We start from the raw sequence: 144179 nt of genomic DNA, 5'->3' as shown, positions 1-144179 counted from the left end.
TTCAGCAACTGCTGTGGACTAGTCATTAGGTCTGAGCAGACGGAAGAGGCAGCTGACTCCAAGGCAGGAGAGTTGGACCAGGCTTGCAGGAACATTCCTTTAATCCCAACGCTTGGGAGGCAGAGGCAGGCTGATCTCTAGGCCAGCCTGGTCTACATGGTGACTTCCAGGACAGCCGAGGCTACATCTTGTGCCAAAACAAACAGACAGTCAGTCAGACAGACAGGTGAGTTAAAATTACCCAGCCTCAGAAACACAGCTAGTAAATAATAAGCGGAACCTCAGGGGTTTGTCTGTCTTCATTAGGCATACCAACTTACTCTTAAAGACACTCCTGTAACAGGAGAATTAAGAAAGAATTAGGAAAATGTTTAAAAAAAAAAAAGGAATGTAAAAGAAATCACAAACTCCAAGTAGGGTCAATTCCAAGGGATTTACATGCATCATAATCACAATGCTTCAAAGTCAAAGGGAATATTGAAAGTGGCAACAAAAGCCAGGTCATCGCATGCGAGAGTTCCTCTCTGAGATTAATGGCTAAAAACATCAGGAATCGTTGACATCGGAGATGACAAAGTGCTGAGAGAATTAGGCTGTCAAGTGAGAACTTTTCATTAAAAGTTGGTTTTGTTTAAAAAACTAACAAGAACTTAAACCACCAAGATAAACAAAAATTAATGAAAAACGACTTAGTGTACGAATTCTCCCGTAAGCAATACTAACCAGCGTTCACTCGGGCTGAAAAGCAGAGTGGCTGGCAATGTCGTGACTCCTCATGGAGAGGAAAGCCTTCACTGTGACAGGCAAAGAGAAAGACAAGCACACACAGGTTTCTGATTGTAACTTCTTTCTTTTCCTATCTGTTTTTAAACAAAAATTTATTTATTTATTTATTTTTTTTGAGACAGGGTTTCTCTGTGAAACAGTCTTGGCTGTCCTGGAACTCACTCTGTAGATCAGGCTGGCCTTGGACTCACAGAGATCCGCCTGCCTCTGCCTCTCAAGTGCTGGGATTAAAGGCGTGCGCCACCACCACCCAGCTTAAAAGAAAATTTATGAAACAATAGTTATTTTATTTTTATTTTTTGAGACAGGGTCTCCTGCAGCCCAGGCTGGCCTTGAACTCACTGTGGAGCTGAGTGTGAACCCCTGATTCTCCTGCTTCAGTCTCCTCAGAGCTAGGATTCCAGGCCCGCAAGTCATGTTTGGCTTGAGGCAATGGCTACCAAGCTGCTGAAGTATATGAAGATGTTTGAAAGAAATTCTCGGGGTTGGGGATGTAGCTCAGTGGTAGAGCGCTTGCCTAGCAAGCGCAAGGCCCTGGGTTCGGTCCTCAGCTCCAAAGGAAAGAAAAAAAAAGAGACATTCTCTTTACCAAACACAGCGCCGAGGTACAGGGAACCCACTCTCATAATTAAAAAAGAAAATGTCTACTTGACAATGAGGATGGCAGTGATGGAGGGACAGAGGAACGGCACACAGAAGACAGTGGATATTGACGGGGATCGTGTAAGGTTTACCATACCAGTAACTGAACGAGACAGGAATGGATTAAAACACTAATCAAGGCAGAGACCAGAGAATAGCACATCCAAATAGTTACTGCCTAAAAAAACAGTCAGACAAATGTTCAATGACATAGGTAACTTCTAAGAAAAAGGACAGTGGAGAATTTACCATGGAGTAAACAAAAGAAAGCTGGAATAGCTATGTCAACATCAGAAGAAACAGGCTTTAAGGAAAAAAAAAGTATTACTAGAGAAAAAGATATTTTATAGTGATGGAAAGATCAGTACACTGGGAAGAAATAATTATAAGCATGTATGTATCTACAAGAAGAAAAATTAACAAAATTAAATGAAGAATTCAATAATCGAACAATAATAGTTGGAAACGTCAATACCACAGTTTCTTGTGTGAATGTTGTTGCATGTGCACATGTGTGCAGGTGTGCCTGTGCCTATGCATGCAGAGGCCAGAGGACAACACCAGGTGTCCTGCCCCAGCATCCTCTGCCTTACTCCTGAGGCAGGATCTCTCAGTGAATCTGGAACTGGGCTGGCTTGGCTGGCAGCCAGCGAGCCCCAGTGATCCTACTGTTTCTGCCTTATACAGTGGTAGGATGGTAGGCATGTGTGCAGCCTCTCCCTGCTCTTTACATGGCTGCTGGGATCAGAACTCAGGTTCTCATGCATGAGCAGCAAGCCTTCTTACCCACGGGGCCATTTGCCCAGCCCCCAATATCACTCTTTCAATAACAGGCAGAACAGCTAGACCAAAGAGCCGGGGGAGGAAGATCTGCAGGTGATTATAAACCAACTCCCTAACAGGCATCATAGGACATGCCCACAACAGCTGAGCTACACTCTTCCCAAGTGCACATGGACATTCCCCAGAATGAGCCCTTAGGCCAGAAGTAAGCTCTAATAGGCTTAAGGACATTAAAATCATCCAAAAATCTGTTTTCTGACCACAATGGAATTAAATTACAAGTCAATATTAGGATCAAATATGAGAAATTTAGAAATAATGAGAAATTAAACCACACATTCATAAATGACTACTAAGTCTGAGAAAAGACCACAGAGACATCAGAAATACTACGAAAAGAGTGAAGACAAAAATCACAACACAGTCAGCCTCACAGGATATGTCAAAAGCAACAGCTGAGTGACAGGTATACCTGTAAATACAGAGTTTTAAGAGAAATAAAGATCTCACATCCATAACTTGACCTGCCTAGGGAAAGTAGGAAAAGAGCAGTCTAGCCAAAGGAACTAGAAGGAAGGAAAGAATAACAGTAGACGGGGTGGGGTGGGGTCAGGTGGGGTGAGGCAGGGTAACAGCGAATAGGAAAGGAATAGGGGGAAGAAAAAAAGAATGGAACTAAAAGTTGGATCTTAAAAAATATTCTTTTAGCTGTGGAAAGGAAGAGTCATGTTTCTAAAGCCTGGAATGAAAGAGGAGACATCACTACAGACTTCACAGCAATGAAAGAGATCGTAAGGATTATCAGATTATACTTGTGTGCCAGCGGATTAGATAGCAGAGATGAAATGGAAGAATTCCTGAAAAGACACAGCTACTTAAACTGACCTAAAGATAGAGCTTATGAGTCAGTCTATAAGAATTTCTCCAGCCTTAACATGTGTGTCCCTCATAGCCACTCGCAGAAGCCCTAGGACCCAGTGTGATAGGATGGTACTTGGTGGTGTGGCCTTTGGGAGGTAACTAGGTTTAGATGAGGCCACGGGGTGGAGCCTCTTGTATAAGAAGAGCAAGGTATCAGCATCTCTCTGCCATGTGGAGGTACAAGAAGAAGGCATCTGTTTGCCACTGAGAAGAAATCTGACCTTCACTTAGCAAATCAGTACCTTGATCTTGGATTTCCTGCCTTCAGATGTGTGAGACAGACTTGTGTGGTTGAGCAGACATGTTGCTCTGCTGCTCTCTGTTGCTTTCGGAGTGGGCTCCCCAGGACAGCACAATAAACACTGAACTCAGAGCTGGCTTGCTGCATTTCTTGGCTCCCCAGGAGAGCACGCTAGACTACAGTGCACTTCTTGACTTGGCCTTGGGAGTCATACAACATGAATTGTGTCATACTCTGCCGAGGGAGGCAGTCATTAAGGTCTGTGAAAGCCCAGGGAGAGAACACAGAACCCCTTCCCCCTCAGAACTATTGAAGATGAGCTCATCCAGATCATTTCTTGAAAATAAAATCCACCACAGCTACATATTTATGTGAACTGTACTTCAGAGGGAATAGCTCCTATAAGGTGGAGAAGGACTGGGTGGGAAGGGGCACAGGTGTGTTTTGATTAGTAATCTGGTTCCAGGATGGTGACAAGTATAGTTACATAGGATAGCTGTGCAGGCTGGATTTTCAACAACTCCAGGAGCCTTGTGACCTACAGAGACACTCGATTTCCCTGAATGGTGTGATATGGCCACCTGGACAGGTTCACAGATGTCCATCTTTTAGAATATAACATATGAAAACAACAAGCAGTAGAAAATAAAATACAAAATAAGAGAGGAGAGGATAAGTAAGCTTTGGTTGATGAGATAGTAAGAGCATTTCCTGGGAACGGTTTTGAGACAGCAGACTCTCTGGAGAGGTTAATGCGTCACACAGTAGATGGTGCCAGAGCACTGTTTACTTGAATGGACCCATCCTCCTTTCCTGGTGGTCTCTGGGAACTTCATTTGTCCTTCCTGATTGGCCCTCTCAGTGGATACCCTCCTCCTACCCACAGGGAGGATTGTCTGACTAACTTGGACCTGTAGGCTAGTTCTCAAACATTTCCAAGCTGGACTGAAGAAAGAGATGCATCCTCTACGTGGCTGGGAATGCTGGGAGCTGAGACACTCTGAGGCCTTGGCCACTAGGTACTGTACAAGGGAGACAGCTGGTCAGTTGGGGAGAGTACAGCAGCCACTGGAAAGACACAGGAAGCAGCTCTCGGCTCTTGCCCTTCCTTTGGGTACATGATCCCAACATGCTTCTAGCAGCTTTCTTCTTTGGCCTAGCCTGCGGAGGTTAATGCTGGGAATGCTGGCACACTCCTAGAATCCAGCACTTGAGAAGTGGAGGCAGGAGGACCGAGAGTCAAAGCCAACAACAAAAATTACACGCAGATTGTGAGGTTAAGAGACCACACAGAGGGGTGGAGAGATGGCTTAGCAGTAAGAAAACTTGTTGCTTTTCTGGAGGACTTCGATTTAATTCTGAGCACCCATTTGGTAGCTCACTATGGTCTGTGGCTCCAGTTCTAGGGGATCAGATGCCCTCTTCTGGCCTCTGAGGGCACCAGGCACGAATGTGGTGTACAGACACACATTCAGCCAAAACACTCACACATAAGATAAAAATAAGTAAGTCTAAAAACCGAAAAGCAAAAGGAACTCACAGGAGTGACCGAGAATGGCTTTGATGGCCGCGTCGTACCACAGCTGTACTAGGCAGCGCTCCCATTCCTCAACTGTAAACATTTGAGAGTCATCGGGGGAGCCGAGGACACCTGTTCATTCTTTCAGTCAACATCTGTGAGCACCTACTCTCTGTTGGGCTTTTCTAACTGAGCCCAGATTACTTAGAGGCGGACAAACCTGCCAGGCTACTGACCCTCACGGAGCTCAGGTCTGGCGGAGAAGCAGGCATGAAACAAAACCAGCCCCCACGCCAGTGAGTGGTTAGACATTCTAATAAGGGCGCCAGAGGAAAGGGAGATGCAAGGAAAAAATAAGGGACTGGAGAGTGTGCAGAGCCGGTGGCTGGAAGGCCCTTCTGGGGAAGGAGACACTTGAACTGAAGCCCTGTGGGTAAGAAATCTACCAGTGAAGTGTGCTCTGCGGAAGCGGCAGCCGGGGGAGCAGTGGGGCTGAAGGCAGTGTGCCAGTCACGGTGCTCACAAGTGTCTCCTGTTATGAGGTCCTTTTTCTTTCAGCATTGGCAACCAAGGCACAGAGAGGTTAGGAAAGCTGCCTAAGGTCACACAGCGGCAAGTGTTCGGGACTGTGTTCGACATCCAGAGGGTGACTTTGAGGTAGGAGCTGGAGGGTGATTGATATCCAGAAAGATGAGGTGCAGCTGGAAGGGGGAGGGGTCTGGAACTTCTCCACGCCTTGAAAGGCGTCGCAGTTTTGTTCTATGTGTCATGAGGAGCAACTGAAGATATGTAATCAGGCGAGGGTGTGATCCAATGTGTGTGCTAAAAGGCCAGTGGTGCACTTAAAAATTATCGTGTTTTATGATTACAAAACTTGCGTCTGCTCTTTTGGAAAACACAGAAAAGCACCAAGGAGAATGTATTTATTTTAATCTCCTCTACTCTGACACTCAAAAGCAACACTGATAACCTGGGAATATGGCCTTGAAGTCATTAACCAATATTTATATTTAATAGCATACTTGGAATGATTATACTGCACACATTGTCCAGCCAACCAGCACTTAAGGAAATATTGTATCATGTGATGGTTTTAGGCCAGGGTTTTGCAGGAAGAGGCAGGCACTGTTGGGAAGGAGGGTGGAAAGTGGCTGGCTGCTCTAGCTGATCAGCCCGGCAGGAAGTTGAGTCCTGTCCAGGGCACAGGTCTGGGCTGTCACTTGGAGACTGCTTCTGAGCCCCAAGTGGCTTCCTGAGAGCGTCCAGTTTCTGAGTTCTCCTGGAGCAGACCTGGGCTAGGACCTCTTCTCCGCACATCTGGCTGTCAGAGGGCAGCTGTCTCATGCAGCTCACAGGGTGGGGATTGGTCCTTTGGTGCTGCTCTGGGCACCTCAAGAAACTTCATCTTCTCCTTTGCCTTCACAAGTCAGGATGGGCCAAGGCCTGGTGACTCTGGATGTTCACAATCAAGTAAACCGCCATCTTTGTACGGACATGCATCATGTTGACGAATCTTACCCTCCATCCTGTGGGACAAATGGAGTGGCCTGCTCAGAAACTAGAAGGTGATGGAGCCACCCGGTGTGAGGATTGTCAAATCCCACATGTTTAGCTGTGTCTCCATAAAGCCTGTGTCTCCCCTGTGCTAGCTAACATCCTGTTCTGTTTGGGGCAGAAGTTTACTTTCTCAATGTGATGCTGTGACTGGGCTGGACCCATCACAAAGGATGACCACAGGCTAGAGAAGAAGCTGACCGGGCCCAGTGCTCAGTATATTTACCATCTGCAAATGATGGGCAGATACCCAGAATAAAGACCTACTGCACAGGTCCCTCAAGGAGAGGAAGCTGGTTTTAGGAGCAGGGCCCTCAGGAACACTATATAATCAGAGCTGCCCATCCTTGTACACCTATCAGGGACCTTGGCCATAGCTCAGTTAGGTTCCAGTAACTTCCCCAGATTTGGCTGGAAAAAAATCCCCAGAATGCCAGGCCACCAGGCAGCCTTCCTGGGAAAGCCAGTCTCGTGCTGACCCCTCCTTCCTCTTCATGGAAAAGTACAGGCAGACGGGTGCCCTTCAAGCCTGCAGGCAGATGTACTCTGTACTCTGCACATGCTGGCCCTGTACTCTCCAACTGTGCATGCTGACTGGTTTGTCCTTGGGCCAGGCCTGGAGGAAAATAGTTTCCCCAAAAAAGCAGTTTTTGAAAAAGATCTGGAAAATGTCCACAGTCTAAGTGGGGGTGGGATGTCTTCTAGACAGGCTTGCATTGCAGCTGAGGACTCTGTGGTCCTCCAGCAAAGAGGCAGGGCAGGAATGTGAAACCCTACCCCCCAAGGAGCAAAAAACATTTTTTTTTTCTTTCTGCCCCTTCCAATAGGGTCAGGCACATGGAGCCTGCTGGGAGCCTAGGCCTCCTGGAGACTGCTTCCCAAGCCTGTGGTAGAGCAGTGGGCAAGTGAGGACACCTGGCTGGATATCCCAGGTGCTCACCTAGGCCTCCCAGCTCCCTCCTCCTCCTCCTCCCCTCCCTCCTTCCCTCCCTCCCTCCTCCCCTCCCTTGGGTAGTGTGATACACAGTTTTTATATATGCTCTCATGTGATCCCCTAACCTTGGCAGAGCTATGCTTGACCCATAGCAGGCTTGGTGACGGCACCTCAGAGTGAACGAGTGCCCTGAAGAGTCACTTCACCTCTTCAGGAAGCAGTTTCTCACCCCACAATGCTAGTGCTGAGTTGGATGAGCTCTGACATCTCAGTGCCTTCTGCTTCAAAAGCTTTGGAGGGCTCTACCTGCTGATCAAAGTCTGATTTCCTAGTCTGTGCTGGTAAAACTGTTCCTTTCCACACAGGCCATCTGCCTCATTCCCCAGCACACAATCTGCCATGACCTTTCCAGACACTCACCTTGACTGGATGGAGTCAGCCACATGCCGATTCTGGAAGCCCAAGGCCTGCTCTTCCCGGCATCCCAGCACGCAGTCCAGGCTGAGGTGCTCACATTGAACACTTTGCAGCACTGTTGATTCCGGCAGGCCCAGCGCTGGGATGACAGACTGAAGCTGAGTTTGGAGTAAAAGACTGAAATGTGCAGATGGGAGGCACGTGCACACGTGTGTGTGTGTGTGTGTGTGTGTGTGTGTGTGTGTGTGTGTGTGTGTTGTGTATAAAAATCAGGGTCTCAATGTCGGGGTCAAGGGTGAGGGATTTGGAGTGTGGATCATGGTTAATGGTCCAGGAAGACCAGTTCAGGGGAGGCAGGACAGAGAGAGCACTGTGGTGAGTCTCCCTTAGGCTAAACTTCTTGATTTGGGCTGAATGGTGTGGGGGTATATTTCTTCTTTTCCGAACCAGGTGGCTAATGTTCTTTGAACTAAACGCATGGGAACTGTATCTCTGAGCATTGGTGGGCTGGAAGGGCGTGAGGGCTTGGCTTCCCCTGCTGGCCATGGCAGAGCATCAGCAGGACGGTCTATGTGCCTGGCTAGACTTGGTCTGGTGGCCTGGCGGGTGGGTGGGGGAGAGTGTGTTGAGAAGACTTGGGGAACAGGGAGGACTTGGCAGTGGGAGGAGGGTGGGCTGCCTTTTTGTCTTCTGTGTGTGACAAGAGAGAGGAGTTTTTTGGGGTGGTATGGCTCCAGGCTCTCCCACTACCCCCCATGCTCAAAATCCGGTTTATTGAATTTACAGTAAAGGTTTTATGGGCTTTCCTGGAAGCGTCTCATTATGGAAACTCTTGTGCTAGCAGTTTGGTGGCTGGTGTCTGGTTTGCTTGGGAGAGGTTGAGTCAGGCCCTGTCTTGATGGAAACTTCCTTTGCCTGGGTCACCCAAGGGGAGGAACTAAGGGCTTCCCTTGAGGAGACGGGCCATCTTTGTAGCTTGGTCTTCCCTGGTCCTAACCTGCTTCCACTCTGACCCTTTGCTGTGGGTTCCCGACATCTGCTCCTCAGTGGAAGTGTGTTGAAAAGGTTACTCCTATAATTAGAGCCGTCTTCATTATTTTTCACATTTTTGCAAAGCATCAGATGATGGTCTACTGAGGGAAAAAAACATCTCTACAAGAAGGGACTTGGTGACTACCAGGGACATAGAACAAAATGGGCCATATCTAGATTAGAGTCCCTTGGCTCTGGCATGAGGTGCCAACGGCTACCTGCCTCCAGGCTGCCACTTGGAAATTCCTTTCTTGGCTCTCCCCACACCCTCTGGGACTCCCTCTCTGTGGTTTCCTCCAGGCTGAATTCTGGCTGCAGGATGGCTGACTTCTTCAGGCACTGTCTCTAGGATCTTTGCAAGGGTCCAGAAACACAGATTAGGAGTGTGGGTGATTGTGACACATGGAGACCTTGAACTGGAGCTGATTCCCAGCTCCCCAGCCTCCCTGGCTGTCAGTCCCTGAAATACAAGTCACTTGGTCTGTCCCATGTATTTCCTGTTTCAGCATTTGCAATGGATGATGGTCATATCCTTCAAAACCCAGGGACATCCAGGAACCTGAATAGGCTGGCAACTGTGAAGTTGCTTTTTTTAAAATTAATTTTTTTTAAGCAGGGGAGAGCATGGATGCAGTCCCTCACTACCACAAACTATGCAGGCAAGTTCCTGCATCTGGGGAAATCGCAGGGGTCAGCACATCCGAAGTGTAGTGGAAGAGCTTGCCCTGGGGAAAACCACCTTCGTGATCATGGTGTTCCCTGCCAGGTAAGTATGTGAAGTGAGTTGTTAAAGTTTCCCCAGACACTCACGTGCTGTGCATCCTCTCTATGAAGGTGTCAGGAACAGTGTCAGAGCCCCACTTCATTGGGGGTAGTTCTAGACCCTCTCAGAGCTGGGAAATCTTTCTATCAGTCCCTAGTGTCCAGCTACCATCCACTCGGCTGTAGGAGTCCCCAGAGACACCCAGCTGGGATTTCTACTACCTCCCTGCAAGTGTTGGCCCGGGCAGTCTGTGAGATGGCTGATCTGAGGCACCAGTGGGAACCTGGGCCAACTTTTCAGACGTACCAGTGTGAGCAAGCCTCAGTTCTCGCGTGCACCTCGCTTCCTTCCCTGCAGAAAGAAAGGAAAGTAACAGTAATTTGGCAGGCTGCCGAGTGAATCACACTCACCTGAGAGCATCTGGAACTAGGCTGGCGCTGGCTGGAGTCACCACCTCCTCCCTTCTTCCGACGCGATGACAGGGGCACTGGAAACAAGCCTGTTTGAGAATCAACAGCTGCCGGGCTTCATAGGATACACAGTGTGTACACCAGAGCACAGTCTGGCTTGTTTCATTTCTCCCACTGTCCATGTTTCCAACCTGTAGGTCTGGGCCTGTCTATTTTAGACAGCGAGCCCCTGGGGGAGGCGGTGGGGCTCTAAGCTGCACCAGGCCAACTGTCTGCCTACTATTGAGGACCATGACAATGACAACACCCATCTTACAATTACCGCTGCCTGGGACTTTTCCAGCACCCCGGGAGGCAGTGAGGACGAGAGAGGAACGGCCAAAGTGGACAAGAGTTGGCAGGACATACAGCTGCCTGTGGCAACAGAACCAGATCTAGAACACCTGTGCATTTAGCTGGAGTCCTTGTACACACATGTGCACTGCTGTGTTCATGCACGAAGACCAGAAGTCAATGCTGGGTGTTTCCCTCCACTGCTTTTCACCTTGTTTATTTGAGACAGTGTCCTTCCAGTGAACCAGGAGCTCGCCATTTTCACTAGTTTCCACATGGCTTAACAGGGCATTTTGTTTATATGAAAGGCTTTTTCCTGGGACTCTCCAAGTCCGCTATCTAGGGCAGGTGAGGGCTCAGTCATGATGCTCAGGGAGGCAGAGCCATAAGCTATGGCCCTGTCCCGGTTTCTACATCTCTGAGGGAGGAGCAGGGTAGAGGATCATGGTTAGTGTAGCTGATGGTATTATCAATGTGCCTGGAGGTCTGTCTCACATTGAACAGTGGTGGGGAGCCAGTCACCCTTTTCCCTGAACTAGCTCCATACTCTCTCTCATGCTTCTGGCCTTCCTAACGAATTTCGTCCAGTAACTTACACACCGAGAAAGTGAGAACATCCCTGGCTGTGCAGGTTCTGTAATCTAGTTGATAAGTTAAGAAGACGATGGAAGTGGGCAAATGAATGCACCCGAGAATAAGAGAGAGAGAGAGAGAGAGAGAGAGAGAGAGAGAGAGAGAGAGAGAGAGAGAGACCAACAGACACACAGAGAGAGACAGAGAGAGATAGAGAGAGACGGAAAGAGACAGAGACAGAGAGAGACACACAGAGAGAGACAGAGACAGAAAGACACACACAGAGGGGGAGAGAGACAGAGAGACAGAGAGAGAGAGGCAGAGACAAAGATGGAGACAGAGAGACAGAGACAGACAGGGACAGAGAACAGAAAGAGTCAGAGAGAGACAGACAGACACATACAAACAGAAGGGGGGAGAGAGAGAGAGGGAGAGAGGGAGGGAGGGAGGGAGAGAGAGAGAGAGAGACAGAGACAGACAGACAGACAGACACACACACACACACACACACACACACACAGAGAGAGAGAGAGAGAGAGAGAGAGAGAGAGAGAGAGAGAGAGAGAGAGAGAGAGATACCAGAGCAAGAATAAAGTTTAGATTCTGACTGAGTATGGGGAGCAGGGGTTCATCTGACAGGCTCCCTGGAATTCCAGGTGTGAAGTCAGAGGAGCGTGGCCTCAGGCCATCAGTGGACGAAAGGGAGGGCACACCTGAACACAGGGAGTGGGTGACATTGTGGTTCCACCCAATTTTCCTCATAGCTCCAGGATCTGGCAAACACATGGCTTTTGTTTTCCTACAAGGCCATTCCCTGATTGGGAGGGTATCTCGCCTAACTGTAGGCTCGCCAGCAGTGTGGTTTGTGGGAGAAGATGAGCCCAGCCAGCTGCTTCCCTCTGATGGTTGGGAACTGGAAAACACAGAGAGAAGGGGAGAGTGGTGGGCGGGTGTACCAGCTAACTTCCTCATGGCTGGGACGGAACACCTGACTAAAGCGACTTAAGGAAGGACAGTTGGTTTTGACTCCTGAGGGTACATCATGGTGGGAAAGCCTGGTGGAAAGAGCATGAGGCAGCTGCTGATGTGGTGTATGCAGCCGGGAAGGGGCACTGCTCAGCTTACTTTTCTCCCGTTAAAAACAAATGACCACAGGGAGCTGGGGAGGTGGCTCAACAGTTATGATCCCTTGTTGCTCCTGTACAGTACCTGTATTTGGTTCCCAGGTCTTACATGGTGGCTCACAACCACCCATAAGTCCAGTTCTAGGGGATCTGATGCTTTCTTCCAACCTCCATGGGCACCAGACATACATATATCCAGGCAAAATACAAAATAAATAAATATTTACAATATTCTTTACATTTCTTTCTTTATGCACACATGTCCGTACACATGTGGAGGTCAGAGAACCACTCATGGGACTCAGTTCTTTCCTATCCTGTGGACACTGGTATCGAACTCACATCACAGGCTTGATGTCAAGCAACTCTACCTGCTGAGGCTTCTTGCTGGCCTCCATGTTCTCTCTTTTGTTCACTGTGGAACTCCAGCCAATGGGATGGTACTGACCAGTCAGGGTGGGTCTCCCTTATCACTTAAACCTCTCCAAGAACACCTGGGGAACTGGAGGGCCATGCTGTAGAAGATAGAAGGGAAAGGCCCAGGAGGAAGTCATAATACCAGGGGAACACTGGGTAGAAGATGGTCAGACTCTCGCTGTGCTCACACCCTCCCCCCCCCCACCCCGGGTTTGTCTTTCTCTGGGTTCCTGAGTCCATGCTTCCCTTCAAGAAACCCTCACGACAAGAGGACACACTGCCCAGTCTTGCTCATACAAACAGAATTCATCTAATTGATGCCTTGGTGGCCTGAAGAGGGAGGGGCAGACACATGTGCATGTGCTTTTCCATGGAAATACACGTTCAGACTCATTTCCAACACAGGAGTTTGTGAGCATGGAGCAAGCAGGAGGGGGGAGGAGGGACGAGGGGAGGGGCGGGAGGGGAAAGGCGGGGGAAGCTTGAGGGGACATGCAGGGGCCATCAGGGAAGACTTCCTTGGCATCCACTTGGCAGGACTCTTAGTTGTAGAAATGCTAATTTCATGTTCCTCCGGAAGGTAGGAGCCATTTGAGATCAAATTATCTCCTCACACACTGAGAATCTGATTAACTGGAGGATGATAACTGGTCCTTAGGGGCTGAGGTGGAGTGATAGGATGCTGATTAAGAGCTGAACACAATGGTCCAGAGGGGACCAATTCCCTGCCTGCCCTGAAGCCCACTTCTGGGTGTTGACCTTTTCTCTGCCCAAGACTCTCCAGAGTGGCTGGCCCTTCTCCACTGTGGTTCTTTAGACACATTGAATATGTGGTCATGTCCATGTCTTCCTGGCACCCACCACCTACTCTTTGGATTATAGTCCCTAGATGGCTGTGTTTGTGTCTGGGGGTGGTGGTAGTGTCTTACCTTCCTGGACCCTGGATCTATAGTCAGGGTCTCTTCTCTGGCACTCTGCTGGAGACCTTTGGCAAATCCTGGGTATCACCATGTCTATTTCCTCATGTGAACATGGGAAGGCTGCCATTGGCTGGCTTGTAGCAATGCCAGTCTCTCTTCTAGCCGTGGGGACAAAATGGCAGTGTATGAGAAAGGTTTGTAAACCGAGTGTGGTACCAAGTGAGGAGGTGACATTGCTTTCTCCTTCTGAGGACTGCCCTTCACAATCCACCCCCCCACCCCAGCTGGGCCAAAGTAACACCAGCACACCACAGAGTGGATGGGGGAGTTCCAAAAATGGCTTTGAATGGGATCACCTGCTGCTCACACACTCCTTGTTAACACTTTTCTGGGGCCTCTGGAGGACTGGCCTTCCTGCGCTTCTGACGGAGCCACTCAGCATGCACGTGACCACAGAAGGCTTCAGAACCTTGCCGAGAGAGAATAAACACCATCCATGCACCAGAGTTCAGCGCGTTTTGGAGGCACGAAAACACAGTGAGTGGATAATTGAGGCGAGAGAGTAGCTCGTGAGATTCACCTCACCATTCAGACTGAGGTAGGACGGGGAGGACGACACTTTTATTGAATCCTTCTGCGAGCTTCCTGAGGAGGTGGTTTCCAGGAACAGTGGGATGAGGGTGGGCTAGGCTTTTGGAGAAGGTGTCCCAGAACATTCCAGACACCCGAGGGTCAGTTGCTTCTGCAGCTGAGGTGGCGAAATGCCTTTAGGGTGGTTCATTTCCCTTGATGACAGATTAGTTAGAGGTGTGTATTTATGTAGCACACATGTGCGAAACATTTTAGAGAAATCCTAAGTAGAGATTTCTGTACATTGAATCTGATAAAGACGTCCTGGCCTTATTGTTTAGAACTGAAATGTAGAAATGGAACCTGGAGAAGCAGCAGAACCAAGAGAGCAAGACATCGTGATTCAGTCGAGCTTAGTTGAGAATTTAGTTCAGCTGCAGCCCGTGCTTTTCAGCTGATGGCCCAGCGAGCTTTCGGTTTATTGTGAAGAACTGTCACTCCTTCAACATCCCCACTGTCCTCAGCTTCAGAAGCCACTATAGTGAGTGTCCGCATCCACACACTGGTCTGGAACTTCCCAGTGTGCCCATCTACTCAGAGTGAGATGAAGGACAGAGCCTCCCCCTGTCTACTGAACAGCCCGTTCCAGTCTTCACTTCCTCCTATGGCTCCCAAAGCCTCAGGTATGACCTCAATAGGTTTACTCCTTAGGAAGGAAGAAGGGGGGTATAAGACCCTTTATTCCCACTTCCCAATGGGAAACTGAGGCACTGAGCAGGGTGAGGGACTTATTTAGGGATGAGAGGAGCCCCTTGTAGAACTGAGAACAAACTGGGATTTGGTTAAGAGTGGCTGCCGTCTAGTAGAGTGTGTGTGTGTGTGTGTGTGTGTGTGTGTGTGTGTGTGTGTGTGTGTTCATGTTCCTCTCTGATCCTCATTATTCAAATGGGACACCCTGGAGATGACACTTTTAAAAAGGGACCCCCTTTTTTTTTGCGGATCATGTGCTATTGGGCACATCACATAGTGTTTCCTAATCAGATGTGCTTATCTGTAAATAGGAAATGTCAATCGTCCCTACCTTGCAGCACTGTTGAGGGGGTCATTAAGGTTACTCAGATCAGAGTGTCAGAATCCATTTTTGAACTCCAGTGAACACACAAGACATCAGTCAGCAGCGCCCACTTGGTGGGGATCACACACTGGAGGTACTCAGACCACTCACTACTTCCTTGGGTGGGAGGAGCCATGCTGGTCAACCTGGATCCAGACTAATGGAATGTGGGTCTGTGCCCTGTTACAGTGACTTTCCTGGTCACGCTGCTGCTGTAGGGGAGCTAGCTAGCTCTGGATGCCGACCACGTGCTGAGGGTGTTACGTGAGTGGTTCTTAGCCCTCCTGCTTCCACGAGGCACTATTAAACTCTAAGGAATTGCCTACCCGGCTTGTTCTCAGTCTTTCTCAGCCCTCCTGTGCTTCTCCTACCATCCTCTAAGAAGTGGGCTTTGCCTCAGAGCCTGCCCCAGCTCTTCTCTTTCCATGGTGGCTGCTACCTTGGAAGACTGTTTCCCTACCGATGCCACAGACTACTGCCAACCCTGCATCAATTCCCCAGGCTTCAGACTAAACAGTCAATTTACCAATTACCTCCCAGAATTTTCCCCTTAAGCACATCCAATTCCCCACGTTCAAAATAGAACTTACCGTCTTCCTTACATACTTTCTAGTGATCCCTAGTCTGGTGGGCAACACACCACCAAGCCAGCCCCCCACCCCCCTTGCTGGAGCTAGAAAGTGATTGGAACCTTCCCACTCCCATCCCATCTCCACATCCACTCTGCAGCCACGGCTTGCGGATCTGCTCTCTTCCACATCTCTTCCTCCATCCCGCTTCTTGTCCTGGTTCTGAAGTTGACCCTCATTTTCTGTTGGCCTTCAGTCTTGTTTCCCGAGGATCAGCTTCAGTTCCCTTACATTACATCAGAGTAATGCATTCATGAACATGTAAAGCAGCTTGCTGCTTGTCTAGCTTCCTATCATGTTTAAAGGAATAAGAAACCACCCATGGGCTTACCTTACTCTCTGGCTTCCCGTTCTCTCTCTTCCCAGATGGGAGAACACCTCTAGTCTGGGCTGTCTGGCCTGACACACCTATCTTCCATTCCCTTATCTGCTAAACATCTCAGCTTGAGGTTCACATCTGTTGGGCAGACCCTCCTGCTTTACCACCTCTGCCTTAGCACACCCCCACATATATACACGTGCACACACACACACACACACACACACACACACACACGCATGCCCCTACCACAAGTTATCCAATCTTGTCACCTGGTGGAAACTCTCTTGAGAGTGATGGCCAAGCCTTGGTCACATGTCTCCCTGGTGTCCATACTGGTGTTTAGCACATAAGGGGAATTCAACGCATGCCTACTGATTGAATAAATGAAGAAGTTACAGAAGATGTAAACCCAGGCTGAACTACAGAGCAGAGGGGAGCCAAGCTCTGTTTCTGTCCACTAGAGGGCACGCTCGCCGTGCTCTTCACAGCCAGTCTCCCAACAACCAGCTGTGAGCTGAGCTGGCAGAGGCCCTCAGGGTCTGGCGGCCTGGCTCCTTGCTGGCCCCTGTCAGTCTCCAGAGCATCCTTTATTTCTCTAGTTACTCTTCTCTCACGCCATGTCTGCCCTGGACACACACAGTGCTTCTCTACAACAAATGCAGACCTTTTCTCACTTCTTTAGTTCTGGCCAAAAAACTGTTTAAATGGTCAGAGGACATTAATTATTGACGATTTTTGAGGGTTCTAGCCTCCTGTTGCTTTAATGCTTTTGAGTAACGCAGGATGTTACTTTGTTATGTAAGTGGACATATGTTTTTTGGTAGGAGGGTTGGAGTTGCCCGAGAGGGCCTCAAATCATACCCCATTGCCAGGGTTGCCTGGCAGTGCTTAGCTCTGACTATCGTTCCAGGGCACACATCCATCAATATGCATCTCATACAGCATACCCGGGTGCCTGGTGCCCAATTATGAAATGGGCTTCACTATTATTTTTTAAAGACAATTGTATAAGTATTGCACTCTTCAGCCTCATTCGCAATGGCTCCTCTTCACTGAGTTCCACAGGGCTTTGTGCCATGAACCCACACTTAAATTCTTGCATTCAGTACCATGCATCTCTCTCTCTGGAGACAGCGGAGATTATGCAAGGGTGATATCAAAGAAGAACTATCAAGGGATTCAGGCTTTGTGCCACTGGAAAGTCAGTGAGAGCGAGGGACTGGGGAGAGAGATGCTGTCTTCCTGTGCCGTGGGGGCCAATTCCCATCACCTCACGGCTGTGGGGTTAAAGGAGGCGTGTTTTCATGCAGAGGAAGTTCCTGGGACTTGTCTGTAGGGCAGAGATAGGGAAGTGGGAGAGGAGAGGGAAGAATTAAAAGCCCGACAGGTAAGCAGTATCAGGAGGGCTGGTGAGGAGGGGTACTGTGGAGCCGGGCTTCAGCCTGCTTGGCCAGGAACAGTCAAAAGAGAGTTCTGGGTGGGGCGGGGGGAGTTCTAACTTTATCAAAGGAAAACATTTGGGGAGAGGAGACTGTAAAATATCTATGGTTTATTATTTGATTGCCTTTTAATAATCGGAGAAATTCCAGAACATTTTGAGTTACATTTTCTCCCACTCTTGGTTGCTAGAATCTTGTTTAAATGAGACTTTGTTGAGTCAGGAGCACAGGGGACTCTGGGATTGTGTGGGTTAAGCGAGGCTCATGGTGTAATAACTGGATAACTGGTCACCCTGGCGCAATCCCCGCGGACTCTGAAAGAGATACACAGACTGAACGCAGGAATGTAAGTGTCGTCTCACAGCGCAAAGCCCCATGGAACTTCATGATGAGGAGCCGTTATGAATGAGGCTGCATACTTATACCCCGTTCTTTGAAACGTAACAGTGAAGCTTATTTCATAAGGGCAGGGCTCCTCCTTTATGATGTGAGATCCACTAGGCTTGGCTGAGCATCTGTGGAGGAGGTCCCACGGCTGCCTTCCAGAGCCCCTTTCAATCCAGAAGTCTGCGGCTTCATTAAAATGGCAAGTTGCCAGGCCAGCCAGCTGAGTGTCTTACCTGCTGCTCCCACAGATGGATGTCAGTCTATGAAAGGTAGGGGTGCACAAGGAGAGGGCGGGCTTCTGACCCACGGTGGAGCGCTCTTTCTAGTGGCTCAGCTAACTCTAGGATCCTAAACCACCCTGCCCCCAACCATTGAGAGGTCGCCCTGCACCGCTGTGCATATAGTCAGAACCAGGTTAGCCCCACGAACAGCTGCTGAGAATATCCTGTGTTCGGCAACATTGTAGGTGCCGCAAGTGCGGGCATTTCAGAGGCCCGGTGACCTAAGTTCAACTCGGAGAGATGGCGCCCCGGAAGCCAAGGGCGGTAAAGAAGTGGTCCCTGCACGGCTAGAAATACGCACCAGGAGGGAGTGATGATAGCTGAGGAAAAGCTTTGCCGAATAGCTCATTTGTGTGCGTCTGTAGGTGTGCGTGTGTGTGTGCGCATGTGTGTGTGTGTGTGTGTTCACGTGTCGCTTCCTGTGTGTACATGTGGAGGTTAGTGGATAAGACATCCTGAGGAACACTACCCACCTTCTTTGAGACAGGGTCTTCCATTGGCCTGGAGCTCACCGTTAGACTAGGCTGGTCAGAGGGCCCTAGGGCTCCTCCTGCCTCCGCCTCCCCAGCCCTGGGATTCCAATGTCCACCATTACACCCAGCACTTTTACATGAGTTCCGGGTGTTGGCTTGAGTCAACTGACCACCTCCCCTGCTCTGAACAGGCCATTCACTGTTCAGTGAATCCTAAGGAGTGAGTGGGGCTTTGCAAGCCAGTGAGGACTGGGCAAGGGCTAAAGAGCAGCTGTGCAAAGTCAGGCAATGAATGAATGGGGATCTATGGCCAGGGAGGAATTGGAAGGTCCAGTTAGAAAGTTGTGTATGTGAAAGGGCAGGCTGGAGAGCTTTGTCTTCCATGCTAAGGAGTACCAGCTTCATCCTCCAGAGGCTGTGGGTCCCTGGCGTCCTTAAATCTCAGCACTCTGGTGATCTACTGTGCCATGCTTGGGACTTAAACTGGGTGTAAGATTTTCTTGTTTTATGGGGCTAATGTTGATGTCCTGAGCAGAAGTTCATTAGGGCTGTGTGTGTGTGTGTGTGTGTGTGTGTGTGTGTGTGTGTGTGTGTGCATGCATGGATGGTATAGTGACAGTGGTGACTCTGGGTTCACTGCCCCTTTAGTTCCTCTGTAAACATTTGCTCTGGGATGGTCACCTTCCTCCGGACACTTTCTGTTGGACACATTCAGCCTGGGATTTTTCAAGGCTACTAAGTCAGAGCTGTTCTTACAGTTTAGATTTGTTTCGGGTCTTTGCAAAGAAAAATCCTCTCGCTATTTGTTTTTCAAATTTCTTCCTTCTCCCTCTCAAATTCCATGCTTGTTTAATCTTGTTTAAACAATTAGGATCACTTTAAGGGAGCCACAGTTGGAGCACATGGGGGAGGGGGCCGGGGACTGTCGCATCTAGCTGTTCTCTCTTCTTCTAGATCCTTTCCCACGCTTGCTCTTCTGCCAGCTGATTATCACATGAGAGGCACCAGGTGACACAGCACCTCTCCAGGGGCCAGCTCTCTGGACGCTGGATGGCAATGGCTTGCTCTTTGTGTGAGAGGAGCGTTCGCCACCTTCTTCTTCTTCTTCTTCTTCTTCTTCTTCTTCTTCTTCTTCTTCTTCTTCTTCTTCTTCTTCTTCTTCTTCCTCTTCCCCCTCCTCCTCCCCACCCTCCTTCTTTTCCTCTTCACACATTTGATTAAAACTCTAGGGCCCTATCCAGGCAAAACTGTGAGAGGCAACCTGAGGCCTAGGTGGATGGCCCCAGAGTCTCTCTGTTCCATCCTGTTTCCTCTGGAGCACAGCAGGGGTAGGCCTGGGCAGGAGAGACCCTTTGGTTTAAGGTTTGCAGACAATTTTTTTTCTCTCTCACTTCACTTCTGGAACCTCAGCTTCTTGAAGTTTGCCAGGAGCTGTCCGTGACTCCTGACAGCTGGGTGCTGGGGGCAGAAGCTTGGGGGAGCCTGAGGGCTGCTGAACTGAATCTACCAGGCTGAGCTGAATCCCCAGGGGATACCTTACCTTGGGGGAGGTGGGAATGGGGGGAGGACTGGGGGGGGGAAGGCTGGGGGTGGGTGGGAGGAGGGAGGACAGGGGAATCTGTGGCTGATATGTAAAATTAAATTAATTATATAAAAAAAGAATGCTTGTAGCAAAGTGGGGGTCAGGGTGGTTCACTGGGAAGTGTGAGAAACTGCGCCAGGTGTGTTTAAAATGTGGCTCACTCGGCCCTCGTGATAATGAGCTCGTGTTTGATGAGCACCTTCCTTTAACGGGCAAGTTATCCCCTTCTTCAGGCATCCTTCCTGGAGCACATACGGAGGTGGAAACTGAGGCTTGCAGCAGTCACATTAGTTAAATAAATGGTCTTTAAGAAATGAGGTGGCAACCAGTGAGCTTAAAATCCTGCACTCTTCCACTGTGTCTACATGGGCAAGGGTGGGAGCTAATGCCTTGAAAGTCAGGACGATTTTCCAGCATGCCATCAAATATGATCTATTGAATTTCCTCAAACGAGCAAGGAACAGTTCTCCAGCAAACATGATTGCAGTCTCTTCATGCAACATGAAACCACAAACACTGGCAGCCTGGGTCATGAAAAGCAACTGCTAGAAGACACAGGTTCCTGGAGCTTTCCCATTAATCGTTTCTACTCATTCATTTATTTTGTGTTAGGCTAGTTCTGGCTAACAGACAAGTGCTAACAGGCACTAAGGTGGAGCAAAAATGTATGAGAGTCTCCAGCTGAGAAAAGTCTGTATGTTCACATATTTTTAGTGCACGGCGGGGAAGGCTGCTGCTGTTTGATTTAAGCGGCGTACCCCCCAGGCATGCTTCCTCGGCAGCAGCCTCTGAGAATCGTCAATTCAGAGCCACTTTGAGCATGAATGAGGGAAGCAGGTGTGTGCAAGGGGGGGCTTGTCCCAAAGTGTGAAACTAGCTTCTGAGCCCTGGGTGATGTTGGGCATCTCCCATAGTCAATCAGTCTTCTATGTCCTTTATGCTTAGGTTGCCGTCAAAATGATCTAAAACGTCCAAGTACACTGACTGGCCTATGAACTTGACCTGAGGGTGACAGAGGAGGGTATAGGAAGGAAGTCATCATCTTCCTACAATTTAGACCTGGCTGGGGATGCAATGCCCCAAGTGAATAACTGCTGTGGGATGCTCTGTATGGCAAATGTGTTGCTGATTAGTCAATAAATAAAACACTGATTGGCCATTGGCTAGGCAGGAAGTGTAGGCGGGACAAGGAGGAGAATAAAGCTGGGAAGTGGAAGGCTGAGTCAGAGAGACACTGCCAGCCTCCATGATGACAAACAGCATGTGAAGATGCCGGTAAGCCACGAGCCATGTGGCAAGGTATAGATTAATGGAAATGGATTAATTTAAGCTGTAAGAACAGTTAGCAAGAAGCCTGCCACGGCCATACAGTTTGTAACCAATATAAGTCTCTGTGTTTACTTGGTTGGGTCTGAGGCTGTGGGACTGGCAGGTGAGGGAGATTTGTCCTGACCGTGTGCCAGGCAGGAAAACTCTAGCTACAAATAACCCAGTGGATTGTTCTCTTCCTGGAAAGTTCTAGAAGAAACAGACTCACATACCATCTTACTCCTGTCTTAATTACTTTCTTGTTGCTGTGATAAAACACCATGACCAAGACAATTTATAAAAGCCCATTTAATTGGGTTTACAGCTTCAGAGCATTAGAGTCCATCATGGTGGGGCAGGATAGCCGCAAGTAGCAGGCATGCTGGCTGGAGCAGCTGAAATCTCACCAGCAGGAGTCAGGGAGCACATTGGGAACAATGAAAGTCTTTCAAAACCTCAAAACCTGCTCCCAGTGACATGCCTCTTTCAACGGGGCCTGGGACCAAGTATTTAAACATATGAGCCTATGGGGGCCATTCTCATCCAAACCACACATTCCACTCCCTGGTCCCCATAGACTTGTGAGCACATCACAATACAAAATGCATTCAGTCCAACTTCAAAAGTCCCTATAGTTTTCCAGTCTCAACACTGTTTAAAAGTTCAAAGTTCAGTCTCCTAATTGTAACCCACTGTAAAATAAAAAGCAAATTACATACCTCCAACATATGGCGGCACAGAATATATATTACCATTCTGAACGGGAGCAATCAGAGAACAAGGAGGAAATATTTGACCAAAACAAGAAGGCAACCCGGCAGAGTAAACTCCAAATCTTGTAGTTCCGTGTCTGAGGTCAAATGGCTCAGATAGCTCTTCCCGTCCAGCTTTGCTGCCTACAACACACTTCCCTCTCTTGGGCTGTTTCCCTCCCTGTGTTCCCTGTGTGCAGCTTCCCTTGTCAAGGATCCCGTAGATCTGGTCCCTCCAACATCCTGGGATCTCCAATGCAATCTAGGCTTCACCTTCACAGCTTCACCCAGTGGCGTCTCAGGGACTCCATGCCCCAGCGACTCCACTGTCACATGTCTGTCCTCCAAGCCTTTCCTTAATCAGGGAGGAGGATCCCATAATATTTAACTCCTGTGTCCTTCATAACTCTGAAGCCAGAACCGTGTGGACAACACTGCCAAGTTCAGCTGCTTGCTTGGGATGGAGCCTGGCCTCCCTTAAATCACATTTTTAGCAGCTTTTGTTTGTAGTTGCTTTTTAGGAACAGAAAATTCCTTAGGTCTTTTTTTTTTTTTAAATTGGGAGCCTATCTGGGTGGGGCTTTGCCCCAAGGCCACTCCTCCTTTTATTCCAATTTGAGGTAAGTCTCTCCTTAGTTTCCTAATCACTTGGCTCCAAGCTTAAATTTCTTGGTGCTCGTTGTCAAGCTTTATATTTTTTATTGTGTTCTGCCCCATTTGCTCTTTTTCATTGCAGATCTGAATAAGAGTGGTTACTAATAAACATGGATAGAGTCAGTATTAGAATTCCTTGAAATCTCCTTGGCCAAAGAAATTAGCTCATTACTTTTTAATTTAGCCTCAAGCAAGTTCTGAGGACAGGGACAGAAGGTGGCCATATTCTTTGCTAAAATATTACAAGGGGGATCTCTAGTTTAGTTGCTAATATTGGTCCCTGCTGAAACCTCTTTAGGGAACTGGGCCTCCATAGACCACATGGCTCTCAGCATTATCTCCCAGGCTCTTACTGGGATGACCTGTTATGTTGTGCTTATAGCTTTTGACCATTTTTCTAGTGCAAAGTCCCAAAGTCTTCTACATTCCTCCAAAAAACAGCATAGTCTAGTTTGTTATAGCAATAGCCCACTCCCTGGTACCAACATCTGTCTTAGGTACTTTTCTATTGCTGTGAAGAGACATCATGACCAAAGAAAATCTGAAAAGAAACTGTCTAATTGGACTTAGAGTTTCAGAGGGTTGTGAGTTCATCATGGTGGGGCAGTGTGGGGGCAAGTAGTGGGCAAGTTGTTTGGAACAGCTGAAAACTTACATCTTAATCTTCAAGCAGGAGGCAGAGAGCAAGCACGCTGGGAATGATGTGAGCCTTTTGAAACCTCAAAGCCCACCCCCAGTGACACACCTCCTCTAACAGGGCCACACCTCCTAATCCTTCTCAAAGTATTCCATCAACTGGGGACCAAGTATTTAAACATATGAACCTATGGGGCCCATTCTCATGCCAACCACCACATTCCCCCTTACTTGCAAAGTTCTCACAAGAGCATTCTGGAGAGTCTTACCATCTATTTCTCCTCAGAGCTTAGAAGGTGTGGGCACTCTCCATGCTCACCATGCTCAGAAGGAGCTGGGATCCCTCTGCTTCAGTTGCATTAACTGTTATTGTCATGCAACATATCAGTTCTCTCAGAAAAATCCCACTTCCCCTGTTGTTCTCTTTCTTTCTCTGGAAGATAGGGGTGGGTGCATAGCTTGGGTGGAGGAAGAACACCAAAGTTATAGCCATAGTAATGCAGCCCTCTGAGTCATCTTTACTTTTGGTATCTGAGTGTGCAGGGGTTGGGCTCTAGATGATAAAGCATTAATAAATGATTGTGATGCACTTCACACTTGTAAAAAAGAACAAATGTTGAATAACAACAACAATAATAGTAATGTGATTTGGTTTGGGGAGGAGGCTTCAGGATTTCCAGGATGGAACACATATGGAATGCATTCGTGGCTCTGTATAATGCCCTATAAACTGATTGGGCGCAGATGAGAAACATTTGTCAGTGAGGTTCCCATTACTGGGTGTGGTGGGGTCTGGTTTGGGCTCTTATTGGAGGGGCTGCTTTAGACAAGGAGCTGCTATTGTTAGCTGTGGTGGTGGGGAAGGCTATGCAGGGAATTCTTATCTTCACGAATGCTTTAAGCCAGGGTTGCTTGAATGGCTGAAACTGTTCATGTCAGTCTGTCAGTCAGAAGGTATGATAAAGCCAACAGGAAATGCTAAGCACTCAGGAGCAGCTCTGTTAAAGTCATAGGCCATGAGAATTTCAGATTTCAAGTTTGTTCACCCAGAGGCCTACACTGCTTTCTTGCCAAGAGTGAGCTATGGAATTAAACAAAGTTACTGCAGGTTTGGGTAATCCAGGAGACAGCCTATAGTGGGTTCCATACACTGGTGGTTGATTATAGTGTGCTGCAGTACTCTTGGAGTGCAAGTGCGTGTAACAGTGAAGCCTTGGCCAGGCACTTTTTGATGATTTAAAAAAAAAAGGGCACGTGACATGTGACACCATAGGTTTTGCTCTGGAAAAGAGGAAGTGGAAGATTTTCCCAGAGGTCTCTGTCCCCGGAGTTTCCAGCTCCTCTGTGGTTTGGCTTCCCCATGTGGGTGGCCTTGGTGGGCTGCTGTTGTTAGCCAATTTCCTTGCTTCTATTTTAATCACCAGTGCCACCGATCATTGTTGGATGTGCTCGTGGAAATTCTACAAATATTTAAGAAACGAAATTGAGTTAGAGGTTTATGAAATAGAGATGTCTGCCACATTTAAGGGGCTCTAACGTACACAGATGGTTTATAAGGTCCAAACTGAAGCATGCTCATCCTCCGTGACTTTCTAAGTTTTGTTTGATAAAACTCAGCTTTTGTTGAGTTTTTTTGTTAGGGCCATGGGTAGATGGGAGAGCTTCCGGGAGACTGGAGGGGAGGGGTCCTGGGAGAGAGAGCAACAGCTGGGAAAACGGCAGCTGTTGGAGGGAGCTGGAGAAGAGAATGGTGGACTAGCCACGTTTCCCTGGCTGCCACTGATGGAGACACGGCAGTGACTGAGGTGCCCAGATCTAGGGAACGAAGCTCTGAGCTAGTGTTTCTCATCCCATAAAAGATGGGGGTTCAGGGTGCTTCCTGGGGGAGAGGGGCTCTTGGAATTCTGGGTAGAAAAACACTGGTAGATAAGATGGCAAGAGCAACCCCCCCCACCCCCCCACCTCCCGGTATGGGTTGATGGATTTGCTCCTGTTTTTGTATCTTTGCTAGCTCTGCGGTCAAGTTCAGGTGCGCCAGAGCAGAGGGGAAATCTTTTTTTAAATTTATTTTCCATTCCGATTGCAGTTTCTCCTCCCTCCTCTCCTTCCATTCCCTCCCTCGACCTCCCCATCCTCTCCTCCTCTATTTCTGTTCAGAAAAGGGCAGACCTCCCATGAGTATCAACAAAACATGGCATATCAAGTTGCAATATGACTAAGCACCTCCCCTTGTATTAAGGCTAGGCAAGGCGACCCAGTATGAGGAGTAGGGTCCCTCCCAAAAGCCAGCCAACATGTTAGAAACAAACCCCTCTCCCACTGTTAGGAGTCCCACAAGAAGACCAAGCTACACAACTGTAACATATTTGTAGAGGGCCTAGATCAGTCCCATGCAGGCTCCTTGGTTGTCGGTTCATTCTCCGTGAGCTCCTGTGAGACCAGATTAGTTGATTCTGTGGTTTTCTTGTGATGTCCTTGACCCCTCTGGCACCTACAATCCTTATTCCCTTCTTCAGCAGGATTCCCTGAGCTTGGCTTGATGTTTGGCTGTGAGTCTCTGAATCTGTTTCCATCAGTTGCTGAATGAAGCCTCTGATGTCATTTGGGCTAGGCACCAATCTAAGAGTATAGCAGAATATCGTCAGGCATCATTCCCTTGACATTTTTTTCCTCCAGTCATGTTGGGTTCTATCGTAGGTCTCTAGGCCATCCAACCTCTGGGTCCTGGAGCTCCCGGCAGTGTCAGTGATGGGCTCACTTTCATTTCCTGAGGGCTGCTGGGCAAGCTTTCCCTCCCCAGCTTAAGCCACTGTCTCTGCAGACTGTTGCCCTCTGCCTTCTGCTTGAGGCACAGCTGTGCGTTTGATCACCTTGGGGGTGGGGAGGGGTGGGGGGAGATGGTCCTCCACCAGTTTGTCCTGTTGTTCAGAGTTGAAATGGGCAAAAAAAATTTTAAAAAGTCATCCTTTAATTTATTTCCTCTCCTGACATCCAGTTTTACCCTGAAATATATCTCACATTCTTCCTATAATGCTCATTACCACTACCTATCACCAGTACCACAATCCTCTTTGGGGACCAAATTACATCATAAGCAGCATGTCACCACATTCGCATTTCCCAATGCCCTGCTCCGTTCTAGATTTTCTCCCATGTCTGATGCTAGAATAACCTCCCCTACATAGTCAACTTTAATAAAAGTTGACTGGATGATTAATATACTTACAGATTTAGCACTTACAGGCCTGCAACAAAAGTGGCCTGGGTTACACACAGGAGAATAACATTTGAGATACATTTCATTTCTGTTTTGTAGGGAAATACAAAAGTAACTGAACATAGGGAAGAAAAAGATTTGTACAAAAAAAGAAGATAGAATATTCTAGGCTACAGAGGTAGACCATGTACTGTGGAAAGATCCGGGAGTCACTGCTAGCCAATGATGGACTTGTAGTCAAATGCAATCTCACCTACACTCATTATAGGGGCCTTGGGCAACTCATTTGCCAGCTCTGAGCCTGAGTCTTCGATTTTGTAGGGTGAGACTTAAGAACTAGACCAGGGTTCCTCCTGGGGGACAATTTGACTCATCATTTGGCCAGGCTTTGGTCACTTGCCAGCCCTCCCCAAAGGCTTGGGTGATGATGGATTACTTCATTCTGAGAATAAACAACTCAGTCAACCTACTCGGAAACTTGGGTCCCAGAAACAGTACATCACGGGACACGTGAGCTGACAGACAGATGAGTGGTGAGCCATGCTTTCCTGCAGGACCAGAATCTGTGCTGCCCTTCCTGAGGATGATGCTAATAGTTGTGGCTGGCCGTTAAGATAGGGATGTCTGCACGATCCCCAACACAGAGCAAAGCCTAGCTACCATCCTCATGTTCCTGTAGGAGTTCACCTCACTCTCCTTCCAGCCTACAATGGCTTACAGCAGTCCCTTTTATGTGAGTAGCAGTGCTTCAGAAGACCTCCCCCCCCAGTACTACACTAGCCCATCAGATAGAGTACCTGGAATCTGAATAGCTGAAATTTCGAAACTGGGGTGTAGGGAGGCTGTTCTCCCCCCCCCCCCCCCCGAACATAGGCTTCTGGCAGTCTGGTTCCACAGTGTGCTGAACTCAAGTGTCACAGCAGAAATTACAAGATCAAAACAACTCCAACATTAAATATTACTTAGAGGGTTTTTAATTCATTAATGTTGAGTTCATGGCCCAATTTCCCTGGTTTATTAAATGCCAAAATATTAGTTTTGAGGAGTAGCACTATGGGTCTGGGAATCATCTCAGGACAAATAAATCATACACTTTTAAATTCTTTCTAAACCTGGGAAGACTTATTGTCATCCAGGATAATAAATCTCATGAGACTAACAATTCTAAAGAAAGATTAATTTTGGTCCCACGAGGAGATTAATAAAAGGAAGTCCTTTGCTTCATGAATGTTTTGCTCCTCCAGCCAAGTGAGCTTGTTCTCTGCATCTTCTCTCTCTGGGTAGCTTCCTCCTTCATCTAGTCACTTCGGCCGGGAGTCAAACTTCGCCCTTTTCCACAGAAACATCTCACTGGGGTCCTCCAGAACCCATTCCTTCTGGCAGTTGTTCATGGATAAGAAATACAGCTGGAGGCTCATACAAATGTGTGGTAGGGAGCAGGATTCTTAACTCCTTTGTTACATTGCCTGATTCATCTTCAGATGATGGGGTAGACAATTAAGGGCCATCTAGGTCTCTGCAGTCTAGATGGTTCAACTTGTGGACATTGGCATGCGAGTCTCCTCTCTGTAAGAACTAGGTTGCAGATTCAGGGACTCTTCATTGGCTTTGTTGGAGTAGCAACACAAAATAGAAGTCACATTTCTATCCCCTTCTAGAAGTTAAATACTCTTTGCTGCAGATGATAAATATTATATCTATCTTTCATAATATCCACCCAGGAAGGACACATTCATTTGTCTTCTTACTGCTCCTTAACCCACCATGAGTCCTATGGTCATGAAATCATGGTCTGAATCCTATTATTTGGTTGACTATGTGAAACAGCTTTTATTTGGAAGGTCAGAATAGCTCACGCAGGCAGTTTCATATGGTCGTGAGTTCCATTTCTCCGTTCTGGCTGTTTTATCATCCTTTTTCTCCCCACCACATCCCTTGGAGCGTTTGGCCAACCTCCATTCATCTTTCCAGGCTTTGCCCAGGCAGAGTTATCCCCGCAGCTTTCTTTGCTCTCCTGAGTGCTCCTGCTCATCCCACGTGCTCCATGGGGTCCGGCACCAGGAGGAAGTGGATGGCACACTTGAGCTGGGGTATTGAGGGTTTGAGAGGGTGCTGTTTATAAAGATGTGCTGAAATGGAAGGGAACCCGACAAGGTTTGTTGAAGCTTGTGTGGGACCAACAATGGAAGGAAGTCCCTGTGCACCCCAAGTCCTGAAGAAGCAAGAGGAGGGAGGGATCACTACAAGGCTGAGAGCCACAGGAGAACCCAGGAGAGTCCCACATGTAGGAGAAGGAGACGTAGCTTCTTCCAGTCCCAAGGCCAGCAGGGAGGAAGCCTTCTTTCTTCCTGTGCTTGTGGTCTCCGCCTGTATCTCACACAGGCCAGTCCCAGCCAGAGCCAACAGGCCTGGCCAGAGCCGGAGGGAGGAGGCTCTGCTTTCGGAGGTCAGAGCGGCTGCAATGTCAGGAACTGGAGGAGTTGGTGACCTACTACTAGTTTTTTGTTTATCGTAAATTTCCACTCTTCGGCTGGACTGGACGGACATTTTATCTTTTGTGAGTGAGGCGAGAGCCTGGAGAACATTTAGAGAATTATTTATACCTATTATTTTTTTAAACGAGAAAATACTTCAAAAGTCCAGAGTGATGTGATACTCAGTGTTCTCAATGAGGTAATAAATACTCAGTGTTCTCGCCATAAGCTTAACCAAGTGTTAATATTTTTTACCAGATTTAGTTCAAATATTTATTCAAGGAAATAAAATGTTAACAATTCAGCTGCAATCATCTCCCCTAATGCCAACCCCTCCCATGTAGCCATTTTACCCTGAAGTGTGTCACCTTTCCACAACTTTGTCACACATTCGTTAACAATACACACTACGTATGTTTATGCTTAAATGTTTAAAACTGGCAACCCATTTTTGCAACTTGGTTTTCTATGGACTTAACTATGTGTTTTTGAGATTTATTCGTGTTAATAAGTTGCATGTAGTTCATTCATTGTGTTCATTTCTTTTGTGTATGTAGGTCACTGGTCATGTACATGTTTGTATGTGTGGCAGGGTGTGAGTACACATGCATGGAGACAAGAAGTCGGCCTTGGGTGTGTCCCACCATCATTCTCCACCTTAGTTTTTGAGACGGTGTTTCTCACTGAACCTGGAGCTCACTGATGTGGCTGGCTCCTGAGCCCCAGGGATCTTGTCTCTGTGCTCCCCGTGCTGGAGTTCTGGGTGTGGGCCACCACACCTTGCTTTTCTCCTGGGCACTGGAGATCTGAATTCAAGACCCTACCCTGATTTCAAGGCTTCATGCTCAAACAGCAAGCTCTTCCTCAGCAGAGCTGTCTCCCTGGCCCCCAGCTGCCTCTTACAGGACCACACCACACTTTTTAATGCATACCTGTGTTGATGGACATTTGGGTTGCTCCAGGTCCTTCATTTCCCTCCTTGACTCCTCTCCCTTCCTCTCCCGCTTCCTTCCCATTTCCATTTTTATTGTTACAGATGCTGCTGTAAGCTTCGGATCCCATTACATCACTTCTAAGATTCACACCCGGAAGTGGAATGTTTATCACCAACTCTCCTGAGAGTACTACTTTGTTCCCTAGACTGGTCGCACCAATTCACAAAATCTGTGTCAGCCAGAGACATCTGAAGGCCTCATTGTGTCTGTCTAAAGAAGAGGGTAGCAGAACCTCAAAGGTGTTGATTCTAGGGTCAGGGAGGCTGTAGCGAAGGATTCCTGTCCAGTGTTACTGAGATCCTAAGGATCTCTTCCTTCTCACACACTAGGAGCCTTCACTTTCTTGCCCAGGCGGGAACGTTCCAGTTCACCTTCCCTCCTGTGGGATATTGCTGTATTTGTGCTGAATCTGGTGCTGCTGTGCAGAGAAGTGAAGAGACTTGCCCGCCCCAGCTCCCTGCAGGGCCGCGGCTGACAAGGAAGCTGGTGTTGCATGCCAAGGGCTTGGCAGGAGGAAATTCAGCCAGTTCCTGACGAGAGGGACAAGAGGCAGCAGCGATTGATCGCATGACTGGCATCTTTAAAGTTTTTTTTTGTTTTTTAATAAAAATAGTCTTTGCAGAAAGTCGTGAAAATTGCAAAGCTTCCTGTCAACAGCAAACCAAGAGAGGCTGCGGTAGGGTAGGGTGTGTAGGCTTTGGAAAGAGTCATGAGTTTAGCAGCGGCTGGTCACCTGTGACATCATGCTCCTGATTTCCTCTGTGCGCACCAACATTCGATTTGTGTTACAGTTTAGTTGAGTGTTCGTTTTTAAAGAAAGAACTCAAAATTATGGTGAACTGTCTCTGCCTTGGTGACTATGAGGGACAAGAAGGTCAGGGCGCCCAGGAGGGCACTGTCAGCGTCTCATCGAGGGCTGGGTGTCATGAGCACAGTGTTGGAGAAGAGTGAGGGTGGAGAGGGAGAAGCTGGGTGCTAGAGATGACCAGTGAGCCAACGTGTTGGGAGGATGCAGATGTATGTGCACAAAAGGAGGGAGATAAGGTGGTGAGAAACTTGGCAGTTGGCGGTGCAAATGATGAGGAAAATAGGAACGATATTGGGAAGGTGGTTTTGGAGATGGTCCCAGAGTCCACTAGCTAGATAGAACAGATTACTAGCAGCTACTTGTAGCTCAAGTTTTCCTGCCTGGCCCACAGTCAGGGCAAATCTCTTTCACCTGCCAGTCCCACAGCCTCTCAGACCCGACCAAGTAAACACAGAGACTTATGTTGCTTTCAAACTGTATGGCCGTGGTAGGCTTCTTGCTAACTGTTCTTATAGCTTAAATTAATCCATTTCTATAAATCTATACCTTGCCACATGGCTCGTGGCTTACCGGCATCTTCACAAGCTGTTTCTCATCGTGGCGGCTGGCAGTGTCTCTCTGACTCAGCCTTCCACTTCCAGCTTTATTCTCCTCCTTGCCCCGCCTATACTTCCTGCCTAGCCAACGGCCAATCAGTGTTTTATTGATTAATTAGCAACACATTTGCCATACATCCCACAGCAGCTACTGGTCAGTGTATGATGGGCCAGAGGTGTCCTGAGGTCAGGAAGGTAGTGTGGGTGCATAAGGACCCGTGCTCTCTCCTGCCTTTCACATGGGGCTAAGTGTCATTGACAGGTGGCAGCAGCAATCCAGCATTTTACTTTCCAATCATGATTCATACATTTCTTGGGAAACAGTGTATCTGTACGGAAGATGTATCTTCAGGCACATAAAGGCAACATTTTGTAGAAAGCATTAAAAGGAGCAAGATCCTCCTTCACCCTCAGGAATAGGAGCTGGGATCAACAAGCTGTCCCCGATGAGTCCTGGAAAATAAGGGAGAAAGGAGAGGGGCCTTTTAGAAACTGGCAGTGGACAGAGCCATCTTCCAGAAGGGCAGTTCCCATAGGACGAACTTGCCTTCCAATCAGAAGGGCCCTTGCTTTTAGAGCCAAAGTCAGGGACATAGTCCAGCAAGGCAACAGAATACCTGAAACTCCAGCTCTCCAGGAGAGCTCCGATTCTCAGCTCAGGGGTGCTCTGGGGAGGTTGAGTTTCCTCAGAAAACATTGAAGAGGAACATAAGAGGCTGATTTTCTTTAGAAGCGAGGCTGAGCACATTTGTAGACACATTTCTAGTTTCCTCATTGAACCCTTTTGGGTGGCCTGCTTATTCTCTTTCAGAGACGCCATATGCAAAAGCTGGAGAGTTTTAACCATTTCTCAGTTATCCTGTTAGCATGTGGTAGAGCCTCAGTTCTTCAATGGCCTAGATTCTTCTCCACCTCTAAGAAAATAAGGGCAGTGAAGAGAGTCCTTTCTCAGGCTGCTGGTGTGATGAAGGGCTTGGCTTCTGCTCCATTCTGTAGTCTATCACCTCCATCCAGGGAGGAAGGGAGAGGAAGGCCAATGTCTGTCGTGACAACCTGTAATGTTTCTTGTCCTTGTTCAAGTGCTCTGGATGAGAAGGTGCTGGGGTGACAGTGGGCACTCCTTTCTGAATACTTATACCTGGCCAGGCACCATCACTTACTGATGTTATACACACACAGGAAAAGTTTATCACAAATAAATACCATCAATTAATTATAGCTCAGGAATATCTGTGTAATGTCCACTTGGATGAGGGCAGAGACCAGTTTTTCTAGAATCTTCTCTCATTCCCACTCCTCTATCTCCAAGGGGTAAACTTCCTTAAAAATCAAGCTTTCTAAATTATTATTATTAAAGACAACAACAACAACAACAACAAACTTGTAATACTATAGTTTTCATTTCCTTATTTTGACCTTTAACTCAGCCATATACCAGTTTCATGGTATTTTCTTCTTTCCTATCAATTTTCTTTTTCATGTTGTCAAGTATAGTTTACATGTTTTCATGGTAGCATAGTGTACCCTTGCACATGTATCCCACATGTATTTATTTGTAGATTTTCCAGTTCATGGGCATTTGGGTTGTCTACAGTTGTGGCTGTGCATATAAAGCCACTGTGAATACTCTGTAGGCCTCTTCGTGATCATATGCATGTGTTTCTGCTGCATTAAATCCCTGGGTTATAGGATGCTATGCAATGCCAAATGGTTTTCCAAAGAGGTTGCATCAGTTTGTATCAGCAGCATGTGAGAGAGCTTGTTGCTGAAAATACTTTTCATGATTTTTAGGAGAGGTGGCACTAGCCACCTCATCATGGGTTTGATAGTTTCATTTCCTTAATCACTAATGAGGTTGGACACTTCTTCCTACTGATTGGCCATTTGGGGGTTACCCATGTCTGGCTCAGCTCTTGCTGCTTTACCTCAGACCAGACAATCCATAAATAACAGAAAAGCCATTTTTCACAGTTCTGGAGGTCCAGAAGTCCAGGTCAAGGTCCTGGTAGACCTGGTGCTTGGTGCAGGCTTCGTTTCTGCTTCTACCATGGTGGCCTGTTGTCTCCTCCAGAGGAGACGAGTGGTGGGAGAGACAGAAAGACAAAGGGGCCTGGCTAGCTCCCTTGAGCATCTAGATGAGTAGTCAGACTGTTTTGGGGGGGGGGGCTTCTAAAGGCCCTACCTCTTAAGTCTTTGGTTTCAAAATGTGACTTTTGGAGGACACGTACGCACAGGCTAGTGCACTTTATAAACGCCTGTTCAAATTGCTTCCATACTCTGTTGGACTTTGTGTCTTTCTCTTGTTGATTTGTGAGTGTTCTTTATTTACTTTGAGTTTAAACAATTTGTTACTTGAAAGTGCCAATATTGTGCCCCATGTTATGATGTGCCGTTGTGCCCTCTTCATCTTGGGGAACAGAATTTGTTGGTTTTGATGTCCTGTGTCTCATCAGTGTTTTGTAAGGTTGGTGGGTTTTTGCCTCCTACTTATGAAATTTAGCCTTCTTTGCAGTCACAAAAACGTTCTTATAGTAATGTCTGGAACATGTTCCCCTCAGTCTTAAAGCGATATTTTATTGGAGTTGATTTTCGTATTTGGCATGAGGTGAGAGTTGTTTTCTGCCCTCTGGCTACTTTGGGGCTCCCTCTTTGTCGTAAGCCGAGGTCCCTGTTTATGTGAGTTTCTGGAAACGCTGATTTCTTCCTCGTACAGATACCCTCTTAATTTTTGTGGTTTTCTAAGGCATTTGATACTGGGAGAAAACGACTCTTCTTCAGCTTCGCCAGGCGGCTTTGCTGTCTGGGTTCTTGTGTTTCCATGTGTGTTTTATAATGATCTTAGTCAGTGCCATCAAAACTCCCCTGAGTTTTTATTGTAGCAATGTTGGATTTGTATACCAGTTACACAGAATTGAAGTGTCTTTGTTCTGTTTTGTTTTTCCAGGCACAAACATGGACTATTGCACTATTTGGGTATTTCCATTTTATTTAAATGATTGAGTGAGCTTCTCCCTGTGAGCATCTTGTATATGTTTTGCTAGAATAATACACAGGTCTTTGGTATCATTAATTATTTTATAAACTCTATCCTCCTTTAAAAATTGATTGGTTGATTGATTGATTGATTGATTGTGTGTTTCCCTGTGATGGTGCACATGGAAGCTAGAGGTTGGTGTTAGGATATCTTCCTTAATTGATCACGTCTCTACCTTATCTATCTATCTATCTATCTATCTATCTATCTATCTATCTATCTATCTATTTATTTATTTGTTTTGAGACAAGTTCTCTTATTGAACATAGACCTTGCTTTTCAAGCTAGACTGGCTGGCCAGTGAGTTCCTAGAGTCCCCCTGTCTCCACCCCAACCCTCCAACTCTGGGATTACAGATGTGTGTAGATGTAACCAACCTTCTTATTAAATAAGAAACACAGAACCAATGCAAAGAAGAAAGCCAAGAGGTCAGAGCTAAGAGCTAAAACCTTACCCTTCCTCCTGCAGTGGTCCTACCTCTCCGAACTCACTACCCCTGTGTTAATGTCTTTATATAGTGTTCCTGTTCTGCCTTCTCATTGTTTGTAAACCCAACCACATGACCACCTCGTCACGGCCTGTCTGTATAGGCCTCCAGGTTTTCCTTGCTTGGTATTGAGATTAAAGGCATGTGTGTCCAATAATGGCTGTATCCCTGAACACACAGAGACTTACCCAGCTCTGCATACCAAGTGCTGGGATTACAAGTATACGCCACCACTGCCCTGCTTTCCTATGGCTTGCTAATAGCTCTGACCCCCGGGCAACTTTATTTATTAACATACAAATAATATTTTAATACAAATAAAATATCACCATAGATGTGCATCACCATGTCTGGCTTTATATGGCAGCAGTAAGGCTCTGATCAAGGCCGAGAGCAGCCCAGATCTGTGGCTTTCATATGCTTGTTGTTGACCATATGTTTCAACTCTGTTAAAATTACCTCTTTTTATCTCAGCTGAAGAATCTGTCACATGCCTAGATTGCAAAGATCTTCTTCTATTGTCTTCTGGACACTTCATAGTTTTACCTGTCACATTTAGGTATATGACCCACCTATAATTAAGTTTAATTACGGGGTTGATTTGCTTTCCAATTATATGGTAGACACCTTTTCCAGTTTCACTTGTTAGATTCTCCCTTCCTCTTGCTAGCTTTGATGTGTTGGTAAAACACCGATGGATCGTATGACACCGGCTTCTTTTTAGATTCCACTTACTGTTTGCATCTATCTATTCATGTTTATGGCTTAGTTGAGGGTGGGGAATTTTCTTCATGGTCACTGGGTGCCCATTGGCAGGGGGCTTCTGTACCTCACGGGGGCATGCCTGGAAGATAGCCCAAGACATGACAGCCGAATTTCCTGAACGGAGGATCTGAGAAGAGAGAAACAGGAGTGGCAGCGCAATTTCAGGGCAAGAGTGACACATTGTTATGTCTGTTATACCCTATTGTCTCACAGACAGACCTAAACACAGTAGGGGAAGTTTCTAGACAAGGATGTGTAAGTCAGGAAATTGGAGTCATTCTGGAACATTTTGGAATGTGAGTACCATGGTAAATCCTTCAGTTATCAATGATTCACATTCCATACCCACGCACAGTACCAACCCAAAGCCCTCAAAGATGTCATTCCGTTATAACGGCTCACAGTTCAGAATCTTTGCTTCAAACCAGGTCCACATTCCCAGTCACCACTTCTCAAGCACAGCTGTAAATACAGTTCTTCTCAATGTGTGGACCAAGGAACTAAGGAACCTGTCCCTTGCACACCTAACACACAGCTGAGACATAGAAACATGATTACTAAAATGGATGTTTCTGTGTCAAAAGAATGAAACCAAGTCACATATAAACTCACTGGTTCACAGTAATTTGAAACCCAGCCAGGCAAATATAAGTCCCTTGATTAGAAGTCAGCCCCACTCCAGCCCAGAGACAATTCCCCCATGTTCTTGCCCCCCTCCCCCCCCACCAAGCATCCTTTCTCATTTAGGGAAGGCATGTGTTAGCTAAAGCTGAGAGGTTTCAGTTTTCTAGACTGCTTCTATTTGTACAAGTTTGGCATTTTAAAGGCCTCTGTTCATTTTATATTGTCTGTCACATTTGCTGACCACTGGCAGTAGTCTGGTGATGGAGGCAGTCTGGTGATGGAGGCAGTCTGGTGATGGAGGCAGTCTGGTGATGGAGGCAGTCTGGTGATGGAGGTAGTCCGGTGATGGAGGCAGTCCGGTGATGGAGGCAGTCTGGTGATGGAGGCAGTCTGGTGATGGAGGTAGTCTGGTGATGGAGGCAGTCTGGTGATGGAGGCAGTCTGGTGATGGAGGTAGTCTGGTGATGGAGGCAGTCTGGTGATGGAGGCAGTCTGGTGATGGAGGCAGTCTGGTGATGGAGGCAGTCCGGTGATGGAGTCAGTCTGGTGATGGAGTCAGTCTGGTGATGGAGGCAGTCTGGTGATGGAGGCAGTCTGGTGATGGAGGCAGTCCGGTGATGGAGTCAGTCTGGTGATGGAGGCAGTCTGGTGATGGAGGCAGTCTGGTGATGGAGGTAGTCTGGTGATGGCACTTTTGAGTTCTTATTTTAGTTTTTGGATGCAGCATCCTAGGCCTTTAAATTCAACAGAGAGGTTTTTGCCTGAGTGCACACACTCTGAGGAACTGCTCTTTATCCATCTTTCTGAGATCTTCACAGAGGATTTGAGAGGCCTGGCCCTGGCTTATCCTTTGATCATTGTGTCCTGACGGTAGTTGGGTAAGATATTTATTGGGAACATTTTTTTTTATTCTAGTATTATTTGTCTCAGAATCTTAAACCCAGACAAACCCTGTCTTTCTTAGCTCATCTATCCAAGTTTTAATAAAACAGTAGTAAGAAACCAGGGGGTACATCAAAGACTGCTGGAGAGTGTCTTAGGGATATTTTCCCTTTCATGTTATTACAGGAGACAATGTTGGTGGATTTCTGCTATGACATAGAGGGCCTCTTCTCTTCAAAACCCCAGCAAGACTTTCCGCAATTCCACTGAGAACTCACTAGCAACTTTCAATGAGTCTGATGTCACCAACCATCTAACCCCTGCAGTTCAGGCTTTCATGGTGTTTTCCTTCAAGTTCTTACAGCCATTCAGTTTTCTACACTGATTGGTCCCAATGCTATCCCTGCATTTTAGGTTTTGTTAAGGCAGCATCTCATTTTCAGACTCCCAAATTTGTGTCAGTAGACACAATAGAAAGTGGAGGTTTCTAGATCTTTCTGTGTTGGCCCATCTGATCCATCAGGCCTTTTTCAATGGAGGTGTCATCTGGGTCTACCTGGAGTCCCAGAATTACTGGGAGCCGGATCTGGATGAATGTAAGTGGAATTACATCAGTGTTAAGTGTTTAAGAAAATGCACGCACATGCACCAGCAGACAAAGAGCCTAGTCTGAGTCATGGGGTGCAGTGACTTTCCCATGGCCACATGGCCAATCAGTAATAGAGAAGTCACCACAGGCCTAAACCGAGTCCTTTTGACCCTCCATACAGGGCTCCTTCCAGGCACCAGTGAGCCCAGTAAAGCCTCATTCTATGCCTCCAACTAAATGTTTCCTACCTGAGAGAGCTGAGGAGCATTGGTGGGAAGAACGCAGGGCAGGTTACTGGGGTTTCTGCCAGGGTGTGCATTGTTTTTATTCTCTACAGTAAGCTGACATCTTCGGAGATCAAAGAACAGAGGATTAGCTCTGGCTGCTCCGCCTCCCATCTTTTCTTTTGTTTCTGGAGGGATGAAGCAGGAATCTTTGAAGACCATTTTTATTTATTTATTTCCTTTTTGTGTGTGTGTGTGTGTGTGTGTGTGTGTGTGTGTGTGTGTGTGTGTATACTTCTTTCACTGGGATTGATGTTTCCAGCCCGTGTTGAAAATGGTGGAATTTGAAGGACTACGCTCAACTGTCCTGGATGGTTGTCAGCAGCACAACCAGACACGGAACTCTCAGGAGCTTATTCCAGTGCATTCTGGACTCCAGAACCCTCATCTCCAGTTCCTTAAGTTCCCACCCAGCCACTGTCTTTCTTTTGCTAACTGCTCACTCTCTCTAATTAACAAAAACCCTTAAAGACATTCTGAGCCACCCAACAGACAAACTTTATTTTTTTTCCTTTGTTAGAAACCAAATCCTTTAGGATCTACTTCAGAAAATATTTGTTGATGTGCCTTTTGTTTCTAAGAGAGTCGTAATGCTGCCATCCTACCGTGAGTTTCTTTACGCATTTGTGCATGATGGCACTCGCTCTGTGCCCATGCTACCTCAGGCGTTCTGGGCTGGGCTGGGACATGAAGGTGTACAAGACATGGCACTGTCCACAGGGACTTTTCTGGACAAGGTTAGGAAAGGAGGTGAAAACGAAGAATGGCAGTGAAATGGGATGCGTGGCCGTTGGTCACTCTCAGTCTCCCTTCCCTCCTGATCCATTCTCTTCAGCGACAACAGAAGCATTGTCTGGACTTCAGAATTGACCATGGCCATGTCTATCTGTTCCCTGAAGAATGAAAGCCAGAGTTCCTAGGATGTCATTTTAGACCCTCACAAGTTGGCTCTCATCTGCCTCTCCCCCTCCCAACCTCCCTGGCGTCGACCTTTGAACTCCAGCTTTAGTGGATTAGACTCGTCCCGGTCCTCCCCTTGGAGATCCATTCTTCCACACCCCTTCTGGTTCGTTTTGCTTTGACTATCCATTGGATTTCACTCATTATCTGGTTAGTCAATGCCTATCTTTACACTGTTACTTATTACCCAAGACTCACTGTCCTCAACTCTCCTACCCCAAGGCAGAATGAATTGCATTCCTTTTAGAAAAGTACTATTAAAAATTTTACTCCAGCCAGGCGGTGGTGGCGCACGCCTTTAATCCCAGCACTCGGGAAGCAGAGCCAGGCGGATCTCTGTGAGTTCGAGGCCAGCCTGGGCTACCAAGTGAGTTCCAGGAAAGGCACAAAGCTACACAGAGAAACCCTGTCTCGAAAAACCAAAAAAAAAAAAAACAAAAACAAAAAAAAAATTTTACTCCATTCCATTATAGCTAATTCATAGCTTAGAAGCTACACAAGGGAGCTCAGCATCTAGAATACTACAAAAATGTCCTTGTTGAAAGCCTGGAAATAAAGTGTGAAATCTTTAAGCTGTGCCGTGCACTATTGTGAAGTGTGGTGTTCTACTTTTTACTGGTAATGATACTATGAAAAAAAAAAACAAACAACTTTGCAGAGTCCCCAAGTGCCTGGCAGGATAATCAGAATTCCAGCGTCTGGACTCAAAGGGAGTGTCCTTGTCTGTTTTTCATCTTCTCTCTTTCATGTAAAGTTTGTGGATCTGAGTTGAGACACCTCTGCAGGTTATCTGGAGTTGTTGACACAGGAGAAGACGGAACTAAATGGCCTCAGGTCCCCACTTGGGAAGTAAGAGTACAGGGGAGAGGTGGAGAAGAGGAGAAGGAGAGAGAAAGAAATTAGTCTTTGGGGATGCTGCAGGCCAGGAGAAAGTCCCACTTTCACTTTGTGGCTCTCACTGAACTTCTGTGCTGTCTCATGGTACTGGTGGTGAAGTTGCATGGATGTGTGTGGGGTAATACTTGCAGATAATTTGAAACTTAGACATGAAATGACTTAGACATGATTCACCAGTGGCTGTCAGTCTATCTTTCCTAACAGCTTTATGAGTAAGTGGCAAGCTATCTGGCCTCAACTCTTTCTCCTGCTCAAGCCCAGCTCTGAGAATACAAACAAGATGCTTCAGAAAAGAATTTGCCCCATGTCCAGTTGGATAAAGAGCTCTCATACATTTGGGAAAAATCACTCAAAAATTTTAGCCTAACTTGCAGATTAATCTCCAGAATTTCATTTCATAGTAATGACCACTATTTCAAAACCCTTCCCACAGGGAATCCTATCAATGGATAGGAAGCCTCCAGAAGGTTACAGATAAAGTCTGGAATGTGTTCCTTCTTTTGAACGATCTTCAGCGCTGGCGTGGCCTTCTCTGTTTGCAGACATTTGCAATGTTGGTGTTGCAGGGACTTGAGGGAATCTGCCTTAGCTCCTCGCTTGACATATGGAGTGAAGGAAGTTAGTTTGAGGTCACTTACCTTGTCAGGAATGGAGCTGGGACCAAGACTTCTCTCTCCCAAGTCTGCGTCCAAGGATCTTTACTCTGTGCTAACTAGCCATACAGTAAATTGCTGAGTGGAGAAGATTTAAAGGATAAATATAGGACTATATTTATTTTTCACATTTATTTATTTATTCATTTACTTATTATTTATTTATTTATTTGTGTGTGTGTGTGTGTGTGTGTGTGTGTGTGTGTGTGTGTGTGTGTTTGTGTGTGTGTGTGTGTGTAGGTCATTTGGTTCTCTCTTTCCACCATGTGGATTCTGGGGATTAAACTCAGGTCATCAGACTTGAGTGGTGTCTAACTTTGTTTTTTTTTTGCTGTGGTAAAGCACCAAGTCAGAAGACAACTTGGGGAGGCAAGGGTTTATTTCACTTACAGTTCCACAGCCTAGGCCATCGCTGAAGGAAGTCAGGACAGGACCTCAAACAGGGCAGGAACTTGAAGCAGGAATTGATGCAGAGGCCATGGAGGAGTGCTGCTTACTGGCTTGCTCCTCCCGGCTTGCTCAGTTTTCTTTCCTATACTGCCCAGGACCACCAGTCCCGGGGTGGCAGTGCATACAGTGGGCTGTGTCCTCCTACATCAATCACTACAAGAAAGTGCATCACAGGCTTTTCCACAGGCCGATCTGGTGAGGGAGTTCTCTCAATTGATATTCCTGTTTCCCAGATGACTCTAGCTTGTATCAAGTTGACATAAGCTAGCCCGCACAGGTGGCACCTTCACCCATTGAACTTCAAACTTCTTTCATGTGGATGCATGCTGTTGCTCTCCTGAAACCTGCGGTCACTCAGAGGCAGCCTTGCCAGAGGCTTGGACTTCCAGCCCTGGGCACTCAGAGGAGCTGCTGTTGTTGAAGCTAGGATGCATCAAGAACAACTGGAATGTGAGGGTTGGTTAATCACTGGACTTAATGATACCGCTGTGCTTGCCCATAACTATCAGGAACCACTGGCTCATCCTTAACCCCCAGCCTCCCCCACCTCTGCTGTTGATAACTGCCTCTGACTTCGCTATGGTTGAGTCCTACCTCATCCCCACCCAGGACACCTCTGCTTCTCTTTGGAGTTTCCCACCAAGCCTAGTAGAACCCTTGTTCTGTAGAGGAAGATTCCTCCTAGCTGTCTCCAAAGCCTCCCTACCACACCAGAAGCTCGCATTCTCCTGGGGATTGCCCTGCAATGTTAAGACACCTTCCTTCCCCTTGAAGGGGTCAAGTCAGTGGGGAGAGTGGGCTCCTCACTGTCTTCCAGATTGTACTCATGGGTCATCCTCAGGTCCGCTGACTCTGGGGACCTCCAGTATCATTTTAAAATTTATTTCTGACTTGCCAAAGATTTCTCAAGAGATCTATTTAAAATTCTAAATATTTTCTTCCTCTTGTAACCTCGAACAACAGTTCCATTTCCTTAGACTTTGAAAATGGCTCATGTCTGTCTTTCATGGAACACTTTTCCTTCTTTCTTAAAACAAAACAAAAAGTAGAACAACACAAAAAAACAAACAAACAACAACAAAATCAAAACAAAACAAAAAAAACTCTGTTTTCCTCTCAGCTCAGAGAAAGAAGCCAAAGAGCCGAGACCAACCTAGGGATGGGTGTTGGTTCTTCCTTCTGCTGGCTTCAGGGCATCAGGGCCGTGTCTCTGAATCACAGCTTTTCACTGCTTGTAGCCTTTCTTCCTGAAAACGCATCAGCAGCATTTAGACTACTTCAGGATATGAGACTTTCAGTCTCTCCCCAAAGATTGTTGTCCTATTAGGGCTGACTCAAACGTGACTAATGCAATATGTGGATCTGGTTTCCAGGTTCTGTACAATCTAGGAAAAAAAAGAAAGCCTTGAGCCTAGATTTAACCATTCTCACCGTAACTAACTGCTGTGTGTTGGCTAGGCTGCGTTACAAAGGCTGAGGCTGCTAACGGCCAGGCTTTGTGCTGGGGCTAACCCCAGCCCTCTGCTCCAGGGTCTCAGGACTGTCCTTACAGCACTGCCAGGAGGTGCTGTGGTGCATAAAGACTCAGTCAGGGATGGGGCTGCTTCCAGTCACATGCTGTCTAGAGGGATGTGACCTGCAGGGTTGTTAGTCTGAGAGCCTTAGTGCTTTGCTGATGGCTGGCTGGGTTGACCTTGTCCTGTGGACCTTTCTGCAAGGTAATGCATGGCATGGCACCTTGCTTCATCTGAGCAAGTAAACTGAGGGGGAATGGGGAAAAAAGGAAGGGGGAGGGAGAGAGAAAGATAGAAAGAGAGAGACAGAGAGACAGACAGAGACAGAGAAATTTATCAGAAGACCCAACTCAAATCCAAAGATATTGAACAAAGGTATTGATTTCAGGTGAATAATCTGAGCCCTTAAGAGGCTGACCATCTTTTATCGCCCCCCCCAATCTTTTCCTGAAATGTTACATGCTTTTTATAACATATTTTCCCTTATATTTGACCACTCTGCTTCTCCAGAGGAAAAGAGACCAGAGGCTTCTGCCTTCTGATCATGTGGCCACTCTCTAAGACTCCACATAATCACACCTTGAAGTTTACTGTAGCTGAAAGTTTTCTTGTGTCCCACCCGGTCTGTAACCACTCAGACCCAAGTAAACACACAGAGGCTTATATTAATTACGAATTGCATGGCCTATTGGCTCAGGCTTCTCGCTAGCTAGAATCTTACATCTTAAATCAATCCGTTTCTGTAAATCTATACTTTGCCATGTGGCTCGTGATTTACCGGTATCTTTACATCTTGCTTCTCCTGGCGGCAGCTTGTAGCGCCTGCCTTATCTCTCCTCTCTCTTCCTGTCTATCTGTTTGGATTTCCCGCCTGCCTCTAAGCCGCCTTGCCATAGGCCAAATGGCTTTATTTGTCAACCAATCAGAGGAATACATATTCACAGCGTACAGAAAGACATCCATAGTAGTATACAAGTTGCCAAGCCACCCCAGTCCTCTGCCTGGGCCTCTCCTCTCCACGTGACTGGCTACCTTTTCCTTCTTAACACCCTCTGCCTTTGGCCTTTGTCATCCCGCACTTCCTTAGTCCTCAGGTTTCTCTGTTCTGTCTACCCCACTGTTGATTTCTGCCCTTCACTTTTGACCAGGTCTCACACTCTTCTGTACATTCTGTATCTGAATAAAACAAGCTGTGTGACAGCCACTAAGAAGGCTTGGAGGTCAGCGTAGTGCTTTGTTCAGAAATGGAGAATGGCCAGTTCTCCACTTCATTTGGAAAGATAATGTAAGAAAAAAACCCACCTTTGTTTTACTTAGTTGTTTTTGTTTTTTTTGTTTTTTGCTTTTGGAAACAGTGTCTTGTGTTGCTTACACTGGCCTCTAACTCACTGTGAAACCAAGGGTGACACTGAACTTCTGCCTCCCCCACATGAGTGCTGGGCTTGTAGGCATTCACCACCACTCACTGTTTTATGAGGTGCTGGGGATCGAACCTATAGCTTTGTGTGTGCTTGGCAAACGCTCCTCCGACCGAGGTATGTCTCTAGCTCAGAAACTGCTTTAAAAATTCTCATCATTGTCACCTGCCTCAGCCAAAAGAAGCCTAAGAAGAAGATATGACAGCTAGATGTGGTGGAGAAGGTTGAAACAGCACGATATGAGGTTAAAAAAATAAAAAACTAAAGAAGTACAAAGACAGTAAAGACTTTAGTTAATACCAATTAATCAGTATTAGTCCATTCATGGAGAATGTACCATGTAAGATGTCAAAAACAGGTGTCTTGGATGTGAGGCATCTTCTAACTCTATATACACATTTTTGCTGCCAATTAAAAATATTGTAAAATGAAGCTAGGTGTGGTGGTCCACACCTTTAGTCTCAACACTTGGGAGACAAAGCCATGTGGATCTCTGTGAGTTTGAGGTCAGCCTGGTCTATGTAGTGAGTTCCAGGACAGCACGCACACACATACACACACACACACACACACACACACACACACACACAAAATCAAAAATACTTTAAAATGAAAACTCTGCCTTTAAACATACATCCTATCAAGTCCTGTTATTCTCATGTAAGGAAGAAAGGTTGCTACCTTTCTGTGTGTTGAGGATTGAACCCAGGCCTCAGTCTGGTACACATGTGCCCTACGGCTGAGAGGTCACCTCAACACTCACACGAGCATCACCTCCTTCTCATCTTTGTGTTGCACTTGTGGAAGATTCTAACAGCAGGTTGGTGCTATAACCTCAAAGACATCCTAGCACTAAGCCCAGAGCCCTGCACAGCCCATAAGGAACCTCTGGATGAATGAGGGGATGCTTGAAAATGTGCCACTTCTTGGGCTGTGGGGTTCCTAAGGACATAAATAACCTGGTTAAGGCTGAGGGTAATGGGGACGTTTTACTGGCCTTGTCTTCAGTTCATTGGGTTCAACTAGACCTCTGAAGTGGCCCGCTCTCCCTTTCCTCTTCAAATTACATGTTCCTGCTCTGCTTTTATCCATGCCACTCCCTCTTCTTTCTTTTCTCCTTCCCTGTTATTGTTTCTCACTGGGATGCACTTTCCCGTTCTGAACAATGGCTGCCCTTCCTGTGGCACATGCGGTGGCAGTCCAGCGGAAGCTCTTTGAGTGTTAGTGATGAGCTGAGGCCGGAGGAGGAGGAGGAGGAGGAGGAGGAGGAGGAGGAGGAGGAGGAGGAGGAGGGGGAGGCACGCAGAGACCAACGGTTCTGGAATTGTACCACCCAGGTAACCGCAGCGCCCGGACAGGAAGGCTCTTGGGCCTCTTCCCATGGAATTAGCCAAAATTGATGTGTTTTTAGTAGCATTAAACAATTAGATTCAATCCCCAAATTTCATCATTTTGGAATAGTTGTTTTGATTTCCGCTTAGCTGTAGCTTTAGCCTTTGCCCACGGCTAGGGTTGTCAAATTAAAGGGGACTCTCTCCTTTAAACATCGCTCACAGAGCCTGACTCCGCAGAACACCACATGCTTGCGTAGTTAGAAACATTGGGGTGACTGGGCACATGTTTTTCTTGCCCCCCTTTTCCACTTTCTTGCTCATATGTAGACGTACGGCTTTTTAGTCGTAGGCTTGGGTTTTCTCAGATTTCCGTGAGTGTCCCTTTCTGTTTCTTTCCTCGTGGGTCAAGTGGATAAAGAAGAAACACGGAAGAGGTAGAAGGGCTGCTGGCACAGGAAGCTGGGGCGGCATCAGCTCGTTTCTCTTGGTCTTCTGCAGTTGCTCAGGGTTTAAGTCCAGGCAGTGAGAAGACCACCAGGTTTGGACCTTAGCGATACAATTTCCTTATCTTCAGGTCAAACCGGTTATAATCATGTCAAAATGTTTTGTGTGTTTATGTTGTTGTTTTTTTCTTTCTCTTTCAAGGACTTTATCTGTTTTTCAAACTCTTGGCATGGATCTTGTGGAAATCCTAGTTCTTGAGTTTCCAGACAGCACAGTCCTGGGAGGGAAGGATGGCTGGCACATTCTGGATTGTGGCAGGAGCTAAGCTTGAGGTGTGTTTCATTGGATTGCATTCTGCAGTGGGGAAGACGGCCACCAGGGTACGGCTGCCCTGTGAGCACACTGTCCACAGTCATTGGCACAAGGCCTGCCATTAGTAGATAACTAGGGACAGTTGGCTCTGTCTTTCTTTACCATGGTGGAGGAGACAGCAGGAAGCAGAACTGGGCAGAATATGGCATGTACTCCTGTCACTGACATGCCCAAGCAGAGGTTTCAATCAGCAGTCTTGAGACTGTGGTTCCCAGTTTGTTGCTCTTTATTAGAGAGGGATGAGTTCCACCCATTCATACTTCTTACGTCTGGCCAGGAGGGGCTATTGTTAACCAAGCCAGTCACAGTTCTGAACACAGAACCATTTACCATGGGGCAGATTTGAGGACATCAGGTTGGTGTGCTTACTGACACACACAGGTTTGTGGGGGCTCATCTCTTAGGTCTTCTACAGCTGGCCAGAGGTGATGCAACCCTTAGGTCTTTGACTGATCACATGACTACACTTAGCAGGAAGCTCTCCAGTGCGGTTTCAGGTCTAAGCTCAGCTGGGTTGTGGTAGTGTCTTCTGTTGTCTTCCCACCCGACACCTAACTTGTGATTGCATCTCTCCTGGGGGGAACAGTGGCTGAGCCAAAGCAGATTTCAGTCCCCCGGGACCACTGGCAGCTCAGTACCCACACTCACTCTGCCTCTGAGTCTACAGTGCTAGAATCACAGATGAGCCTCACAGCGCCTGGGTTTTTATATGCATGCTAGGGATCCAAACTTAGGTTCTCATACTTGTACTATAAGCACGTTACAGACAGAACCGTTTCTCCAGATCCAAATTTTTTCCCAAATGAGGTAACTTTCCTAGATTCTAGAGCTTATGACCTGGTATCTTTGGGGCCACCACTAAGCCCACAAAAGCAGACTCTAACCTTTTTCTCTTACTTGTTTTCTGTAGAAACCTTTTAAAAAGACAGTGGCGTGTCCACACCTTTGAACAGGCTGAGCCTTAAGGCTACAGCTGTGGCTGCAGAGCGGGTAAGCGTCTGGTTCATGAAGGACAAGCCATGTCTCCCTTCTCCCCGTTGGGATGACTTATTCCAAACGGTAATGGAAAACACAACTTCTAGCTGGGACTGCAGGACTTCCAGGCAGGCCTCCATGACACCAACATCTGGATGCAAAGCAAAAACCAAACAAACAGAAGAAGCCCCAGCCAAGATACCAGATGCTGGTTTCGAAGCAACTGGATCTTTGTTTTGGGGGTGTAGGAAACACTGGCTGGAAGACCTAAGAAGAGGAGGGCCAAGTGCCACTTTACCAGGATGAGCTGAGGATGGTCATGGGTGGTCAGGTGCCTGCAGGTGTGTGTGTGTGGGGGTGGGGGTGGGGGGCTGTCGGTGGTCTGGAGTGAAGACACTCCCTCAGGAATGTTTGGAGAGAGAGGGACGAGGAAGGAGTTCTGAACCAGGGTTTCAGAACTGGGTCCAGGAACTTGGGGTGGAGACACAATGTAGAGAGTGGCAAAAAGAGCTGAAAATATGGGACCAGGGCCCCTGCAAGCAGCCATATTAAAGATCAAAGGGACAAAGGCTGTACATTCCAGACGGAATCAGGCAGCAAGGCCCAGCTATGAAAGCATTCTTGGCTGTCATACCCTTGAGTGCAGTGTGGCTCTGCACAGGACTGTGAGTTCTGCCCACCAGAGTGAGAAGGCTTCCTGTAGTCTCCTCAGGGTCCAGCCTGGGGCAGTGGATACTTTCAGAGGGATCAAAACAAGATGCTCACGGCAGGGGCCTCCTTCTCCTCCCCTCACTGGGACCCTAAGAGTGGCAGAACACGGAGACCTGGTCTTTTTGGTTTCTGGTGTTTGGAGAACAACTTAATCCTTTTGTACTGGGCCAGGGATTTTGGAAGAGGTGCCTGACCGGCAGCCTCCTTTCCCTCCAGCTCTTCTTTATAGCTCCGGATTTCCAGTTCTGGTTAGTGGAGGCTGCCAGGCTCTGTGCCTGACCACAGGCTGCCTGAGCAAAGTATGTCGGAGATGTGGCTTGGTCCGAGCCGCAGGCATTTTAATCTGGGATAGTGGCATCTTTGTCTCAAATCTCAGTGACTCCTACTCCCCCTACCCCACCAGGGGCTGGCCTGGAGTTCAGGTTGGAGAAAGGGGGTGGGCAGTGCCAATGGGGCCATGACAGCAGTGTAATTGGGGGTTCAGAGGCCAAGGTACCCATTTGATGGCTTCACCTTTGGCTAGCTGTGGAACCTGGAACCTTGGCTTCTTCCTCTGTGGAAGAATGGTGGTGGTGTCCCCACCTTTAAGGCTATTAGTAAGGACCTCAGGAGACAGAGTCTGTGACGTGCTGGCTCCTCAGCTAGCACACAGTAGGTGTTCAGCTAGCACACAGTAGGTGCTCAGCTAGCACACAGTAGGTGCTCAGCAAGCGCACTGTGCTTTGGTTGCCATCATAAAAGTGCTCTCAGAGGAGGCCAGTTTTCCAGTTCTTTGTCTCCCTTGACCCACCCCACCTGCCTTTCCTTCTAGAATTCCATATCTGGAATCAGAGGGAGCAAGACATTGAGATCACACATGGATTCTTCTAGAGCTCCTCAGCCTCCCCCCTCCCCCCCTCCCCGTAGCCTGGAGCTGATGTAGTGAAGCAATTTGGAGGGAGTCACTCATGTCCTGAGGCAATGGGTCACTACATCTAAATTCCAACTAAAGGAGGCTGGGTGGCTCATCGGTGAAGAGCACTCACTGCCCATGCAGAGGGCCTGAGTTCAGTTCCTAGCACTCATATTGGGTAGCTCAAAACTTCCCATAACTCTAGTTCCCGGAATCTGATGCCTCTGGTCTCCACGGGCACCTGCGTGTGTGTGTGTGTGTGTGTGTGTGTGTGTGTGTGTGTGTGTGTGTGTGCGCGCGCACACGCGCGCACGCACCCACACATGCGCATGTACACTCATGCACACGCACATACACTCACGCACAAATAATAAAACTCTAACTAAAGAAACAGATGAGCTACTGTAAGGGCTTTGGGGTAGAATTACATCCCATCACTATGTTGATGTGGCTGCTGAAACTTGCTTCACCCAAGTGACCGCAGAGGCAGAACTGGGACCTGAGGCTAGCCTCCAGGTCCCTCTCCATCTCCTACCCCTGTCTCCTTCCTCAAGTCCAGGCTTTTAGATTCTTTGTTATTTTAAGCTTGTTTTTCCTCTGTAGGTCCCAGCTACCTGCTTTTAGACATTTTTATTATAAAATGAAGCACAGATCCTGGCCCATGGTGGTTGGTGCTTGGTAAAATTGGGTTATGGGCGGGGTTGGGCTTTCCCCAAAGGCATTTGTGAGCTCTGCTGTCTCACAGAAAAAAGCAGCTACATGCTCCTTTCTTCCTCACATAAAGGTGTGTGCAAAGAGTCATCTAGAAAGCCAGTGACTGTCCAGGTGCAAGTAAGGACCCCCCCTGTAAAGATGGAGGCCATCTCCATCTTCTACCAGCCAGAGGAGAAATATACACGATTTAGCTGGCTTCCTTGTACACGGTGTGTCCTGAGGCAAGCTTATCTCCTGGGAATCTTGATTATATCATCTGTAGGACAAAAACAACATTACATGCCTCAAGCGGTGCATGTGAAGTTTAAATGAGATACAGTAATGGCTATGCCAAAGTGTAAGGGTTTGGCCAAATGGCTCTAAGGAAGTAGCCTTAAGTTCGAGGCCACTGGGAAGCTCCACGGTTACAGGGAACTCTGTTAGTTGATTTGAATGATGGTATACGGTGAGGATCAGACAGAAACAAACACAACCAGTGTCCATCTGAGGGGCTTTCAAGTTCTTTAGACAGATTCTCTAAGAAAGACCAACAGTAGTTATCATGGAGCTACGACTTCCTATCAGAATGATGGTCTTGTAAACAAGACCTCTGAGGAGGATCAATTTTAGACCACGAATAAGAACTGCCCAGAAGCAGTATAATGTGTTTGGAGTTATAAATCCCTCCTCCCTTCCCCTCTGCCCTCTGTCTCTCCTTTACTTCTCTGTGGCATGGGGTAACATTTCCTGTGATGTGCTTATGAATAGTGTCGAAGGACATACACGAGAAAAGATGCTGAAACACTCTGGAAATGCAGAAGATGACTTTGGGGAGATCCAGACACTCATGTTAAATGTAAATATGAAGAGCTTGTGGTGTGTCGGGGGCATTTTATGAACTGTTAGTACAGGAAAAATCATTTCTACAATAGCATAGGATTGTATGTATTCTCTGATTCAAATATTTGTAATCCCGTTTTTATTTCACTGTAAACGGACATTTCACTGTTTCATCTGCTGCCCTCCGTATGTGTGCTAACACCCGGGAAAGCACCTTTTGGGTTCTAAGTCTCAGGGGCTCGGGGGTGACTGCTGTTTTTCTCAGCCTTACTCCTCGGGTCAGTTTCTTTCTCCCCTCAGCATGGCCCTGTTTTCTGAGCTTTCCTGGTTATGTCATGGGGAAGTGGCTCCCACTCCACCCCAGCTTTCAGTTTGAAGTGTGGAAGGCACAGGCTTATGCTAAGACGGGCATTCCTAAGTGAGTCTTTGTTCAGAATGTCCCAGGAGGGAGATCCAGACAGACACAAGGTAGGCTGGCTCTCATCCATGGACTGCTCAGCTGTGACCAGAGTCACATTTTACAGGCTGGGTCTCCTAGGACTTGTCCCTCTCATCTTGTGTGTGGCAGCAAACTGGACATTATTAGAGACACAACATTTCAGGGGTGCTGAAGACATTTACGGGGATGGTATTTGGCATGAAACAGGAGGTTTTAGGCAATGAGTACCGCTTGAGGATGTTAATTTGGTTTTAATGTGAGGGATGACATCAGTGGTGAAGAATATGAACAGATTTGCAGGAGAGTGGATGAGGGGAACCGGGGAACCTCGGGACCCTCAAGAGTTTTCTAACAGACAGAAATAGCTAGAGATGAAGCTTTGTTTTCTGTCAGCCTTCTAGGAATTGGTACAGAAGCTGGAGGCAGCAGGAAGAAGGGGCAGTTGGATGGATCTTGAGTAGAGATGAACACATTCCTGTCTAGCTGGCGGGTGGTTTCCTGCCTCGCAACCCAGCAGACAGGTCCTGCTTTTCGTTCGTGGAAAAACATTTTCTCTGGAGGCAGGCAAGCACAGGGAATCCCTGACAAGACTTTACGGTGTCATGGCTGAATAAAACGTGAGAGCTCTTTGAGTCACTCCGGCTGGCAGTGTCTGCTGAGTGTGTGGGCACAGATATAAACACCCAGCGAACACGAGGGCAGGCCCACTGGGTTGAGGGTGACTCAACAGGGGTGGCCCAGGTAAACCCGCTGACTCAAGCGTAGCTTCCGCAGTTCCTTCCCAGACATGCCCTGTGGTTGGAGGACAGGTGACTCACAGAACGACCACCTCGGAAGTCTGCCTTCTCTGTGTGTTATCTTTAATTCTCTGCATCAGTTCAGCTGCTTGGGACATCCCTGTTGGGGTTCGGCCAGCCATGTTAGGTTCTTAGCCTCTTGCTCAGTTTTCTCCCTGAGGTATCTGTTCTCAGCTCCTTCATGCTAATTGTTTTTTGTTTTCTTTTTTTCTTTTGGGTTTTTGAGACACGTTTTTGAGACAGGCTGTTCTCAAACTTGATTTGTAGACCAGGCTGGCCTTGAACTCACAGAGATCCGCCTGGCTCTGCCTCCCGAGTGCTGGGATTAAAGGCGTGCATCAACACCACCCAGTTCACTCCACAGCTTTTAAATCCTCATCCACTATGTGCAGTGCCTGGCTGAGAAGTGAGCTCTGGTCTGAGAGCTGCAAAGGGCCTCTGATGACTGTCTCGGCTTGCTTTATGTAGAGTTTGTTTCCGTTGGAGACTCTTCAGCCCTTTGCTCTCACCTCAGGGCCTCATGCTTACGTGGGTATTAGTAGGTCCCCTAGTGTCCTGAGGGGCTGGTTTTGATCCTGGGCCTACTTCATATTTCCTGACACTTGAAGATAATGAATTGTTCTGTTTATTTATGTATGTATTTTTCTGTTGCTGTTGTTGATTTGATACAAGCTCTAGTCTTGTCTAGTCTAGACGGAACCTCAACTGAGAAAATGCCCCCATCAGATTGGCCTGTAGACAAGCCTATGAGGCATTTTCCTGATTGATGATTGATGTGAGAAGGCCCAGCTCACTGTGGGTGGTGCTACCCTGGGCAGGTGGTCCTGGGGTGTATAAGTAAGCAAACTGAGCAAGTCAAGAGGAGCAAGCGAGCAAGCCACGTTCCTCCACAGTTTTCTGTTTTAGTTCCTGCCTCTAGGTTCCTGTCCTGACTTTTTTTCATGGTTGACTATAACCCTAAGCTGGTCATGGTGTTTTGTCACAGCAATAGAAAGCAAGCTAGAACGTGAGTCCTCTCCCTTGAGACCATTCTTACAGCCCACTGAAAGTCTGTATGGTTCCATGCACACAGTGGTACCTAGCCTTGTATCTCCCCTCCTCAACATTGTCCACGGACTCTTCCTTGGAACAACTGTTACTTCATTTGTTAAGCCTTAGTTCTTTGTATGTAATTTGGTGATCACAGTGACTTGATAAGACAGCCATTTATCAGCATCATCGGTTTACACATCAGGAAACAAGACTCAGAGAATTCAATTGCTCACCTGATATATTCTGTATATCACACAGCGTATATAAGACAGTCTTGCCTCACTTTAGAAGCTACTTTTTTTTTTCAATGACTTGAATATCTAGTCCTCAACCCAAGGTAATTTCTCTAACTTCTTGGGAGCATGCTCATCTTGGTACAGGTATTTCATTTTTCATCTTTCCTGTAAGCGCAATGGGCATAGGTTGGTAGCAGAGGGGTGGAGTGTGGTGAGGGTGTAAGGATGTGCATGCAATGATAACGGAGAGCCTTCTGTCTGTGACTCTGGTGACTGGAACTTGCACTAGCTGCATTGTGATCTTGGTCCAAGCCCTGATGTGGACAGGATCTATCATCAGCTTCTAACTCCTTGAGTAACACCTTTTCATGGTCTTCATTTCCCGGACTGCTTTCTCAGGTGGGTCCTACCTCTACAACAGGGTGTGAAAGAAGAGCGCCAAATCATCATCCAGGCTTTAGAGTTGGAAGGGTCTCGGACACAAAGACCACAGGAGGTGGGAGCTCCTGGCACTTGCCTGGAACATGGTTGGATGGGAACTTGGACCTGGGTGTCTTTCTTGCCAGGCTCTTTCTCTGGCACCTTCCAATACTCTTCATCAGGATTACAGAAAGTGTGGGAGTGTGAGGTGGGCATGAACTACAGAGACTGTAAGAAAACAGACAGAGCAAACCACAATGAGCAACCCGGTAAGCAACACTCCTCCATGGCCTCCACATCAGCTCCTGCCTCCGGGTTTGCATCTGGAGTTTCTGCCCCGACTTCCTGGATGATGGAGGAAAGGGTTTCTCTCAGCCTCCCTCCCCAGGTTGCTTTTGGTCATGGATTTTTATCGTAGCAATAGAAACCCTAACTAAGACATTGGGCATTAGCACACAAAAGATATTTGAAGGGGTCTTGTAGGACTCAAGGAGGAGATGATTATCTGTCTTTAGAAAAATGAGGCCTGTCTGCCAGGTATTGTTGAGAAAGTAAAGAGGTTTTAACATCAGCTAAAACCTATAGCAATGGTGGATATATATTTGTGAGATAATGGTTGTCTTGCAAAGGTCCATGTTCTTTTCCTTTGGGCAAGGTGTTTGATTGCCATTTGCTCATCTATAAAAAAACAGGGGTACTTTTCCTTCTTTGGGAGGGATGAGAAGACAAATGGGACATCTCTATAGCGCTTACTCTTTCTGGAACATCACACACCAAGCTGTGCTTATTGAATTGGTCTGATTTCTGAGAGTCTTTGTTTGGATGTTATTTCTATACATTATACTAGCAAGGCCGTGGCTGCTCATGAAAGCCTCTCCAGAAAGTGATCATTTCTCTTGTTCCCCCAATGTGCTTGAGGCTGACTTGCCTAGGGTTCTCATATTGGATACAGGTTGTTCTCACCAGGAGGTTCCCTGGGCTGAAGGACCCTGGACTATATGCGTGTTCCCTCCACCTTTCTTGGAGCTTAAGACTTCATACTTTGAGCCTCATTGTGATCTTGCAGAACGCAGCAGAGTACGTGTTGTTCATCTGGGCTCTCACCTGGGACTGGAGAGAGAGTGTAAAGTTACTCTTCAAAGTGCCACACTGCCTTTGCACACTCTGCTCCCTCCCTCCCCCTGAAGCAGCCTCACTCCTGGAGCCAGCCTAGGTGTCCTTCAGCAGACCTCTCATTGCAGAGCCTTCTCCAGCCTCACTCAGCAAGTCCTTGGCTCCCTTCTCTGAGCGCCCCTGCATTTTGTTTCTACCTGTGTCTAAGCTCCTGTTACATGCCGCTTGGGACTTCCCTGCGGCCCATCCATCTTCATCTGCTCCCCTGCTGGTCCTGAGTTCTGCCTTGTAACTTCATTCTAGCCCCCAAGGGCACTACAATTGCTCTTACCTCCAAGTGTGTACACATCTCAGTCCCTCTTCTGACGGCACTGTGGACGACTCCTGTCCCCTGCATCCTTGGCCCCAGGATGTATGGAGAGCTTCTGCTTGTCCCCCTGTGGAGAAAATGTTCCTGAGCATGAGTCTGGGTGGTCCTCCTGTGGCTTCTGTGGCCTTTCTCTTAGTTCCCGTCACACCTTGTGCGGTTGTATCATCTCTCTGGCTAGACTGTGTTTCGGGGAAGGGGCCGAGTGTCTTGTTCTGCCGTATTCCTAATTCTAGCGTCAGCCTATAGCTAGTCATCATAGAGAAAAAAATCAAATTGATTTTCATGTTTGTTTCTTGCCAAAAAGTGCTAGCTCCTTGAGGAGGGGGCTGATCTCCATGCAAAGCCTGTCCCTAGTGGTCACCACAGGACCTGGCACTCCCCACCCAGACCGACTTAAAGTATGAACTCCTAGGCTCTGTCACAGTGAACTCCAATTTCTTTTTCAATCAAAGTTCTTTTTTTAGCATCAGAGAAGCAAGAAGCTGGCAGAAGTCCCAGAGACCTGGCTCTTTGCAGAATGCACAGGCCCCTCCATCTCTGGCAGGTGGTCCTGCATGTCTGCCTTTCTCCCCTCGCTTCCCTTTACCCCGCCCCCCACCCACCGTCCCCAGCTGAGCTGTTACCGGCACTTGGTGTTTTCTGGGCTTTTCTGCAGGCTGAGACACACTCTGGCTGCAGTTAAGAGTGAGGATTAGTTTTGTCCAGGCGTGGGCCTGCCAGTGTTAGTAACTGTTCTCTCAAATCTGCTCATTGCCAATCGCCTCCATCCTCTTCATTTGATCAATCTGTCGAGCGCTGGGGTCAATGGGAGTTGCCCCATGGGTTCCTGGCTCATTTATTAAAAATGTGAAACAATTTAAGCTCTTGCTGCTCCGACTGCAAGGCCTTGTGCACATGTTTCCAGCAGGCTGGGGGCCTGCGAGGTCAAGTTTCAGACGCGATTAATTCAGTGTAAAGGTGAGCTGGCCAGGCCTGGAAGAAAGAAAAACTGACAGGTGATTTACAAGGTGGCTTTCAAACAAATCACCCCTAAAGCCCAGCTCGTTTCACGATGGCAAGGGCCCGATTTGTATTCAAGTATCATCTCTGGACGTCAAGTGCTACCTCGTAGTCAACAGCTGGTGGAAAGAGATGGGACCCCACAGGTCTCCGTAATACTTCGAAAAAGAAATGGTGGTACATCCAGGTCTCTAACTCCGCAAGGACATTGATACCCAGGTGCATGTGAGTCTTGTCCTTGGAGTAGAGGGTAACCGGGGATGTGGGGACACCTACTGACAAATTGTCCTTTGCCTCTGGGGCCTGGTGTGGCTCCTGCCTCAGAACTGAGTGAATGGGAACGGGAAAGTGGGTAACAGGCACAGAGATGAAGCTGGGCTGTGCTCTGGGGGAAACACTTCCCTGCAGTCTTGATAGGCTCCTTTCTCTAACTGACGGGCTTCACTCTCCTGTGTCCAGGGCGTTAGTGGGAGTAAACAGACAATATGACTAAATCGTGCTGAGCTGATGGGTCTCTGGGAGGGCCTGACTTCCAGGTATTCCGGCCTCTAATGACAGACTCTCTTGGTTTTCCGTACGTTCCAAATACAGAATGGAACATGTGGCCACCATCCAGGCGCCCTGGAGCCTCAGGTGACACCCTTTCTGTGGCAGAGCAGGGAGTGGCCGTCGGGACAAGACCTGATGGCTTTTGTCGGGTTTGTTGTTTCTGACTCCAGTCGAGCAACAGTGACTCAGAGCTAGAGAGAAAGTGGAGTTGTTTCTAAAACCCAGATGTGCCACCACCTCATCAGGGTTCCAAATTAGTGGTCAGCCCAGGCAGTAGTTGGCTGAAGCCGGGAGGAAGCCATCTATGTGGGTAAGTGGGTGGTCAGGACAGCGGCAAGGGCTCCAATAAAGAGAAAGCTGTCATAGAAGAAACCTCACCGTGAGGTTCCTGCCCCACAGCGCATGGTCAGAGGCACGTTCCCGCCAGGATGTCCAGGCTGAGTTCTGCTCTCTTCGGATTGAGACGGGCATGGACCAGAGGTCTGCTCCCGGGGGGTTGCAGACCAAACGTCTACTAGCATCTGTAGTCATGAGCCAGAGATGCCAGCATCTCTTGGCTAGGCATGTGGCTTTGTGGACTGTGCGAATGCAGTCCATAAAAGGAGAACTTCAGAACGGAGAAGGAAACCTGTCTTTTTTCTGCAGTAGTAAAAATTATGTTTTCAGCATGAAGTCTCCAGTGTTGCTGTTTTCTAGCGAGCCAGCCAAACTCAGCACGGTTGTGCCATATTTCTTCAGGGAGTGGGTCTACAGTGGGATCATCCACCACCACTCACCCTGAATGCCTGGAGCTGGCTGTCAGGGTGTCCCACCATGCACACATGTCATACGATGTGAGTGGATGCAGTTTGAACTCCAGATCCAGAGAGACCAAGCTGGAATCTAAATCCTGCTTTTTGATGGCCGTGTGAACCAGAAAATCTACTTAACTTTTCCTAGTTTAGTTTTCTTATTCTGTAGGGCAGAGACCTTCCTTCTTCAGGGTGTGGTAAAGATGAAGTTGGGGGGGGCACATTGTGTACAACTCCAGTGTATTATTTGGCCTGGCAGAACACAGGCCTCAGATGCTATGCTAACTCCACATCTCTTTTGGTTCCCAGCCACACTGCTCTTCTTTAAAGGCAACATTACAGGTCACTCATTTGAATGTTTCTGTTCGCTCAATGACTTTTACCCTTTGCTTCAAGTAGTGAATGAACTCATTTTATTCAGCTAAAGGAGATTGAGAAAGGACACGGGAAAGGGGTGTCTACCAGGGCCAAAGCCTTCTGTGGTGGCTCCTCCTCCTCATCCACTTGACCAGATTTACAGTCACCTGGGAAACTGAGGCAGCCCCATGGGTAGTGTCAATGAGGATGCTTGCAGATGGTGAACTGAGGGGAAACATTCACCCAAAATGTAGATGACTCTATCCTGGGGGCCAAGAGTAAGGGACTGATTAAAAAGTGGCATCTTTCTGCCTCCTGTCCTGGGCTATGGGAACTGCTGCACCTGGCTCCCTCCACTACTTCCACCACTGTGCCTTCCCATCATGACTGAGTGAGACCTCTCTAACTGCCACCCTAGACTGTAGCTGGAGTTATGTCTTTCTGTATGCTGTGAATGTGTTGCTCTGATTGATTGATAAATAAAATGCTGATTGGCCAGTAGCCAGGCAGGAAGTATAGGCGGGACAAAGAGAGAGGAGAATGCTGGGAACAGGAAGGCTGAGTCAGGAGACGCTGCCAGCCACTGCTGCCATGAGAAGTAAGATGTAAAGTACCGGTAAGCCACAAGCCACGTGGCAACTTATAGATTCATAGAAATGGGTTAAAGATATAAGGACTAGATAGCAAGAAGCCTGCCATGGCCATACAGTTTATAAGTATAAGTCTCTGTGTGTTTACTTGGATCTGAGCAGCTGCAGGAGCCCAGTGGACACAGGAAAACTCCAACTTCACTAGCCAAACCTCTTCTCTGATAAGTTGTTTTTGTTAGGTGTTTGGTGACAGAAATGCACAGTAATGAATGCACCTTCCTACTCCAAATGTAGTTCTGGGACCAGGGGCAGCATCGGCATCACCAGGGCGTGAATAAGAAGGCAGGTTAGGCATCTCTTGACCTACCCAACCAGAATCTGTGTTTGAACCAAGTAATCTGGGTCATTCGTGTACCTGTTAAAGTTTGATGAAAAGTCCTGGTCCGGAATGTTTTGTCAATAGCCACAAACTAATAAACAAAGGGGTAAGATTTAGAAGCTAGCGTGATAAGTTACTAGACTATTGGTTTTATTTAAAGGAAGTCTACAGACAGTACTAAGAATTCTTAGGTTCATCCTCAGTTTGACTTCACTTCCAACAGACTCCCCGGCTGTGAGTCCCCAGAGGCAGACACTGGTCACTAAATGGTATTCCTGCCTCCTCTCCAGGCCTGGGTGTCCTCTCTTTCAGGCTTCTGGTCTACAGGTGGCTGAATTACCCATGGGTCACTTCTTCTTCCCTATTCTGTGGGCATGTTTGTGACTCAGGGTCTTAGGAGGTCACACTTCCCAGATCATCCCCAGTCACTGGGGTTGTTTGCCCGTGAGTGCCCCACAGGGGTGTGGGGAGCATGCTCGGCTCTCCACAGAACAGGCATTGTTCTTGTTTGGAGCACTGCCCTAGGTTCAGGTTCACGAAGAAACGCCCAAGACAACCTGGCTCTGCCTTTCACTGCTCATAGTTGGCACACCTGGAGAGCGATAGGGAACTGCCACTTCCAGGAAGACAGAGCATCTCTTTGTGTCTATCTGTCCTTCCCACTGGGGCAGATGTGGGAGTGCATGGCCTTTCTGGTCCTCTTCTTTGCATTCATGCTTGACAAGTCAGTCAGTGGCTTATGGTCTGAACTCCAGCACTGGAAAGCTGTTCGGAATGCTGATGGAAGCAGCACCATGAGCGTGTCCTGTCTCTAAAGCACACCCCAAGCTAGTCTCCATCCTTTCCCGCCATGGCTAACACCCGTCTGCCCACTGCTCTCTCCTTCCTGGACGAAAGTCGTGTACTCATAGCCTTCACCACGCTTTAATCCCAGCACCCAGGAGGCAGGGGCAAGCGGCTCTCTGAGTTCGAGGCCAGCCAAGGCTACACAGAGAAACCCTGTCTTGAGAAATAAAAACAAAAAACAAGTCATGTCTTCCTAACCTACAGGTGGTTTGTTCTCTTCCCAGGTTGCCAGAAACAAACAGGCAGGCAGACAGACAGACAGACAGACAGACACAACAGCAACAAGAAGAAAGACACAGCTCAGTCAGCAGGGTGCTTTCTGTGCAAGCAGAGGGAACTGAGCTCAAGCCTCAGCACCTGTGTGCAGAGCTGGCCAGAGTGGCCCATCCACTGTGACCCCAACACCAGGGAGGTGGACACAGAGGGACTCTTAGGGCTTGTGGGCCAGCCACCCTAGCCTAACAGGCAAGCTCCAGGTTCCAGTGACAGACCTTGTCTCAAAACAAAACCAGTGAGGTGGGCTCCTGGAGAATGAATGACATCTGATCTCCACATACATGAGCACATACATGCTCCCCAAAGTGCACGCACACACATGTGCGCACACACACACACACACCATATCTTTTTCTTGTTTAAAGCCTGCCAATGTTTCCCACTGCACACAGAATGACACCCTAACTCCTCCAGGGCCCTTGATGATGACATCTATTTTTCACACCCCGGTTTCTTTTCTGTCCCGTGGACTGAAGTTATGTTGGCCTTTCCACTGAACCCTTTCCTCTCCCCTGTGAGACGTTCCCTTCTCACACGGGCCTCTTGTCGCTCAGCTAAAACAGACTTAGAAGCTATAAATTTCCAGTTCTTTCCTTCATTCAGCTCTTGACATCTCACTGGTCAAGCAGGGACAATATCAAAAGTACAGTTACGTGGCTATAATGAGAACTATTTGTGTTTAAGCATATAGAATATACAAACATTGCTGGACACACAGTAAGCAATACAGGATGTTTGCTGTCTTTCAATTATAGGAAAAATGAGGGCAAAAGTGCTTTTTCATGGGGAGGTTCTTGCCAAATTGGGCTGTGAACCCAATCTTCGTTTAGACCAAGGGTCTTCCAACTTGTGCCATGGCCTATGGGGACTTCTTTCTGCTGGGGTCTCCTAGGGCTTGCTCATGAAAGCATTTGGTTAAAAGAGAAAAGGGCTTGAGTGTTGATCAGATGATGTCATTTGGCAACTTGGGCCACTCTGTTGCTGTCCTGCCTCCAGATGAAGGCTGCTGTCCAACCGGTGATGTTTTGACATCAGGACCACCTAGCTGCCCACATTGCCTTCCCCACTACATAGGGCAGGAGGGAGCCACAGGTCTTTTTCCTGGAGCCTGCCCCCTCCATATGTCGTCATCCTGGTGGCTTCTTGATGGCCCTGCTCTCACTGTGACATTTGTCTTCACTTGGTCTCACCCTCCGGATCCCTTGACCATGTTCTCTGTGCTTCCCTCCTCCACAGCTGAGCCATCTCTGACCCTGGGCTTACTCATGCTGTCCACTGTCTCTTTGCCGGCCCTAGGAGAAGAAGGATCACCTAGGACTCAGGTTAAAGACAGGATTGACCAGGCCTTCATCTGGGAAATTATGACTCAGGAAGCTTGGCCCAGAGTTCAGGAGGTTTTATTTTTAGCAGGTGGTCCCGGTGACTTGCTTTCGGGGAAGTCTTGAGAGTCATGCCCAGGCTTGCTCACGTGGCTCATTCTAGCAGGGCCCACAGTCTTTCAAAGTTCACCATGCCTGCCACGCCATTGACAATGTGGATCCCTCACCCTTAGCAACACGGAACTTTCTTTGTTGCTCAAACTAGAGAAGTTTCTTAAACATGGGGATGTGTATGATTTTCTCACAGTGGAGATCCCTAGTAGGTGTTTGCTTTGGATTTTCTGAGAAATAGGTCATTATGGTCCACTTTTAACGAGGGTTGCTTAGAGTTCATCGGAGTCAGAGAGAAGCAGGAGGCCTGGAGTTCCTCTCCCATTAGGTGATAGCTAGTGCCTGCTTGTCTCAGAACTCTGAGAGCCTGGTCAGAAAAGGGGACCAGTCTCAAGCCCCCAATTATTCATTAGTTCTGGCCTCTGAGGAAAGGAATTCCTCAAGACTGGAGAACTTTAAAAACCTCCATCGTGTGCCAAATCAATGCCATTAGCCACCTCTTCCCTTCCTCTGTGTTGGCCTCCCTTTCTGACAAAGCTGTATATTAAAAAGGCTTCATTTTTGCTAGTCTCTTGCATTTATTTTTTCTTATTTCCAACAGGAGAGGGATGTTCTCTTATAGTCTGAGCCCTTTAAAGGCAGAGGCAGGGGATTGAGCAAGTTTGAGAACACTGTAATTCTCAATAGTGAGTTTCAGCCAGCCGGGGTTACACAGTGGAACCCTGTCTACATAATAAATAAATAAATAAATAAATAAATAAATAAATAAATAAATAAATAAATAGTATTTTACTTTTTTCTTCCATTATAGTCATTGACTTATTACTATTATTCTCTTAATTATGTTAGTCATTATTATTTATTGTTTTGCCTAAGTACCATCTTAGAAATAGGGTAGGTGAAAGAGGCATGCTAATCTGAGATTAAACATTCAGAATTTGATTAAATAAAGACAATTACAACCAATCTTCATTTCTGAAATACTTGCTGCTGAAAGAGATCCAGCATGGGCAGATTGGCTGTGTCTTGACTAAAGGGTGTCTGATTCTTGCCTCTACTACCAACTGTGTGTGGTCTCAGGTGAGCTGTATCTGCAAACTGGGCTCAGCTTCCTTATTCTTTATTATTATTTTCTTTTTTGGATGTATTTATTTTATTTTCTGTACATGAGTATTTTTGCCTGTATTTTGTACGTGCACTGTGTGTGTGTGTGTGCCTGGTGCCTGCAGAGGTCAGAAGAAGGCATGAAATCCTCTGAAACTGGAGTTATGGATGGTTGTGAGCCAGCATGTGGGTACTGGGAATTGAACCCGGATCTTCTGTAAGAACATAAAATGACCTTTACTGCTAAGCTGTCTTTCCAGTCCCTCAGGCTCCTTAGTCTAAAAAGAAGGTTAAATCTTTCTCGGCCTGGAGGTGAAATGAGGTTCTGTTTGAAGTCTTGGTAAACTGTAAAGTGCTATGCTCACAGGAATGACTCTGTCTCCATTCCAGGGAGTTTGCTTGCTCACTCCATTGCTTTCCTGCTTCTCTTCCTGAGTCATGTGATTACAGAGTCTCACTGTTAGGCCAGGGAGCCCAGGAAATCTACTTCCCAGCAAGAGTTAGAAAACCTCACATGCTAAGTGAGAGGCAATGTGGACCGTGATTCAGAGCAGCCGGAGGGGAGCAGCCAGCCCAGACAGAGGGCTTTGGAGAGTCCTCAGGCCCAAGAGTGTCTTCTCCAATGGGTGTGTGCCAGCGAATTGGAACAGGCCCAATCTAAGCTGTGGTTTGTCTCAGAGAGAAATTTGGAGACTGGCTTATGATTGGGTGGTTGGTTAACATCAGCAAAACTGGACAAGGCACTGGGATGGCCATGCTTAAGATCTCAACAACAATAAAAAGTTATGAAGGTATTACAGTAGAAGGAGGCTGCTGTCCTGCAGATGACCTTGTAGAAAATCAGATTTTTCTGAATCTGATACTAATAATCACAAGAGGTGGTTTTCAGAGTTCTGTAAACTTCCACATGGATGGGCTCGTCCCTGTGAGGAGAGCACAAGAGACCAGAAATCTGTGCAAACACCAGCAGAGAGGAACTTGTGGCTTGTTAGGACTCACCCACATCACCACAGAGCTTCCCTTAGCGTTTCTCTTTTAAATCTGACTCCAGGAAGAGATTTGGAACCGGATCAGTCCCGTGCTGGACTCTGCCCTCCTCTTCGAATTATAAACATCGGAATATTACAATGCATTTCCTGCATGTGTCTTCCATGTGGCTCAGGCCTCCACCTCACAAACAGAGCAAGTCAACACTCCGTGTGGAGCTTGGCAGTGTCGCCCAGATGGTGTAGTCTCAAAGGGGTGCAGGGAGCAGGGAGCAGACCAAGTACACACTGCAACCCTGGTTTGGGGGGCCTGTGAGGAGGCATCGAGGGAAGGCGTTGGGAAATTCTGCTGGTGGCAGAGACCATCCTCCTTCACTGCATACATGTTCTGATGGCGTTTGGGGTCTCACAGAGGAGGGCTGGGAATGTTTTCCTTCTTTTTTGTGGTCCATTTCAATTCATCCCAGTCCTAGAAAAACCACAGCCTCCCTCCCCCAGCAGTCTCTAAGTCTCACAGACCCCTCCCCCAGCAGTCTCTAAGTCCTAAAGTCTTAGAAAAAACACCAAGTGTCTCTGCCATCCTTGGCTTGTGTGAGTCTGTTCTGAGAAGCAATAGATTTCGGTGTAAAGGAGCCTAGGGCTGGGGCTTTCATCAACGTTTCAGGACTTCCTATTCCTGTCGTTTGATGCTGCCCGGACGTACAAATTGTTAACTTTACAAGTTTGCACTCGGTCTCTCTCTCTCCTGAATCTCATATGAAAATCATTTCCCAAGGAATTGACCAAAGACCTCTGCCCTCTTGCCTCAATTGCTTAAAGGCCTCCTGCTCTTTCCTTGGCCTTTAACGCCAGACACTAGAAGGTGAGCTGAACTTCAAAGGGTAGCAAGCCAGATGTCTTCCTTCCCTTCCTTCCCCCGTGAGGGACTGGCTTCCTCTCTTTTGTCTGTGCTCTGGGTATAATTTCAGGTATCCTTGCTTCTGCATCCCAGGCTGTCTACAGTGTGGTGCCCAGATGCCTGGGCGTGAGACTCTAACTGGTGGGATTTACTTCAGGGATTCAACAATGCTCCTTGTTATTTGTGCTGTTCTAATGTGTGTGTGTGTGTGTGTGTGTGTGTGTGTGTATGTGTGCACACGCACACATGTGCATGTGCGGGGTGGCTACCCACTAACCCCACAGTTTCCCAGAGTTTTCTTGAGTGCGAGCAGCAGGAAATATTAGATAGAAGGATTTAGATTGTGGAGATAAACAGATAGAAAACACAGGATAACTTCGAGAGGGCTCAGAACCTATTCCAATGGGCCCTGACTGTCTCTGCCCTAAGGTATTTACAGAAACACCAAGGGGTGGAGCAAAAGACCTCCCCTGAGCACAGCCAAGTGCAGACCATCTCAGACACCTGCACTCAGGCCTGTGGTCCAATCATCTCCTCTTTGCAGACCTACTGGGTAAAGCCACTAGAAACCTGAAAATAGGCTTCCATATGTGTGTATGTGTGTGTGTCCTCCATCAACACCATACTGTCCAAAACAGCAACCACCAGCCATATCTAGCCACTAAGCATGTGGAGCCTTTGAAGTGGAGGGTAAATTATTTCAATACATTTTATGCAATCTAGAAATATGACTCATTTGGTAGAATACTTGCTTGGCATGCCAGAGACCCTGGACTCAGTCCCTAGCAGCACGTATGTCAGGTGTGGTGGCACACGCCTGTATTCCTACCATTTCAGAGACAGACATGGGAGAATCAGGATTTCCAAGTCATTGTTGGGCTGCCTGAGCTACATGAGACCCTGTCTCAAAGGGAAAAAAAAATCAAACAAATAAGTTTTTATATGATTATGTGCTATAATAATACTTTTAATGTATTAGATTTTTAGATAGATAAAATGTTAATTTCTCCCTTTTCTGTTTGCTTTTCAAACGGTGGCTTCTGGAATATGTGGAATTTTCTTTTTTTCTTTAAAGAATATTTTTAATTATTCTTTGGCATATATATATATATATATATATATATATATATATATATATATATATATCACTTTCTATGTGATTCATATCATGTTTCTATTGGACAGTGCTGATGTGGGTTGATCATGGAGGCCATCGGTCACCTTGTTTGGTCATAGGCTTCAAGGTACCAGGCTTGGTCCCACCTCAGGGTACGAAATGAATGAGTAGTTTGGTAACATGGAGCTATAGAGAATACTGTGTGTCTTTAGGGTCCCACTGTGGCTCCTCAAGTGGCATCTCTACCCTGGCTGGTTCCTTGTGTATGTTCTTGTGGACCAAATAGAGAGGCTGGTGCTTATGGGTCCGGGGATGGGAAGGGGGCCACTGGTATGGCCTTGTTGGAGAAAGTGTGTCACTATGGGGATGGGCTTTGAGGTCTCTTTTGCTCAAGCTTCCCTCAGTGTGACAGTCAGTCGACTTCTGTTGCCTCTGAGTCAAGATGTAGGGCTCTCAGCTCCAGCACCATGTCTACCTGCACACTGCTGTGCTCTCTACCATGATGATAACAACAGACTGAACCTCTGAAACTGTGAGTCCCCTCAATTAAATGTTTCCATTTATAAGAGTTGTCATGGTCATGGTGTCTTTTTGCAGCAATAAAAACCCAAACTAAGACAAAAGTTGGTACCAGAAGTGGGGTATTGCTGTGATAGACCTAACTATGATTTTCTTTGGAGTAATATGGGCTTCAGTACTTTGGGTTAGGAAATCCGTGGACTGCTTTAAGCACTGCTTACTGGACCATGCTGGTAGCAGTATGGAAGACCGTGGTGATGAGTGTGATTGGATGAACTGTCTGGGGCTGGATCAAGAGGTTTCAGAGGGGAAGAAGTTTAGTGTGTTGCCTAGGAATTGTTCTTGGGATATTTTGATGAAGGAAGTGGCTGCCTTTTGCCCTTGTCCGAAGAGTCTGCCTGAGGCTAAAGTGAAGAGTTTTGGATTAGTTCTGTTGGCAGAAGAAATCTCAAAACAGCCTAGTGTAGACTCTGTTGTGTGGATATTTGCGATAACTCTAATGAAGATGTACAATGAAAAAGAAGCAAGCCAGTAAGCAGCTCCCCTCATGGCCTCTGCATCAGCTTCTGCCTCCAAGATCCGTCCCTGTTTGAGTTCCTGTCCTGACTTCCTTCAGTGATGAACAGCAATGCTGAAGTGTGAGCCTAATAAACCCTTTCCTCCCTGAGTTGCTTTTTGGACATGGTGTTTCATGGCAGCAATAGAAACCTAAACTAAGACAGTGGCACAGTGCAAGAGGGGGTGATTATCAGAGTAGACTTGGTCAGCTTTGAGTTCAAACCCTAGACTTCTTGGTCAGCAGAGCTCAGTGGGTCCTACTGGCTTTCTCTATACTCAGGTCAGTTTTCTTCTGTGAAACGAGGACTGTCCCACCCTTTCCGACATATGATCGATCGTAAGAATGGAGTAAGAAAATAAATGGCAACACTCAGCCTGTGCCCTGGCACAACTAGATGCTTGGTGACTACTCATTAGCAGCAACAGCATCACGACACACCCTTGGTCTGGCTGCTGATTAGTCACTGAGTCCAGATGTCCACCTCCCACACTAGTGCTCCTGTTTCCTTAGAGAGACCAGGTTGGACATATCTAACTCCACCTGAAGTAGAAGCATTGGCACTCTGAGCTCAGTGCCTGCTGCTCTGGTGGGTGCCTGCAGCCACCTGCCTGCCTCTGCATGGCACTCCATGACTGGCACCATGAAGATCCCTTTGCTTGCCTGGGTTTCCCTGAGCACCGAAGGCTCAGGGTCTGTGTTATGCAGCCTGGTAGCCCTTTCATTCCTTCAACAGCGTGCTGAAAAACTATCATGTGCCAGGTGCTGTTTAGATTCTTGGTGTACACCAGGGAACACAAACAGACAAGATACTTATATTCTAGCTAAGAGAGGTGGACAGCACCTTTGAAGGTCGTGTGGATTGAAGTCTGGCTTGAACATGTCCTCTGTCTTGCTGGAGCATCCCCAGAAGGATCTCCATCTATCCTGAAGTCAGGGAGGCACCAGTGCCTCTTTGTCACCCCCTGCCATTCCTGCAGCCCCTGTTCCCCTTGTTGTTCACAGGTACACCCCAATAGTCCCTTGTTTGCTATACATGAGGATTTCTTGTGACCATTTAGGTGAGGGACTGTGTGCCAAGCCATGTTCTCATCACCTAGAAGAATGAAAAGTTCTGTTATTCATGGAGAGAGGGAGTGCAGAAAAAGATGATGCTTTCTCTCCATCCTCTAGGCATACTGAAACTGTTCTGGGTTGGCACGGTTTCTCTGAAGATGTCTTATGAGACGGGGCCAACTTGTTCCAAAACTACAGCCATTCAGAAATCACTCTCTTAGGTTCGCTCTGCCTCCATCCCTTCCTTGTTTCTTTTCTCTGGAATGATCTTTCCCAGTTCCGTTGTCTAAGAACTTGGGCCAAGGCATCAAGTGGTAGGTGCAATGCAGAACAGAGAGGCAGAGCAGGATGGGAAGAGGGTGTAAGCAGTGCGTCAGAGGCCTCCAGCTTTCAACTGAGAAAGATGTTATTTGCACAAAGACTTGAGTTGCTGAGGAAGAGGGCCTTGCGGTGGAGCAGGACAGGCTACAGGCAGTGCAAAGGCACTGAGGCAGAGCTATGGGAGAGTAAGAAGAGGAGGCTTAGTGGGAGAAGAGGTCACAGGTCATTTCAGTTGTTGCTGGTCACAGGGAGGACTTGGAGAGGAATGGGAGCCTGCCCTGAATTTGAGCAGCAGCATGACTTGGCATCAACTGTGTGAGGATTCCTGGGAGAGAGGAGGCCCACATCTAGTGTCCTTTGACTTGAAATAAGACATGAGTTGCTCTGCCACAGATCCCCCGCCGCCACCCCCTGCTCCAAAGCAGCATCCTGTGACAGCATCCCTAGACCCACAGAGGGCCAGAGCCGGACTCGTGTGCTTCTAGCCAGGCACTGCAAACAGATGGAAAGAGAGCGCCAGCGTTAATCTGAAAGGCATGTGGGAGAAGATCAAATGGGAAGAGAGGATGGATGTGTTTTCAGCAGGACTGTGCATTTCCTTCAGAACCAGATTTGTGGGGAGGCAGCTGAACCAGCCCTGTGCTCATGACAGCAGCGGGGGTCTGCCTGGAGCTGGCAGATGGGAGAAGAACGTCCATCTTCCCCACAGCGAGGGGTGGGCTCCTTCCCAGGGCTGGTCAAGTCCTGTGAGTGCAGGCTAGTGTGGATGTGAACAGTAAAGCCTACTACTGGGGTCCTGTGAAGTTCCCTTTGTGGAGTTCTTTCAAGTGTGAGGTCTGTGGATTATACTTTTTAGGCCATCAGTGGATCCAGTGGCCGGCTGGCTTCTTCACCATCACAAAAGCCAACAGAGTGTAGAAAGAACATCATTAGTAAGCTTACTTTCCCTAGAGGGTGCCTCTCGACCCTCTGATAGATGATTATGTGTTTATTTATGTTTGTAATTAAAAAGTTAATTCACATGTATTTATTTCCTGGGCAAGGGCACATGCCACGGTGCACACATGGAAGTTGGTGAGCAACTTTTGGGGGTCAATTCTTTCCTTCTATCATGTGGGTGCCAGGGACTGAACTCAGGTCGTCAGGCTTAGCAGGAAACCCCATTTCCTGCTGAGCCTCCTTGCCAGCCCCGCCCCCAATGTGTGTGTTTGTGTGTGTGTGTGTTTCAACTGACACATAATGAATGCACATATTTATGAAGTATAGTGTGGTATTTCAACACATACACACACAAATGTGTAACGCTCAGAGCAGTCACTGGCACAGCTCTCTCCTCAGGTAGCTATTGTTTCTTTGTGTGGAGACCATTCAAAATTCTCTGCACAGCTATTTTCAAATATTCTATTAATTTTTCGGTTATAGCTACCTTACTGTGTTACAGAACATTAGAAACTGTTCCACCTAGCTCACAGTGGCCCATACCTGTCAATCACCCTCTCCCCACCTAGCCTTCCTTTCATGCCTTTTCCAGATCCTGGTAACTAGCATCCTATTCTCTTCTTTAGCTTTCACATGAAAGTGAGAACTTGCAATATTTTCACGCACCTGGCTTCTCTCATTTAACGTAATGTTCTCCAGTTCCATCCATCTTGCTGCACATGAAAGGCTTTAATTATTGTTAACGTCTCAATAACATTCCATGATACATACATTCCACACCCCCTTTCTTCGTTCACCCATGAAGGAACACTTAGGTCAATTCTATCTTCTGGTGATTGAAAACAGTGCTATGAGAAGCACATATGCAGACATTTTTTCTGGACATACTTGTTTAATTCCATGTTTGACTACTTTCTTTTCTACCTATCTTTAAAAGATTATACGTGAGAGAGAAGGGTGGTAGCTGGGAATTCAGATCAAGTTCTTAAAGCCTAACTGAGGGAGCAGGACAATGGAAACATGGACTTTCTGTCTATGTGGAGGAAGACATGCTTCCAAATAGCATAAAAGAAGGGAAATATAATTATATGACTCCTGTTACTCTGGGGGCCATGAGCTAGAGGAAGGAAAAATATATAGGCTGGTGGTTTTAGTGTCTGAACTTGACATGATATGGATAATTTATCTGAAGGCAATCCAGAGACATATGATCAGGCCTAGGGAAATGACTGGGCTTTCTGTCAAGAATCTTGCGAGTTATTCTTCCCGTTACACCACTAGAAGAGAAGACAGAGCTTGCAAACTCAGACATTTTCCAGACGTGACCACACAAGTCTTTGGAACTTAGAAAACATTGCTAGCAACCAGTGAAGAGATGGCATTTTGTGAGGGGGGCTAAAGCATCATGTGTCTCTGTAGGTGTGAGGACCTCACAGACTGGCACAGCCAGTTAGGCTAGAGTAAGTCTCATACCTGTGACAGTTATGCCAGTTTCCCGATGGCCAGGCAAGTCCACAGAAGGACCTGCAGCTCAAATGGCCAGGCTTAGCTGTCATCTAGATATTTTCTAGGAGCCAGAGGAGCATATAATAGCCAGGATATGTGTTACTTTATTTTATTATTATATTGTTGCATATTTTAATTATTATAATGTAGTGTAGAGATATAGAGAGCAGCCCTTCAAAATTTAAATAATATAAATGTAAGAGCCCGCCACTATATCTTTAATTATGGAGGGGTGGTACGGCCCCTTGCTAAACAATTTACTGTCAGCCAGGAATGCACCCATAAAACCCAGAGAAGAGTTCTTTCCACCAATTCAGTGCACTGTTCTCTCCCATCCCACGGGAGTGTCTATTTGGGAGATACCCTTTCATAATAGTTGCCCATCTCATCTCCTCAGCTGTCAGGTGATTCTGAACCAGGCATGGCAATCCACACTCTACAGGAGACATGTAACCACTGCCTAGGTTCATATTTGAGCTAAGAATGACTTTCATAGTTTTTTTTAATGTTCTGAAAATATAATATCTCGTGGCATGCAGAATACTTTATGAAATACAAATCTCACTGCCCATAAATAAAGTTTTACTGAAACATAGATGTACACATTGAAGCATTGCCCATAGCTGCTTTTGTTTGGCTACGGATAGTTGAGGAGGTGAGACCTCCCGTCTCTGTCAGCCGTCTGGTCCTCTGTGGAGGGAGGAGGTGAGACAGGGACTGTCAACCGTCTGGTCCTCTGTGGAGGGAGGAGGTGAGACTGAGACCATCAGACGTCTGGTCCTCTGTGGAGGGAGTTGGCTGATTGTGTTCGGACCTAGGATGCCCAGGTTGGTAAGAAAACCTCTCGTTTTTGGACAGTCTTTCTTCTTCCTCTTGACCCGCTCGCTGTTTTCTCTTTTCTCACCTGTTCCTCCATCTTCCTTTTCCTCTTCTTCCTGGGCACAGCTTGTCATCCCATGACAGCTGCGTGCCCCTGCCTGGCAGGGAGAAGGGATGGAGGGAGGGATGTGACAGGAGCAGGGGGAAGGTCTCACAGTGTGGGGTCATCAAGGCCACCAGAACTTCCATGCCACCAGGAGCAACGAAGTCCTTTTTTGTCCACCTAGACTGTAATGAATGAAGTGCAGAATCTATTTCCTACCTTCATCTCATTATAGTCTCTTTGTATCTAGTTTTTGGAAAGAGCTTTGGGGAGACTGTATACTCTAACCTGCCACAAAAGCTTTCCCCAAGATGGGGATAGAATTCAAGTTACTGAAGGCATGTCAGAGATCACGTGCTTGTACCATCAGCCCATCCACAGGCCAATAATCCCTGCTTCTTTGACCTTCTAAGCTCTGTTCACCTGCCTAGGATGTGCCCCTTCTTCATCCATTTCTTCTTCTTTAAAGGGATTTCATGTCTTCCCTCCCCCATGAAGTTTGCCCAGACTGGATCTGTAGCAAGTTCTAAGAGTTTAATTCTTCCCTATCTGCTTCTCACCAGGCTCTTGGGCTCCTCAGAGATAGCCCTTCTATCTAGTTTCTAGCCCCTTATATCTGCTCCATGATCATTACCGGATCTGGGCTGTTTCTCCTGACCCATTAGAGGTGGCCTCTAACTGCAGCTGGGCTGTCCTGCTCAAAAGGGCTCCAGAGAGTGTGCTGAAATGCAAACCCAACTTCTTTAACTCCTGCCCACCCCACTTCAAATTCTTCCCTGTTCTCTGGATGAGGTGCACAGAATCCTGTTTAGTTCTACATCCCATTATGCTCTGGCAAAACACAGCATCTGTGGATCTAGAATCCATGGTGGTGCATTCTATCCTGTCTGGTCCCTTTTCTCTAATGAGCCCCTATAGCTCCTGCCTATGTTCAGGGCTTAGACCAGGGGCCACCCTTTCAGAAATCCTCCCAGGTTTCCTTCTTCCATGGCTGGGCTGGCTATGTGTTCATCATCTAAGCTCTGGTATGGTTATCTCTTCTGGCTAGTTCTATGTCAACTTAACACAAGCTAAAGTCATCTTAAAGGAGGGAACTTCAGTTAAAATAATGCCTCCCTAAGACTGGGCTCTGGGCAAGCCTGTGGGGCATTTTCTTACTTAATGGTTATGTGAGAGGGCCCAGCCCACTGTGAGGGGTGCCGTCCCTGGCCTGATGGTCCTGAGTTCTATAAGAAAAGCAGGCTGAGGAAGCCATGAGGAGCAAGCCAGTAAGCCGCTCACCTCCACAGCCTCTGCATCAGTTCCTGCCTCCAGATTCCTGTCCTGTTTGAGCTCCTGTCTGGACTTCCTTCAGTGGAAGTGTGAGCCAAATAAACCCTTTCATCCCCAACTTGTTTTTGGTCATGGTGTTTCATTGCAGCAATAGAAACCCTAACTAAGATACTATCTTTATGATTATAACCATCATGCTATATTGTATTTATGTTCTTAGGAGTGTTTCTTCTCTTACTGCACTCTAATAAGAATGGAGACTGTCTTCGTTAGGGTTTCTGTTGCTGTAATGAAACACTATGACTAAAAGGCAAGTTGGGGAGGAAAGGGTGTATTTGGCTTAACACTTCAGTGTTGCTGTTCATCACTGAAGGAAGTCAGGACAGGAACTCAAACAGGGCAGGATCTCGGAAGAAGGAGCTGATGCAGAGGCCATGGAGGGGAGCTGCTTACTGGCTGGCTTCCCATGGCTTGCTCAGCCCACCTTCTTATAGAACCCAGGACCAGCAGCCCAGGGATGGCCCCACCCACCATGGCCCTCCCTCATTGATCACTAAGTGAGAAAATGCCTTACAGATGGATCTTAAGGAGGCATTTCCTCAGATGAGGCTCCTTCCTCTAATGACTCTAACTTGTGTCAAACTGACGCACAAAACCACCCAGCACAGAGAAATCAATTTATTTATTTATTTATTGCTTTGTTTTGTTTTTATTTTCCTGCACTGCTGGGAATGGAACCCAGAGTCTTGTATGTGTCAGACCAACACTCCAGCACTTAGCTACATTCATAGTCCCCTCCCTTCAGAGCACTACTGTTTCTTTTGTCTCTGATGCATAGGATAGACTCAGTCCATGCTTGTTGAGGATACATCTCTGTAAGACAAGGTAGCATTTTCTACATGTTCATATCTGTACAGCTTGGCCCAGTTCCTGTTCTCTACTGATGAGGATGATTCCAGGTTACTGTTCTCTGTGTTAAAGATGTTATTCAGACACTTGGCCACACCTGCAGTTCACAGAAGGCCTAGCAATAGCTGCCCATTTCAATAGCAGTTCGTGGCTCATACTAGATAATGATGGTGATAAAAATAATTGCAGGTTGTGTGGTGGCTTATATCTTGGTGTCTAATACAGAATCTCTAATACTTAACACAACTGTGTAAGTTAGTGTTATTCTCCACCAAAGAAACCAAGGCACAGAGATCTGACATAGATCATATAGAGTCATCAAGAACCTGAGATTTGGATCCAAGTCTGTTTTATTTCAGAAACCTTAATTTTTCTATGATATTCTGTTTACTTGCCTATAATTTATATCTAAGCAACATCAATCAAAATGAAAGGCAACAGCTCATGTTTCAGAGACAGAAAGACAGAAAGGATGGAAAGGAGAAACGTTTAGCTGTAACCCCATCACCAGAGAAATCATCTGCTGCTTGAGGCTGCCCCGTCTGCCTGTGTCTGTCCACAGTCCACATCTGTACCCAGAAGACATGACAGCCATGTCATCAGTTCCCATCCTTAGGACATTTCATCAAAAACATTCTCTAGGGTCTGACCGTGGTCTCCATAGCTGTAGTTCCAACGACTTGTGCTTCGTTTCTGATCTCAGTGTTGTTGGTAGGGCTCTTCCCACTCCATCTCCCCTGCTGCTCTTTGGAAGTTCATCTGGCCTTTATTGAAGGCAGCTGTAAACGAAGTGTTGGTCTGGGTGCCAGAAAAGTTGGACCGAGTCCCAGATCTGACAGTAACTAGTTGTGTGACCTTGGGCAAGTCAGGTTCATTCAGTTTCGAGCTCCTCCCCAGGTCTGTGAGCACCGAATGGTAGGGATTGCCATTTCTCCTTTGTAGGCCTCATATTTGAGTGTAGAGTATGAGGCCAACGCATGCTTGATAAAGGCTCTCACATGCCTCTTTAAAAAGATATAAATAAGCCTATCCCATAAAGATACAGCAATTAAGCGAAGCTTTATGCATACATACAGGCATACACACATTTACTACACACATGCATGCTCATATACGCATACTGCAGTTGTAAATCATTATACAAATATAAGTTAGTATAACTATTATAATTGCTGGGTTTAGGCAATTCACATAAAAGTCTATTCAATTATCTGGAAGAGCAGCCAGCTTCCTGGCCGAAAGTTACATCTTTCATCCAGATGTTTGGCATCCTATAGGCACAGTAGACCACAGACTTAAAGGAATCATCATTCAGTGTTTACATTGAGCCGTCTGTATTTCTTCATTGTGATGTTGTCTGCCTTGACAGCGGGGCCTGCTCGTGTGTAACTTGCTGGCTGCAGCACCACGCTCAGCCAGGACCTTAATAAGTGCACTTTGCTGTGATTAAAATGAGGAATGTGGGATGGAGAAAGTTCAGGACCAAGAACATGGTATTTTGTAAGCACTCGTGCTAGCGGGTGCCTGGGGGTAGAAGCTGCTGGAAGTGGTTGTGTGTTTGCAGAGGGAAACAGTCCAACAGCGTGGGAGAAGGTTTCCATTGCTCTCCAGGTACAAGGACAATGACCTTACAGAACAAGAAGAAAAAGATCAGGGACTGTGGACCAACCCTTATCTCATCTATTCTTATAGTAATCTCTTTCTACAACAAAATCCTAAGAGCCAAACTTCCTTCAGCATCGACATAATATTAGCATTGTAATGCTGAGTATTAACAGGGATTAAGTTGTTTTCAGGGCCAGTGGACTCAGAGTACAAGAAATATCTTGGTTACACAGAATACTGACAGAAATAAAATGAAAATTCAAAGCAACTGTGCACTCAGGTAATCTGAGTTTAAAGATTAAAGAATAAATAAAGACAGCTCTTTGGCTTAAGTGGCAAAATAAAATTGGGCTTAATTTGCACAGAAATGTATTTTCTAGAGTGCTACAAAGTAGAAAAATAATTTAAAAGCAATAACAAAACCATACTCCGGGAGAAAGATTTTGAGGCATGTACTAGGAAAGTACTGTTTGATCTGATGAGTGTAGACATGGTCATGGGAGAGTGCTTCGGATGAACTGACTTGTCTGTAGACTATAGCCACGCCATTTACTAAAGCCACTAGAGAGTGACACCAAGGCCAGAAACTGGAGGAAAGACACTGAGTGAGAATTGGTTGATTGAGCAGAAGACTCAGGGTGGGTGACAACACCAAGCAGAAAGTTCTAGGCTTACTGCTAGGTGGGGCCAGAGGATAATGGGGCCACCAACATGGCCACATACTAGAGAGAAAATCATGTATAGGAAAGCTGTGGAAAGGGACACTCCAAATCTTTTTTTCCCCCACAATATTCTTGTTGATCATTTGGGAATTTCACATCATGAACTCTGAGCGCACTCACTTCTGAGTCCCCCCCAAGTCTGCCACCCCATCCTTGGGACCCCCCCCCCCAAAAAAAAGAAGGAAAAAAAAGGAAAAAAGGAACAAGTTCTATTTGTGTTGCCCATATGCTCACTGGAGTGTGGTCAAACTTCCAGTGGCCAGCCCCCTAAAGAAAACTGGGTCCTTCCTCACCCACACCCTCTCCAGAAGCCGTCAACTGTGGAGAGCTGCACTTCAGCACCCTTATCACAAAGTGATGATGGTTTCCTGTCTGGACTGTTACTTTTTGGGGGCGGGGTGGGAATGGCGGTAGCGGTTGTCACAGAGGCCTTCTATGTCCCTATTTCTCAACTGTGAGTCTACATTCACCAATACCACAGCAAAAGTAGGTAGCTTCCTTGCCCCTCACGGTCAGTTGGAGCATGGTTCATGGACTTATATTTGGTTTCTGGTGGTAGCAGGGACCACGGGTATTCACATAGTCTCTGGTGTCAGCATGTGCCAAGGACCTCAGCATGGTCTCCAGAGGCAACCCCGTCCATGGATGTCAGCATAGCCCTCCACAGCTGCACTGGCCACAGACCCCAATACAGCCCTCAGTGGCAGCACAGGCCAAGGACATCAACATGGGTTCAGGCTCCAGCACAGACCACAGACATCTGAATAGCCTTCCAGTGGTAACATGGTCCAAGGACATCAACACAGACCCCAGCTGCAGTACGACCACTGGATCCAGACATGGCATTTGGCAGCAGCACAGACCCAGACATCACCATGGTCTCAGGTAGAAACGCAGGCCACTAATATCAGTATGGTCCCCAGAGCAGCATGGCCCACAGACATCAACATAGATTCAGGCTGCATCAGGCTTCATCTTGGACATCCTTTTGTTGCTCAGAACCAGGGCGATCATGTAGCTGGACAGCATGTTGGGGGGCTGAGTCAGAGCGCAAGCTCTGGGCTCCTGCACACTACCCTGTTGGCCCTACTCAATGATGACATGTTTTTCCCATCCACCTCAGGCTTCTCTCACACCTGTCACCACCATAGTCTATAGTTCCATCTCTCTCCACCACTTACTCACCGCTCTGTTCCTCTGTCTTTTCCAACTCTCCACTGAATATTCGTTCATCTTAGTGGCGTTGGAAACTGCAGTGTGTGTGTGTGTGTGTGTGTGTGTGTGTGTGCGTGTGTGTGTGTGTGTATTTAAATATACAATTTTTAATTTTTTTGCCCAGACAGCTTTGCATGCAAATATGTATTGCAATGAGTTGTTGGTCTGGTTTCCACGCTGAAACTCATCTTGGATACCCTTCTGTTGCCCAGAGTCGGGGTGATGTTGTCCAGAGTCAAGGGGATGTTGCAGCTAGGCAGGGCATCTAAGGGCAGGTTCTGTGTAAGCTCCTGGCTGCCGTAGACCTCTCTGCCCTCTGTTTGCCATCTTGAGTCTCGGCAGGCTCAAAGGCTGCTGCCCGGCGCTCTCCCTGTCCCAGAAGGACAAACAGCACAGGCTGCAGCTGTGGCAGCTCTGTCCCAGGCAGGGCTGGCCCTATTCAGTAGTGGTCTGTTTCTCCAAGAGCTCCAGGGAGCAGCAGATCTCTCTGACATGGTGTGAGCAGCCCCAAGACTTACCAGGAACGACTTCTCCACTTGCAGCTTGCAGCCTGCTGGCTGAGACTGGGCACGAGGCTCTGCCATCTCTTCTTCCAATTTTGTGAGTCCACATTTAAAAAGCAGCTCCCCTCACCCCCACCAGTTGTTCTGGAGCTATTGCAGGCCCTGCGGATTCCTTTTTTTTTTTTTTTTGTCTAACCTCCATGAGTCTCTCAGGCTTCGCCAGCCATCTTTGTTCCCCAAATTCTTCATATGTATTTTACCCAACTAGCACAATCAGAAGCAAACATAATGGGAAGCCAACTGAATGTTTGCTTGATGTGTATAAGCAGAATAATTCCAGACCAAATGACTGAAAAGCTATCTTGAATCACAGCAACAGAGAACTGAAATTCCTCAACCAATTTCCTGATGAGTTACTGTATGGACACAGAACCCCTTGAATGAAGGAAGGCCAGGTCCCCTTGAGAAAACCCTGTTACACTACTCAGAACTTTTTCTCATATCCTTTCCCAAAAGGAACGATGGTCTTTTACCTGGGTAACTGTACATCAAGGAAAAGGAAATACTCAGACTTTTCAGGGCCTTCTGGACACTGTCTCTGAACTGATGCTAATTCCATGAGCTCCTGAGCAGCAAGGCTTATAGCCCTCCAATGAAAGTAAGGACTTCAGAAGGTCAGGTTATTATTTAGTTTCAGCCAAGGTCTCACTCACAATAGGCCCAGTGGGTCTGTTAACTCATCCTGTGGTTATTTGTCCAGACCAACAATGAATAATTGCCGTATATAATATATATTTAGTAGTTGGCTGAATCTCTACTTGGTTCCCAGACCTGTGAGTGAAGGCTTTTATGATTAGGAAGGCCAAATGGAAGTCACTCAAAGATACCTCTACCTGGGGAAATAATGAACCCAAATCAATATCACATCCCTGAAGGAACTGTAGAGATTAGTGTCACCATAAAGAACTTGAAAGATGCAGGGATGGTGGTTCCCATCACATTGTCTGCATTTAACAGAAGGTGGATTGATGTCATAGACTGACAGTTGATTATTATTAACCTAATCAAGTGGGAACTCTAATTGCAGCTGCTGGAATCATTTGTGGTTTGCTGGCTTCAGCAGATTAACACATCTCCTGTTACCTGATATACAGCCAGTAAATGCTTTTATCTTCATCCTTGTCCCTAAGGACCATCAGCAACGATTCACTTTTAGCCAACAAGGATAACAGTACACCTTCACCTCTCTATTTCAAAGGTGTATTAACTCTCTGGCCCTGCGTCATAACTTAGTTCACCAGGATCTTTACTTCCTGTCTTCTATGGGGTTCACATTGGTCCATTACAGTGATGAAAGTTCACTGATTGGACCAAGTGAACAGGAAGTAGCAGCCACTCTGGACTTGTTGATAAGGCATTTGCACGTGAGAGGATGGCTAAAAATCCAACCAAATTCGAGGGCTTTTGCTGGGGAATATTATTTTAAGGTGTGTTACTTTTGTTTATGTTGTGTTTGTTTAACTCTGTGAAGCTGTGTTACTGTGCCTGTCTAAACACCTGATGGTCTAATAAAGAACTGAACAGCCAATAGTGAGGCAGGAGAAAGGATAGGTGGGTCTGGCAGGCAAAGAGAATATGTAGAAGGAGAAGTCTGAGAAGGAGGAGGAGGAGGAGGAGGAGGAGGAGGAGGAGGAGGAGGAGGAGGAGGAGAAGGAGAAGAAGAAGAAGAAGAAGAAGAAGAAGAAGAAGAAGAAGAAGAAGAAGAAGAAGAAGAAGAAGAAGAAGAAGGAGAAGAAGGAGAAGAAGGAGAAGAAGCCAGAGAAGAAGGACTTCAGGGGCCAGCCACCCATCTACACAGCAAGTCATGGAGTAAGAGTAAGATTTACAGAAATAAGAGAACGGAAAAAGCCCAGAGGCAAAAGGTAGACGGAATAATTTAAGTTAAGGAAAGCTGGCAAGAAATAAGCCAAGCTAAGGCTGAGTATTCATAATTAAGAATAAGCCTTTGTGTGATTTATTTGGGAGCTGGGTGGCAGGCCCCTCGAAAGAGCAAAAACAACCAACAACAGGTTTTTACCATAACAGCATTTCCAGAAGTCACTGCTGTGGAGAATGCAGACATCCTCTCTACAGTGAAGGACAAGGCGTTGCATCTGACTTCCTGTACAAATGAAGAAGCACAAGGCTGAGTGAGCTTACTTGGGTTTGGGAGGCAGTACACTCCCCCCTCAAGTGCATTACTTTGGCCCGTAGAACAAATGACTCAAAAAGCTACTAGTTTGAATGTAGCTCAGAACAGGAAACGGTCCTGTAGCAGGTCCATGCTGCTGCAGGCGGCTGTTCCTCTTAGTTCAGCTCCCCCAGACTGGATGGTACTTGAGGTGTCAATGGCACATAGGGATGTTGTTTGGAGCCTGTGGCAGGCCCGCACAGATGATTCACAATGGAGGCCTTTCAGAGTTTGAAGCAAGGCCCTACTGATATCTGCAGAGGACTGCTTCCCTTTGAGAGCTAGCCCTTGGCCTGCTATAGGATCTTAGGGGAAACTGAATGATAAACATCGGGCCACAAGTTACCATGTGACCTGGGTGCCTATGAACGGGTTATCATCTAACCTTCTAAACCACAATATTAGATGTGCATAGCAGCAATCCCTAATCCAATGGCAGTGACAGTCACATGATCAGTCCCAAGCAGGTACTGAAAGGCTCATATAAGTTATACAATGGTTCCTATTCCTGCTTCAGTGCCTTTTTCCCATCTAGCCTCATGGGATGTGTTTAGATTAGTTTACTGAGGAAGAGACAGCTAGGACCTGCTCTGCAGTTGCCTCTGCATGCTGTACAGGCACATACTGAAAGTGGACAGCTGTAGTTCTGCGACCCCTTTCTTGAACAACCCTGGATAACAGCGGCAAGGGGAAGCCTCCCAGCAGGAAGAACTTGGGGGAGTATACACTACATTTTACTTGGAAGGTAAACAGCCAGATGTGTGGTTATATACTGATCCAAAGGCTGTGTATTCAGTGGGATGGTCAGGGGCTTGGAAGGAGGATGGTTAGAAAATGATAAGAAAGACATATGAAAAAAGAGGTAGGTGAGTGAACAGATTTTTCCAAATGGGCAGAGAGTATGGAGACGTTTCTGTCTGTGTCAGTGTTTCTCAAGAGGTGACAATCATAGGACAGGCCAAAAATCAACTAGCTAGAATGCTCCATCTTATAGATAGCAGTCAATCTCTTTCCCTGGACAGTGAGTCCATTAACAGGTGCCATGGTGACAAGGATGGAGACTGTGTACGGGCTTGTTAACATAGTCTTTTACTCATCAAGAATGACTTGGCTGTGGCTGAAACTTAGTGCTAGCAACAGAGATTGACACTGAGCTTTCAATACAGCACTATTTCCCCAGGATGACCAAGCAGTAATCACCAAGCAGTAATAGCTTTCAGGTGGCAAGGTGCGCTAGAAGGCTCTATATACTCCAAATAAGTGTCTCATATATGTTAATGTTTCTCCATAGTCAGGCTTCATAGATCCAGGAACCAAGAGATAGAAATGAGAATGGTACCTGTTATGGCTGTTCTTGCTTGTCAACTTGACTACAGCTGGAATGAACTAAAGTCCCAAAATGGATGGGACACCAGTGAGGGGTTTTTGCTTAGTCTGAAGAAGGAAGATCCGCTTTTAACCCTGGTCTTGAGCAGGAAGACGCACCTTTAATTTGGGCCACACCTCCTACTAGAAGCTTGTATGAAGGCATGGAAGAAGGAAGTGTTTGCTCTTTGATTGCTTGCCCTCACCTTGCTAGGAAGTCCATTCCTTCACTGGCATTAGAGCCTACTTCTTCAGGATTCCAGTGCCTACTGAAGACCAGCTGAGACATCCAGTCTCACAGACTGAGCAACTACTGGATTCTTGGACCTTCCATTCACAGCCAGTCATTGTTTTATTAGCTGGACTGCAGTCTGTAAGTCATTCTAATAAATCCCATATATATATATATATATATATATATATATATATATTCATTCTATAAGTTTTATTACTCTATAGAACACTAATTAATACAGCACCACTCACTCTCACCACTAGTGACCTAGTTACCACCTGCAAAAATTTTGCTTCCTGATCCTATGACCTTATGCTCTGTTGGCCTAGAAGCCTTGGTTCCAGAGGAAGAAGTGCATCATTTATCAAGCGATGCAACATTCTATAGAACTGGAAGCTACAACTTCCCCACTGACATTTTGAGCTCTTGATGCTCTTGAGCCAACAGGCTAAGAGAAAGGCATTACAGTGGTGGGAAGGGTTATTGGTCCAGACAACTGGAAGAAGCTGGGCTACTGTTCCATAGTGAGGTAAGAAAGAGTATGCCTGGTGTGCAAGAGAGTGCTTGGTTTTATCATGCCATAGGGTTAAAGTCAACGGGAAACTCCAACAGCCCAATCTAGGTATACTGCTAAATGGCCTTTAGGAATGAATGCGTGGGTCACCTAAGCAGGCAAAGAGCCAAGGTTTGCTTAGGTGCTTCCTGAGGATGGAGAGACTGTGGGGTGGATAACAGAGGAAAGTAGTTATAAATACTAGGTACAATCTGTGGCCAGTTGCCAAAGGGAGGAGCTTAATTGCCATAAGCTTTTCTTTTCCATTTTTTGAAGAATATGTTTGTGTATATACACACATATATTAATGGGAATGGAAACACTGGTATTATCATATCTTCATATTATCACATTTAAGTTATGGACTATCAAAAGAGTAAGCATTTCTAAAGGGACTCTCTCTACCACTTACTCTGTGGGAACAACTAGGACATCTATAATGGTATGTATGTGGGATAATTATAGCATGCTGTTTTTATTTGAAAATTAAGAATGGCACAAAGAAATGTGGTTGGATATCAAGTTGACAAGGCTGGGCTTGTGATGACTATTCTTAATTGCTGATTTGATTTAGAACCACCTGGGAGGCACACTTCTGGGTATGACTGTGAAGGTGTTTCCAGAGAGGAATAACTGGGACAGTGTGACCCAGTGGCCTAGGTGTAAATGGATCTGAGGAAAATGCCATGTGCATGTGCACACCTTTGTGAGTACTGTGATCCTCAGCTGATATTAGACTTTAGCATCTTCGGTGTTCCAGTGTAGGTTCAACACAAGCAACCCTTCACAGGGTCTTCCAGGCTTTCAGTACCAGATGGAGACTGCTGAGGTGTCCAGCCTCTTGGACTGAGAAGCTACTGGGTTCTCTGCCTTTCTAGGCTGCAGAAAGCCCCGATCTGATAAAAATTGAAATAAATCCCCATCTAAAGACTGAAGCTCCCCCACCCTTGGTTATGTTCCTCCAGAGATCCTAATGCAGATTTTAATATATCCAACTGTAGGAGATATCCCAGAAAAGCTCAATAGAGAAGGAGAATTGGAATGATGAACTGAGCAGGTTTTCAGCTGGCACCAACATAGGGAAACAGACTCAGAGGAGGCAAGAAAGAACAGGGAGGAAAATACAGGAAAAGCCACAAATTTTATGAAAGAACATAAACTTACATATCTGAGAAGCTTAATAGACACCAAGGATGATCAAGCACACCAAGAATGGAGTAAAAGAGAAAACACTGAATTCAGTGTTGAAGAAAAACCACAACAAAACAAGCAAACTCCGTCAGTCTGGATTTTCATACCCAGCAAAAGTTTACCTCAAAAATGTAGGCAAAATAAGGATATCTTTGATAAAGAAAATCTGAGAAAAAACCAATTTGATCAGATATGACTGTAAGAAATTCTTCAGATAGATGGAAATTTAGACTGTGGAGAAGAAAAAATTCCTAAGCTTGTATAGAATTATATAATAGACTGTAGCTAGAGTTTTCCTGCCTAGCCCACAGTCAGGACAAATCTCTCTCACCTGCCAGTCCTACAGCCACTCAGACCCGACCAAGTAAACACAGAGACTTATATTGGTTACAAACTGTATGGCCGTGGCAGGCTTCTTGCTAACTGTTCTTATATCTTAAATTAATCCATTTCTATAAATCTATACCTTGCCACATGGCTCGTGGCTTACCGGCATCTTCACATGCTGTTTGTCATCGTGGCGCTGGCAGTGTCTCTCTGACTCAGCCTTCCACTTCCCAGCTTTATTCTCCTCCTTGTCCCGCATACACTTCCTGCCTAGCCAATGGCCAATCAGTGATTTATTTACTGACCAATCAGCAACACACTTGACATACAGACCATCCCACAGCACTTCCCCCCCCCCCTTTTTTTTTTTAAAAAGGAAGGTTTTAACCTTAACAAAGTAAAATTACATATAATTTGGGAATTTGGACGTAGCTTCTCTTACTACTTTCTGCTGGAGGGGGGCGCTATATCTTATGGGGACACAAAGAAAATTTTAGGATTATGGAATAGTCCATGAGGCTGTATTGTCTGAGCCAGTTGCCTTCAAACCATTCTGGATGTTGGATCATCCGGGCCATGGTGTCATCGGAGACCTTCAGGGGGTCTTGGCTGGTCAAACCTGATGTATCTTAATCTGGAACAAATCCATAGCCTCTGGCTTTCTGTGGGAACAAAAGCAGAGTCTTCTTTCCAAAGCAACATATCCTTATATCCAAATTTTGAAGTCAAGGTACCTTTAAAATATAAATTTTGGCATAACTCAACAGCTTTTACAATCAAATGTTTTTCTGTAGTTAAAAATCCCAAAGACAACACAATCCAGATTCTCTGTGTAATATTCATCTTTACATGGCTTATTTTTTTTTATTAATTTTACTGTCTCTTTAAAGACTTTATTTTTTAAAACTATATATTTGTTTATATAACTGTATATATCACCTTTTTTGTCTCTTTCAAGCGTACGTATATTTTACACACATTGTAAACTATTACATCTGAATCCGTCTTACTGTAAATCTATTGCTTTAAACTGCAGCAGCTGTGGCTGCTGGCTCTGCCCACCTCAGCTTCCCAACATGGCGGTGGTAGTTTACTGCCAGCTCTGGGAGCTATCGTGGGTCTATGCTTTTATCCAAGCAGCGTGTAGCCCAGAAACTTCTTTTTTTGTTTTGTACTAGCAAAGGCTAAATCCACCACGCAGCTTAATGTGCCACTTGGAGAGGCCTCATTCCCGCCATACAGCGGCAGGTCAAGCACGCACGCCAGGAACCCACAAGTAGCTCAAAACGGCAGCTGCCGCTCATTTGAGAGAGACAATTAGGAAGCTGTTTTTAGCTCCGTTTTAGAATCTTTTTTCTCGGTTATTAGGTGGAAACTCTTGCCACCACGTTGGACGCCATTTGTAGCTAGAGTTTTCCTGCCTGGCCCACAGTCAGGACAAATCTCTTTCACTTGCCAGTCCCACAGCCACTCAGACCCGACCAAGTAAACACAGAGACATATTGGTTACAAACTGTATGGCCATGGCAGGCTTCTTGCTAACTGTTCTTATATCTTAAATTAATCCATTTCTATAAATCTATACCTTGCCACGTGGCTCTTGGCTTACCAGCATCTTCACATGCTGTTTGTCATCGTGGCAGTTGGCAGTGTCTCTCTGACTCAGCCTTCCACTTCCCAGCTTTATTCTCCTCCTTGTCCCACCTATACTTCCTGCCTAGCCACTGGCCAATCAGTGATTTATTTACTGATCAATCAGCAACACACTTGACATACAGACCATCCCACAGCAATAGACTGATTATTTTATTTCAATTTGTTTAAAAAATAAATCGGTTCTGGACATGATGGAGTAATAGACTTACCTTATATCCATAAACAACTAGAAAATAGAACTGTGTTTTCACCAGTAGACACCGGGGAGCATGGACTCTGGATTCCTGACAGGTGGGAAACACAGGAGGTGAAATCTGTGAGTGACTGCTCTCTGCTTGCAAACACAGTCTAAACCAAAACATATCCTAAGAGCCTTGTTTGGTCCTGATACAGATGCCAGAGGCCAGGGGAGCGGAGATAAGCAAGACTCATGAGCAGAGTGCTGTAGCGGAGGAAGCTAGATAGAAAACGAAGAAGAAATCTGAGTGGATGTCCATCTGCATCATTGATGGATGATGAAGTGCACACACACTGAGTGAATTTCCACCAGCAGAGACTAGATCTCATGTATGCCTGGGGAGGAACTATATTCCAACCAGCTAGACTAGAAAATTCTTATCAATCAAAAAACTTCTAAAGGGTAACACCTCATTATAAGAGAAACTATTCTGGAAAGAGTCCTAGCGTAGATTCAAAAAGACAAGGCACTTGAGGACAAGTTCAGAAAGAAGCGAGATCATCAGAAAATAATTCAACTTCCTGTGGAAACAAAGCATAATTTTCCTTTTTGAAAAGACAAGAAATTGAGATGTGCAGAATTAATAGTATCCAATAAGCCATGAAATCTTTTTTGGATGCAACAAGAAGGAATATATGACCAAAAGAAGGAGCAAATTGTCAACAGAAGTGAACTTGAATGTGGAAACACTAATAGAAATGGCAGTCAGGTGAGGACAGCTCTTGCCACTTGTTCAGATGGCTTGAGAAAACATATTGATAGAAGAAATAGTACAGAAAGGAAAATACATTATGTGGTATGAAGACTCGCAAGATAGAATTCATAGAAGATACGGTAGGGAAAAAAGACTAAACTTGGAGCCACTCAACATAACTATTCGATTTGAAAGACTAAAGGGAAAAAAGAAATGGGGCCTTAGCAGCAGACAGAGCAACATCAAGTTTTCTAACGGAAAACAAATGTAAAGGTGGTTGATTTGCACTGACCACATCGGTAATTGCATTGGATGGAAATGGAATAACACTTCAATTGTAGAGGCTATTGGACAGGATACAAATGCAAGACCTGAACATATAGTGCCTGAAAGGAACTTGCTTTAAAAAAAAAAGCTGTTGTGGAAAAGAATATTTGTTTTACTATGTAAAGATACATTTGTTTATGCTGCATTTGTTTAATTATGTAAAGGTGTTTTGCATTTGTTTAACTATATAAAAGATGTGTTGCTGTTTCACCTTGACTGTCTAAGATACTTGATTGGTCTAATAAAAAGCTGAACAGTCAATAGCTTGGCAGAGGATGGATAAGTGGGGCTGGTGGGCAGAGAGGAAAGGGGAGCCAGCCAGCCAGACAGACACGGAGGAAGCAGGAAAGCAGGATGGACAGTATGTAGATGAGGTAAACAAGCCTCAGGGCAGCACATAGATGAATAGAAATTGGCTAAATTAAGTTTAAAAAAAGCTGGCTGGAAACAAGCCTAAGCTAAGGCCTAGCATTCATAATTAATAATAAGTCTCCATGTCATGACTTGGGGGCTGGCGGTTCAAGAAAGCCTGCTACAAAAAGGAGTGGGTTAAAGGTAGAGGAATGGAGCAGGTGCACTATAGATCATGCCTACATGATAAGCATGAATGAAAAGTGGAACAGCCACTCTCAAAAAAGTATGACCAGATGATGCTGGTTTTTGTTTACTTGACACAAACTAGTGTCATCTGGGAAAGGCAAACCTCAACTGAAGAGTTGCCTGTATCAGAGTGGCCTGTGGGTATATCTGTGGGGTATTTCTTGATTAATGATTGATGCAGGAGGACACAGTCCACTGTGGATGGTGCCACCCCTGGACAGGTGGTCCTGGGTGATATAAGAAAGCAGGCTGAGCAAGCCATGGGGAACAGGCTAGTGAGCAGCATTCCTCTGTGGTATCCACTTCAGTTCCTGCCTCCAGGTTCCTGACCTGGCTTTCTCTGGTGATGGAGGGTGGCTGATAAGCTGGACAAACCCTTTCCTTCCCAAAGTGTTTTTGGTCAGTGTTTTATCACAGCAAGAGAGAGCACACAGGCGATTCCCTATAAAATCAAACAATCTAAACAATGACGTCCAGAAAAACACCTATGCTTAATAAAATGCTCAATGGAGGAAAGGTACATTCCTTCTCAGTGTGGTAGACAAGGAAAAGTGTTCATCTTTACTAGTTCTTGTCAATATTTTACTACAGCCCGTTAACTACACAATCCCGTGCATCAAAAATCCCAAGGAATCTTAAAAAAGTGGAGAAAGTCATGAGTTTATCAAAGTCATAAGATATAAAATAAATATTTAAAGATTAATTGCAGCTCCATATGCTAGTGTGTAAACTGGAAAATGAAGTATAAATATTACCATTTACAATACTATCAAATTGTGAATGCTTAGGAGTAAATAGCCATTATGTGTGTAATGAAGACTACAAAACACTGTTTGGTGAGATTAAAGCTCTTGATAAATTGAGGGGAAAATTATATTCCTGGATTAAAAAACTCAACATTGATAAAGTCGCAGTTTTTCCTAACCACTGATACTATGGAATTCCAATGCAAATCACAGAATGCTCTTTAAAGTTTTTTGTTGTTGTTGTTGTTTTTGTTTTAAAGTCATTTTATTGTTTTAGGAAGCAGCAAATGATTTAAGTCAAAATAATTTTTATCAGGGGGAGGTGCTTGGAGGATTAGTATACATAAATTTAAGAATTATTGTCAAGCTGTAGTAAACAAGTCTGTGATGTTGATAAGAGACAAACAGAGAATTCAGAGTTAGAGCCACTCCCACAGTGAACTGTTTCAATGAAGAATTCAGGTCAGGCATTCAGAATAAGACAGTCTTTCCAGGACAAGAGTTGAACAAATGGGTATTTATTTAGAAAGAAGAGCCTCAACACCTAGTCCTCATACACCTTTTATCTTCAAGCCAATCATAGATTTGAAAGTAAAATTTAAAGATATAAAACTTCTACAAGAAATCTATGTAAACCAGGTAAAGGAAACATTTTGTGAACAGAATATAAAGCTCTTGACATATTGAATTGTTAAAACTGTTGGTTTAATTTGCATTAACTAAAAAACTCTTGCTTTTTGTCATGATACTGAGTGAGTAGGGAGGTGAGAAGAGAATATGTCTAAAATATATGGAATGAAATTACCAAAAAAATTAATAAAAATAAAAAACAAGAAAATTAGAGACATGCCACATATGGGGGAAAAAGTCTCACATGTGCCTGAGAGAAATATCCAGAAACACATCCAATCTATCTGTAATATATAAAGAATTTTTACAATAAAAAACACACAGCCCAATAATATTTTAATAGGCACTTCACAGAGGAATATGTACAACTAGAATCCAAGTCAAGGCCTGTGATCAGAGAAAGGAGACATTTCATGACAATAAAACAAGAACATCATGATGAATTCATCAGGAAAATATAATCATAAATATCCCATGGCAGAGGTTCTAAATTTCTGAAGTAGAAACCGACAGAACCAGGAGAAAACAGATAAATGCCCACAGTAGATGGCACTTGAAAATAGTTCTTGGGGCTGGAGAGATGGCTCAGAGATTAAGAGGGCTTACTGTTCTTGTAGAGGACCTAAGCTGGGTTCTCAGCACCCACACGGCAGCTCACAACCACCTGTGACTTCAATTCCAAAATATCTGATGCCCTCTTCTGAACTCCTCAGCCTCCTGCACTCATGATGGATTTACACTCATACAGGCTTGCACACATGAACACAATTAAAGAATAGTTTATTACTTTTAGTCTCTCTCTCTCTCTCTCTCTCTCTCTCTCTCTCTCTCTCTCTCTCTGTGTGTGTGTGTGTGTGTGTGTGTGTGTGTGTGTGTGTGTGTCTGTGCTATATGCATCAAAGTGCAGGTGCCTTGCCTGTAGATGTCAGAAGAGGGTGACAGATTTCTGGCAGCTGTGAGTCACCCAATGTGGGTGCTGAGAACCGAATGCCCTACTCTTAACCACTGAGCCATCTCTCCAGCCCCTAAATACAATTTTCAAAAAATCTTAAAAAAAATAATTCTCAACCAGAGTTCCTCCTCTTTGAACGTTTGCAATGTGTTACCCTGGACTAGCCTTTTGTTCTCAAGGAATACAGGCAATGGTGTAATGAAAGGGGACAGCTGAGGTCTGATGAGGAGGAACTTTGAGCAAACTTCATTTAGTTATTCACAAGTATGTACTGAGTCTCAGCACATGCTATAGGTTCCTGAGAGGCAGAGAGTGTCTGCTTTCCAGGCTCATAGGTTTTTGATGACGCACACAGGTGAGAATGCCCCTGCTTTCCTGTGCATGGCATGTGGCTAGCAGAGCAATGGAGAAACATGGCAGCTGTCCAGCAACCTTCATTGTGGTTAATAGTTGAATCCTATAAGGCAGTGAAGACAGATGAACTGAGACTCTCTTTGCATAGGGTTGAGTTCGGTTAATTTATAAAAGTAGATTGGCTGCTCTCTTGATTGGATTTGAGGCCTGTCCCATGCTGTAAATGTGGTTAACACTCATGGCTAGGGAAGCCTTAGGCCCCAGAGAGAACCTACTGAAGTTGTTTTACCAAATGGTCAGGATCTCAAAACCCCTTCTAAAATTTATCTTTATACCCGTAGATCTGTGCTACTCCTGGCTCTGGCAAGAGGAGGTTCTTATTGCAGTGGGTATTGCCTAATGTGGAGTCTTAGAACTGCTCCAAATGCCAAGAATAAGCAACCAGGAGTGCTCAGCCATAGGCGGAATGTCTGTATCAACCCGTCCCCTCCAAGACGAAAGGGGAGTTGGAAAGAATGTAAGAGCTGGAGGAAGGGAGGAGGGCTTCTGGGCATGGCATGGCTGTCACAGCATGAACTCACTGCAGCTATGTTACCCACACAAGACTTCCACAAGACCAAGAGTTAAAAATCCCAGCATGGAAGAGTAGGGGCTCCCAATGTCCCACACTTAGCTCAAGAGCTATTGGTAATTGATGGCTGATGAGGGAGGGAGAATGACTTTTCTTTGGGAGGGCATCCATTGGTAGGTTGCCCATACCTCAGTGGATGACCCCTACACATACATATAGGTAGCACTGATTGGAATTAGTGGGATATATATGTATACATATATATCCCACTATATATATATGTGTGTGTGTGTGTGTGTACATATGTGTATGTATATGTATATGTATATGTATATGTATATGTATATGTGTATATATGTTGCTTGATCCTAATGGCTCCCTCAAGGAGTGGGTGAGAAGGCACATGGCATCAATGACACAGATACTGGGAATCATTTGAAGGCAAACAGCAGACTCATTTATGCAATAACACGGAAGGCCTTATATACTCGCCTCCCAGCACCCAAGCTGTGTCCCAATCTGGTGGCATTGTGTGGCCATCCCTCATTGGCTGTGAGTGATCAGGAACTCTGACAGACTCTGACAACACCTGTTGCTAGGCCCTCAGGTAGACTCCAGGTTGGCTCATAAGGAAGTATGTTATGTGCATGCCTTGGCAACTGGTTTGAGCTGATTTCTTTGACCCTATGGGCCTGTCCTACTACATATGTATTCCAATCAGTGCACACACACACACACACACACACACACACACACTCACACACGAGACATGAAGTTGGGAAAGAGATGGAAGATATGCTGAGGAAGTCAGGAGAAGTTGGAGGGATGGAGTGAAGGATGGGTATGACCAATATACATTGCATACATATATGAAATAATAATTTTTAAAAAGAGTATATGAACTTGAGAAGAAAAGTAGTGGGGGTATGAGAGGAGTTAAAAGGGAGGGAATGAGGGTGGATTTGAGTAAAATCCATTAAATTCATGTAGGAAATTCTCAAGCAATATTTTTTAAAAAAAAATATTGGAGGATATATCAATTAATCTAATTCTAAATGCAATGGTAGATGAATATGAATACTCTTTTTTAATAAAAGGAAAACATTGTGCATAGGAATGATATATCAAGTGTGGAAAAGAAGCTCTGAATTTTCATGGTAAAAAACAAAAATAACAATGAAAAAGAGCTCTAAGTCAGGCATGGTAGTACATATCTGCAATCTCAGCCCTTAGGAGTTGGAGGTGAGAGGATCAAGAGTTCAAAGCCATTCTTTGCCACTGAGGGAGTTTGAGGCTTGCCTAGGCTAAATGAGACACTGTCTCCAAAAATAAAATAAGTTAAAGTAAAAACCTAAAGTAAAGTAAAGAGCACCTGAATGTTAAGAACATGAAACAGAAGTCAAAGATTTAGTAGAGAAATTAGAAGATAGAATAGAAAAATCAGCAAGATGGTAGATTAGAAGCTTCTGCTATGTGACTCCATGAATAAGAAGTCAGGATTAACAAAGGATGGACTACTTTCCAAAGATGGAAGAGGTGGGCATTAGAATTAGGGATAATAAAAAGATGAAGTAGGGTTCGTTTCACAGGCCTGAAATCCCAATTATAAGTTCACGGTCAGCCTGGGGAACTAAGTGAGATCCTGTCAAAGATAACAAGTAAAAGCAGACAGGGGTCTAGCTCAGTGACAGGGTGCTTGCCTAACTCATATTTTGATGATTAGTGTGTTGTTCAGGAAATCAAAGAGGAGATTTAAAAATTTCTAGAATCAAATGCAAACAAAATGTAGCTCATCAGAGTCTTTGAGATACAGCAAGGACAGTTCTAAGTGGAAATTTTATGGCTATTAGTAACTACATTGAAAAATGAAAGAGAACTTAGATACATAACCTAATGGTGAACCTTAAGGTCTTAAAAAACAAGAAGATAAACTCAGAATTAGTAGATGGGAAGAAATAAAAACTATGAGGGAAGACATCAATGAAATGGAGATTAAAGGAGCAATACACAGGATTTGTGGAAGGAAGAGTTAGTTCTTTGGACAAATAACCAAACTAATGAACTGTAGCCAATGCAAACAAAAGAAAGAAGACTCAAATGAATAAAGTTAGAGATAAAAAGAGGGATGTTACAATAAATACCATTGAAATCCTGAAGATTATATTAGAGAATAGTTTGAATATTCATATACCAATGAATTGGGAAATGTAGGAGACATACATATATTTCCACACTTCTGTGCCCTGCCAAAATTAAACCAAGAGAATATATATACAACATAAATGAATCTATAATAAGTTATGAACTTGAAATATCAATAGTTTTGGCAAAAGAAACCTCCAAGGACTTGATAATTCACTGCTGCATTCTTTAAGACATTTAAAGAAGAGCTAACACCAATACTCTTCAAGCTATGCCTTTGAAGAGAAGTGGAAGGGGTGCTCCCAAACCTATTTTACAAAGCCATAATTACCCTAATGTAGATGTAACCATCTTGTTAAATAAGAAGCACAGAGCCAATGTAGAGATGAAAGCCCAAGAGGTCAGAGCTAAGAGCTAAAAACCTTACCCTTCACTGCTGCTGCTGTCCTCCTCAGCAAGAGAGCTACTTCCTGTGTGTTTGTCTTTATATAGACTTTCTGTTCTGCCTTCTCATTGGTTGTAAACCCAACCACATGACCTTCTCATCACTGCCCATCTATACAGACTTCCAGGTCTTCTATGGTTGGTATTGAGATTAAAGGCATGTGTCTCCATGCTGGCTGTTTCCTTGAATACACAGAGATCTGCCTAGTTCTGCCTCCGAAGTGCTGGGATTAAAGGTGTGTACCACCACCGCCCAACTTCTGCTATGGTTTGCTATTAGCTCTGACCCCCAGGCAACTTTATTTATTAACATACAAATAAAATCACATTTCAGTACAAATAAAATATCACCAGACCCTAATATAAAACCCGATGAAGAACACAGCAAAAATGTAACTGTAGACCAATATGCATCCCCGAGGAACATAGCTGTAAAAGTCCTTGGTAAACTCAAATCAAATTCAACAACATATCAAAAAAAAACAAAACCCCATAAGCCATGATCAAATAGCTTTCATTCAAGGGAAGCAATGATAGTTCAAAATACACAAATGTAAGACAAAAATCACATGACCATCTCAGTAGATGTAGGAAAGTCTTTGACAAAATTTAACTTTCCCTCATGTTGGAAGTCCTGAGAAAACTGGGAATAAGATTGTCCCTGAAGGTTATAAAGAAACAAACCTGTGGACAATCAAATGGGGAAAACTGAGAACATTTTCTCTAAAGTTGAAAATAAGGCAAGGGTCCCCACTTCATCCACTCTTATCCAATACAGTGCTTGAATCCTTAGCCAGACGAATAAGGCACGAAAAGAAATTAAGGAGATAAATAGAAAAGGAAGAAGTGAAAGGATCACTATTTGCCAGCAGTATGACTCTATACTTAAATTACCCTAAGGGCTTATTAGAAAATGTCTACATCTGATTACAATTTGTATCCAAGTAGCATGATTCAAAATAAATGTGTAAAAATAAATAGCCTTTTTATCTACCATAATGATTGTGCTGAAGAACAAGTCAGGAAAACAACCCCGTTCACAGCAGCTTTAAAAATCCAAGCAAAAAAAATAATGAACAAACCAACAAAGACATGGGAACAAAGACCTACCACTAGAACAAACTTGTATAATGCTGAGGAACAAACTAGAACAAACTAGAAAGACTTCCCAAGTTCAGCAGAATTAATATTATAATAATGGCTGTATTAATGAAAATGAGCTGAGATTCAGTTTAACCCCCATCAAAATTCCAATGACACTTTTCACACATCTAGAAAAACAACTCTAAAAATCATGTGAAAATGCTGAAGATCTCCATGGGCCAGATCAATACTGAGCAATAAGAACAATGCTGGAGGTATCCTAACACCTTATTTCAAGTTATACTATAGAGATAAAGCAACAAAAGAACCAACACAGGACTAGCACAAAACAGGCACACACATCAGAGAAATTAAATATAAGATAAATGCACACACATCTATAACATCTGACTCAATAAGGGGGCCCAGACAGTATATTGAAAGAAATTCTCATCAACAAAAGATTCTGACTATCCTCAAGCTAAAATTAGATCTGGTTTCTAACCCTGAACAAAAACCAATTCAAAACAAATCAAAGGCCTTAATGTAGGCCTTAAACTTGGAAACTACTGAAGAAAAGTAGGGAAATAATTTCAAAACATAAGCATATGTGATGCCTTTCTGAACAGGAGTCTGGAAATATTAGTAATAGCAAGAATCGACAAATGAGATTACATCAAACTAAAAAGATTATATGTAGCAAAAGAACCAATCACCAGCATACAGAGCGGAACAATTCTTTCCCAGCAATTCATCTAACAGGGATTAATATTCACAATACATAAGGAACCCAAAATGTGAACTACCAGAAGAACAAATAATCTCGTCAGTAGATGGGCAGATGAGTAATCAGTGCATCCTTAGGCACAACGTAAATGCAAACCAGAAACACACTGAGATCTCAGTGCAAGTCAGAGCTACATTGAGATTCAGAATGATAAACTTACAGAAAATAAAGAAAACAAGAGGTGTCTCAAAAGACTAAAATTAGAGCTGTCATGTGATTCAACTGCATTTTGATGTATACTCTTGGGTATATACCTAATCAAATCCAGCAGACAACAGTGATATCTGTACATCCACGTTCACTGAAGCATTATTCATAGAAGCCAAGTTACAGATTCAGCCCAGGTGCCAATCAGCAGATGAATGGATGAGCAGATGAACACAATGGAGTGTCACTCAGTCATCACAAGTAATAAAGTCAGATTATTTGTAGGACAGTGGATGGGCTTGGAAATCATCATGTTTAATGAAATGAGCCAGACTTGAAGACAGTGCATTTTTTGAGGAAGGAGACCCACGAGAGGGCAGGGAGGGGACACTTGAGGGTAATTGGTGGGCAAATATGACCAAATTATATTATATGCATTTATGAAAAAGTCACAACAAAACCCAGTATTTTGTACAATTAATATACATTACTTTAAGAAAGAAAGAGCTTGGAAAGCATAAGATGGAAAAGGGCATGCATGGCATTTGCTTCTGAGGACATTCAACTGAAGTGGTATGCAAACTGTGTATTTGGCATGCTTTCACTTGTGTGCAAGAACATGTGTAACTGAAAAATAATATTTTTCAATGGTTCCCAGGGATTATTTTTAGAAACTTTTTCTAGACCAGAATTCTTTTCCAAACCAGTTTAGTTTTCCATAATGACATGATTTTAACATCTCCTGTATTTGCATATGTTTGTATGTATATGAGTGCATATAAATGTTGGGATCTTTTGCAAATTGGTGAAATATATACATGTACTGTGTGCCATTAAATTGGAAACTAACTGTGAGCAGCCCTCATATGCATGCACTATGCAAGTGTGCTGAGGAAACACATACATTACGTACATGCCAAAGCTGGTTTGTCTCCATTTGCCAGCCTGCCTCTCACTCCAGCTCCTACTCTGTGTCTCACTGAGCCTTCATTTCGAGCTCTCCCTCCATGGTGAACCTCCAGTTAGGTTCCAGAGTGAAACGCTGGGGAGGAGGAAAGAGGTCTTATTTCTTTGTGTTTCTTCCTGTTTGGTGCTATGTTTGGGGCAGTCCACTGCATGTCTTCATGGGTAATGCTTTTGCCCGCCTGCAATGGTCGGAACATGCTGGGCTCTGGTATTTTTTCCTCTTGTCTCATTCTTCCTGGGAATAGTAGTGATCTCATATTGGGGCAGGTCTCTAAGAGACTACCTCATTTATTCCCTCAATTCTGTCAATGCTTCTATCAGGAGTTCAGTGTTTAAAATTTCTCTTTGAGCAACTTAAATTCTGTTTTCAATCAAGCCATCACACATACCTATACACACACACATATATATCACCCATTCATGTGCAATATGATACCACATATAAAAATATGTCAACCACCATTAAATTTCATATGAAGCCAATAAAAATTATTAATTTCTTTGTGAGTCAAAACCAAACAGATGTTAAGAATAACACTTCTGATTTTTATCTTTTGGCAGGAAATATTGCCCCCAAATCCAAAACTGTCATGCTTTGTAACACAAATTTAAAATACTTTAAAGCAAATTTGTAATAATGCCATGTATCAACAATCTTGCTGTTTTATGGCTTCCCTGGGCATTTAGCAGCACAGTGTTGGGTACTACCATAAGATAAACCACAAACTTATTTTAAATTTGTGTGCATGTACATATTTGTGTGTCAGAGTGGGGGTGGGTGCACATACATGTACATGTGTACGTAGGGGAAGTGTTTGTCGGCCAGAGGATAGCCTTAGCTGTCGTCAGGATTCTTGTCTACCTCCTTTGAGACAGGGTCTCTCATTGGTTTGGAGCTCACCTATCAGGATAAACAGGTTGGGTAGTGAGTTCCAGGGATCGACCTGTCTCCACCTTCCCGTCACTGGGATTGTAAGTGTGCACCCATCATCACCTCTGGCATTTTCACATGGGTTCTGGGGGATCAACTGACATCCTTCTGCTTGAAAGGCAAGTGCTTTGCCCACCAAGCCGTCCTCCTAATTCCCAAGCTGTATTTTAAGACACTCCATAATATACCTTTATGTAATGACATCTTTCTTTTTGTAGACTCTCAGATTATTTCTGTTCTATTTACTGTTGTTGTAAAGCCTCATTGAGATTCCATTTTACTCCAGTCAGAATGGTTATCACTAAGAAAGCAAACAAGGCTTGGCTAGAGAGTTTCACAGGCAAAGGTGATTGCCACCAATTCTGATGACCCGAGTTTGAGTCCCACAACCCACATGGTGGAAGGAGAGAGCCAACTCCTTTAGGTTGTCCTTTGATCCCCACATGTGTGTGGTGGCATGCACACACACGCACACAGCAAATAAATAAATGAACAAATGTAAATAAATGAGGATGTAGGGAAGTGAGTACATACCATTTGTGGGGATGTGAACTAGTCTACCCACTCTGGAAATCAGCATGGAGGGATGTGAACCAGTCCACCTTCTCTGGAAATCAGCATGGAGGTCCTAAACATATAAAACCAGAACTGCCGTAAGAGCCAGCTCCATGACTTCTGAGTCTACACTTAAAGGAGTCTAAGCACACTGCAGAGACACCTGAACAGCAATGTTTAGTGCAGCACTGTGAATACAACAGTGAAGTCATGGAACCATCCTGTGTGCATACCAACAGGCGGATAATAAAGAAAACATGGTGTAAATACACAATAGAGTCATACTGGCCCATAACGAAGACTGAAATTATACTGTTTGCTGGGAGACAGAGGCAGCTAGAGATCATCCTGTTACGTAAAAGGAGCCAGACTCAGAGAGAAAAACATCACGGAGCCTAGATTTTATACAGGTGCGTTAATATTTTATACACACACACTTATACATGACATGAAAACAAGGGGAAGAGATGGGAAGATGAGGGTACAGGGGTGTGCATACGGTTAAATTTTACAATTACTCTAAAGGTATCTTTTTTCTAAATATTTTTAATTTTAATTAAAAGTAATTACATCATTTCCCTTCTTACGTTTCCTCCTTCCAACTCTATCTGTGCCCCTCCCCCATTCATTGAAGAAATCTTTATGAAATGTAGTGCTGTGTATAATGAATGTACAGTGATAAACATTTAAAATATGTAATTATGTAAATATTCCTTGTCTGATGTGTTCAGTATGTCGTCACCAGCCATCTTGGCCATTGAACACTTGGAATGTGGTTGGCGAGGAGAACACCCACATCTAAGAAGCTATGTAGCCGGTGGCCATTCTCTGTAACACAGTAACATAGCATATCTCTGGGTTCCCACTGCCCAACTGCCATCCAGGAAACTTGTAAAATGTACATTTTCATTAGCTAAGTATGAGAGTGCTCACTTCCTCTGCCCATCGTTAACATTGGCATTTATTAGTTCCTAATACAGCATATTAGTTTGCTTGGAAAAGATGAAGTATAAATTGCTTTTTAACATTTCTTTGAATGTTTGAGTTAAATGTATTCCCATATGTTTTCTATGAAAAAAATATGAAAATAAAAGATTTACTCAAGAGATCCAGTAACCAAATAAGAAGAATTCAAGAAAGAGTCCAGAGAAAACTAGAGAGGTAATTATGAATGAAGTAAGATTTTCCAGAAATGAAGGCTGTGAGTCCTCAGGGTCCACTAAGCATCCAACACAATGGTTAAAAATAGAGTCACTGTGAAGTTCCAGGATGTTGGTGGACTCATTTGCCAGAACTTTTAATAGGCTGCTGTAGTTGACAACCTTTAAAAATCTCGGTGCTTTAACAAAACCAAGTTTTATTTTTCACGTACGTATTTCAGGTGGCTCCCTACCCCTCCTGTAATTATGCCACTTAGATATGTCCCTTGACATAGCTGTGGCAGGGAGAAACAGGACTGGAGGAAGCATGATGGTGTTTTAATTTCCTTAGCCCACAGATGGCATGTGTCACTTTTAAAACAAAGTAATATTATTTACTTTTTAAAATTTCATACATGTGTACAATGTATCTTGACCACACCCACCCCTCACTACCTTCTTCCATTCCCCCTAATACATCTCCCTCCCAACTTTCTGTCCTCTTCTTTATTATTTTTATAACTCACTGAGTCTTTTGGGTGTGGGGACCATCCACTGGGGCATTGGGAACCTGGCACTGGCCACACACTTAAAGAAAATGATTCTCTCTTCCCCAGCAGCCATCAAACTGCCCACAGCTCTTCATCCAGGCCTGGGGCCTCCGTTACTCCTGCCCAGATTTTTGGTCAGAATCTGGCCCTTACCTAAAATAGGTAACCTATGAAGAACTACCAAGGGTATGGCACTTGGTGTTTGCAAAGAGGCAGTCTTACACATTTTCTTTATTAAAATGGTTATAACTGAGGAACAGAAAGCAAAATGGTTTTTATTTCTCAGTGTTATTAGTGAAAGCCAGAAGACAATGAAGTACTGCTTTAAACATTTCCAAAGTAAGCAATTTATATCTAGAATTCTATTCATAGCCAAGTTAATAATCAAGGGCCAGTGTAGAAGAAATCCACTTTTAAACACTCAAGGCATTAAAAATACAATTCATATATTCTTTCTCAGATAGCTACAGGGGACGTTCAGGGGGTAGGGGGCTTGTTGGGGTTTCTGTTGCTGTGAAGAAACACCATGACCAAAAGCAACTTAGGGAGGAAAGCGTTTATTTGGCTTACACTTTCACATCACAGTCCACCACTGAAGGAAGTCAGGGAAGGAACTCAAACAGGGCAGGAACCTGGAGGCAGGAGCTCATGCAGAGGCCATGGAGGGGTGCTGCTTACTGGATTCCTCCGCATGGCTTGCTCAGCCTGCTCTCTTATAGAAACCAGGACCACCAGCCTAGGCATGGCACCACACACAATGGACTGGTCCCTCTCATATCAGTCACCAGCCAAATAAATGTACCACAGGCTTGCTGACAGGCTGATCTGGTGGGGGCATTTTGTTAGTTGAATTTCCCCTCTTCGCAAGTGACTCTAACTTACGTCGTGTTGGCATAAAAACAGCCCACACGACACTTAGTATAAGAAAGTAAATCAGATGATCAGGATTCCAGGGAAGATGGATCTTTTGAAGAGAGCTGCACACGTGACAGAGAAGGAGGACAGAAGAGTGAGTGGGACCCCGAGGGGGTTCTCCAGGGAGATGTGATGAGACTGTTCGTATAACTGAGTATGCTGGAAGATTACTTAAACAACTGTCAGCAAGTTAGGAGGGAAAAGAAGAAGATGGTAAGGGAAAAAAACAACACTATTACTAAATCTAGAGAAAACAGAAAATGGACAGGGAGGGAGTTGAATTATAATTCGCCATACACTCCAGCTATGAATTACATAATAGTGATCAGCATATATCCCAAACCCTGACCTTATCAAAACTGTGCTCTAAGAGTGTTGGCACAGGTGAAGGAATGTGAGAAAATCAGGGGAGGGAAATTAGTTCAGACTCTGGGGAGGTGTGTCCGGCATTTGGAGCCCAGCATAGGATGTGGTGAAGAATCGGCTTTTCATAAAACACATTCATGTGCTGTGTATGAAACTGAGCCTCAATAAAAATCAAACAATAAAAGACAGAGTGTGTGTTGCATCTAGAATAGGATGGCCTAATTAAAAAGCCACTTTTGACCTCTGTCCCTTGTGCAGAGCTGTCAGTGAGGTCAGCAAGGAGGGTCAAGTGCAGTAAAGGCAGCAGGGAGGGGACAGCAGGGGTGTCATGGGGGAGGGCACACTCCGGAGATCTCTCAGCGTCTCTACAGATCATGATGTAGCTCTAGTCTCGTCCATTGCTTACCACGAGACTTGTACATTTCCACAAGTGGATGTTGATATTACTGTGGACGTTGATATTACTGTGGACATTGATATTACTGTGCCCACCTTACAGCCTCAAGAGAAAGCTGCAAGACAGGGTCTGGGAGAGAGCTTGTTGCTGTCATCAGTAGATCGGGAAAGCTGGTGAGTTGCCTGGGCATTACCTCCCAGCTTCAAGTTTTTGTTGTTGAGCGCTTAGACAAGAAGATGCGGATTTGCCTGCCTTCTGAGGCCTCTCCACACTGTCTGGTCACGTGAGGTGGGCATATGCGGAGTCTGGAAGAATGTGACATTAGAATCTAGTCTCTGCTCTGGCCACAGTCTTCTTCGCTGCTGCCTCCTCCCTGCTTCATAAGACAGGCACCCCACTGAGACACTCTCTGTGAGTCCCTGGCTAGCAGACAGCCTAGGTACCAGTAATCTCACCTGGGAAGAGAGATTGCTCTCCATCCCCTCCTCTGGCTCTGGGAATCAGAGGGCCAGGCTGCGCTTGCTGTTACCCCCACCCCACCCCATCCACAGAGAACTACACAGGAGGCTCCCTCCTCCTCTGCCATGTGGATCTCTCCAGAGACCCCACCATGCTCTCTCTCTGCTGCTGCTGGGGGCCTGAACACTCTCCAGAGCCTCCGCCATGTCTGTCTGTCCGTGGTGTCAACGAGTCTCTAAAAAATTTCTTGTTCCTCAGGAATCCATCTCTGTGTCCTCTTGAATCTCCTTGATCCAGAACCTAACAAAGTCCATGTGGATAAGCTTGGAGTTAGCTGTGGTTTGAGTTATCCACACTTCTGTAGAGTGATTAAAGAGATCAAATAATTATCTTTGCCTGTTGACACAATATTAAACTTATCTCACCAATTTCAGCATAACAATATATATTTTTTATATTTTAGTATTATTTATTATATTTCGTGCACATGTGTGTGTGTGTGTGTGTGTGTGTGTGCACACACAATGATGAACATTTCAGGTGCAATTAAAACCTCCTGTGTACACCTCTCCTATCTTCTTCCTCACCAAAGATGGTTACTTTTTCAAATTTGACCTATTGTTTACACACTTTCTTACAAAACTATATACATAATTCTTTTCCACACATTTTTTTTACTTTTTAAAAACATTATGATTATTATTATTTTATTATTATTATTTATGTGTTCGGATGTTTTGCCAGCATGCCATGTATGTGCACCATGTGCATGCCTGGTACCCACTGAAGCCAGAAGAGGGCGTGAGGTCCCTGGAAGTAAAGTTACACGATGATTGTGAGCTGCCATGTGAGTGCCAGGAATCTCCCAGGAGGGTGATGGGCATTGAACTTGGGTCCTCTGGAAGAGCAACAAGTGCTCTTACCTGCTGAGCCATCTCTCCATTTAAAATTTTTATATGATGAATTCCAGTAACTTCTTCTCCAATTCACACCCACCCCCCATTAACCTGCCCATCCTTATTCATCGAGGCACACATTCCCCTGTCTTCACCGTTGTGTAGAATTCTGCTGTTAAACCCAGTGAAGGTTGCTGGCCACCTGCCACATTCCCATGTTCTTCTGATAGCCCCCTGCCGTATAGCAGGAGTGCTGAGGTGTTCTTGCCGGTGTGCTCCATTAGAAACCTGTGAGCCCACAAACCCCAGGCACCTTGGCCCTGGCTTCTCGGGGAACCTGTGGCATTTTCGTGAAGCTCAATCCATATTTTTTGAATGGATGAGGTTTGGCTCAAGAGTCCCATCTTTAGCTCCAGTCCTGGATTCGTCTCCCTTCCATTTCTCAAGTACCTGATGTTCCCTGAGGACAAAGAGGCTTGTCCGGGGTAACGCACACTGCAAAATGTGCAAAGAGGGGGAATTTGAGGTAAGGAACGCCTTCCCTCCTGTGTGCGATCGGGTCTGGGCCTCTGTCACCCATGAGTCTGCTCCTGCCATTCTGTGTTTTGACAGGACAGTGGTGAAAGCAGCAATCTAGACGGGGACGTGGGGGTGGGGTGGGGGCGTGGGGGTGAGCTTCATCACTACGAAGCTCAGATGACGCGCTTGGCTTTCGCTTGCTTCTTGGATCCCTGCCTAGGCCTTGTCTTCCACTTGCTGTCTCTCTGTGGTCTAACTCAGGTCTAACTGTTCTATTTGGAAGATCTGGAGGGGAATCTCTCCGCTCCGGTGGAAGCTCCAAGCAGGTTTTTGTGTTCCCAGCAGCCTTGGAGCTGAAACTGGCATGGAGCTTCCAGGCAGAGCTGCCCTGGGACATGTGAAAGCTTAATTCATTCACCCAGAATAAAGCGCCTGCTGAGCTGATCCATTTCATCTTGTTTACAGTTGCTCTAGGCCTGCTGGGCCCCTGGCTTACCATAAGCTGCTTACCTCCACCTCCCCTGTGGGGGACCAGGAGGCGGGCAGCCGGCCCCTGCCCTCTCCTTGACACACCACGCTGGGGCAGTGTCCTTTGTGGAAACCTCTTGAGTGCAAATGGCCCTTTAGGACAGAAACACCACGGGAACATTCCCCAAGGGTGCTGTTTGCAGTGGTGGTTGGTCTACAGATTTTCCCACCAAGATCCTGGAGCAGGGCCAGTCTGGAATCGCCCCTGTCATGAGAAGGAAACAGACGACCGTGGAGTGAAGTAACTGTCCCTCCTCCTCTCTCCAACCCTCTGATTCCCGAGGCTGTGCACTCATTGTTAGTGGCCAGGAGTCTGTCCACTAACCAGAAATACGTGGGAATGAGAGGTCTTCTGGACACCGGCAACCAGCGACAAACAGCCCAGAAAACCGCTATCCGCATTTGCGCAACCCCTGCTGTGAAAGCTCCCTGGAGCAGAGCCGGGAGAGCAACTCAAGCTGGCCCCCAAAACGGGCCCATGCAGGCCCTTCTCAAAGATAGAAAGAGTGTGAAAGGGAACCAAAATGAGAGAGAGAGAGAGAGAGAGAGAGAGAGAGAGAGAGAGAGAGAGAGAGAGAGAGAGAGAGAGAGAGAGATCCCAGAAGCAGTCATTTGCAGAATGCCTCCTACTGTTGCTTGTTTGCTCAGGTTTAATTATCTGTGAAAACGATGTGATCAGCTGACAACCTTCGAGCTGTCAAGAAGTTCATCACCCCCACCCCCACCCCCAAGAAACTGACTTCAGATCCAAATGAGGGCCCTACAGTGTTGCTTTTTTACCTTCACCAGAGCTGTCAACAGAAGGACCCAGGCCCACAAGACTCCCTCTGAGGGCCATCCCTGTCCTATGCCTTGCTTTTTCTAGAAAGCCTTTCAGGTCAAATAGAGCCCACAGCCTGTAAGGGACAGAGTCCCGCTTTGTGCCGGGGACCTGCCCCTGTCCTCGTGTGGCTGTTTAGGATGCTTCCACCCTCAGAGTAGCCCTGCTCAGCAGACATGGTCACCAACTCTGTTTCACAGAACAGCAGCATGAGGGCTGGGAGGACTGCTCAGGGGAAGCAGCTGACCTGGATGGGATGAGCCAAGTTCCTGTTCTCTTTGTCCTTACAGCTGTTTATTCAGTTTCCATCTGAGAGCTGAATGAGAGAGTAAATAAAGTCCACAGAACTGCACACATTCACCACCTGCACGTGTGCCTTGCACACCTGGTGGCTGGCCTAGTTTCCAGCTGTCACTCAACATTTCCACGGAGTTCTCAGGGGACTTCTCCCACTTGATAAGGACACAATTTCGCTTCAAATCTGGTACCATAATCTCATAATTTCTGTGAATCTCTTCATCATTCATCCACCCATGCTAAATCGTCTATCGACAAATCGCCCCTTTTCAATCTACCATCCCATTCTCATTATCTGTCTCTGACCGAGGTTCCTGTATCGGCCCCTCACTGGTCTACTCTTGCCCTCTACTGCCCTTCTTGTTTCCGGTGTTCAAAGCAGATAATGAGGATTCAGATGCTTCAATGGCCTTGCCCTGTCAATGTCTTGTGCATACAATCCAAGTCCCCCAAGGATTCCTTGAGTCCCTCATCCCATGCCCGTCTGAAATCACCCAGGATGCTCTAGTTACTTCAGCATCTTGTGTACTTCTTAACTAAGTCAAGGATTATGTTTGGCTGTGAATTTTCTCCTGAAAAGGCATGTACATTACAGGCCTGATCCCTGGTACAAGCCCTGTTCAGAGCCTGGGCCTTGGGGAGGACTTTGGCTTCTCAGTTGATGAATTCATTGATGGAGCCATGATTTGATGGCATTGTTAAGATGTGATGAAAATATTAGGAGGGAAAACCAAGTTAGAGAAAATGGGTCACCGAGGATGTTACCTCTAATCACACAAAATTATATATACGGTCTCCACTAACCTGTGACTTTCTGCCATGGATCCCATATGGACAATCTGGGGTCTAGTTGTAACTTTCTAGGTATCTGGAGAGTATGGGTGCTTAGAAACTTCTGTTGAACAAAGGAATGAATCAGATACCATGAAATAGTCTATGAGTTCTGTTTCCAGGAACCCATTCTTTCTAAATAAGCTTAAATGAATGAAAAGACATACAAACTCAGATTATTCCTTTAACATTTATAAGTGTGAAAATGGGAACTAAATCCTCAACAATAAAGGATTATTTAAATAAATTGTGATGTGGTTGAATAGGAGACTGGAATAAAACCATTAAAATGTAAGCTCTAGAAGAGTATTTGATAGTATGAACATGTTAAGGATACTTTATTAAATACAAATAAATGAATACTAAATAGAGCAGCTACAAATGAATATTAAATAGTATGGTTATAAATGTATAAAATATATTCATATGATGTGTATCCATCATGGGAAGGAAAGGATTACAGGTGATTTTAATTCCCATGCTTCCTCCTGTTTAGAACTTTAGAGTGATGGAGAGTGATGGACTGTTCTCCAGGCTTTGGGGACCAGGAGAGCTGGTCTTCTCTAACTGACCCCTGACAACCACCTTCATGCCCTCGGATGGACTCCCTTTTAGCTTTTGGCTTCATCATATGACTTGTTTGACTAATGGGAAACTGATTGACATGAAATTAACAGAAATTTAGAAAGTACTGGTGCCCTGGGCTATGTTCCTAATGAGAACTCCTGGAACCTAGCTTTATTTTAAATATATTTAAAACAGTATTTTGGGTATGTTACAACCGCCCCCCCCCTCTTTTTACAGTGCTGGGATTTGAACCTTGTACCTCTTATATGCTAGGCAAGTGCTTTGCTAATGAGCTACACTCCAGTGCTGATGCCTTGGAGTTGTGTTTTATTTCACAGAGCTGGGGGTTGAATGCAGGGCCTCGTGTATGCAAGGTAAGTGTTCTACCATTGAGCTATGCCCTTAGCCCACTGGGTGTATTGGATTAATTAATTAATTACTTAATTTACTGATTTATTTAATTTTGTGCATTAGTATTTTATTGATAAGACTCAGATAGTATTTAATAAGGAAGTTACATGTTTTGAAAGTTTTATATGAACATAAAATTACAAAAATATTAAGTGACAAAAGAAAAAATACTTTGAGAAAATGTTTTAATAAGTAAAACTGACAAAGAGTCAATGTCGTTAATTTATTTTTTTATTTAAAGATTTTTTCCATTTCACATACCAACCACAGTTCTTCCTCCCTCCTCTCCTCCCAATAACCCCCCACCTTCCCTCCAACCCCCCCCATCTACTCCTCAGAGAGGGTAAGGCCTCCTATGGGGAGTCAAAAAAGTCTGGCATATCAAGGCTGAGCAAGGTATCCCTCCACAGGGAATGGGCTCCAAAAAGCCAGTTCATGCACTAGGGATAAATCCTGGTCCCACTGCCAGTGGCCCCACAAACTGCCCAAGCCACTCAACTGTCACTGATATTCAGAGGGCCTAGTTTGGTCCCCTGCAGGTTCCCCAGCCATCAGTCCAGAGCCAGTGAGCTCCCACTAGCTCGGGTCAGCTGTCTCTGTGGGTTTCCCCATCATGATCTTGACCCCTGCTCATGTAATCCCTCCTCCCTCTCTTTGACTGGACTCTGGGAGCTCCACCTAGTGCTTAGCTGTGGATCCCTGCATCTGCTTCCATCAGTTACTGGATGAAGGTTCGATGATGACAATTAGGGTAGTCATTGATCTGATTACTGGAGAAGGCCAGTTCAGGGACCCTCTCCACTATTGCTTAGAGTCTTAGCTGGGTTCATCCTCGTGGGTTCCTGGGAATTTCCCTAGCACCATATTATTAAAATGCACTTCATATTTTTCCTCTTAACTTTTAAAAATATTGCCACTAGAAATGTCAAATTGTAGTATATATGGGTTGCACTGTCTTTCTGTTGGGTAGTTCTCTTCCATGCCCAGATGACTATGAGATCAGAGCAGATGAAACGGTCCTTGCTTCAAACCACTTAGTTTTGAGGTGTTTTGTGTGTGGCAAAAAGAACCTGACCAAAAGTATACTGTATTCTCTAGACCCCGCGATCATGGTCAGCTTCTTAGCCTTACAAGAATGCACCAGAGTGTCAACAAAGCTTGGAGAAAACAGGATGTGGCAGAACAGTGACCAGGGACTGGCTGTGTCAACAGGAGCATTAGTAGACAAGCTGAGGATTTAGGGGGAGCTGGAGGGTGCTGACAGAGTGTCATCTCCTTAGGTCGCCCATGGGGAACATACTTCCTCAGCCTGTGGTCTTGGAGAGCAGTGGCTTGCGAAGCCTTGTAGCAGCTCTCCCTCGCTCTCACTCACACCCACTTTTCTCTGTGCTTTCTCATCCCACAGAGCTCTGTGTGTGTGTGGGGAACCCGCTCCATTATCAACAACAAGATAACAGGGCATGCTGCCCTTGAGAGAACAAGTGTGGGTGGGGGAGGGGGATTTTGGCAGCACCACTTCGCCCTCAGGGACCTCTCTCCTTCCCTGGATGGAGCTGGAAACCAGAGCTGGAGGAAGCCATAGAGATCATCTGAGTTACCTGCCTCCTCCTCCTCCAGGTGGGGAAACTGAGTTCCAAAGACATCCTAGGACTCACTTAGTATCCGCCACACAGGAACTTAGTGAGACAGATGGGGATACTGGTCTCTGTATTCTTGGTCCAGCACTATTCCTGCTGCTCCCTGTGGCACTAACTCACTCAGTATTGGCCATGTCACTCAGTCTGGTTCTGGAGGCCCTTTCTTGGGGTTGAATCACTGTGAGAGCTTCCGGCTCTGAACTGTTTTTATCCCTGAGCTGTTGCCTCCTCTCTACTATATAACATTTACTTCAAGTTGTCTGAAGTCTCAAGTCCATTCCCTTAGAGCTTCTGTCCTTATTCACCTCAGTTTGGATGGAGCCTCATCATGTCCTCACTCTTGCTTATGTGCTAACTGGGTAGAACTCAAGGGCTTTGGAATGTTCGTTCGTGCTTCCAGCATGCAGAGATCGACCTCACAGCACAGCAGCAAGGACTGAGCAGTTGGCCACTATCCTGGCTCATAGGACAGGAGTGGGTTATTGAGAGTAGAAAGGAGCGTAGGCAAGATACCCAAGAGTCACTACTTCTTTCCTTACAGATGCCCAAACCCCAAGTGTGACTGGAATAAGATTTACATCTACTTCTGCTTCAAAGCTACCATCCCACTCTCATAATAAACCATTTATTATTACTATTATTATATTATTATTACTATTTATGAGTGTGTGCAGGTTGTACTATGGCACTCATGGGGAGGTCAGAGAACAACTTGCTGGAATCAGTTCTCTGACCGTGTGGGCCCTTGGGATCAAACTCAGGTCATCAGGTTTAGAAGCAAGTGCCTTTACTTGCTGAATCATCGGGGTGGACCCATTCCATCAGCTCCATTTTAAGTGTGGCCAAACCTGTGACACCATCCATTTACTGCTGTGTTGCTGTCGTTATGACCTATGAAGACAGTTACGGCTATTCTGTGATGTGAACACATGCTAAGACGGTAGAACCATCTCAGGACTTTGGCATCTGTGTGGAGGCATCCCTACCACCACAGCACAGTGCCCCAAAGGAGCCAGTATCCCTGAAGTTTCTTTTTCTTCAGCTATCAGTGACCAAATATGGGGACTTGCTAGACAGTGGCCTAACTCAGAATTACTCATCTTCAGGATTCTAGAAGATTCCTTCTGTAAAATGAGTCTTCTCACTCTCCTGACTCCAGGAAGTTTCCTTTGTGACGGCCAGCCCTTACCTGGGTGAAGGCATCCATTGCTCTCCTTCTGGGACTTAGCCCCAGTTGGGGAGAAAAGAATGCACATTTCCAAAGTGGCCTGATGTTGACAGACACAAAGGGCATTGAGGCCAATCACCCTAAAATAACCTGGACTGAAAAAACAACCCTGGAGTCATGTCACCATAATGCTATACACTGATTAAAAGATTTTATCACTTTTCAGCCAGATGTTCAAAGTCAGGAAGACTCACCCAGGTCTGTGTAAATAGCAAGCTGTCCCCCTCTCAGCATCCAGAGGCCAAAGAGAGCTAGGACCAATCCAGAGAAATTAGCTGGTCGTGGCTGATGGCCGGCGCAGATCTAAGGAGGCAGTTCAGGGGTTGTTTGCAATCCACAAGACAATCACTCGAGGTGGATCAGGGCAGACAAGCCAAATGAAGTGATGTGAGCACTGAAAAAGGCGAGTGTGTGATGCTGTCCAGGAACCATCTAAGGAAAGAACTCCGGCCGGCGAGGCAGATTGAGAATTTAAAAACAACACTCTCCACCCCTACTACCGTGACATCTGTTAACACAAGAGGCAGGGCCATTTCCTGAAAAGGTCCTTTGTGTTTACAAGGGTGAGACCCTCTTGATGTTTTTGTGACTTTAATTAAAGAGCCGAAGGATGGAGCTATGTCCCCGAGCATGTTCCAGGAGGGAACTTGTTGTACACAATGCCTCATATTGAAACAGAGAGAGAAAAACCCAATCAACGACCCAGATGTTGTTGATTGTATATGGATGATAATGTATTTATTCTTGCAGAAAGGGTGGGAGGGAAATGCTCTTGAGAGGAAAAATGCTTTTGAAGGTGTTTTGTTAATATCTTTTTACACTGTCTTTTCCTTTTCAAAGCATATTTAGCAACACCAAGCAAAACAGGACACAGAGATGGAGGACAGAGGAGAGGAAGGAGCACAGAGCAGGTCTCGGTGGTGGGGAGGGAACAGCTTTGGGGAAGAGAAGAGGTGGGATCAATTCTTGTGAAGGTGCACAGTAAGTGGGCACATGCCGATCTACATGAGAGTTCGCTAACTTTTCTTGAGTCAGACATTTTGTCGTTAGAAGCCTACCTGCTGAGTTAAGGAAAAGGTCCTCAGACATTAGCGTGCCTGCGAACCAGCCCAGAAAGACAGGGTGGCCTTGGGCTCCATGCGCAGACTCGGGTTTACTAGGACTAGGGGGTGGAGCTAGAATGAGGCCATGGGTGAGCGCCCCTAGTTCTAGCGTCCCTCTGTTTTGTGAGGTTGTTTTGGTCCTGCCCACTGTAGCTGCGGGTTCTCAAATGGGAAGAGCCGCTGGCCAGCCACACTGTGGGAGCCAGTTTCCAGGAGACGGCAGTGGAGTCTCAGCTCCATCCGTCTAGCTCCATGATGTGGGACCAGAAAATTAAGCTGTAGGAAGTTCAGTTTTTTCTCTTAATTGACTTATAACAGACGAACCAATGTAAAAACGCTATGCTGTGCCATGCCTGTAATCACAGCGTGACTGAGGCAGAGACAGGCTGACCTGTGGGGCTGCTAGGTCAGCTAGTGTTACCTTGCCAGTGAGACCTTGTCTCAAAAAGTAGGGTGCCCAGGTGCAGTGGCGCACGCCTTTAACCCCAGTACCTGAGAGGAAGAGGCTGGTGGATCTCTATGAGTTTGAGGATATCCTGGTCTACATAGCAACTTCAACGGTCAGCCAGGGCTCCATAGACTTAAAAAAAAAAAAACAGGATAGAGAGCAACTGAGGAGAACACTTAAAGTCTTCTTGTGGTCTCCACTTGCGTGTGTACACATGAGTGTGTACACATGAGTGTGTATGCCTGCGTACATGTGCACACACATGGACATGTACACACAACAGTCTAAAAACAGGAACAAAGAACAAACAAAAACATATGATTGGCTGAACATGATGGTTCATAGCTATAACCCCATCACTCAAAAGGGTAGAGGAGAGAGAGCTTGAGGCTAGCCTGAGCTGTGTTTCAAGAATCTACCTCAAAAACAAAAACTATTATTAAGTAAAACAACAAATATGAAAGTCTCAGAAATTCTCTAGTGTTCTATAAAGTATTGAATGCTATACACATATAAATTGTTATTATTTAAGTCCTGTTATCGTCCTCCAGGTTAGGGACTAAATCTGGGGCTCAAGAGAATCCTTCTGAGGCAGTGTGTGCCAGTGGTGACTGTTGGAGAAAATCTTAACCCTACAGCTTGCTTCTAGTTCCAGGTTATTGGCTGCTAATAACATGTTTGGGGTGAGTACTGTGTACTTTTACACTTATAATATTTTTAATAAGCTTTGAGAGTCACAGACAGTAGAGTATAAGAGACTAACTCTTCATAGAAAATCAACAAAAGATCACTATGGGGATTGTATGGGAAGAGAATGAATGTCAACATAACATATACATTCAAACCAGTCACAGATGCCTCTCGCCTTCTGGAAGTTGTCACTGTCTTTTGGACAACAAGAATGGTCAGCTACCCTCTCATCTCCCGAGCTGGTTTAAAACAGTCATTTCCTTTGAGAAGTCAAACAAAAAAGACACCCTGCCTTCCACAGACAGAGAAGGGGGCTGTGCATGCATCTCCTGCAGGGTGCAGCGCAGTACCTCCGCCTCCCCTGGTGACTGTGACCAGGCAGTTGGAAAATAAGGGTTATGTCTGTCCCCCCTTAGCACAGAACACCAGAGCTTGGGAGATGTGATTCTTCTGGCTAAGGAGACAGAGTATGAGGGTGGAATGGGGAACCTAGGCAGTGTTGTGAGAGCCCCACCCTGCGAGGTCAGCAGTCAGCCTGTGGGTCTACTCTTCCATCCCACTGTATAGATCCCCCTGGGCCCCACATATCCTGAGACTCCTGCCAGGGATAGCTGCTCACACAGCACCAGGAATCTCTATGTCGTGACATGATAGGGCACCAGAGGTGTCCACCTCTAAGGTGGAGAAAGACAAACTTTCAAAGTTAATGATGAGGCAAGGTTCTGGAGATGAGCACACCTCTCATTTCCTAGAGGGCCGGGGAGATGGCTCACCTGGTTAAGTGCTTGTCTTGCAAGCCTGAGAATCTGGGTTTGATCTCCAGAACCCACACAAAAAGATAAGTATAGTGTTCCTTGCTTGTGCTCAGTGCTGGGGAGGCAGAGACATGAATATCCATGGGGCTTAGTGTCAAGCTAGCTTAGGCTACTTGGTGAGTTCCAGATCAGTGAGAGACACTGTTTCCACACACCAAGTCAGATTATGGAAACCAAGGAATGATGCATGGGGTTGTCGTCTGGCTTCCACATGTACGCACGTCAACACATACACACACACACACAGGCACATGGGCACAACTTTGTAGAGAAAGGACTTGAATAGAGTTTGGCTCATCAGCTCAGTTGTGGCCTGGAATTGTGGAGTCAGGAATGCCGAGAGGATGAAGTCCAACCTGCGTGCAGAAGACCACGGAGGCCTTTTGTGGTCAGGGGGAGTCAGGCATGGGGGTCTGGGCTGCTGAGGCTGGGCAGAGTCTGCTTTGCTGGTGAGGTCCCCACTGAAAAGTCTCTCGTGCCTCTGAGCTTGGAGAAAGGATGGCGCCATGCAAATGCAGAGCTGTTTTCACATCCCTAACACATCCCAGATTTGTGCAGCGGCGAGGTGGTCCAATCCTGTGAACTTCCCACTGTTTCCCTTTCCTGACAGTCACGGGGCTGACACTTGAGGAATGCTTCTTTATGCTGGAAAATAGAATGGGCCAGAGTGCACACTCTAGAGGAACAGGAATGTGGATAATCCCTAGTTCTGGAAAAGCCCCAGATCACCAAGGATAAGCTTGGGGATGGGGGTGGGGAGCAGCAGGTTCATCTAGTGTTATCCTTGCTCCGGTGGATATTGACATGCATACACGTTCTGAGTTCTCGCTAAGGACAGGTGCTAGGACACCCTTGGGCATCCCGGGGCATGGGAGGATGGGGTCTAGTACTCTGCCAGGGGAAGCTGGGTGGGCAGTGTGTGAAGTAATGAAGTCATGCATGGCTAATGGAATACTTGCTGCATTGCTTTCTAAAGTGGGACTTGATGGAACCCTTGGTTCCCTTCTCCTCCTTTTCCTTCATTTTCACAGTAGTCTGGAAGCTGGAGAGGCTTTCTTCCATACACAAAATAGACTCTAATCTCCTCAGGAAGCGCCTTCTGAGGGGACTAGAGAGACTTACGGGTACACTTCTGGACTTCTGAGAACTGTGGCCAGTGTCCTTCTGGGAGGGGGGTGTTTCACTCACTTCCTCTCAGAGACACTTGGTTTACACCCCCCACTCCAGGCTTTCCTGTTTGCCACTTATTGTCTAGAATGAGAAACATTCTGTGTTGTTGCAATTTTGCCTCACTTAAAGGGGAAGGTTTTATTTTCACACTGTTTCTGGTGTTAACTCTTCTAGGTGGCATGTGGGATTGAATGTTCTTGCTTCTTTTAAATGAGCACTTTCCAAATGCAGTTTCCTGTTCCCTTCACCTTTATATAGTCCCCTGGGGACTTCTGGACAAGAGCGTCACTCACCACTCAACGCCCTGCAGCCCAGTCAGCAAGCAGCCCACCCACCGCCCATGGCCATGCACATGGGGTGGCTGCTTCATGCTTGTGGTGGGGTAGGGAAGGCAAAGAAGGGCAACTTATGGTCTCTGCTCTTCAAAAGATTACAGTCTCATTAAAACAATATGCTTAGTAGATATACAAATGATTGCTTTAAAATATGGCAATTGTCAGTCGGTGGTGGTGCATGCCTTTAATCCTAGCACTTGGGAGGCAGAGGCAGGTGGATCTCAGTGAGTTTGAGGCCAGCCTGGTCTACAAAGTGAGTTCCAGGACAGCCAGGACAGTTACACAGAGAAAACCCTGTTTCAAAGAACTGAAAAACCAAAAATCAACCAAACAAAAAAGAATATGGCCAGTGGCAGGTGAGATGGTTCAGTGGGTAAGAGGACTTACCATGCAAGCCTGACCACTTGAGTTCAACCCACCATAGGAGGAGAGAATGGACACCCAAAAGTCATTCTTTAGCCTCCAGATGTGCACAGTGGCTCATGTGCACACACACACACACACACACACACACACACACACACACACACACCCTATGGTCAAGTGAATTGCAATCTAACATCACCCTGAGCTGATGTCCCCAAGATCTCACAGATATTTGGGAAGATCTTAAGATTTCTCAAAGGTTTTCAAGCAGAATTCTTTTTCTTATAATATAGAGAGGCAGGTGGCTCAGTATATGCCATTTTCTTTACTTCTGTCCATAATCATTCTTATGGTACTGGTGCAGGGATTAGACTTAATGGACAGGACCACCAGATACAGGCTCATGGTCACAAGCAGTGACGATGATTACAATATAATTCAACTCCAACCTCTCGACAGTTGCCATGGAGATCAGTGAGGAAAGGTGCTCCCGAAATAAATGCACTGTGCCGTTTTATCACTTTTCTGCTCTGGAACTGAGGCACACAGCCTCTCGGAGTCCCCATCTCTATATCACCTGTTATCTAAGTTACTTTTGTATCACTGTGACCAAACACTGTGCAGAGAAAGCCCCGAGGGAGTGAAGTCCTGAGTAAAGTCCTGGGTAAAGTCCTGACAAGGGAACGGACTGTTAATAACTCCGAGGCCTCAGACTCATGACACAAATTGTAAAACCATCACCCTTATAGCCCAGGCTCAAGAGAAATGGTACAGCTTTCCTTGGGAGTGGGAGTCTGAGTGTTTATGGCGGATTGATCAGTGTGTTCAGAGACTAGCAGCTGTGGCTTCCTCCTTCGGGGTGTGTGCAGCGTGAGACCACTCGCCTGTATCCCTTCTCCCCACCCCCATGGTGTATCCCGTAAACAACCTGAGGTTCCAGATTGTGTCGGTCATGCTTAGAGAAGCCCATCTACTCCCAGCCTCACGTCTGTGTTTGTCCTTTGTTTATTCCCTCACCACCCGTAGCCAGAATCCTGGGATCCCCATGCACAGGGTGAGGCAGAGTACCTCATAGAGACACCTTCAGGATGGAAGACGGTGTCGCACGACTCTTAAAAGGTCGTATTAATAAAAACAAACCTGGAGCCAGGGATTGGGGTGAATGCTGGAAGATCAGAGAAGCAGAACAAGCCACAGCTACCTCACCTCACCAATTCCTCAGCTGATCCTGTTTCCTCAGACTGGAAGCCTCTGAGTCCTCATCCAAATAGATCTCAGCTGAACTGCTGCTCAAAAGCCTGAAAGCTTAACTAGGTCTAGTTCCTGGTCCTCACGCCTTATATACCTTTCTGCTTTCTGCCATCACTTCCTGGGATTAAAGGCATGAGTCACCATGCATGGCTGTTTCCAGTGTGGCCTTGAACTCACAGAGATCCGCATGGGTCTCTGCCTCCCAAGTGATAGGATTAAAGGTGTGTGTGCCACCATTTTCTGGCCTGTGTATCTAGTGGCTGTTCTGTTCTCTGACCCCAGATAAGTTTCTTAGGGTGCACAATATTTTGGGGAACACAATATCACCTCAAGATGTACTTTGACTCCTAGTTTCAAAAGGCTCAGTCCAGCAGGCCACGCAGGGGCAAAGCCACTCAGATTACAGTAAGGATCATGTATGTGGCAGAGGCTGTTCGCACTACGGAGAACTGGACCACAAGAGCAGAGTGCAGAATGGAGTCTAAGCCGAAGAGTCTGCTCCTAGTGTGACCTACTTCGGTGACATTAGTTCATCTCCCAAAGGTTCTATGGCCTCTCAAAATAGCACCACTAGCCAGGAAGAAAGCATGTAAAGATATGAGCCTGTGGGAGTGGATCTCAGATTCAGGTCATAACACCTACCTGGTAGACATGTTGGATGATTGGATCAGCCACCACGAGGTGGCTTTCCCCTTTGTGTGGGAAGATTCCAGCTATGACAGACACCGAGCTGGAGCTCTCTCAGGTGTGGCTCTGCACTTCTGAAAGCAGTTTCTAGGCTAGGGAGGAAATGGATTTCTGCAACGCTTTCTTGTATAAATAGGAAAACTGAGCCTTGGATAAGTTGGGACACGCCTAATGTTGTGACCAAGCCGGAGAGGAACCTGACTCTCAGATCTGGAGTTTCAGTCAGGGAACTTTGGAAGCAGGAAAGGGACAAGTGTCACTGGAGGCAGCTGCCTACCCTCGTCACTCCTGGGTTTCTGTATGTGTTTTCTCTTGTGCTCACAGAGCAAGTGACACTACCCTGGTTAGACTCTGCCCAGTGGCCATCCCATCCCAGAAGGTTCACGGTAAACAGAACAGGTAACCACAAGGGTGAGTTTTCTCTCAGATACTGTAGAGAAAGCAAGTTCAAAGTGCTTCTAAAAGTAAATCTCCCCTGTGGAGAGTTTGGCCTGTGGCGAATGTGTTTGGAAACATGTTTTCTGTAAAACTCAACCTCATTAATCTACTTGCAATTCCAGAAAGACAGCTTTCACGGCACGCATCCGGGCTTGTCCCAAACTCTCCCATGCTCAGTGGCAGATGCAGGCAAGTGGCCCCAGCACACTTCAGGAACCGAGGATTCGGGTCTCCTGTCTAACTTGGTCACAGGAGGCTGGTGCCTTGAGCTTGGAAACTGCAAGGGAGGTCATTTACTTTGGCCTTGTCCTGCTGTCTCCTGTGCCGCATCTTGTCGGGGAGTTTGGAAGGAGCTGAGAACTGTCACCTTCTCATACACCAGAGAGCATTATCCCCAACGAGTTCAAAGAGTCGGCTGAGATGTTCCATTTTAACCTTCGTCAAAACTGTAGAACCTTCCGAGTCTCTCCTTCGTAGGCAGCCGAGGAAGCCTTGAGTGAATGTGTAAAGCGCAGGTGAAGTCCTGAGCGGGTGTGTGTTGTTGATATGGGCACGGTCATGTCAAGAACCCAGTGCCTCAGACCCATGGCAGCAGCAAAGCCTTCCTCCAGAGTTAGGCTCAGAAGAGTGACTGAGGAAGACCAGCTTCCTCTTATTCCCCCAGGGTACTCTTGAGCAGGGAGAAATGAGGAATACATAGCTAGAAGTATAGAAGACAGAGACAGACAGAAAACACAGGATAGCCTTGGGAGGGCCTGGGTCATTATCCACCAGCCCCTTCTGTCTCTACCAAAGGGCTTTTTAAAGGAATGTCAAGGGGTGGGGCAAAAGACCTCCCCCCAGCACAGCCAAGCTCAGACTATTTCAGACACCTGGTGACCTTGCACGTGGTCCAGCCATCCCCTAATGCAGCCCTGCTGTGTAAAGCAAGCTCAGTGCTCACTAGGAAGCCATTGTGGGCTCTCACAAGTGACAAAGCCCTCCGCTGGCCTGTGTGCAAAATGTTGCCAGTGTGAACGAAAACAAGCAAATGCAGCTTTGTCCTCTACAGACACGTCCCACTGAAGCCACCTGACTCCTTCCCCTGTGCTGCACATCACAAAAGCACCAAGGTTCCAGCCCGTTGTCACAGAGTGGTGCTGCTCCATCAGAGGGAGCCCAACCCATCCAATCCCGGCTTTTGTACCATGTGTCTGTATGTCTGTCCTTTCTTCACTGCCAAAGTCAGGTCAAGGTCAAAGCCACGCAGGACACGGCTCTTCTGCTCTCTGAAGAAAGGCACCTCTTAAACAAGTCTGAAATCACAGAAGAAAGAGAAATAAAAAGAGCCCATGCCGAATGACAATGTAGCTCAATACAGTGTAATTGGGATAGTCACTGTTTAGTAACTGGAGTCCCGGGACATTCTGAATCTAATACAAGTGGAGGCGACACATGCCAAGTCCCCTGCTGCTTCTCTAGTTTATAGTGCTGCTGATGCAGGGAGGGAGAGGTGTCAGTCAGCCGAGCGGTGGACATGCTGGAGTGAAGTCTCAAGCTGTGTCCTCACTAAGGCCAGAACTGAATGCCACACTGGCAGGCCGTGTCATTTCCATTAGCCTTGCCTGAGACACTCTCTTCCAATATTATGTCCCAAACTGCTGAAGTAATTGTAGTAAAAGAATTAAAATGCATCCTTCTTGGCATGAATGTTGAACACGCATGGCCACCGAATTGTCTAAGGAGTGCCAGTTTTGTGTCTGGAAATGTGGGTTCGCAGAGGCTCATGGGACATTCCACAAGGTCTGGACTTTGATTTTAGTGTGACAAGATGTACCGTGCTGTGATCCAGGACAGCTCAGACCCCGAGGCTGACAAAGAGAGGTCACCACCGAGTGTGGCAAGGGGGGGGGTGGGGAGGTGTCCCCCATGGCTTCGGCACAGTAGTACCCCGATGTTGGAGCCCACACAGCAAAGCCAAGGCCAAGTCTGGGCACCTTCTGAGTCGCCGTCTGGCTCCTCATGCCTGCCTCTTCCTCCTGGTCTGGAGACGGGAAGCCCTTTCAGCGGTCTGCTGTGCCCAGGGAGGAAGGGCCGGGGTACAGTGCTGGGCCCTCTCAGCTGAGTCTTCGTCTCTACTTGGTACTGCAGCTAAGCCCTCACTCCTGTGCCCCCTTCCGATGTCTTCCCCAAGCCTTTGCTTGAGCTCTAGGTGACAGTTGGCTTGGCCAGAAACAAAGACAGTTATCCCTGGCTGCTACCTGTCTCCTGCTGGCTGCCTGCCCTGTCTTGTTATAGTCTGTGTGTGTGTGTCTAACTTCTACACTGCCAGCCCTCTGGGCAGGGGCTTCTTTTTTCCCCCCTCATTCTGTGTTCATCTCTGAGGTTAGATGGATTATGGCTGATGTTTAAATTTTCAACTCCCACCCTTCATTCTTAAATTCTAAGAGAAAACTATTCAGAGTGAATACTCAGGGGCTGTTGGGAATGGAACAGAGGGTAAAGTGTGGTACAGGAGGTATGCACAGGTGTTAGGAACCTGGGGGCAGTTGGTGATCCCCAGGAAGAAGAGTAGGGTTCATCAAGGAGTGGGTTCTGGTCTTCCTGAGAGTGTCGACAAGGTGTTGCCAGGATCATGATGACCTCTGACTGCTCAGAAGAGAAAAGACTTTACTATTTGTACCTGGAGTGTTGTGCAGTTTCCTGTGGAAGAGAAACTAAGTGGCTAGAGAAAGCCATCTTTCTTTTATTTTAAGTAGTCATTATAAGTTTCTTATACTCCGCATAGGAAGCTAGAGTTAGATAAAGCAGAAGGCCTTGCAGAAGTCACTATTTCTCTAGTCTGTCCTTCCTTCCTCCCTCCCTCCCTCCTTCCCTCCTCCCTCCCTCCCTCCCTTCCTTCCTTCCTTCCTTCCTTCCTTCCTTCCTTCCTTCCTTCCTTCCTCCCTCCCTTCCTCCTTCCCTCCTCCCTCACTCCCTCCTTCCCTTCCTTCCTTTCCTTCCTTCCTTCCTTCCTTCCTTCCTTCCTTCCTTCCTTCCTCCCTTCCTTCCTTCCCTTTATCCATCCATCTACTCATCCTTTCTTCCATTTATCTATTCTTCAATCTATTTGCCTACAATGATTAACCACAGTGAAGCAGAAGAAACTTCATATCAAGGTGACAACATGGTCTGAAGATCTGTCTACTGAAGTGTAAGTTGCTGGGATGTATCAGGAAGATTAGAACCTGCAAACGGAAAGAGGAAGCTTTCCCACTCAAGAAAGCCCCATTAGAGCACCTGCAGGATTCTCAACCGAACAAGTGTGCACCCACGACGTTACTTCTCCTTTTAAACATGACATTAAATGAAACAACAACCAAAGGGATAAGATAAGCGACAGGGCCATCGAGGAAGGCTTTTTAAAGAGTTCCTTGACATGGAAGAGAGTGGATGGCAGGAGACAAAGCCATCCAGGTTGGGAGGAAGACCTAAGAGGGCCTGATGATGGGGAGGAGAATGGGACACTAAACGTGTTCAGAGGGTAGGGCCCTCAGTGACGATGGTAGTAATGGCTACTGAGGGAGTGTTTGAAGACTGGATGAAGGTGGTGGGATCTGTCAGGGTGCATCTGAGAATCTGATGAATAAGTTGTGTGTCTTAGGCCCGGAGACTCCTCTAGGGAGGTGGGACAAGCAGGGAAATGGCCTTCCATGCAGCTGGGATGAACATTCCGTAACAGGCTGCCTGCCGGAAAGCTGAGGCCCACGCTTGTAGCCCGAGGGCTGTGGTGGAGGTGGAGACGGTCCAGTGGAGATAGTGACAGTGTGAGATGTGTTTATGCCCACAAGGCTGAGGATGCTATTGTGGTACAATGAGGGCATTGAGCAGTACCAGGGGACTCAGATCCAGCCAGATGCCAAGGCCGACAAAACAAGAGCTAAAGCCTTGCCATGAAGGTGCAGAGCGCTGTGGTCTCAGCCCTTGGAAACATCATCAAAAGGAGCTGTTCAGAGTAAAATGCATTCCATGTGTTGGCCCTGCCCATGTGTTTCTTGTCAACTGGGCTGCTCTTCCTGGGTTCAGAAGGGTTTCTGTTTGAAATTTTATGAGCCTTGGCTGGGAAGGAGCACTTACCCCTGAGTTTGTGGGAGTTAATGGCCTTTTCTGGCGGCACAACTCTGGGGGCCTCTGGGAGTTGCCAAATGCCAGGAAAGGAGAAACCTATAGCCCATATTTCAACTGAAAATTATGCTTTATTTATAGGCGGCCAGGGACCAAAGACTCCCCAGGGCCCTTCTTCAGCATCCCTTCAGAGTCCGAGGTGGTGTGTCTGGGCTCTTAGTGTCTTCCTGGGGTCAACACTCAGAGCTCCTGTCAGCACACCCTTGAAGAAGTTGCCCAAGTTAGGAGGCCTTCTCTCTGCACTGGCAGCCTCCATCTAGAGCGGAAGTTGTGTTCATTCCTCAGCCGTCCACTTTTGCAGTTTAAATAGAACATTCAGCATGGGGTCTACACACATTGGCATCGACTTAATTTACTTCAAGTCGATTAGTAGGTGTCATGGGAACCCAAGGGAACAAAAGTCGGATGAGAAACTCGGAGCATCTTGTTCCAGGTTGGGCACTTCCACATGCCATCTGTCAACTTCCATCATCGTCATGTACCATCTCCCGTTCCCAGTACTCCTCATCGAAAAATGAGGAGCTGGGATGAATTCAACGGCTAAAGAAATGCAAAGCAAGGGAGAGTTTTTAAGCAATTAGTCAAAAGAAGGTAATTGAAGGAGACTCGGGAAAATGCTGTTTTTTTCAGGGGTGACATTTAACTGTATATTGTTTATGGCAGACAGGGACAGGCTAAGAAGGATTGCTGGTGCTGCCTAGCTTGACCATTCTGGGACCACTTGCCATTCAGAATCTTGAAGTCAGCACAGCGTCTCAGATTCTAACTCGCCACAGATGTTGCTGTTCACAACAATTACCTGGATGGGGAGTGGCCTGTGCCCACTCTGATGCTGTTGTGCCTGGGCCTGACTCTTGGCTCACACTCCCATGTGCTCTCTTCTTCTCTGTGGGCTGGGGGATTGCTATTTGTCCTTCCTGGATTGAGTCTCGTCTTTCCTGGAGGTGTTGATTGAGACTCAGCTTTAGGCTCATCTCTTATTAAACTACTTAAGAAAGGGCTCTGGTACCCTGATTGACCTCAACTCTGGCTGATGCGCCAAAAGGAAGGATAAATTATGAGAACTGGAAATGCTAGAATTTCACACTCCTAGCTGGGCTATAAGGACTGCACTAGAATTTTAGCCAAAAGGAATATGTAGCAAAGAAATTTCCTAAGATGGAGCTAAAGCATGACTTACTGTGGATTTCAACTCTGGACTCTAGTTTTATCCTCTGTGTTCATACCCAAACAAGCCAAATTCCTTTCCTGTGTGATAGATCTGTGCATGTATTAGGGGGGTAGCAAAACGGCCCAGTGGGTAAAGGCACTCAAGCCTGGTGACTGAGTTCAATCCTTTGGATCCACAGAAAGGTAGACAGAGAAAACAGACTCCATAGAGTTGTCCTCTGACTACCACACATGTGTTGTGACATGCATGACCACATATACTTGTCATGCATGTACACAGTAGTAATTACAAAGATCTTTGCATATATCATAGCTAATGTCATAAGTGCTCCCCATGAGTGTGTATATGGAAGGCGTGGTTCTTGGATGATGGTGTTTTTAGGTGGTAAAACCCATAGGAAGTGGCACCTAGTTGAAGAAAGCAGGTCATTGACAGGTGCCCTTGATGCACTGCTGTCCCTGGTCTTGCCTGTTTCTCTTCTTGCATCCTGGCTGCCAAGAAATAGCAGCCTTCTCCCCATGTTTCCATTCCCCATGATGCTGTGCCTCAATGTAGGTCCAAGAGCAACTGGACCTGCCATGGACTGAAACCTCTGAACTTGGGAGCTGGAATAAACCCATTCTCCTTAGTTCATTTTCTCAGATGATTTTTTTTTTAAATCACAGTGATAGAAAGATAGCACCACACATTTAATTATAATGATCAAGCCCCTGACATTCTGTGGATCACCCTGCTCTCCTGCCAAGCCCATTCTTTTACAGACAAAATATGTTAATTTCTTAGGTCTAGTTTTGAATTCTACTAAGCAGACGATCCTTTCTAATCCTGCCTAAGTGATCTCTTTTCCTGTCCTCTGAAGTGCCCAGAAAGCATGATCCATGTTAGATAGGCCCTGATTAGGCCAGGGATAGAATTCCTTTGCTTTCAATCCATGTGTCCCAACATGTCTGCCATTCATCACAGCAGGGGTGAGGGGTGGGTAGTCAGTTTCACACTCAAGTATGTTTTGGAATCCTGCACACTCACACCTGTCCTGGAGATTTCATGATATACATTAGAACCCCAGTGGCTCTCAAGAGTCCTACTTCCTCTTCTTAATCTAGAGTCTCCCCAATCTTGTGACTCAAGCTGTCACTTGTCCACCTCGCTACAGCCCGGAGCTGAGGTGGCTCCGCTCAGCCTTTCTTTATATCACCTGAAACAGTGTATCCCTCTTCTCTCTTTTTCATTTCTTCACCTGTCACCCTGTTGTTACACAGGGAGGTCAGTGTGGGTTAAAACTCAGACACTTTTCAAACCTGCTTCTGGTAAGTCATATGTCCAATTTCCTACTTCGTTTCCTATTTGAGCAGTTTTTATTTGCTATTTATTATTTGTGTGTTAAGCATGTCATATAAACCTTAAGTGAAATCATTAATATAAATGAGACTTTACATCTTTTGAATAATTTAGGGAGAGGTCCAAGGCCTACGTACTTTGTACATAGAATTTAATTAGATATCATCCAGTTCTTATAACATGATGAAACTTATATTTTCTCTGCTTGTATATAAGGCTATCTTGAAATGCTTGTCAAATGCTCCCCTCCAAGCAGAATCACTGTAAATTCATATCCCCAGCTACCAGTCTAGAAAAATCATGTCCAAGCAGGAGGTGAAGTTCCGTAGGACCCTGCAATTCAGGATCCCATGCAGAAGTTTAGCAACAGGGGGTGTCTTGACGGGTGGTAGCAGTTAAGTAAGTGTAGGGGATCAAAGGGGAAACTGAGTTTACAGTAAGTACGAGCAATGGACTGTAGACATCATGGTGATAAAGTCAACAGCATTTATCTAGAATTCACTCTTGTGAAACCATATGCAGAGAACTGGCTAGAAGGTGGTCGGATGAGGTGAATATGTAGGTGCTATATCAAAGGAGCGGGTAAAGTCACAGAACTCTTGTTACTTCGAGAGTCAGGGAAGGTCTCACAACAGAGATGGAGATGAGGCACAGGTCTGCCAGGTAGAGATAGAGGGCCTCCAGAATTCAGAGCACAGGGACAATCCAAGTGATGAGGTCAGTGTGACCAGGGAAAGACGTGGTAGGAATCCGTAATCATCCAAATCACATGAGACAAGACATATTAAGTCTGTTCAAATCAAAGGACATACAGATAGTATTGAAGTCAAGATGATCCCAAAACAGGTGCAAGGCCAGAGCTGGGCTGAACTTAGGATCATCTAAGTGACTAGTGAAGAACACATGTGAATGTTTCCCCACAGAAGGAAGAGCAGGACTTAATAGCTGTTGAAATTAGGAATCGTGAGAAGGTAAAAGGTCGAACATGTTGGTAAAGCTTCCAGCCTCTGAGGTTGGAAGGGAAGGGGCACAGAGTCACAGAAGTGGGAGGGCAATGGACTCCATCCCGGCAAGGGGGCGTCTGTTGTGCCCTTGCTACCCACAAGTGGGTGACAATCTTGGTATTAAATCCAAGTGTTTTAAGTGTTTAAAGTTGGCGTAGGACCTACTGAGGTTTTTGCTTTATTTCAGACACTCTGGGGTATGGTGAGACTAACTCAAAGCATTTTTTTGTGAGCCAGCTTCACAGAACAAACACATTTTTGTGCCAGCTGGGCACCAGTCAGTACAGGAACTAATTCTGGTGTATACTGCCCTGGGGCTGAGTGGCTCTTGGACACCTTTTTTTGGGGGTGGGGTGGGGGAGGTTCCCACTATGGAACTTTTCAAGCCTTCAAACACTGTAGCTCCAGTTCTGGGGCTGAAGTGAGTCTAATCGATGTCCATACAGGTTTCCAGGCCCTTTGCACTGGCTCCTCTTGTTCTTTCCCCAATGTCTTTGGTATCAGTAGGTTGAAGGTCCAGCTAGAATATTTGCAATTCACTGATACTCTGATTTATCGCTTCCTTCACTCAAGAATGTTCCACAGTTAATATCTCTTGGCTTTTATAGCTAAAAGTCAGCGCTTCCTCCCTCCTGATCACTCCTTCTTTCCATCTCCCCTGGAGTGTTGTACCTCATTTCCAGTCTGTTTCCCAATCGATGCTGTTTTCTGGATAACAGCCTTCCCCAGGAAGCCTGCGTGTGAGCTGCAGAGTAGTGGCAGCCATCTGCCATCACCACCACCTTACCTGCTGCACTCATCACCTCCCCCCGGCTAAATATGCTTCAGGTCTTCCAGGCCCATCAGTGCTGGGGTAGGGCTGCCAAGGGTTAATGAGCCTTGGCTCCCTCTGTTCCTTGTCTCTCTAGAGCAAGACAGGCTGACCTGAGGCTCTATCTAGCCTAAGGGATAGTCGGCCAAAGAGCATTGACGAGAATCACAGAACCTAAGCCATTGGCCGCCATGATGGGTCCTCTGTTCTTTACTCAGACATAGTATAGATGTCTGCTCAGGAGTATGGTTTTCGTCTCTCATCCCCTTACCCCAGAGCTCCACCCTTGTCCCTTATCCCTGCCTCCAGGCCCTGCTCCTCAAGCAGAGGAAGCACTGTTGAAGAGGACCAACCTCCAGCCTTTGCACAGTATTTATTTGTTTCATACAGTTGTGTAGTTCCTCTCCAATAATCAGATCTTTCTTCTGATGGGAGTCTTGAGATTTAGGTAAGATACAAGATACAGACTGGCAGGTTTGAGTTTTGTTTGTTTGCTTTTGTGAGAAAGAGGAACCTTTCTCCACTGTTGGGAGGGGTGTAAATTAGTTTAGTCCCCGTGGAAATCAGTGCAGAGGCTTCTCAAAACTCACATGACCCAGCTAGCTATACCATTCCTGGGCATGTACCAAAGCACTCCATGTCCTACCGCAGAGATAGTTACACATCCATAGTTATTGTTGCTCTTTTCACAATAGCAAGGAAATGGAATAAGTTGAGAAGTCCATCAACATGTAAATGGATGATGAAAATGTGATAGATAGACATACATACAAATACAGGTACACACATATTTACACAGATAATTTAAATCTAGGTTCGATACATGAGAGGTAACATCTAGCTTATTTTGCTTAGCATAATAATTTCTAGTACACCAATTTTCTATGAATGTCATGATTTCATTTTTCTTTGTGGCTGAGAAAAATCCCCTGTGTCTGTGTACCACATTTTCTTTATCCAGTCTCTGTTGATGGACGTGTAGGCTGGTGTCACTTCTTAGCTACTGTGAATGGTGCAGCAATAAACACAGATGTGCAAATAAATACCTCTGTGGTATAATCAGAGTCCTTGGGACACACACCCAGGACTTGTATAGCTCTGGCATATAGCATTTCTATATTTAGTTCTTTTAGAAATAGCCTTGGTGATTTCCATGATGTCCACCAGAGTTCACACTCCCACCAGCAGTCTATAAATACTTCACTTTCCCCTTATCTTTGTCAGGCTTTGTTATCATTTATTTGCTTGATGATAGCCATTTTCCAGTGCTTTTATCATACAGGAATTTTGAACTTTGTCAAAGAAGTTTTCTGCCTATATTGAGGTAATTATATGATTTGTATCCGTAAATCTATTATATGTAAAATCACACCTATTGATTTGTATCTTACCATCCTTGAAGGTCTGGAGTGATCTGCTCAATGTGTTCTTAAATTCAGTTAGCAATTGTTTTGCTGAAAATTTTTGTGTTTATGTTCATCAGGAAAATGGGTCAGTAGTTTTCTTTTTCGGTTGTATCATTGGTATCAGGGTAATGCTGGTTTCATATGATGGTTTAGTAGTGTTCCTTTTCTTCTGTTTTCTTGAGGAATACTGGTGTTAGCTCTTCTTTGAAGAGCTGGTAGAATTTGGCAGAGCATCTGTCTTTTCTTGGACTCTTTTTTTGTTAAAGGGTTTTTTATTATTGCTTTATTTTCATTGGTAGTTATGGATTTCTTTGAGCTGCTTATATTCCATTTATATCCTTTTGATTTAATTTTGCTAGATCAGATGCATCTGAGAATTTACTCATTTCTTATGGGTTTTCCAGTTTTTTAAACATAAATTTTCAAAGTTCTCCCAAATGGTTCTCTGGAATCCATTGCAATCTGTAGCTACCTCCTCCTTTTCATCTTTAATTGTGTTAGTTTGGGCCTTCTCTCTTTCTTTTAGTTCCTTTGGCTCTGGCTTTGTCAATCTTGTCTATTTACTTCAAAGAACTGACTCTTTGATTGATTCTATAGATTGTTCATTTTGGTCCCCATTTCATTAATTTCTGACCCAGTCTTTAATATTTCTCATTATCTGCTGCTTTTGGGTTTGGTTTATCCTCATTTTTCTGCGACCTTCAGTTACATGGTGAGATTATGTATTTACAATCTCGATGCTGCAATTAAAATGTGAGCACTCAGCTCTGACCTTTTCTCTTAGAACTGCCCGAGTTGTGTCCCAAATGTCCTGGCAAGTTGTGCTTTCATTTTGATTTGATTATAGGAATTAAAAAATTACCTCTGATCTTTCAGTGACTTACTAGTCATTCAGAGTGTACTGTTCAATTGCCATGTGTTTGTGGTTTCAGTGCTTTCTCCTGATGTTAGTTTCTAGTTTTATTCCACTGTTACTTGACAAGACACAAGCAGTTATTTCAACTCTTTGGTATTTGTTGAGACTTGATTTGAATTCTAGAATGTGACCAATTTTAGAGAATGGTCTGTGGCCTCTGAGAAGAGAATGCATTGTGCCTCTGTTGGAAGGAATATTCTGTAGATATCTATCAGTTCTATTTCATCTATGGTGTAGATTAACTGAGGGTCCTTTGTTGAATTTTAACTTGTATGATCTATCTGAAGACAAGAGTAGGATATTGCAATCACCCACTTTTATTGAATCAGGACCCATGTGGCCATCTATGCCCATTATTGTTGGTTTTATAAAATGGGAGCCTCAAAGTTTTCCACATGCATATTTATGCATTTATAATTATTTTATCTTATTGATTAATTTACCATTTACTAATATGAAGTGGCTTTCTTTATTTCTTTTAATTTTACTTTGAATTATGCTGTATCAGACACAAAAATAGTTAAGCCAGCTTGTCTTTTATTTCTGCTTGCTTGATAAATTGACTTCCACACTTTGGCTTTCAATTTGTGGATGTCTTTACCAGTGAGATGTGTTTCTTGGAGACAAAAGGTGTTTAGATCTACTTTTGATTCCACTCATCCAGTCTGTATTTCTTCATTGCTGAGATGAAGCCATTTACATTTGAGACTAGTATTGAGAGACATTTATTAATTCCTGTGATTTTCTTAGTAATTTTTCTGGTTAGTTAGTTCATTTTTTCCCTCCTTTCTTTAGATCCTATTAGTATTAGGGTTTTGATAATTTAATGTATTGGTCATGATGGATTTCTTCTTAGCTCTTCTTTGTTCATCTATTCCTAATCTTACGGGAGCTCTGATGCCTGCCTTTGTTAGTAAATTGGAGTTTTCCTCTTACAGCTCCTAATATTACACCTTTCTTTGCATTTTGTCATCTTGATGATAGCATGTCATGGAGAGACTGTTTTCTGATTATGTTTATTTGGAGTTCAAATGTCTCTTGTGTTTGGATGCCATTTCTTTCCTTAGGTTTAGGGGGTTTTCTGCTATAATTTCACTGAATAGATTCTATGTCTTTTAGTGTTCATCTCAGATTATTCCAGCCTATGGATTATTAGGTTTGATCTCTTTATCATATCCTAGATCTTTTGAACATTGTAGTCATATTCTTTTATTATTTTTTCTTTATTGATATTTGAATGTAGTATTTCATTGGCTTTTCTGCCATTTCTGGAATTATTTCTTCTGCCTGATCAAGTCTACTGGTAATTTTTCTACTGGTTTTTTTTATTTGATCCTTTGACCCTTTTCATTTTCAACACACACACACACACACACACACACACACACACACACACACACATCTATATATAGATATAGATATTTTTTCAGACTCTTAATTTTTTGCTGGCCCAATGCTATTTCCCATGTTGCTGACTTCTCATTCATGTTGCTTATTTTTCTCACATGTTTTGATAACAACATACTCTTCCTTATTACCGATTTTCTATTCCAGGTCCTGGGTTGAATCCATCTGCTTATTTGTACCTTCTTACAGGTCCTTGGCTGTTTTACCAGTAAATTTTTTCCAAGTTTCACATGGCATTTTAATGCCAGCATCTTCAGGCTTAATAGCTGAGGAGCTATGATCTTTCGGAGAGCTCTTTTTCATGTGTCTTTGTTGCAATATATGATCGGTTGGGTTGGATAGCTCCTCTGGCTTATTGAGAATCTTAGAGAGGAGAAAAGAAATTATTATAATAGAAACAACACTAAAGCGTGCAAGATACAGAAATACACTTAAAGTTGACCAAGTACATTACTAATAACCATAAAAGACAAAATGACAAAGCTGCTTTAGAATGTGCTGTAATGATAAATGTTAACTAGGGTAAATGGAGAAGTAATAAATGGAAGAGATGGAAGGAAGGAAATGGAAAGAAGCAGGGGAAGTGAAGAAATGGAAGAGAAGGAAGGCTAAATAGATAGAAAAAAGAGGGGGCATAGTGAATGATATAATAAAGGGGTGTGCTGGACAGTTTTCTGTCAACTTGACACAAACTAAAGTCATCCAAGAGGAGGGAACCTCAGTTGAGAAAATGCCTGCATAAGACTGGGCTGCAGGCAAGCCTGTAGGGCATTTTCTTAATCAGTGAAAAATGGGGGAGGGTCCAGCCCATTGTGGGTGGTGCCATCCCTGGGCTTAGTGGTCCTAGGTTCTATAAGAAAACAGGCTGGGAAAGTCATGGAGAGCAAGCCAGTAAGCAGCGCTCCTCCATGGCCTCTGCATCAGCTCTTGCCTCTAGGTTCCTGCTTTGTTTGAGTTCCTGTTCTGATTTCCTTCAATGATGCACAGTATGGTGGTTTGAGAAAAAATGGCCCCCAAAGGGAGTGGCACTATTAGGAGGTATGGCCTTGTTGGAGGAAGTGTGTCACTGTGGGCGTAGGCTTTGAGGTTGACTGAATGTCACACTGAGGGAACCTCCTGTTGCCTGCAAGATGTAGCACTCTCATCTCCAGCACCACATCTACCTACATGCCACCATGCTCCCCATCATGATAAAGGACTGAACCTCTGAAACTGTAAGCCAGCCACCCCAATTAAGTGGTTTTTTTTTTTAAGTAAAAGTTGCCATGGTCATGGTGTCTCTTCATAGTAATAAAACCCTACCTAAGACAGAAGTTAGGGACTTGGGTATTGCTATGATAGGCCTGACCATGCCTTTTTTTTTTTCTTTGAGTAATATGGACCTTGGTACTTTGGGTCAGGAAAGCAGTGGAATGCTTTAAGCACTGCTTAATGGGGCATGCTAGTAGGAGCATGGAAGACAGTGGTGCTGAGGATTTGACCTGGCTGAAGAGGTTTCAGAGAAGTATTTTAGTATGTTGCCTAGGAGTTGTTCTTGTGATATTTTGATGAAGGAAGTGGCTACCTTTTGCCCTTGTCCAAAGAGTCTGCCTGAGGCTAAAGTGAAGAGTTTTGGATTAATTCTGTTGGCAGAGGAAATCTCAGAACAGAATAGTATAGACTCTGTTGTGTGGATATTAGTGGTAACTCTAATGAAGATTTATAATGAAAAGAAGCAATGGTAAATTACAAAAAGTAAATTTTGAGGAGAAAAGGAGCACCAGGAAGTAGAATGGAGCTAAATCCTATGTTCAAGAAGATAAATGGATTAAGAAATAAAACAAAGGGAGTGGTGACCTCAGGGAGAGATCTCTTCTCAAGCTTCCTTCCGTCTGACTTTCAGTTGACTTCCTACTGCCTTCTCGTCAAGATGTAGCCAGCTCCACGTCTGCCTGCATACTGCTCCCTGTCATGATGATGATGGACTGAACCTCTGAAACTGTAAGCCGCCACCTCAATTACATATTTTCTTTGTAAGAGTTGCCATGGTTATGGTGTCTCTTCACAGCAATAAAAAAAAAAAAAAAACAAACTAAGTAAGACAATCAGCAAAGTGGAAGTGTAAGCTAAATAAACCCTTTCCTCTCCAAGCTGCTTTTGGTAATGGTGTTCCTTTATAGCAATAGTGACCCTGAAGAAACTAGAAAAAAAAAAAAAAGAAGATAAATTTTAAATGGGAAAAAGATTTCTCAATAACGAAAAAGTTCAATAATAAAATTCAGTAACTGTAAGGAGAGGGATTAAAATATAAAAACATGAGTATTAAAAAAATGAGGGAATGTCAAAATAATACTAAAAATATGGTAGAAAGGGAAAAACTGAAGACACATTGGAAGCAAACAGAAAAATAGAAGGAAAGGATGAAGAAAAAGAAAACAGATTGCCTACTAATGAAAAGCACGTGTAAGAAAAATTAAATGAATACATGGAGGGAAATAAAATCTGAAAACAAAACTTTAAGAACACAGTAAAGTAAAAACAGCCCTGTCAGCATGGTTAACGGAAGAGTGGGAATCACAACACTGTAGAAAAACTACCAATAGACTCGGCCAAGCAGAAGAGACAATGTCCATTCTCTTAAAAAGGATGAGATGCTGGAGTACCTCCTTTGAAATGTGGAAAGCACCGGTTCCGTGTACAGTGGGGATTCCACCGAACCTGTGGACGCTCGCCCTCCCTGCCGTGTGTGCTGCGGCTGAGTCTGTGCTACACAAGTGTCTGAGCTCTGTCAGAGCTGTCTTCACGTCAAGTAGCTTTACATTCTTTGTGTACTGAGGGCATCTGCTGTCCACACGTAGCTTTGTAGTCTGTGGGCTGAGCATTTTCTCGTGCCCTCCGGAGACCCTCCCCCAAGACTGGACACCATGGGATGGCTCACATTCTAACTGGGGTGGGTTTCCCAAGTGCATCGGCGTTGTAGGAAGCAACCTCAGCCCTAAGGTCCTTTAAGACCCTCTGAATAGTCGCCGGGCGGTGGTGGCGCACGCCTTTAATCCCAGCACTCGGGAGGCAGAGCCAGGCGGATCTCTGTGAGTTCGAGGCCAGCCTGGGCTACCAAGTGAGTCCCAGGAAAGGCGCAAAGCTACACAGAGAAACCCTGTCTCGAAAAACCAAAAAAAAAAAAAAAAAAAAAAGACCCTCTGAATATTAATCGCCCCATTGGAGGGCTGCAACTTCAGACTTCTGCAGCCCTACAGCATTGAACAGCAGAAGGGTAGCTCCCAAGGTTGACCTGCCAATTGCTTTCAGGCTCCTCAAACTCCAGGGTTATTCTCAGTTGATGAACTCAACTCCCAGGCACCAGTCTTTCTTTGTGCATTTCCCTGCTTGTGGGGGAGCTTCCTGCTACCTGCATCCTTTGGCTTGTGTATTGCAAACTTTTCTATTGCTTGATAAAACACCACAATGAAGACAACTTACAGAAGAAAGAGTTTATTTGGGCTTATCAAGTTCCAGAGTCCACAGTGATGGACTGAAAGCGTGGTGGTAGGAGGAAGTAGCTGAGGCTCTCATCTTGAACTGCAGCCAAAAATCAGAGATAGTGGACTGGAGTGACATGTGGCTTTTGAAGCTTCAGAGATTGCTCCCACCAGTGACATACTTCTTCCAGCAAGGCCACGCCTCCTAAACTTACCCAAACAGATCCACCAACTGCAGAACAATTATTCAAACATTTGAGCCCATGGGGGATTTTCTCATTCAAATCACCACAACTTACCAGCATTTGGCACTCCTACTTTCCAAAACTGTTTCCCTGCCATGGGGCTGTGGCAGCCAAGTGAAGTTGCCTAGCCTGTGGCTATACCCCAATCTCAGGCTTCCAAGGTAGCTAGTTCAGTATACAAGTTCTCTTTTAAGATGGCACCCAGCCTCTGATCTCTGAGTCATACGGAGTGGTAAAATATGATTTGTCTCCACTCCAGATCCATCTACCAGATATTGCTGTCTCCATCAACACCACAGCAAGACTGGAGGTTGTGGGGGCTGTAGACTTATCCTGGCTTACCTTTTTACCTTTAGAATGCAGCCTCTGCTTCACCCCCCCCCTCCCCGCCTGCGGAGCTCCATGGTTGAAGCTGTGTTCCACTTACTTCTTATTGGTGTATCACCTGTATTTTTTTCCTCTGTGCTTTTTGGGTATCACTTCATATTATTTATGGATGTTCAAAACTTTCCCTCTTCTGGAATAGAGTGTATTTTTTTCTAATCCTGACTCTGTCCTTCATTGGGTCACACAGGGGCAGCTTTGAGCCTGCCATCACATCCTGAAGTCCTTACTTTCTAGTTTAATTATGTAGAACCCTCTGTGAGGAGTGATCAGCCTGACTTTCCATCAGGAAACAGAAAACGGTGTTGACTTTAAGAAGTCCCACACGCCTACTCAGTGAAGGGGGCAGGATGCAAAGACAAGTGTGAAATTCAGGGGTCCCAGATGATGAGGCAGGCCTGTCAATCCAAGGCCTTGTATTTATCTTGCTGAGGCAAATCTCTCCACTCTCCCTCCCATCCCCTGGGTCTCTCTGGGTGCTGGGCAGTGACCATCCCCAGCTGCATCTCCCACCTGGAGCTCTGAGATGCAGGCAGGATGTTCTCAGATGACTAACACCACAGTCGACTGTTTGTGAAGTTCCTTGCAATCCTGACCTTTCCTATCTCCCGGTACAGACTGCACTGGCAGGTTAGACAGGAGCCTGGAGCTGGGGGAGAGGGCAGCTTAGCACCCCCAGTGTCTCACATTTCAGCCAGCAATCCCCAAATTGTTTTTCACTGCTAAGTTAAAAAAGAAATGGAACAACAGCTTGGGGCACATCGATGTCCACAAAGCCGAAGAGTGAAGTAATGTCAGTAAACATAATTAGTTGTGTCTTCTTGGCCCACAGCTAACAAAAGCAAAGCGTAAATTCACTTAGCTACCTTCTATCTCAAATATTCATCTCCGATCCTGGGCCATACATGACAGTCTTTAATTGACTGCAAAGTTAAACAAACAGTAAGAGAATGTGGTTAATTATGTTGGCCCGAGGAAGTGGAACACAGGTTTAATGCCCAAGGCTCACAGCATCCTGTGAAGAACACAACTTTCATGTCCACCTTAAATAGAAGCCTCTGTGGACAACGGCTTAAGGCGATTGGCTGGTTCCTTGTTCTCTTCCTAGGTCACCCACCTCACCTCTTCTTGGGAGGCATTCTATCCTTTCCCTGAACTCCCATTTCAATAAAAGTTTGGCTAGCATTTCTTACAGTCTCTGAGTCTTTGACTGAGTCTGTAGCTTTTGTTTACCTGATTTAGTTCTACCTTGGAAAAGCTATTACATTTAGCATTGTCCATTTGAATGTGGTTGAGTATGTGTTATCTTGGAGCAAAGGAATGTGTGTATCTGTCTTAGCTGCTTAAACTGTATGCTTATGTGTTGAAAAGAAAGGAACAGATGAAGAGAAGGGAAATCAGTTTTGAAAATAGAGCTGTTGATGTAATGGACAGAGATATCTTGTGGAGTCTACCACTCTGAATCTGACACTTCCATAATGTAGAGATGGTGCGTCCTTATTGATGAATGAAATTAATTTTTCATTTTACAGATGAGGAATCTTTGGTGCTTAGAAGCAAAATGTCTTTCCCAAGGTCACCCAGTTAGTTAGTTAGTTAGTTAGGGATTCCCAAGGTCACCCAGTTAGTTAGGGACAGACTAACAATTAGAAGCCAACATTCCAGACTTCCAGATTCATGAAGTTTTTCTTGGACTGGAGTGAAGCTGTGGCATGTTAGGTAGGGCAACTTTGAAAGTGACGTGCACACCTGAATTTGATCAGTTGTTGACCCACTCCGGGGTGATGGGCTCTGCAGAACCTACCTTCATTGTATGTGAATGAAGGGAGTAGTGTAGAGATAAGGGTTACATAATGGTGGGAGTCAGTCCCCTATCAGGTGCTCCCTGATCCTTCTTCCTCTCATCCTCCCAACCACTCAAGGACAGAAGAGATGTCACTCTGACTTAAGGTTCCTGGACACAAAGCCACTTAGGTTTTATGCTTCATTGAGCAGTTGACCGGCATGTCAAGTCCTTGGTGATAATTGGTAAGAGCTGCTATAGTAACAGCATTGGTGACCTTGATTGTCTGTGCAGAGAGGCTATCCAGAGAACCCACATTATCTCACTGAATCCTTACAGAAAAGGGAGGAAATGGGCGTCATGTTAACCTCATGCTAACATCAGAGGAGACCAGCACTACAGCCAGTAGGTAATTTCCCCACATGTCACAGCTATCCACTGTCAGCACTTGGGGTTGGTTGGCCCAGAGTCTCTCTCTTAATGTGGTGGTGTGCACGATGTGCTTAATGTTTAAATCTCTAAGGAAAGTCTACTGTGAGCCTGACCCCTTGAGCCAGCCCCTTGTCCCCAGCCTCCATGATCTTTGGATCTGGGACAGAGCAGCTGCCTGAAGGACACTCTCTTGCTTCCAGAGGCTGGGGCACACTAGGAGCACGTTTTATGAGCATGAATAGAAGGCTTCCCAAAGCGCCAGCCTCCCAGATGGAGCTGGTTGCTTGAAATCCTTCAGCCACAGCATCGAGGTCATAAAATGGGAGGGCTGCAATTTCCTCTCTGTGCTGGCTCTCGCTGGCGGCATCAGGAATTGATGGAGGCAGCGGACACTCCTGCAGATCTGGACTGCTTGCTAGGCAGGGCTGGCAAGTCTCACTGGCTGTGCAGTACTTGGGACTGAAATGGCATTTTTGGGGGGTGGGAGTCTGGTATCAGGAACTCAGCAAATGGTACCTAAAAGAAAGTATCAGCCACCACCACCATTTTGTAATGTTTCATTGTTTATAGAATGTTGTGCTTTTTACCCCAAATGCCTGTCTTTTGATTATTTCTCGTTTCCAAAGACACCTTTTGTGAACCCTTTTGACCTTAAGGATCGAAAGCCTCAATGAAGTCTAGAGAGTTAATCCAGAAAGCACTCATTTTTTCCCCTCTGAAGAAGGCCTTGATTGAGAATCAGAAGAACTGAACCTTCTAAAACTCTGAGCTGTACCTTTCTCACCTGTAGGAAGAGGCCAACACTACATAAGGAACGATGAAAACCAAATGAGACGCGGACAACTGCTGGAAGCCCTTAGGTTTCCAGAGTGTACAAGATAAAGGGAACGTCTAGCAGGCCCTGCTTCAATCCACACACATCGCTTCATGTTTGTGCAATGAAAACACTCACTCTCTACCCCTAAGACGTAGCCTCGCTTTTCTGACTACAGTGGCCCCTGTAATCCCTACCAGTCCTTTAGCAAACACATCGTTTCATGATGTCTCAGCTATTATCACAATTCCGTCGGACAATTTCATATCGGCTCTGTATCTTGTACATACTTTCCTTCCTAAGTTTCATTGACATGGCTTCTGTCCTGTTTGGGTAGTTTCTATTTCATCGCCTGTCCTGTACAGAGTCAACACTGGGAAATCATGAAGGAGGCTGGCTTTGTCTTCATGCTCTTCAAGCTGCCCCTTCCCATGCCTTTTCTCCCGTGGAGAAATGGGAACTGCCACCTGCTCAGCTTGCTAGCAGAGCCTTTCTTGGGAATCTGTTCTCAGCTCGCATCCCAGGCAAAAAGAGCTCACCATTGACGGCGGCTCAAAGTAAAATCAGGTCCTCTCAGGAGGAAAAGACCAAGGAACTGAGTAATCTACCATTATGTTCCAACTCATTCGAAACGCAGGTGACCCCACGACTTCCGGACAAGCCGGGAAGATTCCAGCAAGACAGGAAAAAAAAAAAGACACGCTGGGAAAGAGAATGAGGCTCAAAATGTGTTCCGGGACTGCTCGAATGGAATCAGTGTCATTTGGGGAGGAAGAGCTGGGCGAGGAGTGGTGCCTTTGGGGCCATCTGTCTGTCCCAGATGGCATTGTGGCCTGTCTGAGAGGCGTGTCTGAGGGTGGAGCTGCTGTGTCAGATGAGGTAGAAAAGCCACTAGATTCTGCTTTTACTTGACAAATTCCTGTTAGAAAACAGGGAAGGTGAACTGCTATTCCATTCTTTTTTTTTTTTCCGAGACAGGGTTTCTCTGTGTAGCTTTGCGCCTTTCCTGGAACTCGCTTTGGAGACCAGGCTGGCCTCGAACTCACAGAGATCCGCCTGGCTCTGCCTCCCGAGTGCTGGGATTAAAGGCGTGCACCACCACCGCCCGGCTTGCTATTCCATTCTTAACTAACTGTAGTAGATTGTTTTGAGAAGAGTGTTAGAAAATGCTGCGGATAATCTATCGGCCATCTACGGCTATGACGGAGGAAAAGCCCAGCTGCTGCTGTGGTGCCTTCGCTGCTGACACCAGTGAAACATTACACAAGGGAAGGTGTCTTTAGGACACTCATTGCTGTCCCTCCTGCTTCTCCCCTCCCCCACCCCACCCCACCTCTGTTTGGAAGTCAGGAGAATCTGTTGTTGTTTGTTTTAGGGGGGCCGCCACCCAGCTCCCAAATAAATTACACACGGAGGCTTTTTCTTACTTATGAATGCCCAGCCTGAGCTTGGCTTAGTTTCTAGCCAGCTTTTCTTATCTTAAAATCTTATCTACCTTTTGCCTCTGGGCTTTTCCCGTTCTCTTACTTCCGTAAATCTTACTCCATGGCTTGTTGGTTGTGTGGCTGGGTGGCTGGCCCCTGATGTCCTTCTCCTTCTCTGACTCCTTCTCCATCTCTCTCTCCTTCCAGATTTCTCCTTCTATATATTCTCTATGCCTGCCAGCCCCACCTATTCTTTTTCCTGTCTTGCTATTGGCCAGTTCTTTATTAGATCATCAGGTGTTTAGACAGGCACAGTAACACAGCTTCACAGAGTTAAACAAATGCAACATAAACAAAATAACACACCTTAAAATAATATTCTACTACAAGAATCCTTTCAATCTGTAGACTTAAGGCGTATTAGTATGAAGAAAGGGATTTGGCAGATGAAGAAATGACAGAAACTTTGGGAGAAGGCATCTTCCATAGGAGCCATGAATGGGAACACTTTCCTTGTATTTACTGAAGCAAATTCCACAAAAGTAAAATAGAAAGCCAGGGCAATCAAGCATATTTAAGTCTAGGAGAGTCTAAGTACTTTAGTTGTGACTGAGTACACGTGAGGCTGATAAAGAAAGGTTGAACTGCCAAAGAAAGAGCATGGTGGTCCTTAGGGGCTGTTGAGTTCAGCTTCCCAAAGGCAAATATGTGGACATGGGCAGAAGTGACGTACCCGAGGTCAGCAGAGACCCCCAGAAAGACAGGCTTTCGCAATTGCAGCAGATGTGTTGAGAGTAAGAATGTAATGGGTGTTTTTAAAACTATGATCAGAGGGAGGGAAAAATCAAAGGAGTCACGGTCCCTTTCCTCCGGACAGCTGGTGAAATGCTAGTGGGAAAGAGAGAGAAACCAGAGCTCCTCAGTCACTCCTCTGCATTCCCTGTCCTAAAGAGGGGAACGTTCTCCATGGAGAAAAGATGCAGAGCAGTCTTTAATGCAGGGGAGCTGGGGGCAGAGAGGCACGAGGTGTTAATAGAGCTCACGAACTGTCGTTCAGTGAGTTTCCATTTTTGGGGCAGACGCAGCTGCAGACGCGATCAAGGACTCCAGTGCTCCACAGCTGGCAGTGGGCAGATGTTTTCAAGATGGCAGAAAAGGTATCCTCTCGCACGTAGAGACGAGAACAAGAGCTTGTGTTTGTGAGCTAGTCCACTTGAGGTGTGGTGTGGAGGAAGTACCCAGAGGTGCATCTCCCACTCCTGAGGCCCTTCCTTTCCTGATGGCAAAGCATCCAGTCAGTGTGAACTGAGGACAGGAGCCTTAGCTGCAAAGGAGAATTCAGGGCAGAGTAGGGGTGACTGGGGGGCCATTAATGGACATACTCTTTCTGCCCTCCCACTTCTGGAGTTCATTCTGGAACAGTCTCAAGAAATGCTTTACCAACCCTTTCGTTAAGATGTGGACGTGAACTAAGTGCCTGAAATAGCAAAGGAGGAGGGAAAAAAATGGCATGTTTAGGTTTAGCGAGCTGTTAGAGTACAAGCCTCCTTCTAATCCACACGAGCTGACTAGAGCTCTGCTTGCTCGTGGCCTGTCCACCCTTGCATGCATGCTTTCTAAATTTCTATCTTGTATCTTCCTGGAAAGGCCACACTCCTTTGACATCACCTCGCCTTCAGCATCTGCCAGCCTGCACTAGATTCTCTGGGACTACAAAGACGGCTAAAATCCGATTCTTGCTTTTTAAGGCCCTCTGCTGAAGAGACTTGCCTGGTGTGAGGCTCCCTCCATACAAAGAACAGCAGATTGTGATTGGATCCTTTTTGAAGAGTCATTGTCACCTGGATGATGTAAATATCTCCGCCAGATGCTTCCCACAGTCGTGGAGAATCCCTTAGTCAAGTTCGCATTCTCCCCAGATCTCTGCACAGGACAGAGGAAACCGGGAGCCCTGCACTGCCGCCAGGATCTCAGGACTTCGGCAGAGTGTCTAGAGTTCAAACTCTTGGTCCTCTCTCAAGGTCCTAAAGATCCAGACCCTTCTCCATCTCATCTCTCCTTTTCACTCTGCTTTCTCATGCCACTCAATTCTCCTGGCTTTTGTTTCAAAGATTTAACATAGATTAAAAACCTTTTTTGAGTCAGGATGTGTCATCGTGTGGAAAATGGAAGGTCAGTGAATCACGTGAGAAAGATGTGACTAGCTCCCAAGGCTTGGTGGCTAGACCAAGCTTAGGATGGTGGAAATAGGAGGAAGTTCAAGGTAGCAGGCATTCATCTTGGGGCTTGTCTCTGGTGTGCATGGTGGCCTCCACAGCCTGGTCTGGAAGCTTGGAGACAGAGATGAGATCCCCCGATACGGATGTTAGGAACACATTCTTTCCCACTGAGCCCGCTCCCTGGGGTGCAGGCCTGGGGGTGGCTTGGAACAGAGACAGCTCTCTGGGCTCCTTAGCTGGCAAAGGGTGAGATTTAGCCTGGGGCTGCATCAGGATCCAGATTCCAAAGAAGAGCTCCCAGGATGCTGTGGGCTCTGCCCCCAATGCCACACATGCACAGGGTTTCATTTCAACTTCATTCTTTTCTTACTATCTAGACCTTCAGCCAAACAGACCTAGTTCTCTAAGGCTAAGAAGGGCTTCCTTGTCCCGGATGGGTGGTGGGACTATGGAGCCTCTAAATGCCAGGTCCAAGACCTGGAATTCCACCTCATTTGTCATCGTGTGCCTGCTTACTAGGCCTGTGACCTTTGGCTCTTACCTTCTGGTGGTGTCATCTCTTCCATTATAACCACTATTCTAGTCTTGAGAACCCAGTAACGTATGAAAGTGCACGTTAGCCTCCATAGGGGCTTCGGAAACTTAAATGTTCCTCTCTCCCCTGCTTCCTCTGCCTAGCTTTCTCCAATATCGAACAAAGATACCAATGTAGGCAAGCAAAGGATCGGAGGCCAGCCTTACACTGTGAAGCTGCCTGTGAAACATAGCAGCAAGACCCTCCCTGCCCCACACCAGACAAACATTTTTATCTCTCAAGCCCTGTGATAACATCTGTAGATAACCCCTGGCATGAGCAATGCTATTAGTCACTGCCTTTGCCATGGGGTCTTATGCTATACATATTAGTCATTAAAACACTGGTATGAAATAACTTCAAAGTCTGCGCTTCTCAGGGTTGCAAGTCACTATGTTCATCTCCAACTCCCAGGCAAATGATTTTGACAACCCTCTAAGAGTTGTCTAGAATCTTCTGGAATGATCTCAATGAAGGAAAAAACAAAAACCAAAAAACGACAAAAAACTTCATGGCATTATCAGGTAGCATTTTGGTTCTTATTTATTTGTTCACTTATTTATCTTTGTGTGCCCACATGTGTGCATATTCATGTACAAATGTGCACACTTGCATGTGATGATCATACTACCTCTGACTTTTTTTTTTTTGAGCAGGTCTCTCTGTACCTGGAGCTCACTGTTTCAGCTAGCCTGGCTGTCCAGCAAGCCCCAAGGATCTTCCTGTCTCCACTTCCTCAGAGCTGAGGTAACAGGCACACATTACTACACTTGGTCTTTTATGTGGGCCCTGGGGATCTGAACTCAGGTCTTCAGGCTTGCATGGCAAACACTTTATTCACTGACCTATAACTCCTTAGCCTTTGGTTCTACCCCCTCAAAGCTGTCTCATGGAGTTGAGTTCTGTGACAGGATAGACAGGTATCCATTCATTAGCACTTGAAATACTTGAGAAGAGCGATATATTTTTCTGCCTTTATATCCTGGATTATTGGGTTATTTTCACATCTTTTGAATCATTTTTAACCCTATGTGCTCACTCTGAGAATGCCTGCATTTTCCAATGTGGCACCTCTACCTGACCCAAGGAGGGTGACAGCACAGTGGGGTTGGAAGGGGACATACAGTGGGGTTGGAAGGGGACATACAGTGGGGTTGGAAGGGGACATACAGTGGGGTTGGAAGGTCAGCTTCTTCTTTGGGCTGGATTTAGGTGACTGGTTGTATAACCTTTTCTTTCTTTTTATCAACTTATATAATTATTTAAGATTTAGCATTTAATAAATTAAGACTTCAAGCTGCTTTTATCTGAGTCTCTAGAAATTAGGTCATCATTGGATTAAAATTTTAGATTAATTAGGCAAGTCAGTTTTTTTAATCTAAGAGCAGATAACTCATCCTTAAAATTCTCCCTGCCTTTTATTTGTTTCAGGGCTTTGTTCTTGCTTGTTCATTGGATCTTAATTTGTCAATCAATCTACCTGCTAGTTGTTCAACCCAGCCTTATATCATCTGTAGTTTGGGGGAAAAAGGAGAAGGGAGCATGGCTGAATGGCAAAGTCCTTTAGCCCAACCTCACACTTTCCTGCAACTGACACATACCCATTATCCTTGAGTAAGGCTGCTGAACTGCAACATCATTTAATGATTCTGTCATTGAGGCTAAAGTCTTGAGAATTCCCAAGCTTAGCTGTTTCCACATTCAGTTAGTAAGTGAAAGTTCATTTTTAATGATCTGGGTGGAGTTCTTGAAAGACATATATTTGGTTACCAATAGTATACATCTGGGTACCCATGATGTCATCTGCCCACAGAGAGTATTGCAACATTAACTGTCCTGGTGCGGAGGCAAGATAGTCATTCACTGGATACAATGGTATTGGGAAACGTGTAAGAGAAATTCTTGACTTGCCTGGTGTCTTCAAAGGTGGAGGAAGAACTGCCTGGACATAGTAAGCCTGCCAGGCCCCAAAGACCAGGGTGCCCTGTCTTCAAGGGCTCCTTTCTTCCACAGGACAAGAAAGAGCAGCAGAAATTTCACCTGCAGCATCTGCCGTTGTGAAGGACAGCTAAGAAAGCCTGGTGACTGGGGAGGGATGCAGCAGGCTCCACGCTGAAGAAGAGGACCACGGCAGGCCTGGCACACTGTGAGGGAGCTGTGCAAATCACTGGGGTCCCGACCCCACAGATTAGCTTGGTCAGCTGAGTTGATTTTTTTCCCTTTCACCAGGTGTTGCTTCTGATATTTCTAGAAGACACAGTCTCACAGCAAACTCCCTGATCCTCTGGCTCTTACATTTCTCCCCCCACCAATGTTCCCTGGGCCTTGGGTACAGAAGTGTTTTGTACGTATATGTGGATTCATTAGTACCGAGCTCCACAACTCTGCATAGTGACTGGTTATAGTTTTCTGTAGTGGTCCCTATCTGTTGCAAAGACAAGTTTCCTTGATGAGTGGTAAAGATTATACTTATCTGTGGGTGTAAGGACAGATGTTTAGATTGTCATTAGGAATTATTTTCTTTTAGTAAATTAGTGGTTGTAGATTCTCCTCCAATAACTATGACTTGACTAGCATGGAGTAGTTGGTGAGGTTTCCAAGCATGGTCTCTCTCTTGTTGAGCAGGCCTTAAGTCCAATTAGAGAGCAGTTGGGTACCACCAAAGTATGTGTGCCACTGCTGCGCCTTAGGGTTATTGTGCCATGCTGGTCATTGCTGTGGTTCATAGAATCATAGCTGGGTAGGACTGTTGGTTGCCTCCCTTCTTTGGAAGCTTCTATAGCACCTGCCGGTACCATGAAAGCTAGTCTTCAGAGAGGAATATGGGGGTGGGGGCAGGGGTTGGAAGAAGGCAAGAAGGATTGTAATTATGTTACAATCTCAAAAATACAATAAATAAATGCAAAATCAAGCAAAATATAATTGTTAAAAACCAAAGCAAAACAGAATACTAAGGAACAAAAGGTCACCTCATAATCCCTTGGTGCCTGGGTCATTGTCAGAGGTTGAGACTCGGTACCAACCAGAAAACAAGGGAGCACTCTTTTAGGGTAAAGGGCAGACTATTCTAAAGTTCCCTGTTAAAGTTTCAACAGTTGTCTTTTTCTAGTCACAGAAATGGAACCTCATCTGTTATGAGAGTAGGATCAGTGTATGGGGAAAAGCTACTTCACTCCTGGAGAAAATTCCATGTCAAAATACATGGGAATTAAGGAAGAGAACGTCGGGAGAGTTGAGAAAACTGATGGGAGGACCTTGTGTGCGCAGGTGAGCTTCCAAGAGAAAACTGGGCAGAAAACGATGCCGGGAACTGTGGATTCATTCATCCACCTTTCCTTTCTTCTTTTTTATTTGAGGCAGGGTGTCACTGTGTAGTTCAGGTACACCTTGCACTTCTGATCTTCTGCCTCAGTTTCCCTAGCGCTAGAGTTACCAGTGCATGCTCAGCTTCAGAGTTTATTGATCCTGTTTGTTTCCGGTATTAGAACCCTGGAGAGCAGAAGAGAAAGTGGCGCTGACTTTGAATTATGGGACATTCTGCTTGAATGGCAGCAGCCCGAGCGGCGTGGATCTACTCTTCATCTTCAGACATGAGGAAGTCAACAATGAGCCTTGGAGCTAAAATGGAGCCAAGGACAATTTGCACACCCCACTGCTTGCAAACAGAGAGTGCAGATCCTGCCATATAAGAGGATGGATAAAAATGAGATTAAACATAGGCAACAAAAAAGTCTCCTATAACAGCATAACATCATTGTGAAAGCTGGGAGGCTGCTTTTTAACATGGCAGAGACTGGAGAAACCCTGCCGTCTAGAACGCCTTAAGTTAAACACTTTGCAGAGAAGGTAAATATTTTAAAGAAATCCTCAAATCCTGAAAATAACAGGAAAGCTGTGTGTAGCTAGAGTTTTCTCTCCGGGTTCCACCAAGCCCTGGCAGTCTGACAGCCCACTTATAATAAACACACAGACACTTATATTATTTAAACTGTTTGGCCTAATGGCTCAGGCTTCTAGCTATCTAGTTCTTACATCTTAAATTAACCCATTTCTATAAATCTATACCTTGCCACATGGCTCGTGGCTTACCAGCATCTTCACATGCTGCTTGTCATCGCCAAGTGTCTACTTCCTCCACCTTCCACTTCCTAGAATTCTCCTCTCTCCTTGTCCCACCTATACTTCCTGCCTGTCCACTGGCCAATCAGTGTTTTATTTATACAGAACGATATCTACAGCACTTCCCCTTTTCTTTTTTTTCAAAAAGGAAGGTTTTAACTTTTACACATCTCCAAAACCAGCTTGGTATACTTGGGAATTTGGGCATAGCTTCTCTTATTACTTCCTGCTGGAGGGGGGTACTGTATCTTACGGGGAATACAAAGAAAATTTTAGGATTATGGAGTAGTCCATGAGGGTGTATCATCTGAGCCAGTTGCCTTGAAACGGTTCTGGATGTTGGATCATCTGGGCCTTGGTGTCATCGGAGACCTTTCAGAGGGTCTTGGCTGGTCAAACCTGATGCATCTTAATCTGAAACAAATCCATAGCCTCTGGCTTTCTGTAGAAACAAAAGCAGAGCCTCCTTTCCAAAGCAACATATGCTTATATCCAAATTTTGAAGTCAATGTACCTCTAAAATATACTTTTTGGCATAACTCAACAGCTTTTGCAATCAAATGTTTTTGTTCAGTTACGAATATCAAAGAGAACATAATCCAGATTCTCTGTGTGGTAGCCATCTTTATGTGGCTTATATTTTATGTTACCTTGAGCCTATCGCTTTAAATTGCAGCCTTCTAAGACTGAAAGGGCACTATGGCTGCTGGCTCTGCCCACTTCAGCTTCCCAACATGGCGGTGGT

The 144179-nt window shown here is 45.7% G+C and overlaps 1 non-coding gene across 1 annotated transcript; it reads right to left on the bottom strand.

Annotated features, from left to right (window-relative positions):
• Positions 1–9442: 9442 nt before the first annotated feature.
• On the bottom strand, positions 9443–9603 carry LOC131913967 (U1 spliceosomal RNA). The gene has a single exon (XR_009380034.1). It is a non-coding gene; the product is annotated as a U1 spliceosomal RNA (small nuclear RNA).
• Positions 9604–144179: the final 134576 nt, after the last annotated feature.

The sequence above is a fragment of the Peromyscus eremicus genome, chromosome 6 (genome assembly GCF_949786415.1).
Source record: "Peromyscus eremicus chromosome 6, PerEre_H2_v1, whole genome shotgun sequence".
NCBI classification, from domain to species: Eukaryota; Metazoa; Chordata; class Mammalia; order Rodentia; family Cricetidae; genus Peromyscus; species Peromyscus eremicus.
The sequence above is the reverse complement of the archived record's forward strand: the minus strand, read 5'-3'. Positions and strand labels throughout refer to the sequence as shown.